This window comes from Papaver somniferum, chromosome 2 (genome assembly GCF_003573695.1).
Source record: "Papaver somniferum cultivar HN1 chromosome 2, ASM357369v1, whole genome shotgun sequence".
NCBI classification, from domain to species: Eukaryota; Viridiplantae; Streptophyta; class Magnoliopsida; order Ranunculales; family Papaveraceae; genus Papaver; species Papaver somniferum.
Genome location: NC_039359.1, coordinates 127473429 through 127617607, shown reverse-complemented (window position 1 = coordinate 127617607; position 144179 = coordinate 127473429). Strand labels below are relative to the sequence as shown.

At 37.9% G+C, this 144179-nt stretch overlaps 3 protein-coding genes and 1 pseudogene across 3 annotated transcripts; 1 reads left to right on the top strand and 3 right to left on the bottom strand.

The window, feature by feature from the left end:
• Positions 1-46623: 46623 nt before the first annotated feature.
• LOC113351926 lies at positions 46624-64811 on the bottom strand. Its single transcript, XM_026595832.1, has 4 exons — positions 64203-64811; positions 58950-59024; positions 53905-53970; positions 46624-46815 (listed from the first exon to the last, which is right to left on the bottom strand). The coding sequence occupies exons 1-4, from the start codon at positions 64809-64811 to the stop codon at positions 46624-46626; spliced, it is 942 nt and encodes a 313-aa protein (XP_026451617.1).
• Positions 64812-75751: 10940 nt separating this feature from the next.
• Positions 75752-77023, bottom strand: LOC113349078 (annotated as a pseudogene).
• A 2803-nt stretch (positions 77024-79826) lies between these two features.
• On the top strand, positions 79827-82048 carry LOC113349079 (cytochrome P450 CYP72A219-like). The gene is made up of 5 exons (XM_026592997.1): positions 79827-80144; positions 80294-80523; positions 80631-80878; positions 81001-81367; positions 81436-82048. The coding sequence occupies exons 1-5, from the start codon at positions 79871-79873 to the stop codon at positions 81859-81861; spliced, it is 1545 nt and encodes a 514-aa protein (XP_026448782.1). The 5' UTR covers positions 79827-79870; the 3' UTR covers positions 81862-82048.
• Positions 82049-104344: 22296 nt separating this feature from the next.
• LOC113351925 (F-box/kelch-repeat protein At3g06240-like) lies at positions 104345-105523 on the bottom strand. The gene has a single exon (XM_026595830.1). It carries the CDS (start codon positions 105521-105523, stop codon positions 104345-104347), a length of 1179 nt encoding a protein of 392 aa, XP_026451615.1.
• Between the last annotated feature and the right edge of the window lie 38656 nt (positions 105524-144179).

Genomic DNA, 144179 nt, shown 5'->3' with positions numbered 1-144179 from the left:
CCCCAAAATGAGATTTTGCAAAAATCTTTTTTTTTTTTGAATTTTGGAGTATCCTATAATCGATAGTAAATGAATTTATCATTAACTTCCGATTAATAGTAGCTCCAAATACGCATTTAGCACAAATTCATATCAATCGGTAGTATCTTTGCGTTACTTAACTACCGATTTAATAATAACAATCGGACACAAAATAATTTCCGATTACGGAAGGGTATTAACGCATTCTACTATTCTTTAGGTAATCCCTTAACCTTGTCTATGGTTGGAATATAAAAATCGCCCATAATTCTTTCTGGGTCGCCTCTAAAAATGCCACGCAGAAGAGCGCTCAAGACATTTATAAGAAGAGGCATATCTCCATCACCCTTCAAGTGATTATTTCAACTTGAGATTATTTACTCAGTTAAATTCAACTTGGAATTATTTCACCACATAAATTCAGGTGAGCAAACAAACATCTGGATTATTTCACCACATAAATTCAGGTGAGCAAACAAACATCTGGTCTCAACAATGGATCCCAAAAATAAAATATTTACCCAACACTTATTCGCAAAACCTTCAGACTGTCTCCCAACTAATCAACCCAACAACAAACTCCTGGAACATCCAACTCATTCAGACAATCACTGACCCATATTCCATGTTAAAAATCATGGTCATAACTCATACCTCTACCTCCAACCCAACTTCGGAAAAATTCATTGGGTACCCTACAAAGAATGGAGTTTACTCAGTTAGGTTTGCATACAGACTCTTTTATCAACTAATCAATCCAAAGCAGAAGATTATTTAACTCCCATCACTTCATCTGGACTCTCTCCTGCACCCTAAAAATCCATATTTTTATATGAAAAACTCTAAATAATGGATTACCTACTAGAAAATTGTTACATCATAGATAAATCATAGGCACCCCCATGTGTCCAAGCTGCAATGAGTTTCCTAAAACCTTATCTCACTTGTTATTCCGTGCCCTCAAGCTAAATTAGTGTGGGACCGAATAAGGACATTACTACACCACAAATATCTTACCAATATGCTAACCATTAGCCCTCTAACCAATGTTCATAATATGTTATACCATGTATACTCACAACCAAAACTACCACCAGAATTCATAACTCATCTTTTTTACACCTTATAGTACATATGGATTCGCAGAAATAAATTATGCTTCCAGTATATCTTTGAACCAACAAACATCATCAAAATTTTAATTTCTAAAAGAGCCAATTAATTCCAATGTGCACAACATCATCACCCACCTTTTGTGCTAGGATTGATCCAACATATCACAATAACAACATTGGTATTACTCATTATACTGCTTTAGTGGGATGGAATCCTCCTCCTACATGTACTACTAAACTAAATTGTGATGGAGCTTCAAAAAACAATCTTGGCATTGCTGGAGCAAGAGTTGTACTTCGAAATGAAGACAGCAAGGTGATTTGTGCGATAGCAGAACCACTTGGGTTTACTTCAGAAATTATGGTTGAGACAAGAGGGATGGTAATTGGACTGGAACAAGCTTGTATTATGAACACCACATCTTTAACCATCGAATCTGGCTCATTGCGTCTCGTATGCTACCTCACCACCAACACCTCTCCACCATGGAACATCCAACCACTCATTCACAAAATCAAGTTTTTACGGCAACAAATACCGAACTGGAAGATATTCCATGTCTATAGGGAAGCAAATCAATTAGCTGATGCTTTGGAAAACTTTGCAGCTCACAAGACGCAATCCCTCGGACATACAACAACAACACACATTTGGATTGATATGCACCCTCAGTTTCCCAATAACTATGTAATTCAAGATCAACTTGGAATGACATTCCGACGTGAACTCAGTTGTTTAATTTGAATAAATTTTAGTTTGGATTCAAAAAAAATTAAAAAAAATCATTATTGTGGAAAAATTGATGAGCACCCATCCGCTAAGTAGTAAGGCCAAGCACTATGGTGCACCATTTCCCTTCCCTATCCCTTAAATATAGGGAAAAGTTGAGATTGGAAACTATTATGGTCTCCCATTTCCCTAGTTATGTAGGGATATCCCTTCCCTACAAGTAAAAGTGAATTAGATCTGATCCAGGTAGTAGGGAAGGGAATCACACGGAAACTGAGTTTCCGTGTGAAAAGATACTTTACGAAAACTGAGTTTCCGTGTGATTTTCAACGGATACTTAGTTTTCATTTGAGATTTTTTTTTTTACTTTTAACTCTTTTATTTTTACTAAAACTCTTTATTTCTTATTATATCTCCATTTTTTCCCTTCAAAAATGTTTTATCCACAGATAATAGTAATTAACTAAACCCATGAAAATAAAATTTAGAAAGAATGACATTGTTCACACGATGAAAGGGATAAAAGCAGACCATAGTGAGGCTACCTTGTGACCCATATCCCTTCCCCACAATTAAGGGATAGGGAAGGGATAACCCCTACCATAGTGCTTGGCCTATTGACTTACTAATACATAAAAAAAAAGTAATAGATTGACAATTGCAGAAGCTATAGAAGAATGCAAGCTGTTTTACATAGTTGGACAAGATATAACTAGGTCCTCACTAACATTTACCATAATCATGTTAGCTATGCACCTGAATTAGCTAGGTAAATCTAGGGAGGAAGGTGAGTGAATTTGTAGGAAAATGTACCTAAGAAATTGTCAGTACTCTGTCCCATTCGTACCTTTTTTGCATTCATATGGTATTAAGCATTAATCATGGTTTTCGATGATATGTTCGTTTTTGCAGGTGGAAATGATACTATATAGGGTTTGTTTGAGCACTGCTTGGTCGAACTCGCAAGCGTTGCTATCTCAAGCTTGTTTGTCAATGTTAGTGATCAAAACTATAAGTCTTGATTTCTAGTCTACTTATATATGTCTCGGACTAGGATAGACCGTGTAGTTGAGCTTTAGACTTCACGGCGTTCATCGAATGAAGATGAAGAACTACTCAAGGGAACTTGTGGAACTTCATCAACAAAAGGTATGTGGAGACTTGAACTTATCTATCACTCAAAAGTCTATCTATTATATCTCTATTTTGAGACAAAAGTCGTATTGCTATATAGACTTCAATTATACACATTTGCTATTTCGAGCTGAGTTTAACTCGCTTATCTATTTCTCGAAATATGTGTTGGTAAGATTTCGCTTTAACCAAGTTCATATTTACTCTTTACGAAATTAAAGTGATGTTGATTATTTCAATAACTTGAAAATCGCTTTGATGTTAATAGTTCGTGGATAACAACTATTAACATCCTCTAAGAAAGTTTCAATGATTAAAATGAGAGTTTAGAACAAGTAACCATGTTTGGATATAAGCATAGTATGTATTCACATTTGTGTATAAATCCAAAACCGGGAACCTAAGTCTGCGTACCCGTAGGCGTACTGGTTGGTTGTTGGAAGTCCTGAATCTAAGTATGCGTACCCGTACGCATACTGGCGGAAGTTTGGGTTCCGTTAATTTATGCTGGAGTTTGAAATGTGAATTGGTATGCGTACCCATACGCGTACTAGCGTAACTTGGTCCGGCTACTTAGGTATGCGTACCCGTTTGCATACTTAAGTAGGTTACTTTCCAAAATCGGTTTGTTCATGAACTAAAACATTTATATAATAAGGAATGCAATCTTTTGCAAACCGTGGCTATGATGTTCATGAATTGATTCGAGTGAATCAAAATCGATTTTCCTTCAATTGTGTCTTGTATACTTCTATGAGATCTAAGCAATTGAACAACTCTCTAACTAGTTTCACTTGGGTCATTTGAACTAGTTATCGTGAAGATGAATAAGGTTGATATGAAAGTGCTCATATGGCTAACCATTGGTTAAATATTGTTGAACCAACTAAGTATACACGTTTAGGTACGGTTGTCCAAACCTAAATGAAGTTACATTTCATTTGTGTATAACAAGATAAGTTCGATCTAACGGTTGAAAGATATTAGCTTGAATCTAATCAGGTTTTCATCTAACGATGAATATTGAATGCTTTGTTACCAAGGTAACTTAGATTGCAAACCCTGATTTGAAGATTATATAAATGAGAACTCTAGCAACTGGGAAACCTAATCCCCACACCTTCTGTGTGATACTAGTTGCATAATCTAGAGCCGATTCTCCTTTAACCTTAGGTTTTTCACGAAACCCTGTAGGTTAACGACTTAAAGACTTCATTGGGATTGTGAAGCCAGACCCAACTATTTTCTATGTAGTTGCGTGATCTGATCTTGTTTTTTTCTATCGTGATTGAGTACAATCGTATGATTGTCTTGAGATTTATATCTCCGATAGGCAAGATTGAAAAGTAGTCACAAACACCTTCGTCTCATCGTTTGTGATTCCACAATATCTTGTTTCTCTAGTCGATTAAGATTATTGGGAGGTGATTGATATTTCTAGGCTGTTCTTCGGGAATATAAGTCCGGTATATCAATTGGTTCGTGTTCACCTTGATTTATCAAAAGACGGAACAAAACTCGTAGATTTATCTGCGGGAGACAGATTTATCTATTCAATAGATTTTTATGTGTGATACAGATTTTTTTATCAAGTCTTTGACTTTGGGTCGTAGCAACTCTTAGTTGTGGGTGAGATCATATACGGGAATCAAGTGCGCATAATCCGACGTGGTTCTTGAGGCGTAAGGAACGCGATTGTAGCTTGATCAGTGTAAGATTGGTTAGGGCTCAACTACATTCTAGACCGAAGTTAACTTGTAGTATGCTAGTGTCTGCAGCGGCTTAATACAGTGTGGTGTTCAAATATGGACTAGGTCCCATGGTTTTTCTGCATTTGCGATTTCCTCGTTAACAAAACTTCTGGTGTCTGTGTTATTTTTTTTCCGCATTATATTTTGTTATATAATTGAAATATCGCAGGTTGTGCGTTGAATCGATCAATTGGTAAATCCAACCTTTGGTTGTTGATTGAAATTGTTTGATCCTTGAAGATTGGTCTTTGGTTCCGTTCAAGTTATTTCTCTTGTATTCAATCAGGCTCGCAAATTCTTATTTGTTTGCTTGCGGATTGAATCGAGAAATTGAGATATAACTCTTTGATATACTTTTTCTTAATATTGAGTCTGACTGTCTAGTTGACTCTCTTGAAAGTATATTGGATTTAGTCCATACAGATTGCTAAGCGAAATATTGGGTGAGGTTGTTGGACCCCCGCTTTTTCAATTTGTATCAGATCAGGCAAACACTATAAACCTAATAAGTTTGTGTTTGACTGATCCCTAAAGTCTGTCCCTATGGGAAATCTAGTTGGGAAACTTGCTCTTGGCATCTGTAACGCACGCCATAATTTCTTAAATATTGTTGAAAGATTATTATCCATAAGACTTACGGTCTCTCAAGATAATCTCTCTCCATCTAAGACTTTGGAAAACTTGGATGATGAGGAATAGTCTAAGAAAAAAAATTAAAAGTTCTTCTAAGATAAATTGTTCGAGAAAACGTGGTCAACGCTCAAAGATATGGCATCTCACTAGATTAACTCTTAATCTTTTTGAGGAATACTATCGTGGTGGATCAATCGACAAAGATCTATTTAAAGCGTTTGAAAGCGTTATTAAATTCTTAAAAAAACTTAGTTCGATTAAGGAATTGAATCGTTATGATAAAAGTTATGTGCCTAACAAATCATGTGTATGAACTATGTTTCCTACCAACTCATATGAAATTGATAAAAAAAAATCTTTGGTAAGTTTTGTGTAGGTTTTAATGATCGGAAAACGTCGTTCCTTGATCATAGGAAAAAAGATTTAAAAAATTCTATGAACCCTGAGTATCATCCTTACTATGATTATACACGTGGCACTTGTCAAAAATATCAACCGGAAAAGTTACAGAAGGATCACTCTGCACTTCTTGCCACTTGGTAACAAGGTTGGCTTTACCCCATTTGTATATAACTTGAAGCGGGGCAAGTAACGGTTGACTATGTTGTCTGGGTTAATTTTTTTTGTAATTTTTTTTGTCTTCTTCCCAAGGTTAGTTAAAATTGATGTAGTCTCTCTACTACTTCTCTTACTGCAGTGTACTGATTCCCTCAGTGTGCGAACCTTGGTTGGTAAACGTTTTAAGAAATGATGCCTTCCTTTTGTGGGTCGCGGTTCATGAACGGGTCCAATCCCATTCTTGGGTCTATAAGAACTAAGGTACACGTACCTTTCTTCTTCCTTCTCTTGTCCGCGTACGTGAATGTTTTTAGGGTTCATGTATTATCTCCATTAGAATTCATCCTTGGAGATTCGTAAGTACTAAGGTGTTAGAGCATTTCTCGGTCGAACTCGCATGCGTTGATATCTCAAGCATGTTTTTCAATATTAGTGATCAAAACTATAAGTCTTGATTTCTAGTCTATTATATCTAAGTCTCGGACTAGGATAGAAAGTGTAGTTGATCTCAAGGACTTCATAGCATCATACAAGTAGAAGAACTACTCAAGGAACCGGTGGAACTTCTCGACAAAAAGGTATGTGAAGACTTGAACTTATCTGTCAATCAAAAGTCTATCTACTCTATCTCCTACTTCTTGAGACAAAAAGTCGTATGCTATATATATAGACTTAGATTATACACATTTGGTATTTCGAGCCGAGTATACCTCGCCTATCTACATCTCGAAATATGTGTTGGTAAGCTTTTCGCTTAGACCAAGTTTACCTAGTGACGAAAGTCATGATATGTTTCAATCATCTTGAAAATTGCTTTGACGAGAAATGGTGTAACAACTGTATATAACGTCCTCTAAGAGTGTTTCAAAGATTGGAATGAGAACTTAGATTACATAACCAATGATGGACATAAGCATTGTTGTGGAAACACATTTATGTATAAGTCTTATTCCTTGAACCAAAGTTTGCGAACTTTGTTGATCAAGAGAAACCGGAAGAATGGCTTGTTGCCAAGTCCGCGAACTGCCGAATTTCTCAAACCTGAGAATTTCTGCTGAAGTTGACAAACTACTTGCGCGAACCCAGTCCGCGAACCGGCGGAAGGTCTCTTGCCGAGATTTTCTGCTGGAGTTTGTAAACTTTTCCGGTTGCTTAAGTACGCAAACCTAGTGTGCGAACTTAAGAAGGTTATATATCTGAAGATGATTTCTGAACTTAAACTTTAAAAAGACTAAGAAATGCAGTTTGCAAACCGTGGCTATAAAAGTTCATGAACCGATTCAAGTGAATCAAATCATCTTTGCTTCAATTGTGTCTTGTGTAGTTACATAAGATTTCCTTGCAATTGAACAACTCTCTAACTAGTTCATTTGATTCATTTGAACTAGTTATGGTGAAGAAGAACATGGTTGATATGAAATGCTCATATGGCTAACCTTTTGGTTAACTATTGTTGAACCAAAAATGTACACGTTTGGGTACGGTTAACAAACCTAGAAGCGTGCAGTTCATTTGTGTATAACAAGCTAAGTTTTCGATCTAACGGTTGAGAAATACTAGCTTGAATCTAAATCAGGTTTTCATCTAACGGTGAATATTGATTGCTTTGTTACCAAGGCAAAACCCTGGTTTGAAAGACTATATAAAGGAGACATCTAGTATTGTGCAAAACTGATCCCCGCACCTTATGTGTGATACTAGTTTGCGTACTAGAGTCGGTTCTCATTTAACCTCTGGTTTTCTTCTTCTAAAACCAAGTTAACAACTTAAAGACTTTATTGGGATTGTGAAGCCAGACTGATACTACTTTTATCGTAGTTGTGTGATCTGATCTTGCATTTTCTATCGTACGAGTACAATCAGATTGATTGGCTAGAGATTTGATATCTCCGATAGGCAAGATATAAAAATTAATCACAAACATCTTCGTCTCATTGTTTGTGATTCCACAACATCTTGTTTCGCTACCATACGATTAAGATTGTTTTGAGGTGATTGATTAATCTAGGATGTTCTTCGGGAATATATGACCGGATTATCAATTGGTTCATGTTCACTTTGATTATTATCAAAAGACGGAACAAAAACTTTAGGGTTTTTCCGTGGGAGACAGATTGATCCTTTGATAGACTTTCCTGTGTGTGACAGATTTGTTTATTGTCAAAGTCTGCAATTTTGGGTCGTAGAAACTCTTAGTTGTGGGTGAGATCAGCTAAGGGAATCAAGTGAGCAGTATCCTGCTGGGATCAGAGTCGTAAGGAGTAAAACTGTGCCTTGGATCAGTGGGAGACTGATTGGGGTTCAACTACAGTCCAGTCTGAAGTTAGCTTGGAGTAGGCTAGTGTCTGTAGCGGCTTAATACAGTATGTGTTCAATCTGTACTAGGTCCCGTGGTTTTTCTGCCTTTGCGGTTTCCTCGTTAACAAAATTTCTGGTGTCTGTGTTATTTCAATTTCCGCATTATATTGTTTTATCTTTATAATTCAAATAATACAGGTTGTGCGTTAGATCAATCAATTGGAGAATCCGACCTAACGGTTGTTGATTGATATTAATTGACACTTGGATATTGGTCTTTGGTACCATCCAAGTTATTCTTTGTATTTGATTAGTACTCGCAGTTTCTGTTTGAAGAAATCAAATCAAGAGAGAGATATAAACTCGTTGATATACTTTTAATTGATTGAGTCTTGTTGATTCTGTTAAAAGTATATTCGAGTTTGTCCATACAGATTGCTAAGCAAAATATTGGGTGGTGTTGTTAGACCCATGCTTTTTCATAAGGGTTTAATCATCATCAAGGAGTAAATCAAGTAAGTTCTTCCTTCTCCTTGTACTCTGAATTTCTAGGTCTCATGGGAAATTTTAAGGTTTCAAAGAAGATTTCAAAAACTTTGGATTCATCATCTTCTAGCATGACTCTTCCTCAAAATCAAGACTCTATTAGAATTAGATTTGTGAATAATTCTAGTAGTATGATCTTTGAAAAGATTTCTTCTAGTAGTTTTATTCTATAAAATAAGTTGGATATGGTTAGTGGTCATAAAGAAGATTTGATTTGTTTTGAGAAATTTAATCTTGGAAACATCTTTAATGGTCTTGGTGAAGGTTTTGATACTCTCACAAGAATCTTCTATGCTAACATCCATGATGTTAATCTTGATGACATGGAATTCAAGACCATGATAAATAGAGAAAGGATTCTTGTTAATAGAGAGTTGATTTCAAGGATTACCAAAATTCCTTTGGGTAATTTTCGCCTTCCTAGACCAAGTGATGAAAGACCATCATATGAAACCATCTCACATGGTCTTTGTGGTAAGAGTGTTAATTGGAACGAAGGAAAATTTTCTACTAGTTATCTTAGTCTTACTTTGATGTTGTTCGGAAATCTTGGTATCTCTAATCTTTGTCCCTCCACAATTGAAAATTCTCGTTGGAGTCGCGAGTTTGCGGAGTTGGTCTACCCAAGTCACGATATTTGTGGATTTATCATTTTTCAAATGGTTTCGATGACTTCACCCAACAAGAAGTTAGGCTTTCCTTGCTTGATTGGACAAATTTTCCTTGAACACTCTATTGCTCCAATCGGCAACTCTCTTGGAACACCCAAACTTGTTCGCCCCTGTACTTTTAAACGTATGAAGGAGAATATGTGCAAAAGACAAAGATGTGATTCTCTTGACGATTCTTGTGATCTTACCACCTTGAGTCTTCTTCAACAAATTCACAAGGGTGTGTGTAAGATCAATTCAAGGGTAAAGTGTGTGCAAGAACAACTGTGTTTGATTGCAACTAAGTTTTTGGAAATCAAGATTGTTCAAGCCTCTTGGATGGTTTCAGAAGATGAAGATGATGAGTAAACTCCTTCTCTCTTAATTTCCTTTTTGTCTAGGAAACTTCTTATGAGAATTTATTCTTGTGTTTTAAGGGATAACTAGGGTTTGGAATAGCCTTCATTGTGAGTACACATAGCTATTTCCAACGATTTTCATCTTGCAATGTTTTTAGATTTATTTATTTAAATTTTAAAGTTTATTTGGAAGATGATTTTTGCAGTATTAATCTTTATGGTTTTATATATTGCAACTTGTTATGGGATATGTGTGTTTGCGTCCGTGAACTATGATTATCCCATACACTGTCAAAAGTTAAGTCTTTCATATGTCTTTATGCAAATATTGATAAAAGATTGAATGAACTTTTGACAAACAAAAGTGAAGCCTATTATGTCATTATGTAAATATTGATGGAAGATAGGATGAACTTTTGTTTACAAAGATTAAGTCTATTATATGTCGTTGTTCAAAAAGTGATGAAAAATAGAATGAATCTTCGATTATTCCGCAGTATCGGTCTTTCCCTGATCTACATCTTTGTGTAAATACTGTGTAAGTTTTCTTATGTGAGCATTTCCGATTAAATTAATCATGGGTTCTCTTGTGGTTAATTTAATTAAGTATTTTGGATACAAAATTCATGTTTCATGAGATTTGTTAATATCCAAAGAAATCCTTCTTTTCTCATAAAAGTAAGGTCGCTCTTGTTGTTCCTTTTGGAATGACATTTTATGTGGGGGAGTTCTTAATCGAACTTGTGCTTAATTGTCAAATATTTGTGGGGAGTGCGGTTGTGGAATATTATAAGGGGTTATCTTGTATCTTTATAAACTCCTTGATGAATGCATTTAGTTTCGGCTATATGATTGCATCTAAACAAGTTGATATGTTGTTCTCTTTTGGTCATGAAGTATTTCTATGAAAATTTCATGAGGATCCCACTAGTTTTCGTACCTTTGCCAATTTATATTGACAAAAGGGGGAGAATTAATGTGTAGTTCACACTACAAATACATATGATTTACTGATCATTATGTAAGGGGGAGTGGTTTTCATGTTGAGATGAAATATTGACTAAGGGGGAGTGATACATATCACCATAGTATTGTTATCAAATTTGTGATACAATTGGACTTTGCTGTTGTATAATGATACTATGACACTGTATAATAATGATTGAGAGCAACTGTTTTCTCATTGTTATTGCTACGGATCTTCAACAACAATGATGCGGAATTGAACACATTTGTAATCATTGGAGTACTTGGAAGTAACGGCGATTTCGAGTAATATTGAAGAACCAAGGAGATCAATCATTTGGATGAAAAGATACAAAGTTTATTTATTTTGTAATCCATATGTATTGATAGTTTTGTCACTAAAATTGACAAAGGGGGAGATTGTTAGAGCATTGCTCGGTCGAACTCGCAAGCGTTGCTATCTCAAGCTTGTTTGTCAATGTTAGTGATCAGAACTATAAGTCTAGATTTCTAGTCTACTTATAGATGTCCCGGACTAGGATAAGTTGTGTAGTTGAGCTTTAGAGTCCAATGCGTTCATCGAATGAAGACGAAGAACTACTCAAGGGAACTTATCTATCACTCAAAAGTCTATCTATTTTATCTCCTATTTTGAGACAAAAGTTGTCTTGTTATATAGACTTCAATTATACACATTTGCTATTTCGAGCTGAGTTTAACTCACTTATCTATTTCTCTAAATATGTGTTATTAAGATTTCCCTTTAACCAAGTTCATCTTTACTCTTGACGAAAGTCATGTTGATTATTTCAATAACTTGAAAATCGCTTTGATGTTAATAATTCATGGATAACAATATTCCCATCCTCTAAGAAAGTTTCAATGATTGAAATGAGAGTTTAGAAAAAGTAAGCATGTTTGGATATAAGCATAGTGTGTAATCACATTTGTGTATAAATCCAAAACCGGGACCTAAGTATGCGTACCCGTACGCGTACTGGTTGGTTGTTGGAAGTCCGAAATCTAAGTATGCGTACTCGTACGCGTACTAGCGGAAGTTTGGGTTCCGTGAACTTCTGCTGGAGTTTGGAATGTGAATTGGTATGCTACCCGTACGCGTACTGGCGTAACCAAACTCGGTTCGGATACTTAGATATGCGTACCGTTTGCATACTTAAGTAGGTTACTTTCCAAAATCGGTTTGTTCATGAACTAAAACATTTATATAATAAGGAATCCAATCTTTTGCAAACCGTGGCTATGATGTTCATGAATTGATTCGAGTGAATCAAAATCGATTCTGTTTCAATTGTGTCTTGTATACTTCTATGAGATTTAAGCAATTGAACAACTCTTTAACTAGTTTCATTTGAGTCATTTGAACTAGTTATGGTGAAGATGAATACGATTGATATGAAAGTGCTCATATGGCTAACCATTGGTTAATTATTGTTGAACCAACTAAGTGTACACGTTTAGGTACGGTTACCCAAACCTAAATGAAGTTACATTTCATTTGTGTATAACAAGCTAAGTTCGATCTAACGGTTGAGAGATATTAACTTGAATCTAATCAGATTTTCATCTAACGGTGATTATTGAATGCTTTGTTACCAAGGTATTCCGCCGATCAATATTAGATTGCAAACCCTGATTTGAAGATTATATAAATGAGAACTCTAGCAACTGGGAAACCTAATCCCCACACCTCCTGTGTGATACTTGTTGCATAATCTAGAGCCGATTCTCCTTTAACCTTAGGTTTTTCACGAAACCTTGTAGGTTAATGACTTAAAGACTTCATTGGGATTGTGAAGCCAGACCAAACTATTTTCTATATAGTTGTATGATCTGATCTTGCTGTTTTCTGTCGTGATTGAGTACAATCATAAGATTGGCTTGAGATTTATATCTCCGATAGGCAAGATTGAAAAGTAGTCACAAACACCTTCGTCTCATCGTTTGAGATTTCACAATATCTCGTTTCGTTAATTGATTAAGATTATTGTGAGGTGATTGATATTTCTAGGCTGTTCTTCGGGAATATAAGTCTGGTATATCAATTGGTTCCTGTTCACCTTGATTTATAAAAAATCGGAACAAAACTCGTAGGTTTATCTGTGGGAGAAAGATTTATCTATTCAATAGACTTTTCTGTGTGATACAAATTTGTTTATCAAGTCTTCGACTTTGGATTATAACAACTCTTAGTTGTGGGTGAGATCAGCTAAGGGAATCAAGTGCGCAGAATCCGGCGTGGTTCTTGAGGCATAAGGAACGCGACTGTACCTTGATCAGTGTGAGATTGATTAGGGCGCAACTACATTACAGATCGAAGTTAACTTATAGTAGGTTAGTGTTTGTAGCGGCTTACTACAGTGTGGTGTTCAAATCTAGACTAGGTCCCGGGGTTTTTATACATTTGAGGTTTCCTCGCTAACAAAACTTTTGGTGTCATTGTTATTTCTTTTCCGCATTATATTTTGTTATATAATTGAAATATCACAGGTTGCGCGTTGAATCGATCAATTGGTAAATCCAACCTTTGGTTGTTGATTGAAATTGTTTGATCCTTGAACATTGGTCTTTGGTACCGTTCAAGTTATTTCTCTTGTATTCAATCAGGCTCGCAAATTCTTATTTGTTTGATGGCTGATTGAATCGAGAAATTGAGACATAACTCTTTGATATACTTTTTCTTAAGATTGAGTCTGACTGTCTAGTTGATTCTTTTGAAAGTATACTGGAGTTAGTACATACAGATTGCTAAGCGAAATATTGGGTGAAGTTGTTAGACCCCCGATTTTTCAAGGTTAATTATTCTTATGACCCTAGACAATATCGCTCTTACTGTCTTGGTCCTAGGGTCATAGAAATAATTATGCAAATTATTCTTGTGACCATTGTTGATGGTGGTTTTTAGTTCAAGGCTAAAATTGTAAAACCAGTATTTAATGCGCTGTCACCCTGCAGGGGTAAAGCCATTTGAAAAGTGACGAGTGCAAAAAAAAACCTCCTCGCTCATTGAGCAATTCAATGTATATGAAATTCACTCAGAATGGTGCGTGTAGTAGTAATCTGATGAGTGCTAAAAAGTGCATATTTCTATATATTTTTCTTGGCATTTAACTCATCTTTTGTGCATCAATTCTACATTTTATCCCATATTCTGTATTTTCATTGTTTTCAAGAATAAATATTTTTATTAATTAATTTTGTATTTTTAGGTACTAAATAAAGCTTGGATGAATTGTTGAGCGAAAAGAGCAAAGAAACGGTCAAGACTCCCGCAGGAAGGCAGCAAAGAATGATGTTTGCAAGAGCCGGATAAACTAGAAGTGGGATTGAAGAGGAAGAATTATTCTTAAAGAAGATATGGGCTTGGCATACCCAAGGCCCAAAACCCTTACCCAAATCCATTTCCAATATCCATACCCATTTCCATGAGAACCGTCAGATAGGATCCGTTACATCATCCTACGGTCGTCTCATCATCGTGCATCAAACTCTGAAGTTCCTGTCAAACATCATAGTACCTAACTCCAATCTAAGCCGTCAGTTTTGATGTATCATACATCCAACGGTCGCTCCAAGCCTGCTTCCATCTTGCCGTTAGATCCATTTCAGAAGTGACAATCCAACGCTTATCCTCGCTGTTCATCAACATTTGCTACACCCGCCTAACACTACAACACCAAACCCACCTTCACCTAATCGAACCAAACACACCCTTCTCCCAAAACCATCGACTCCACCTTCTTCCTCACCTCCGTCTGCAACAGCCTCACCTTCACCACCAACTCCGCCAACTCCACTGCCTCAACCACCACAATCAACCACCAAAAGCCATCATGGCTATCCCTCACCGAAACCCATCATTCCCCTAAACTTCAAGCCATCTATTCTCTCGATTTCTTCCCTGATTTCTCTCTCAAACCATAGGTAAGAAATCAATAGAATAGGTCGAGTTAGAAAAGCAATTGGAAGGCATGGGGAGGAGCAGGAGAGTCAGAAGAAGAATGGGTCGACGTACAGAAGCCATTATCAAAGATTAGGTAAACTGAATTTCAATTTTCAGAAACCCTAATTTACTGTTTTGGGGGTTTTGCTTGTGAAGTGTAATTGAGTATAAATAGATGCTTTGGGGTGTTGTAATAGGTGTTCTTGGGTTAGCCGAGATACCCCCTAATTGGGTTAATTTCATTTCAATTTCCATTTCAAAGCAATTTAGGGTTCTTCGGTTTCTGTTCATATTTGTTCTTTGCTGTTTAATTCCATCTTTCAATTTTTGTTTCTCACATGTCAGTTAGTTTAATTTCCTGTTTAAATCTTAGAGAAGACCATTGAACCATGTTGGTTAGCCATTTGGGTTACACCCTGTTGAGCTCAAAACACTTAGGTTAGTGACATTCCAAGGGTTCACTGGCTTGTGATTAGTAGTGCTTTAAACAGACCATTAATGCTAGGAGTTAGTAATAATCTAAGGGATGAACAAACCATATTAGTTAGAAACCTAGGAACCTAAATGACCTGTGATTGTTTATGCTTTAATCAGATAGGCAATGCTAGGGGTTAATCTAAGGATTTTAGGTAGTTAACTAGCCACATGACAAGGATGTAACCAAGGTGAACTAGCTAGGTGAAGGAGAATTCTCATCCATCTTCATACACTTCCATCTTCAACTGTTTTGCTTGTTTTCTGTTTTCTTTCATTTATTTTACCTTCATTACTCACTGTTTGTTTTCCCCTCATGCTCACAGTGGTGTCTTAACACCACAATCTTTACTTGTTTCACTCACTGTTTACTGCCCTCATTCAGCTCTCATACATCAGTCCATTCAGCTCCATGTTAGCTTAGGAAGCAGCTAGAGAAGCTAGAAAACAACATTTTCTCCCCCTTGTCCCTGTGGACTTTCCCTTTCTTCCCATTATAGCTACAATTGACCCTGTATACTTGCAGGTGTAGTTGTAGGCTTTCTTAAAAACCTACCAAGTTTTTGGCGCCACTGCCGGGGACTCGGTGGCGGCGCATATGTTGTTTTTCTTTCCTTGCATCATTTGCTGTTTACATTGCATTCTTGCTGTTCGCATCTTCATCTTAGCTTAGTTTGCATCATTGTAACCTTGTAAATATTAGTTACATCTTGCATTTGGTATTTGCATTGGCATAAACTGCATACCAGCCATTTTTTTTTTCTTGACATATTGCATCTGTTCATATTTGCATTCTGTAGTTTTAGTCTGCATCTTAGTTTAGCTGCATTCTGCACTCTGCAATTCTGCATTGTTCAATAGTCATCTGCTTTCTTAGCTTCTTGTCATTCTGCATATTAACCTGAAACTGCAACTGCCTTCTCACTTTGATTGCCAACTGCACTGCACATCTGTAGCTGTAACCAGCACTTTTGTTCTACCATTTCCCCTGCCACTTAACCTTCTTACTGAAATAGAACTGAAATCATAATTTGACTGTTCAGGTAGCTGGTGCAAAGAGAAAAGAGCTGAAAATTGTCCTTGTGAAGCCATTGTGGTGTTGCAAAGGAGAGGAGAGGAGCTGCAAAGGCAAAAAGAAACTGGTTTGTGCAAATGCAATCAAGGGGTACTTGAGAAGCTGTTGCTAGCAGCACTGAGAACCAAAGACTGCAGCTGTTGAAGTTGCTACACAGTCAGTTCTGTGGGCTTGAGTTAAACAAAACACTGCCGGTGCCAGAACTGCTGCCTGAAGCCTGCTGGGCCTGTTGTTGAAGCCTGAACCTGCCATGCTGATCTGTTGAGCTGGGCTGAGCTGGTGCTGTTCGAGTAGAAGTTGTGACCCAACTGGGCTTCAACAAGAGCTAAGGATGATCCAAAGCCCAACTGGGCTTTTGCAACCAAACTGAACAGCTGGGCTGTGCTTAAGCAAGTAAGCCTAAACCCATTAAGAGAACCCAACCTGTGGGCTTCCATTTTTAATTTGTGGGCTTGTAATAATTTTTTCCATTTTTTTTTTGGGCTTGTAATTTAAGTTAACTTTTGGGTTTGTATTTGTGCTTAACTGTGGGATTGTCCCTATCACAATTTTGGGTTTCAAAAACCCAACAAACAACCTAAACAAGTTTAACTGAACCTACCAACTCAGCTGGGCTTCGTTAGTTTCTGGGCTTGCTGAAGTCGTTAGTGGGCCGTGTACCCAAACTCTAGGCCGAAAGTTGGGCTCTGTTTCACAACAATTTTTCCAAAACCCAACAGTGGGCTTGGCCTTTTATCCCATAAAACCAAAGTTTTCAAAACCCAATAAACCAAAGTGTTTTCTTTTCCCATTAAGTCCAAATTTTCTAAAACCCATTAAAAACCAAATTTCTTTTTCAAACCCGACAAAACCAAATGTTACCCATAAAAACCAAATTTTTCCCAAAAATCCAAACCCATTAAAAACCAAATTTTGGGCTTTGTAACATAGTTACTTAGCTTTTGAGCCCAATCATGTCTAGATCTTGGTATACAGTTGGGGAATACAACAAATCCCTTAGAGAACTTGCGTATGGACATACTCCACGTTATGAACCTCCCATAGACCATGATGTCAATAGTTATAGGAATTATTATGGACATTTTCAAAGTCCCGAGCCTCAATCCATGTACCCTAATAACTATTCACACATGCATCATTCATCACAACGTGAAAATGAACATTTTGCTAGTGCCTCACTCACACAATCATCACTGATCGATCAATTAGAAGCTCGAATCGCAGCTTTAGAAATGCAATCACATGAGGAATCTGTCACATCTAATTTTCTTAGGCAACCTGAAATCTATGCATGTCCCGCATGTGGTAGTTTAGACCACCCTGTTGAGAATTGTCATATTTTGCATAATTTTAGGCAATCTAGAGAAAATCCAAGGTATGAAATGCCCATAAATTGTGAGAATGGTAGTCATTGGGACCATAATCAATCCTTTGAGGGTTGCGATCAATATTTTGTAAACCCTAATGACCATGCACACATGTACCATTCACCACAATTTGAACATGAAGAATTTTGTACTCCCATGAATTTAGACTCCACCACGGAAGCTTTCAGACTCAGTGAGCAAAACTTTGATAGATCTACATCACGAATTCAGGCATGTTTAGATCAGATTTTGCTTCACCTACAAAAAGAGGAAATTCATGAGGAAATGTATGTTGTCCCTAATGAAGTGTCTAGTCCCATTCTTGTAAATGATGTTGAATATGAACCTAATTTAGAGGAACATGAATCGACTAATGACACCACCACTGTTAATGAGGACCAATATGCATGCTACCATGATGATGATTATGATGATATGTTAGAGAACATGAAAATATTGTGGAACCTGTTGGTTCAAAAACATATGGCTTCTCGCCCTCGACCTTCATGAATGTTGTTTTTCTAATACTCATTGTAATTCATATGATTTTGATATTGACATGGGATTCGTACAATTATTCTGTGAAGATGAGCATGACATAGGAATAGTTGAATCTTCTGTAGACACTAATGTTAATATGCATGAAAATATATTTGATGTGTCTGATTCTCTACCTAGGTCACATTGTGATATTTCTCCTGATTTGCCGATGCATGAGAATAAATCTGTTGATGATGTTGATGACTCTGATTGTGATCTTGCCAATTTGTTTGATGATTGTGAGCATGTTGTGACACGTGTAGAAGACTTAGGAGATGTTGATGTGATTAGTAATGATGTGCCTATCGTCCTACATAAGTCACAATCTGATGGCCTTCCACCCAACCTAGATTTGGTTTGTACCCATATTGTCAAACCGACTTTTCTGAGAGTCCCTAATCTAGGTTTGGAACTGTGTGCTTCCCAAGTCCTTTTGGACTATTTTGCATCTAAGTATAATATCTTTGAGGAGCCACAGTTGGAATTAGCATGTTTGCCCGTCCCTAGCACAGTTCATTTGAGTAGACCTTGTGCATGATGAACCCCCAAAACTGCGAGATTTTGTTTCCAAAATTTCCGTTGAAAAATCCAGGTTTGGGGGTAGCTCATTTTGTTTCACAGTTTCACTTGCGTTTATTTCCTGTTATATTTGTGTGAAGCTGTTGAAACCTCTACACTTTGTCTTTTGGGTTGATCCTCAACTCTTTAGATTGTTAGTGTATGGTGAATTTTTTGTATATAATCCAGTAGATAAAATTTCTTAAAACCCTTTTGTTCCTTTTGTATATATTTTGCTAATCCAATATGATCTCGGCTGACATATGTTGGATTCTTGCCTTGAATAACGGAGTTCTAATATTGCTTTCGCCGAAATCGGGTATTCTCTTTCCTTTTTCTCTACTCAACATGATCCTCTTCATATGTTGTATTATAATTTTGTTCATATTTTGAAACATTGAGGACAATGTTTAGTTTAGGTTTGGGGGTGAAAAGTAGATACTTTGATAATATGCCATAATTGAAAACAAGAACTCCTTCTTTTTGAAAAATTTAAAAATTCTAAAAAAAAAAAAACTAAAAAATTAAAAAAACATAAAAATGGAGCTCATTTACCTTGAAATGTTGACTCTTGTGCATGTATGTAAACATAAGGATTCTTAGTCTAGATATTTAGGCACCCTGATTCTAGCACAATTCACATAGTGATAAGAAACTTGCACGCGCACGATCTACCAATACATGTATAGCCTCATCCTTGAGGTGTTCTATCGGAAGTTTTAGTTGCCAATCACCTTAGAATACTGAACGAAACTTGACTAGCTTGTTCTTTGGTTGGTTGGGATAGAAGGTGGAGGTTACATTAAGAAAGAAAACCATCGAATTTAACTGGGTGCATCAAAAAGGGCTACCTCTCGCAAAGTGTCATGTAATTTTTTTTGCTTGTTTTTGTTATGTATCAAAATTGTTAGCAAGTGTTAAAAAAAAAATCCAGTATTTATCAATTCCATCCTCTCTTGTTCCAAAAATAAAAGAGAGTAGTCAATGTAAATAAGAGTCATTTTGTTGTTTCATTGTAATAAGCAAGGAGGGTGTATGCCATTGATGTACAACGCGAGTAATTGTGAAATACCTCCAACTCATTCACAATTCTCGTAAAGTCCGGACAGATAGCTAGATTTCGACCTTGGTTCTTAGCCTGAGAAACTATCTCTTGGTGATTAGTAGTCATAACATCCGATCTTTCTTTACACATGTGTAGATACACTTTACACTCTTATCACATGTCTTTATTTGTTATCAGTGCTAGGATTGTGCCTTCGATAGCTAGATTGACATCTCCATTTTGCTGTGAGCTTAAACTAACTTGCACATGTCACATTTGATGGAATCTGAGCTTATATTTTGACCTAGAACTTTGTAGGTACGTTCTAAGCAAACCTTCACGAGACTTCACTCGTCCACTAGGGACACTTAGTGGTTTAAAAGGCTTAGTGCATATGCTAAATGCATTCGAGAGACCAGCGACAGTGGTATAGGTAGGATTTCCTTAGTTTTGTTTTACTTGAGGACAAGTAAAATTCAGGTTTGGGGGTATTTGATGAGTGCTAAAAAGTGCATATTTTTATATATTTTTCTTGGCATTTAACTCATCTTTTGTGCATTAATTCTACATTTTATCCCATATTCTGTATTTTCATTGTTTTCAAGAATAAATATTTTTATTAATTAATTTTGTATTTTTAGGTACTAAATAAAGCTTGGATGAATTGTTGAGCGAAAAGAGCAAAGAAACGGTCAAGACTCCCGCAGGAAGGCAGCAAAGAATGATGTTTGCAAGAGCCGGATAAATTAGAAGTGGGCTTGAAGAGGAAGAATTATTCTTAAAGAAGATATGGGCTTGGCATACCCAAGGCCCAAAACCCTTACCCAAATTCATTTCCAATATCCATACCCGTTTCCATGAGAACCGTCAGATAGGATCCATTACATCATCCTACGGTCGCCTCATCATCGTGCATCAAACTCTGAAGTTCCTGTCAAACATCATAGTACCTAACTACAATCTAAGCCGTCAGTTTTGATGTATCATACATCCAACGGTCGTTCCAAGCCTGCTTCCATCTTGCCGTTAGATCCATTTCAGAAGTGACAATCCAACGCTTATCCTCGCTGTTCATCAACATTTGCTACACCCGCCTAACACTACAACACCAAACCCACCTTCACCTAATCGAACCAAACACACCCTTCTCCCAAAACCATCGACTCCACCTTCTTCCTCACCTCCGTCTGCAACAGCCTCACCTTCACCACCAACTCCGCCAACTCCACTGCCTCAACCACCACAATCAACCACCAAAAGACATCATGGCTATCCCTCACCGAAACCCATCATTCCCCTAAACTTCTAGCCATCTATTCTCTCGATTTCTTCCATGATTTCTCTCTGAAACCCTAGGTAAGAAATCAATAGAATAGGTCGAGTTAGAAAAGCAATTAGAAGGCATGGAGAGGAGCAGGAGAGTCAGAAGAAGAATGGGTCGACGTACAGAAGCCATTATCAAAGATTAGGTAAACTGAATTTCAATTTTCAGAAACCCTAATTTACTGTTTTGGGGGTTTTGCTTGTGAAGTGTAATTGAGTATAAATAAATGCTTTGGGGTGTTGTAATAGGTGTTCTTGGGTTAGCCGAGATACCCCCTAATTGGGTTAATTTCATTTCAATTTCCATTTCAAAGCAATTTAGGGTTCTTCAATTTCTGTTCATATTTGTTCTTTGCTGTTTAATTCCATCTTTCAATTTTTGTTTCTCACATGTCAGTTAGTTTAATTTCCTGTTTAAATCTTAGAGAAGACCATTGAACCATGTTGGTTAGCCATTTGGGTTACACCCTGTTGAGCTCAAAACACTTAGGTTAGTGACATTCCAAGGGTTCACTGGCTTGTGATTAGTGGTGCTTTAAACAGACCATTAATGCTAGGAGTTAGTAATAATCTAAGGGATGAACAAACCATATTAGTTAGAAACCTAGGAACCTAAATGACCTGTGATTGTTTATGCTTTAATCAGATAGGAAATGCTAGGGGTTAATCTAAGGATTTTAGGTAGTTAACTAGCCACATGACAAGGATGTAACCAAGGTGAACTAGCTAGGTGAAGGAGAATTCTCATCCATCTTCATACACTTCCATCTTCAACTGTTTTGCTTGTTTTCTGTTTTCTTTCATTTATTTTACCCTGATTACTCACTGTTTGTTTTCCCCTCATGCTCACAGTGGTGTCTTAACACCACAATCTTTACTTGTTTCACTCACTGTTTACTGCCCCCATTCAGCTCTCATACATCAGTCCATTCAACTCCATGTTAGCTTAGGAAGCAGCTAGAGAAGCTAGAAAACAACATTTGCTCCCCCTTGTCCCTGTGGACTTTCCCTTTCTTCCCATTCTAGCTACAATTGACCCTGTATACTTGCAGGTCAATTTGTATGTTGTTTATAAAACCCATCACAATCCCAAATATTCTGTGATTTCTATTCTATACCAGCATTATTAATTAATGCATGATTTGCCTAGTATTTTTCGTGCTATGTTCTCAGCCGAACTATCGTTATTGACATGACATGACGATGAAGTTTTCTCGTGAATGGTTGTTGTTCTGTCTATGCGAATTGCAATCACTCTCAGCAGAGTAGCATGAATCTCCAGAAGTGCCAGTATCGAGACCTGCATGAAAATACCCACACATTTGCATCACTCTCCGACAAAGAGAATCTCGTGTCGGCGCACTTTTAAGTTGGCTCGATCACGCTTGAATTCCTTAAGGAAAATCTAGACTGTTAATATCAGTCTCAGAAACAATCACGGCCACACAATTTGGCCGCATGTTTTAGCAAACCCAGACCACTCCTGGCAGAACTAGGTAATCACCGCATTGACCGCCGGTGGGCCTATTAGTGTCCCAACCAATCAGACTTTATTTAAACGCATTCTGTCGTTGTCAAACGCCAACCCTAAATAGGGTGATCACGCTGTTAAAAGAAGCTCGAACGAGCTAGACTGTCCAAAACAGTCTCAGAAGCATCACGAACATCCAACTTTGCCAGCCTGGTTGGACGGCTTGGATCCTCCTACGAACGATTAAGAAAGTGATAACATGATCATTGGAGGGCTCAATAGTTCCCTAGTCGATCGACTTGCATGCGGCAAACCTATATAGTTCTCAATCACTTACCTAAACATGGGGGTTCACGCTGCGTAAAATAGCTCAAACGAATTGAGACCGGCAAAGACGGTCTCAAAACGCATCACGTCCGTCCAACTTAGACGGCCTAGTTGGACGGCTTAGATCCCATCTTGAGCGATCAAAGAAGCGCGGGCGTGTCCACCGGTAGCCCAGCTTTTCCCCCACTCGATTGGTTTTCCCACGGCAAGACCATAGAGCAATAAAACGTTTGCCTAAACTATGGCAAGCGTGATGCTTCTAAGCCTTAATTTTGGGTCGCGGAAGTACACTAGCGTCTTAAATCGATCACGACCATCCAACTTAGCCAGCCTATTTGGATGGCTTAGGTCACGTTTTGGACCATCAGGAAGGTGCACACGAGTTCACCGCCGGCCCAAATCCATCCATGTTCGACCGACTTACCTGTGGGAGGTCAATGAAGCATCTAATTGCTCGATCGAACTAGAGTAGCCGCGGCCGACCAAAACCCTAATTTACACTTTGCGACAGTAGCAAATTGATCGTGGCCACTCATCTTCGCCAGCCGAATCGAGTGGCCTAGATTCAATTTTGATGGACCAAGAGCTATAGATATGCACGCCGGCGGCTCGACTCCACGCATTCCCAATCGGTCTGTTCAAATTAGCACCTAGTGCTTGGATTCGATCAACAAAAGTAGGGGCTTGCGTAAACCCTAAATCGAACAAACAACGTTATGCAACTGCCTTAAATCAATCACATTCGTCCATATTTGCCATCTTGGTCGAACGACTCAGATTGGATTCCAGATGGCCAATAGGGTGATGTTGTGATCACCGGAGACCCTTCTTCCGTGAGGAGCAACCTTCCAAGCCACGGCTTGCTCATGTGGCCTCCGAGCGATCACCCAAAAGTGGCCATTCACGTTACTTCAACAGCAGTCATTAACTGCCGCAAATCATCTCAGCCACTCAACTTGGCTAGCCAATTTAAGCGGTCCAGGACTGATAGGATTTTAGAATGACCACCAGTCACCACTCTCCTATAGGGACTGACCGGCCACTCCTTGGGATGTGTGTGTAGCTCCTACCAACTCCCTGAAAGAGAGCGGTCACGCTCCTTTTAAGACGCTCAATCCGTGACTATTTCGATCGAGCTCAAAAACATCGATGCTTATAGCACATCGAATATTTCAGCTGCTTATACGAAAGCGATACTTTATACACATCGATTATAAGCAATTGATTTCACGAATAAATTATCATTTTAGCCTAAAAGCATTATGTGCTGATTTTAGCGGCAAGTCACACGACTTGGCCCACTTACTCGAGACATCACACATGTCGCAAACTGGGGGATACTAACTGGGGTATTGGTCTTGCGATTTACAGCGTGCGGCGTGCAACATACTATTACAAGAACGTGTCAGGAAAAAATGAACGGTTAAACACGATGAAAGAAGTGGGTGAAGGAGTGACCACGTGATGATCACCATCTCCTACACAACCCCACTACTCCATCACTTAACCTTCTCCACTTCCTACGAGATCAAGGGTGCGCTCACATGACTTGTATAAATAGGCTTTCAACCTATTTCGACAACAAGAACACAAGTGTTATTAGCAAAGTATCCAGAAAACACCAAGAACTGATAGCTTACATTCTGCAAGCCAGTTCCACATTTTGATATAAGTCATAAAACAGCCACACTTTCATAATTCAACATTTTGATCTCAAACACCTTCTTCTCTTCCCTCCCTAAGATCAACCCCTTCTCCTTCACTTTGTGACTGAATTGAATCTGGAACGACCATTTCTTGGTTTGGGCCAGAGTCTTACAGATTGATCTCTCGAATCTAAAAGTACTCTCGCGCAGTGCATTGTTTAGGGTTTGAATTCGTTTCTCATCAACACACCCAAATTTACCAAAAACAGCAGAACCAGTTTTTACCCTCAAACAATTGGCGACTACAGTGGGAGATTGATCTCTTGGTTGCAAAATTAGTTTCTCAAGATTCATTCCAGTTTTCTCAATTTCAAAAGGGTAGATCTTAGATTCAATTCAATCATTAAATTCAATTTAGGTTCAACAACCAATCTCAATTCCGGTGTTCCATTCACTAAGAAGCTTCACAAAAATGTTTTTTCAAGCAATGCTACTAGAAATACCTTGGATAGTTGAGCACCAGTAAATCTCCCAGATGAAAGGACCAGAAATCCGCATGGAGACACAAGACGCGACTACTATTTAGAACAACAAAACGGTTTCTATCGAGATCCGGATGGAGCAATCACCTTTTCTGCAACACCACAAGTGTTCTATGGAGCAAGCCAGAAATGCCTCAAAGGGTCCGCACCCAGAAAGACGAAGTGAAGATTCGCGTAGTTGTTGTTCCAGCATGGAGATAGTCGACAACAAATCTCAACACTATTGGAGTGCTAAGGAGACACCTGAAGAGATCACAAAATAAAATTTATATCTCTATTCCACCGCTGCTACCAATTTAAAGTTAGGAATATCCTCTACCACTTCATCAACAAAACGTGTAGATCCAGAACATGACATAATTCTGAGAATTCGTACATCTACAACAACAAAGGAGGCTTTACCCATCTTCAAATCATCATAAAGGGTTCGCCTATTATGCAACCCGGACAACAGCGAGACATTCCCTTAGATGTAACACCTCCGATCACCAGAGCCAGAGCCGCTGCCACCGCCAACATTTCTTCGAGTATGACGCCTCCGGTCGTCACCATAGTAGCTACCACTTTCCCATCAGGACGAGAGACCGGAGGAGCCAGAGGAGGCCAACCCCTATCACCATTGTTGATTTAATGGAAAGACGAGAAGTTCTCACTAAGGCTCAGACGGACATGGCTACAACTCAGAAAGAGGGCGTGCTTTCACAGATGACGAGATTCGTGTTGCTCCTGAGCGTTCAAGGGAAAGGAATCAACCGTCCAATTTCATCACGCGTGAGGATCTAAAACGACTTCTCCAGCAGCGAGATAAGGAAAACCCGGTAGACCTACACTAGCATCGGCCTCGTTATCCTCCTGATGTGCAAAGAGTTTCTCTTCCGAGAGGATACTCCTTTCCTCAATTTTCCCTTTATGACGGAACTGCGTATCCAACTTGTGTGAGATGGTAACCGTTTTCTACAGGAAGTATTTCTTCGTATCCGAGCAAATCACCTTTTCATATTTGGGGAGGATGTTCCAACGAAACAATGAGCGTCCAAATAATTATGTCAGGAGGTTAAAAATCCAGGCACTGGATTGTCATGATCCAAATATGATTGAGCAACGATTGGTAGAATTATGCATTAATAGGATGGTACCCATCTATCGTGCTATGCTGGAGAATCTGCAATTTCAGACATCCTCTGGAATTCGTGAAGCTGTTAAACGCTCGGCTACAACAACACCTTCCATGCTAGAAAGAACCAGGCCTGCTAGGAATGTAGAGCCTCATGATATTCGTGGAAGCATACATCTCACAACGGGCAATACAACCTTCAGCCTTCTGTAAGCAACTTCACTGAAACACCAAGAGGAAAACCGCCAAACCAAACCTCAGTACCACATGCACGACTATCACAATGATAAAACAATGTCCAAGATATTCCACATCTGGTTCGACGACAACAACATCAATGAGAGACACTTTCAGAATTTCGTCTTTCGTAGAAGAAGTAGTTGCGTTTCTGGAGGGGATCGCACCTGGGACTTAAAAGGTACATATAGACTCCCCATGTCGAGAGCTTCATCATATTTGCAGAAAGTATTAGTTAAGTCATTCGCATGAGGGAATTTCCCTACTCCTCAAAGACACGATCCAAAGATGATAAAAGCAAAAGAGCGTCACTGAAGAGTGCTCAGCACTACCCATCTGGAAGATGCTGAATTTAGAGAGAAAGCACGCTATCGTTATGATTCCAAGATGTCCAAAGACGTAAACATACTCAAGAGAGCAGACGTATTGTTAAAGACCAGGCCTGGATGTCTATGAAACACAACGAAGACGACCTCATGCTCAGAAACTGGTACGATCCTCATCAACGTTTGGTTCAACTCCAACTCTTATCCAAATCATTTCTTCTGAAACCCAGCGTGACAACATCTATCAAGTTGAAATCTTAGTATATACTCGTGGTCAGGGGACTGTCTCCCTCTTTTCCGTTCCATGAGGAAACATCAAGGAATCTATCGGTTCCATCGTCATCATCTCCCTCTAATAACGAGACGATCTCTACCGTTATATGAAAACCGCCAAGTTCGTGCAAGTAGCTACCACGCCTCTCTCTGCCGGTCTCTTATGATCACAACTACTGCCAAGAATCGTTGTTGCTCGCCATAGCTTCATCATAACAATAACCACTACGGACAGAGAGCCAAGTAACTCACGCTTGGGGAATGAGGCTCGACACAGAATCCCATCATTGTCAAGGACTTCTTCAACACAAGAGAGACTGTCAATCATGAAGCATGTAAATTGCAAAGGAAAATCAAACTGAAGGTTGGTCGAATCCTTAACCATTATTGTTATCTACCCTATTTCGAATTACTGGAAGAGAGGGTTGCATGCGTTGAGATGTTACAATAGAAATGATATTCTTTCCTATCAGGAGAAAACACGCGGGCCAGCACTATTTGTGTGTCGTTTTCCCATCTGCCATATCAGAAGAATGGGAAGAACTCATTTTTCGAAATCAAGAGTTAAGGGCGCACTAACTGGAGTTCTCTCTCATAAATCCGCTTCAACGCTCTCTACAGAAGAAGCCGCTTCAACGTACGCTCTCTCATGAAACCGCTTCAACGCTCTCCCCAGAAGAAGCCGCTTCAACGTACGCTCTCATGAAGTCGCTTCAACGCTCTCTCTAGAAGAAGCCGCTTCAACGCACGCTCTCTCATGAAGCCGCTTCAACGCTCTCGCCAGAAGAAGCCGCTTCAACCCACGCTCTCTTATGAAGCCGCTTCAACGCTCTCCCCAGAAGAAGCCGCTTCAACGCACGCTCTCTCATGAAGTCGTTTCAACGCTCTCTTCAGAAGAAGCCGCTTCAACACACACTCTCTCATGAATCCGCTTCAACTCTCTCTCCAGAAGAAGCCGCTTCAACGCACGCTCTCTCATGAAGCCGCTTCAATGCTCTCCCCAGAAGAAGCCGCTTCAACGCACGCTCTCTCATGAAGCCGCTTCAATGCTCTCTCCATAAGAAGCCGCTTCAACACACGCTCTCTCATGAAACCGCTTCAACGCTCTCCCCAGAAGAAGCCGCTTAAACGCACGCTCTCTCATGAAGCCGTTTCAACGCTCTCTCCAGAAGAAGCCACTTCAACGCACGCTCTCTCATGAAGCCGCTTCAACGCTCTCTCTAGAAGAAGCCGCTTCAACGCACGCTCTCTCATGAATCCTCTTCAACGATCTCTCCAGAAGAAGCCGCTTCAACGCACGCTCTCTCATGAAGCCGCTTCAACGCTCTCCCTAGAAGAAGCCGCTTCAACGAACGCTCTCTCATGAAGCCGCTTCAACGCTCTTTCCAGAAGAAGCCTCTTCAACGCACGCTCTCTCATGAAGCCGCTTCAACGCTCTCTCTCCAGAAAAAGCCGCTTCAACGCTCTCTCTCCCGAAGCTGCTTCAACACCTTACCAGCAAATGCAATGGAAGTACGTCTTTCAAGAGAAAATAAGTTCGGGATAATTACACCTGGTGACTGCCAGCACAGGATACCTTCATGTCCCTTAACCGGTTTATTTCTAATATCAGTAATCATCACTGTTGAAGCTTTACGAGCCGCAAAAAATTCTCAACATGAAGACGTACGTGTGCATCAAAGACTCCAAAGTACAAATCGGAGATGTTTTCACGTGTCCAGCCACGCCATCGATTCTGAAGTGTAACTTGGACTTCTCATTGCAACCCATTCCATACAACCATCCAAGAATTCAGAAGACGGTTCAAAGGATGTTGCTTGAAACGAAGTCCTTGAAGACTTGATAGCGGCACGACGACAACGCCTCTCAGCTTGTCTACTTCACTTAACGGCTCCGGAGGATTGTTCCCATACAAGCATCCCCAGCATATCATCATCGCAATCAAAAGGAGCAAGATGACTGAAGGAAATCATCAAGCAGCCAATACAACCTCTCAATCACCATCTCATTGTGCCTAGATCCCTCCACGAAATCAGGAAGCAACGAGCTAGTGCACGTGGTACTCCCAGATTGCAATTACTTCTTCAGACGTGTCCAATCACATCACACACGCTATTAATTGGAGATAGAGCCTCCGCACCAAACAAATACGACTCTTGGATCTCCTGTTCACGGAAGCACAACACACGTGATATAACAAATGGAAGTTACAGCATGAATGAGGGATTATTATTCGATCAAGCCCTGGCTCCAGCCGCATGAAACAAAGACTACTAAACATTAAAGAAGTGTTGTCAACGCCAGGGCCAATGGTGCCTTCACTAGAGTCCTCTCCAGGAGATGCTTCAACATCCTCTCCGGAAGCCGCTTCGACACCCTTCTCAGAAGCTGCATCAACGTTCTCTTTGGGAGCTGCTTCAACATCTTTTTCAGAAATTGCTTCAGCATCCCTTTAAGGATATTTCTCATGATAGGGATCGTCCATATCAGAGTCGAGGATTACGACATCGTCATGAATAGTTTGATATCCCAACCAACCATATGCCTAATCTACTTGGGGCCAACCGACATCATGCTAGGAGAACGCTGGACGCCTCTTGAACGTGACATGTTCCAAAGACAGGACGACTCATCTCTTCTGGTAACATCTAACTTTGTCTCATAAGTTTTACCTTTATTTTTCACCATCTAGTGCTTACCCCGCAATAGTGTAACTATTACGTGCTAAGCAGGGGACTTAATGTTGATGGTGGTTTTTAGTTCAAGGTTAAAATTGTAAAACCAGTATTTAATGCGCTGTCACCCTGCAAGGGATAAAGCCACTTGAAAAGTGACGAGTGCAAAAAAAACCTCCTCGCTCATTGAGCAATTCAATGTATATGAAATTCACTCAGAATGGTGCATGTAGTAGCAATCCCAAATATTCTGTAATTTCTATTCTATACCAGCATTATTAATTAATGCATGATTTGCCTAGTATTTTCCGTACTATTTTCTCAGCCGAACTCTCGTTATTGACATGGCATGATGATAAAGTGTTCACTCTCAGCAGAGTAGCATGAATCTCCCGAAGTGCAAGTATCGAGATCTGCATGCAAATACCCACACATCTGTATCACTCTCTGACAAAGAGAATCCCGTATCGGCGCACTTTTAAGTTGGATCGATCACGCTTGAATCCCTTAAGGAAAATCTAGACTGTTAATATCAGTCTCAGAAACAATCACGGCCACACAATTTGGCCGCATGTTTTAGCAAACCCAGACCACTCCTGGCAGAACTAGGTAATCACCGCATTGACCGCCGGTGGGCCTATTAGTGTCCCAACCAATCAGACTTTATTTAAACGCATTCTGTCGTTGTCAAACGCCAACCCTAAATAGGGTGATCACGCTGTTAAAAGAAGCTCGAACGAGCTAGACTGTCCAAAACAGTCTCAGAAGCATCACGAACATCCAACTTTGCCAGCCTGGTTGGACGGCTTGGATCCTCCTACGAACGATTAAGGAAGTGATAACATGATCATTGGAGGGCTCAATAGTTCCCTAGTCGATCGACTTGCATGCGGCAAACCTATATAGTTCTCAATCACTTACCTAAACATGGGGGTTCACGCTGCGTAAAATAGCTCAAACGAATTGAGACCGGCAAAGACGGTCTCAAAACGCATCACGTCCGTCCAACTTAGACGGCCTAGTTGGACGGCTTAGATCCCATCTTGAGCGATCAAAGAAGCGCGGGCGTGTCCACCGGTAGCCCAGCTTTTCCCCCACTCGATTGGTTTTCCCACGGCAAGACCATAGAGCAATAAAACGTTTGCCTAAACTATGGAAAGCGTGATGCTTCTAAGCCTTAATTTTGGGTCGCGGAAGTACACTAGCGTCTTAAATCGATCACAACCATCCAACTTAGCCAACCTATTTGGATGGCTTAGATCGCACTTTGGACCATCATAAAGGTGCACATGAGTTCACCGTCGGCCCAACTCCATCCATGTTCAATCGAATTACCTGTGGGAGGTCAATGAAGCATCTAATTTCTCGATCGAGCTAGAGTAGCCGCGGCCGACCAAAACCCTAATTTACACTTTGCGGCAGTCGCAAATTGATCGTGGCTACTCATTTCGCCAGCCGAATCGAGTGGCCTAGATTCAATTTTGATGGACCAAGAGCTGTAGGCATGCACGCCGGCAGCTCGACTCCATGCATGCCCAATTGGTCTGTTCAAATTAGCACATAGTGCTTGGATTTGACCAGCCAAAGTAGGGGCGTGCGTAAACCCTAAATCGGACAAACGACGTTATGAAACTGCCTCAAATCAATCGCGTCCGTCCATGTTTGCCAGCTTGGTCGAACGACTCAGATTGGATTCCAGATGGCCAATAGGGTGACGCTGTGATCACCGACGACCCTTCTTCCATGAGGAGCAATCGGCTAAGACACAGCTTGCTTATGTGGCCTCCGGGCGATCACCCAAAAGTGGCCATTCGCGCTACTTCAACAACAGTTATTAACTGCCGCAAATCATCTCAGCCACTCAACTTGGCTAGCCAATTTAAGCGGTCCAGATATAATCTGGATCGACCGATAGGATTTTAGAATGACCACCAGTCGCCACTCTCTTATAGGGACTGACCAGCCACTCCTTAGGATACGTGCGTAGCTCCTACCAACTCCCTGAAAGACAGCGGTCACGCTCCTTTTAAGACTCTCAATCCGTGACTGTTTCGATCGAGCTCAAAAACAGCGATGCTTCTAGCACATCGAATATTTCAGCTGCTTATTCGAAAGCGATGCTTTATACACATCGATTATAAGTAATTGATTTCACGAATAACTTATCATTTTAGCCTAAAAGCACTATGTGCTGATTTTAGCGGCAAGTCATACGACTTGGCCCATTTACTCGAGCCATCACACATGTCGCAAACTGGGGGATACTTAATGGGGTATTGGTTTGGCGGTTTACATCGTGCGGCGTGCAACGTGCTCATTACAAGAACGTGTCAGGAAAAGATGAACAGTTAAACACGATGAAAGAAGTGGGTGAATGAGTGACCACGTGATGATCACCATCTCCTACACAACCCCACTACTCCATCACTTAACCTTCTCCACTTCCTACGATATCAAGGGTGCGCTCAAATGACTTGTATAAATAGGTTTTCAACCTATTTCGACAACAAGAACACAAGTGTTATTAACACAGTATCAAGAAAACACCAAGAACTGATAGCTTACATTCTGCAAGCCAGTTCCACGTTCTGATACAAGTCATAAAACAACCACACTTTCATAATTCAACATTTTGATCTCAAACACCTTCATCGCTTCCCTCCCTAAGATCAACCCCTTCTTCTTCACTTTGTGACCGAATTTAATCTGGAACGACCATTTCTTGGTTTGGGCCAGATTCTTACAGATTGATCGAATCTAAAAGTACTCCCGTGCAGTGCATTTTTTAGGGTTTGAATTCGTTTCTCATCAACACAACCAAATTTACCAAAAACAGCAGAACCAGTTTTTACCCTCAAACAACCATGAGAAAATTGTTATCGTGGGAAGACCAAAATAACCTTTAATTTTAGTTGTGGATATTTCCTTCACACATTCTAGTTGTGCATATTTCCCGTACAGATTCTAGTTGTGCATATTTTTTACATAACTTCATGTTAATGTATTTATTTATCTTTAAAAAACGGTTTTCTAAACTCATTTTCTTGATTTGGCTGATTCTGCATATTTTTTTTGCACATGTTTACTTGTGTATACATATATTGCACAAATTATGGAATAAAAAGATAGTGTTTTTTAGCTCCTATAATAGTGTACATACTATAGTGTAAGCAATTATATAATCACAGAAGGTTTATTAATATTGTGGATAATAATTGCACACTAGAAAACAATAATACACAAACACTACACCATATAGACCGATTTGAGACATATCGATTTTTGGGTTCGAGACACATATATAAGTCTTTAGTGCTTCCACTCATATAAGAGTCTCAAACAAAAAATATGAGTAGCTTTAATTCTGATTTTTCAACTACTCTTACAAGTGTCTTAAAATGTGTCTCTACAAAATTTAATAACTTTAATATATATATCTAATTTATCATTTATTTTTCATTATAATTCTATTTTATTTCCCTCTAAAACTCTGAACTTCCCCCCAAAATTCCTTCCTTTCCAATTTTCTAAATCTCTCACATTATTTTCCCTCTCAAATTTCCCCCCAACATTTATTTCCCCTCAAATTTCCCCTCCAAATCTTTGTCTCACACCAAATCATTTTAAAAGATGACTTACATTAATTCCCACCATTTATTTTAGTTCCCACCTTTATTTTGGGTTGTTTTGAAATTTAGACAGTATTTAATTTAATAAAAATCTGGTCCTTACTAAATAAAACCACTCGTCGAACTCTCTCTCTCTCACACTTGTTTTCATCGCCTTCTCTCTTCTTCCCGAACCTTACTTTTCTCAGCTCAAAAAAAAAAAAAACCAGAGAAAGATGAGTGAAATCGATTAATAGAAATCGAGTAAGAGAAACCTAAATCAATCGAAACCAGAAATTAAACCAAAAAACTTCAACTGGTGTATGATTTGCTGACGTAAAAACTCGTATAAAAAACCTTAATTTACAAATTTTTCGCTCTTGGCTTGAAACTCTCAGAAGAAGATTCAATTGAAGAATTAGAAACCCTATAAATCTCTATCCTCAGGTAAGAAATATACCTTTTACAGAAATTGAAATTATTTGGATTGATAAACCCTAAAATTTTGATTTCTAATTTATGTATTTGAAATTTGCAGAAGAAGATTGAAGTAAAATATTTGGAGATTCAGGTATTACCTCTAACCCTATTTGTTTGTTTCTTTCTCTTTATTGATCGAAATTATTTTTATCGATGAACCCTACAATTTTGATTTATAATTTTTGTGTTTGAAATTTGCAGAAGAAGATTGAAGTAAAATCTTTGGAGATTCAGGTATTACCTCGAACCCTATTTGTTTGTTTTTTTCTCTTATAATTTGAAATTATCTTGATTGATAAACCCTAAAATTTGATTTCTTCTGTGTTTGAAATTTCCAGAAGAAGATTGAAGTAGAATCTTTGAAGGTTCAGGTATTACCTCTAACCCTATTTGTTTTCTTTTCTCTCTCTATATTTTGCAAGTTGTGTGTTTGATTTATCTTTTTATGAACTGATTCCATTTAAGGGTTAATGTCTTTGGTTTTTCACTATTGGTCTGTGAGTTTTTGAAAGTTAAAGTGTTTGATATTTAGCTTAGAGAGTAACGTTCATGAGTATGATACAGGTGTATGATCTTTAACATGTTCTTGCTGTTGTAGAAGTGTTGAGTGCACTTATTTTTCTGCCAGTATTTAACATGAGAGATGCTGCTTTTGTGCACAACTTCGTCATGTCTTTGCCATGCTTTCTGGTGGTTTTTAATTCATGTTAATGTAGCTGAATAACATATTCTTAATATGATTTTGTTTTTGAATCTCATAGAAATTCAACTCTTTATCAAACTTGGGTTTTTATCAGATTTCAGTTTAAGTTTGTGGAACAATAAATTCAGATTCATCATTGTTTCTCAAGGTTAGTAAACTACAATTATAAATGTTGAATCTTTTTGATTGTAGTGGATGTAGAGACCAGATAAAAAAGTTAAACAAGTAAGGGTTTCAGTTTTTCGTGTTTTTCTTTAAATCTATTAGATCTCAGATGAATTATAAATTTTTTTCTTTTGCTAGCTGATTCATTGTGATTTAAGCATGGTCTGTGAGTTTTGTTAGTTATGATAATAACATATTTGATCTTTAAGAACAGTTATGAGTATGGTAGAAGATTGTTATTACATGTTTTGCTGGTTACTATAACATGTTCCAGTTGAAAGCCTTTGGTTATTCGACGATGTTTTATAGATTGATTGATGTGTTTTTTCTTATGTATACTCTGCATTATTCATTTGAATTTTAGAGTGTTATTACATCTGGGTTTGTCTTGTTTTAGTAATGTATTAAAAAACAACCCTTCTGTTGCAATTTTAGTTTATGTTGGTGTTGATGCTTATGTGAAGATTGTTGTGTTTGGTCCTTGATTAACATACTATGTTGTGTTGGTGTAGAAGTGTGCAAGTAGGTGATAAAGGTTGGATGAATGAAGAAGATAGGTTTAGTGATGTCTATAGAAAAGGGGTGTCTGATTTTATCGATTTTGTATATAGTAACAGGATAAAAAGTTCACCATTATGTCCATGTCCTTGCCGTATTTGTAGAAATAAGTATTCTTTGTCTTTTGCTCTAGTCAAGTATCATTTAGAAATACACTCAATAGACAAGTTATATGTAATTTGGTGTCTACATGGGGAGAAGTCCACCACATCATCATAAGTAGTGCTGGAACATGTAGAAGAAAATGTGGATGTTGAAAATGTAGGTGTAGACAATGTAGATGAAGAAATTTCTGTTGAGGAACATGTAGAAGAGAACATTAGCGATGAACAATGTAGATTAGGGGATTTTGTCGACAAGGCGTATGGAGTATTTGATGGGTTAAATAAGGATGTAAACGAAGGTGGTGAGGAGCCAGACCTTGGTAAGACATACCACAAGTATAAGGAGTTAGCGAAGGAAAAGATTTATCCAGGTTATGAAGGTGATGAAACAACACTTAGTGTAATTGTAGAACTACATCATATGAAAAAGATGTTTGGTTGGTCAGGAAATAGTGTTACATACCTCTTGGGCAGCGCAATGAAGGTAAGTTTTAAGTTCCGACTTGTTGTAATGTAGGCAGTATGTTCAAGTTTAATAGTGTATAGATAATGATTTTATCTATTCTTGTTCTTAGGAGATGTTGAACTTCATGAAACGCAAGGCACATACATCATCAGCTCTTGTAGGTACTCCCAGCCCAGAGAAAGGGTCCAATTCTCACTTAGGTCATCAACATGATCAAGGCTTGGATCATGTTGATAGTATATCTAATGAATCTCCTTCCTTGTAAGTTCAACTTCTAGATAATAGAAGAAGGGTTGTTGTATCAGGATGTACTGTTGCCGGAAATTATGTTCATTGTAGAAAGGTGAAGCCAACATAGAAGAGGGTCTTTGTCGAGGAAGTTCATGATCAGTCTGCATTAATATGGGATGGTCCACAAGGAGATGACTCTTACTTTTTGAAGGATCTGGAACTACCTACTTTTCTGATCTGGTCTAGTCTGAGGATAGGTTGCAGTTGGTGCCGTACAAGGTCTAGGAACTTCCTAGTTTGTAATCTTTTTATGTTCTTTTGCGCAACGATGATAGGTTCAACACAATCATAGCAACCAGTTGGCATTGAGCATTTCTATATTCTTGGTTTTTTGGTGTTCTTTTTTGTTATTTCAGACGTAGTTATGCTATTTTGTGCATCAAGGACAGGTTCGACACTAGCACATGGCAAATTCAACTTGTTGCATACAAGAATTTGCTTGTTAATGTCCTTTTTTGTTTATTCCAGCCTTTGTAGTGTTGTCTAGCACAGTGAAGTTAGGTTTTTTTGGGGTCTGTAACTGCCTATACTTACTTAATATAATGATCTTATTAATTTGGTGTTCACCAAAACCTTCTTAACTATGCCAATGCTTGCATTGCCGGTCCCAAGCCCGGATAAAGGAGGAAGGAGAAGGATTGATTTATACTCTCAGTATCAACTACTAACCCTTGTATCCTTTTTTACTTCAGCTAGTTGGTGGACATGAAGGAGAGCTACTCATACATGGTACCTTTTAGGTCCAATTCTATCCTATACAAATGTACAACTAGGACATAATGATCTCCCACAAGTAAGTCGATTTTTCCACACTTACTACCCCTGTAAATGAATTCATGATCATGTGAGAGGTAGACCACATGTTTAAGGCAAGCGGGAAATAAACATCTAAGAATTTGACTTGTTTGGTAATAGAAGTTTAAATAGTAGGTATAACATTATAAGACTTAATGATTTGGAACCACCATTATGTTGTGCATTTTGTAACTGGGTATTGCTTTTTGTAATTGGGTGTTGCTGTAAATGCAAGAATAAGTGTGGACATAGCAACTAGGTATTGCTTTTTGTACTTTTTCAATAGATTTTGCCATCTTATTTGCTTGTTTGAACTGCAGTTGAGGCCAAAGAAAAAGATCAAGTAGATGCAATCCTGAAAATTTTGGTGGGTGCAAAGCCGAAGAATTCGTTTTCTAGCTTCTCAATTGGTACTTTTACTTCCAAACAATTAAAATTGTGTGTTTTACTCTAAAATATCGTATTTGAAATTTGTGTAACAGGTCTAATTCTACTATCTGTTACTGGTAATCACAGATTGAATTATATATGTCTTTTAAGCCAGATAAAATTCTTGAAATCAGCTATTCATCTGTGATGTTCTTGATAAGCATCCCTTTGATCTGATTTGGAAATTTCTTTGTTTGTAGGTGTAAAAGATAATCCTTTGAAGCAACCCAGGGAACAACAGAAAGAATATGATCAGGTATAACTATGTAATTTCTTATCTTGGAGTTAGTACAATAATTGTTTAAGTACAATAACTGTTTTAGAAGCTTGACTGTTCTGTTACCACTTACCATTAAGCAACACATCCACATATAACTAATCCGTTTGATGTGCTTCAATCAATGAAATTTTAGATATTTGAATCTGAATCTGAATTTTAACATACCTATTTCACATCATTGGGGTATTGATTTCCTGTATGTTTCCACAACTGTTTATCCACTTTCTAAACTGAAAACTATCTTTTGACCTTATTACTTTACATATAGCACCAAGTCCCTAACAATTTTCATTATTTCTATTGTCTCTCTTTGCAGACTGACTTATCTTCAGGAGAAGAAAAGGGAAACTTTATGTTTGGTGGTGCTAGACTAAACAAAAGTGGAAAGATCGGAACAAGAAGCTATAGTAAAGGTATATATGTCTGGAAATTGTTCCCATTTGTTCCGTTTATTTGGTATGTAAACTGACTCCTAGAGATGTTCCGTTTACATCAGGTGGCATTATAAGGAAATCAGAAGACAGGGTTGGATAAGCGTAATACGATTTGAGTGAACAAAATGTAGGTAATTTCTTAAATTCTTGTAGAAAATGTATCCACTGCATATGGATGATAAAGTCTGGTGACATTGATTGAACAAGAAACTCTAAATATGCTCAACCTTGATCCCAAATTATAGAGACAAACCTGTTATCCATAGTTTGTTTTGTTAAAATTAAAATTCAGATCAAAGAAATATAATTGATTGATTATATGGATGGATTCGTACGTGATAAAAGAATTTTGATTGAATAATAGTTTCGTATTTAATTGGGAATGGAGTGGCTAGATATACCTGTATTCTGGTGCCGGAAATCAAATGTGCGGGTAGAGAAAATTTTAAATATAAATTTTTTTTTTAAAATATGAATTTTATTTGAGACGAATATATGCATCTCTTAATTTTTTAATGTGTCGCTTTAAATAACCAGAACAATAACCAGAACAATTGGTTCACTTAATTTACCGGGGGGTAAATAATTATGAGACATATATAAACGTCTCAAAATTTAATTAAGAGACGTTTATAAGCGTCTCTTAATATGTCTCAAAATGTTCCCTACGCCAAAATTGAGACACTTATATGTGTCTCATAAAATCAAGGCAACACATACATATGTCTCGAAACCATTGATTTGGTGTAGTGAAACTTAGACTATCATAGACATTGTCGCCCGTGAGCCCAAACGATAATACACAAACTTTGACTATCTTTTAATTATACCAATTGTGGTTACTCGTCCTCATGAATTTTATCACAGTTTATCACATAAGATTGAACTATCTTCTTAGATAGAATAAACGGGGATTAGAGCGCAAGAGATAGTTAAAAAATGCTTAAGGACCATTGATTGGTGATGGAACACAGTTATGTATTCTAAATTTTGGAGCTAGCTCGACAAGATCATACATACCAACAGTTCTATGAGATTATTATGAGGTGAGTCACACAATAATAATAAATCATATATAAGTCAATTTATACTTGAGCAGCCTTGTCATCACAAAAATTAATGTGATGAGTTTTTGTGCAACCTCATTCTCTCAAGCTAAAATATCGAGGTTGCACTCATTACTACAATTAAGTAGTGAAGGGGTGAGTGGAACACTCACCACTTGCGTCACTAGGTGATTTTTCAAGGCCTTTTGTGTATTCAGGAATTTTTACCTTTTCTGGTTCTTCTACTCTGTTGTTTCCTCGGCTTTGAAGTTCTCGGATTTTTCTTCAATAATTGACTCATTTTATGCATGTCATTCTGAAGTTTAACAATTCTTGTGTTATTCTTCTTGAATTTCCAACATTTTTCCTGAACATGTCCCTTGCTTCCACAATAGGAGCAATGCATAGAAAGCCCAACTTTAGAAGATTAGGCTATATGTTTATCACAACAAACTGTTTCCTTTTTGTACGAGCCAGCAGGAATGAAACAATTTTTGGTGATTGAGGTCTTGCTGGAGAACCCAATACCATTAGTGTTGCCAAAGGACTTTTTCCCAAGAAACATAGATGAGATCTTGTCTGAACTTCCTGAGATCCTTTGTTGATCACACTTGAGGATATCAATCTCATTCACCTTGACAAACTACGTTTTAGTGAACTTCTCATTAAGTTTTTCCAACTCATGATTTTTCGCTTTAAGAGATGATTCGCGTTTTCCCACAGTTTTCTTCAAACATAGGTTTTCTCGATGAATTTCTTCACTTTTATCAAGAATTCTAAAATATCTTTTTCTGACTCGGAATTGAAGGCTGAATCAGAATCAACATATATTTCTGCACAAGGGGCGGAATTTTCTGTCTGATATTCAGAAGTAAGCTCATTAGAGTTATCAAGTGAAACAATGAGAGCATTATTTCTTTGAAGGGAACTTCCGTCTTGAATAACTGAATTATCTTAATTGGATCTCGTTTCGGGAATGCTGCTTTCCAGATTGCCTTGTACCTCCTTAGGACATATTTGACTTGTTGTATGAACATAGATATACATTCTCTTTATCATGATCAACACAACACTCGTCTACCCCAGACAAGCTTTCCTTTGAAGTTCCGCTTGCTTTGGTTGTGGCTTCAAGCGCAAAAGTGCTATCTTTAGCCATATTGTGCATGTGATCAAATATTTTCAGCTTCCCAACGAGACTATTTCTGGAAAGAGTTTCAAGGTTATTTTCTTCCATGATGACGTATTTCATAGACTCATATCTTGCTGGTAAGATCGAAGAATTTTAATCACAATGTTATTTTGGGGAATGATCTTCCCTAATACAAAACAAGCATTAAAAATTCCAGACACTGTATGATTAAACTTATCAAACGATTCTTCATCATCCATACGAAGATTTTTCCAGACAAAATTTAGGTTTTGAAGCCAATCTCGCATTTTGTTCGGACATCTGGTTTGATTCATTGAGTCGAGTCGTACGTACTGATCCCGAACAATACGGGCGTATTAACCAAACACCGAACCAGGTTTGCGTGTTATATGGAAATTCTGATTTATTCGCGAATTAATCAGATTCGCATTTTGTTCGGACATCTAATTTGGACAGCTGGTTTGTGTTATATGGAAATTCTGATTTATTCGCGAATTAATCAGATTCGCATTTTGTTTGAACATCTAATTTGGACAGCTGGTTTGATTCATTGAGTCGAGTCGTACGTACTGAGTCCATTTCTCTCACCCGTTATTTAAAAAAATTGTTGGTAGTGGGGACCGAACCTATGCCGTTTGGGTTATTAAACTATAATCCAACAACTAGGCTGCTTATTGTTTGGTGATTAAACTTAGTTTATTATATATATACTACGAAATACTTTCTTAAAATCATGTTTTTAGTTTAACATAATCTTAAAAATGTATATTCTACTAATTTGATCTATACCGAATTTTGAGTGTCGAAGTTGTATCTTTAAATCGAATTATATATGTATGTATGTTGTTCTGAATTATTGTCGTCTCACGAACCATTGACCGGATATCATACCGAATTTAACTTTTACAAATCCGAATAATACACGTACGTATCACTTTCCGTACGTTTGCCGAATACCGAATTGCTAACTAGGTTCTGAGGTATATCCTTCGAATACAGTTTCTAAGATATCCCAAGCATCTTTAGATTTAGTGCGCGAAGTCACATGGTGCTGAAGATCTGGGCTTTTGGCGTAGATAATAACATTTAACCCATCAGAATTATACTTTGAAGCACTTATCTTAGTTTCACCATATTATCCTAATGGCTTCGAAACAGTGGTTTCCTCTCTAACAATTGTCGTCGCATCATGTCCAATAACTACAAGTTTCCATGTCTCAAAGTCACGGGCTTGTAAAAAGGAAACACATAACAATTTTCCATCATAAGTGAAAATGCGGGGGTCTAACAACCACACCCAATAATTCGTTTGGAAATCTGAGAGGACTTACTCCAATACACATTCTAGAGAATCAACTAGACAGTCAGACTCAATCTAGAATAAAGTATATCAAAGAGTTTAATATCTCTAACTCTTAATTAAATTCGCAATCAGCAAATACAAATCTGCAAGCCCGATTGAATAAGCGGAGTAACTTGAACGGTACCAAAGACCAATGTTCAAGTGTCAATCAATGTAAATCAACAACCCAAGGTTGGTTATTCTAATTGATTGATCTTAAGGCACAACCTGTGATATTTCAATTATATAACAAAATATAATGCGGAAAAGAATCTCACACAGACACCAAAATTTTGTTTACGAGGAAACCGCAAATGCAGAAAAACCCCGGGACCTAGTCCAGATTGAACACCACACTGTATTAAGCCGCTACAGACACTAGCCTACTACCAATTAACTTCGGACTGGACTGGACTGGACTGTAGTTGAACCCTACGGTAATATGTATACCCCCCCCCCCCCCCCCCCAATCAATACTTACATATTTGCATAATAGGTGAAACCTATAGATTATTGATTCACTCCCCTTAAATAATGATCCATAAATCATATGTATGTAGTGTGAAACTACTAATTAATTCTCCCCTTTTTGTCAATAAAAATTGGCAAAGGTACAAAAATCTTGGGATCGTAATGCATTCAACCAAAAGATATTTCAGGATTTAAAGGTGTTACATATCAACTTTATTTAGATGATATCACATAGTAAAAAAAATACTTAGCGCTCATCTAGGAGATTTAAGATACAAGCATTCCCTTTAATTTCCACAACCACACACCCCATAAAGATATAGAAATTAAGCACAAGTTCATTTCAGAACTCTCCCCCATTTGATGTCATTCCTAAGATAACAACATGAGTGACCTTTCTTTAATGAAAAGGAAGGATTTTGTCGGACATTAACAAATGACATGGATTTTTATCCTGAACATCGACTTAAATTAATCTCAACGCCAGTTACGAATAAAGAGATAATTTTAATCGGCACTATAAACTAACCCCAACACGTTGGAATTTCTTGATAAAATTTCGTCTTATTTTTAAAATAAAATAAAAAATAGACATAATATTGTGGATGAACAATAAATTTATACGAATGATATATAAAGTGGGATGTGAAGCGATTTCGAATCTTTTATTGTTAATCCTTCTTCTTCTTTTTCTTTATATACTCGCTGATCACCATATTTGTTTCTAAGAAAGTATATTCCTCCTTCTTATTTTTGGTTCTCTTCTCACTCACTCACTCTTCTTAACTAGTTATGAAGTATGGAATAGTTTTTACACGCCTACTAAAAAAGAGATATAAGAAGAACAATGGTAGCGGTGGTGGTGTTGATGAAAAAGATAAAAGAAGTAGTTGTAGTGAACATAAAGGTAAGTGGATGAAAAACTATTATATTGATGAGAAAGGTCAGGCTCAACGTTGACTCCCTAAGAGGTACGTTCTGTGGATTAACCGAGAATCCCACCACATGGTAATACTTGTTTAGTGATGAAAACGCTAATGCATACTGCTATATTATGTGATGTGATTTAGGTTTAATTTTATTTAATTTTGTGAGCACGTGTTCAATCAAGTCACCATTAACTGTTGTTTTATTAGTTATGTTTGATGTATTTTACACCCTGTATTTTATAAGACTTAATAGGAAAATATGCGTGGTTTTAAATTTTAATCCGTTTTTTTTTACTATAATTTAATCGCGTTACAACATGGATCTTAATGTAATTTTCAAGTCCCCTAATTTATTTATTTTTACGACATGTGTGGGTACGTCTCTCGATAAACTCTCATGAGACACAACCCATCCACTAGCTAGGGTCATACATGGATTTAAAAAAGTTTTGTTATTAGAGCATTTTTCGGTTGAACCCAACCAAATGCTGGTATGTCAAGTTTAGTTACAAAACTCAGTTGATTGAGTTGTTTAATAAAATCAATTATGTTATGTTAAACTTAGAAAATAAAAATATTGAGGAAATCTCTAGTTACTCGTCGAAGAGCTGAAGACATACTAAAGACAAACAAAGACACATCATCCTTGATATTGGGGTTAGTAGCTATTCATTTGGACTTGTTCCATTTCTATCCAAGTTCTTTAAATAATATTAATTGAAAAATTAACATGCGAAGTTTGTTTTACATGGCTAGTTGATTAGATGACTTGATCATTCTTGTAATCTCAGTGTCAAGGAAGGATATACATTAATGTTTCTATAACTTAGTATAGTTTACTACACTTTTTTATTTCTGACATAACACTAATATGACTTTGTCATCGATAAATGTCGAACTTTCGAGAAGCTATATATATATATATATATATCTATATATCTAGTGGTGCATCTGTCAGAGCACTGCTCGGTCAAACTTGCAAGTTTTGCTGTCTCAAGCTTGTTGTTAATGTTAGTATCACAAAACTATATATTGATTTCTAGTCTATTTAAGTCATGTCTCGGACTAGGATTAGAGTATGGTAGTTGAATATCATACACCACTGAATACTCCCCGAAGATTGAAGACTAAAGATCAAAGAAATACATTTGGAGAACTTCATCACAAAGAGGTAAGTGAAGACTGAACCATTCTATTTACTCATGGAGTTACCATTCTATCTATATGAGACTCTGTCATATGAATTTTAATAGATTTAGTATTGCAAAAAAGAAGTTCCGAATCAAGCTTGTCTTCTTAAACATGAAAATCTCTCAAGCAATAATAATTTTAACAGATTTAGTATTGTTCAAGAATTATTTTTCTCTCTAATAGATCATTTGGGAATCTCTCAAGCAATAATATTTATATCACTGGATATTGGAAATGTTTCAAAACATGAAAATAGAGTTTTCAGAACTACAAAAATCAGAACACATGGTAGGTACGGATACCCAGTACGCGTACCCTAGACATCTGAGTTCCGGAGCGAAGGTAGGTACGTACTCAGTACGCGTACCCTGAGGTTATGAATTCGTGAATGGGGGGAGGTACGCGTACCCCAAGGGCCTAAGTTCGCGAATAGATTAAGGATATAGACACCTGGTATGCATACCTTATCTCCCTAGTTTCATGAACTTGTTATTAGGTACGTGTACCCCTACACATACCTACACAGTGCGAATTAAACAGGTGCTTACAAACTATTTTCACAAATATGTTTGCCATTGCTACAACTCTCATAAAAACCTATGAGACATCTTTGATCACTAAATCACTTTGTTATTATTCCTCTTATTCAAGTTATGTTCTTATTTAATTGAATCGACTTTAGGTTTGATTTTTCGAATTGGTAATATTTTCTAGGATTGTTTGAATATGTTCTAGCTCAGGGCTTAGGTTTTGCTTTCTCGTTTTCAATTTGGTAATAGTTTTTAGGGCTTCTTTCTGGTGGTTTTGTATCATTCTAATTAGGATGCAACTAAAGGCTATGATTTGGATCTGAACTTCATCTTCGGATTCAGATCCAACACCATCTACAACAACAACAACTCACCCAACGCCAGCAGCAGCTACAATGGCAACAACAAACTACCCCAAAGACACAGTTTCATACACTAAAGACACTGATTCAGACCGATTCAACACGTTTCCGACCGGTTCAGACCAAGCCAGTTAACCTCCACAACTTTAGTTTAGTTAGTTATTTAAGTTACTTGATTATGAAAAACCCCGAGAAATGGATGAATCATTTGTTGATCCCAACACTTCTTCTTTGTGTAGTTTTTACAAATTTTTTGGATTTTTTTTTAACACTCCATACATGGCCATTTTACCTAGTTCCTTGTACTTGTTCTTGGAAAATGAAAAACCTTGAGAGATGGAAGGATCATTTGCTGATCCTAACACTTCTACCTTGTGTAGTTTTGTTAAATTATCTGGTTTTGTTTCTATTAATCCATCCATGACCATTTAACTTAGTTCTTTGTCTTGGTTCTTGGCATGAATACTCGGGTTGTATTTGTTGTAGTGGTAGGTTTTTGTGGTGTGTATGTATGGAGAATCCATTGTGTGGATGCATGTAACTTATACTTTGATGTAAGATATAATAATTCCGGTTCGAATCCGTTATTATCTAATATATGAGGTTCGCCTCTTTTTCGAAAATAAGAATGATTCAAATACTGATGAAAAAATATAGATGAAGAATCTCAATATCTTGAATGTAATAATAATCATGATCAGTCAATAACATCACCTATTCAGAAAATTAGACGAATTAGTTTTACTCCTCAAAGAAAGAGTCGTAGCATTATCATTGGGCGCTTACTCTTTTTGAGTGGTCGGTTTCTAAATCGTGCCAAGATGTGGGCCAAATTGCGTCGTCCATTTAGCATTTCTGTCTGCATCTACAACACACAAATGACTAGGTCCATGATCGTCTATCTGACTCCATCTGATTATTCGATCATCCAAAATGGATTGTTAGCTACATCAATATTGTATGTATCTATCTAATGTTACGCTATTAGTACTTGATTACTCTTTTACCGATTGGTACTCAGCATTTGTTAATTGTTGAGCATATATTTCTTACTTGAGCAAGTAGTATTCGGAGGAAAAGGTAGTATTATCCAGTATTTTCTATTGAAGTTTCGCAGCAAATGACATATATCAACGTCATATGTTGTTATGTTCACAAACTTTGGATCACGTACCAAGGTTCATTCGAATTGCAAACATATGTTTTAATGCTCCATAAATTGATGAAGACCCAATGAACCTTTTTTTTAGTAAAAATCCAAATCCCCATAGTTATTCAAAATGTTTAGAACCCGATACATCAACAATTACCCAAAAAATAAGATAAAGATTCATAAGAACATAAGAAAGATATAAGAGATTAAGCAAGTAAATACTTCATAGTTTAATACATTTAGGGCTACCTACTAAAATAGTAGCTAATGCTGACTTCGACATTAAACTTGATTAACAAACTAAAGAGAGAGAGAGAGAAAAAACACATAAAAGTGGAATTGAAATCACATTACACAACAATACTACTTAATAGTTTCATCACTAAACACCATAGAGGAGGCATTGCCGGTGGGAGTCCGGTTATTCCACTGGAACCCATCTTTTAAGAGCTCGAAGTTGAATCTCTCCTTTACTATCAACGTAGTAGTTTCTCATCAAATTACCCCTGTTGGAGACGGGATTTGCATCACTAGTGCTTCCTTCATCTCTGTTATCTCCTTCTTGCTTCTCGACTATATTACCACCACCACGACCACTATCCACATCTTTCTTCTTAAGTTTTGAAAATAAACATGAAAAATAACTCATATTTTCTCGGGGAAGAAGTGGAGAGTGAGGAGTAAAGGAAATACATAAGAAAAAAAAGAAGACTTAATTCTTAAGGGGTCAATGTGCTATTTTTATATAACCCACATATGCTCGATATTTCTAAGATTTGAAAATTATCCTAGTCATGGTTTATTTCCGTATGTCGCCTTGTTGGTGTTTTTTACGTCACATCAAATTTTGTCGATTCTTTTTGGGAAAAAAGGGAAAAAAAAATTCATCTGGGTGGTGTCTACCGTGTGCTTTCTCTTAAGCTTAGTTTCGAGTTCTCGACAAGAAAGAACATCACCAGACTTAACAAAAGTTAATTTACGATTTGATCTTTTTTGAATTTCATCATTTTATAAAGTCATCAAATTTTGATGTGATACATAAATATCAAATAGAAAACAGTCAGAAAGGAAAGACCAATATCATACCTCGATGAAATTTCTTCAAATTGATGTCTTCATGGGATGTTCAATTTTTCTTTCTTCTTGAGTAACTTGGAAAATCCTAAGACTCTAATACCTATTCTATTCCAAACCGAAGCCGACTTTAGTAGGCTAAATCAAGAAATACTTTTGACATCTAAACTTGACAACATACAAGACATCCCAAGGTATGTGGGTTCAACTGAGCATTCACGCTAGCACACCTTATGGAATAAGATTGTAAATAAACGTTACGCTTAAGTCGATGAATTTGGATATTGTTCTATTACCTATTATCTAGTATATTATTTCTTATTCGCATACCAAAAAAAATCGAGGTAATAGGTGTTTACCCATGTTACAAATTGTAAATTCTTCTTTACATATTCCATAAAATATAAAGTGATTTTCAATTTATGATTTGCCAAATCGTTTTTCATGTGTGAAAAAACAATGTTTATACATTAACTTTTGTTTTTGTTGATGAATATAGTTTTACATGTACTTTTCTAGTGCAATATGAATTATTTTCTTTTCATATAAATATTCTTTTCGCATGTAATATCATTATGAATTTGGACATTTTGTAACCATTTTTAATAAATGAATTCCTTAATTTCAAATATTTATATAAAAAAATTTATCGGCTTGAAATGCTAATTATATTCTCTAAAACCAATAAACGAAGATCTTAATTAATTTTTTTTATATTAGGTATAGATAAATATTCATAGGAGGGTAACCGTTGAATGTTGCTTGGTGTAAAGTCATACTTTAAAGATTGTGTATGCATACACTATTTTTCCTTTTTAAATTATTTTTCTAGCGTATTGTCGACACATAAAAATCTCAATTTTGGGTCCTCTTAAGTTTCCGGGAACTATGAGATGACCCTGAAATCCATCATTAGATTTAGGTGTTGTAATTCTTGGTTGATCCACCGGTATCCATTTCTTAGAAGGTTTTAGTTGAACATCCCCGTTTTCATCGATCTTTCCATAATCATCTTTTTTCTTATCTTTCAATCCGAGACACATACTAATGAACTTCATGATCCTAAGCTAAAGTAACAGAGAAAGTGAGTAAATAAATTAATATAAGAAGAAGAAGGATTAAACTCGTATAATTGATAATAGATTTCACATTTCATCTTTACAGAAACACAGACTCGTATTTGGTGTTGGAGCTTTTAATTTTTTTTGTTTTTCTAGTTTAACATGAAACTCATAACAGATAGATTCTCAAAGATTGCATTTTCCCATGGTACAAAAACAACCATGATACAAAGGCAGTTGATAGTAAAATAACCTAAGATTCCAATGTTACATCTATGTATTGTATTACTTTCGTATGTATCATGGTTTGTCGTGTGTCAAGATATATCACCGTATTGTTGGTATATTGGTGGTGCATTGGCGGTATTGTGTTTAGTAAGATTAAGAGTGATTTGGTTCATGCAAATTTTATTAGTAACCCCTCTTATAGGACAGAGTATTTCAATAAGAATCAAGCAAAATGGAAAGGTTTAGTACCCGTAAGAAGAAAACATTGTCCATGATTGATATTTTCAGTTGTGAAGAGTATTGTTCTTCAGTTTTAGTATTTGAAGCGTGTGGCTAGAAATAAGATGCAGGACATTGAACGTCGCATGAAGATGTGATATTGGTTGTGGTGGATCTATGGTTTCTTATTCGTATAAAATAAACAGTTTTTCAACACGGTTTGTAGGGTTTATTTGCCTGTCTTGAGTATGATGACATTATGTCTTTGAAAAGCAATGTTTTTGGAGTTTCTATCGTACTGTTTTTGATGTAGAAGCTAGATAGTTTGTGATATTTGGATTCTTGTCGATAGCGTTCATTTGAAGAATTGTTTGGTTGTACACCATTTGAATTCGATCGGATCTGGTTGAAGTGCAAGATCGTTGGGAGAAACAGGTTGGTCTACTTGTATTGCGGATACGTTCTTACTTTAATGAAAAACCATTGTGAGGAATTAAAAGCTTGGACACTTCAAGAGTTTAAAGAATAAAGATACAATACTACAAAATATGTATGGTGGTGTGGCTACATAAGCTAGTGCATACTACTTCGGAGAAAACACGGTGAATTTGACAGGGCTGCAATTTCAGCGTGTTTTTCCGACAACCTTTTATTTTCCATTGGCTATTTGATTTCCTTATGATTAGTGTGAGACTTTATGTTAAAGAGAGATACATTATAACAATGACAATATTTGGGGGTTTTCTTGTCTGCTACAGTTATTGAAATTAATTTCAATAGTGACAGAGCATGTAAAGATGAAGGTAGAGATTTCTATTGAGAAATTTGGTTCAGTAACGATATAGTTTCCGTCAAGTTATTTTCACTACATAGCATGAGAAGATAAACACAACAACGTGTTGAATTGCTTGCAGTTTGAGGAAGTTACCAAAGGTTTCAGATTATGGCTGGGTGTGTTTGGGTCTTTGTGTGAAGGAAGGATTATCAGATTTCGCAACATTGGTGTACGCTTGGAGCAAGATCAGGAAAGTTATATGCACAAGGAAGAATGTGTGACATTATGTATTGTTACGAATGTAACGATGATATCTTCGACATTAGTCACAATTCTACCTGATTCCGATTATGTTGTGGTTTCACTGTCATGAAGTTAAAACTACATCTTGCTAAGAAATCGATAAATGACTAGACTGGCAATTATTTTAAAACCCTTAAAAGGGCATTGTTGTCAAATCTCGTTGAGGTTGCTGGAGTAATGTAGAAAGCTATGGTGTGTCAGTTGTTGAAATCTCTGTGAAGCTGAACACGTTTTTGGTATGTATGTTTTGGTTGAATATATGATGAGCTTTTATGGATGAGTAAAACTCAATTGGTGAAATATGGTCGTAGAATCATGATCCAATCTGAGATAAGCTCAATAAAGTAAGATTCATATAGATGAGCTCGAGATTGGAACGCAGTAGAAATGATCTGTGGATTGGTTGCATTTAGTGCGCAGTTAGAGTCGTGCTCAATATGCTTTGATACATACAAGATGGTTAGTTTCTTTGAAGCTAACATGAAGGTTGGTTTTATATAAACTAACACGAAGTATCTCGTTATCTTGCTTTGGTGGACATGCTCATGGAAAAGAGATAGTGTGTGATCAGTTATTTGAAGATGCAATTGACTTAGCTGGAGTTTGAAGAGAGAGGTTATGTCTATGCTAAGGGTGGTTAGGCAGAAGCTCGGAGGCTACTGTGGTGGTTTAATTTGGTGATGAATTATTTACAGATGTCATCCCTCACTGGTATGGTGTGCAACTTGGAGTTATTGGCTTAAATGTAGCATAATATTAACTCAGGTGGAGCAAGGAATGCCAAGATGGAGCTGGATTCGTTTAGAGCAAGTTCGAAGTGGCTGGAGAAGGCTCAAGTGTGCATAATGACTATAACTAAGTTCGATGGTAACATATGGAAAACAATCGTGTATGATCTAATTGAGTTGGCATGCAATACAACTGGAATGGTGCTAATCAATATATAGTTGTGAACTTAAAGGAGTAAGGTGTATTTTAAGATGTTGCATAACGGGTGATCATATGATGATGGTTTGTTGATCGACTTAAGGATTTTTGATGTGGTGGAGATTTATATAATCGCCGATAGGTTGGATTGTTAAGTCTTGATTTAGTGATGTTCAAGTTTGGTTTGCTCTTTTTTGGTAGAGTTGTACAGAATAAATTAGGTGAACTACATTCAGTTTGATTTCTTTCAGCAAGGATACGTAGGCATCATTTGGTGAAATCTATTTTCAGAAGATGAAGGGTGATAAGTGCATAATTCATATGATTTTAGTGTCCATTTCATACTTGTTTTAGCTATTATTCTTGCATGTATTCGCATTATTACCATTGTTTTCTCTTATTTGTCTCTATTAGGTGAATCATCCAAAAAGGAGATACAAAGTTCTGAAAATATCTAAGAAGAAAAGTATCCCAAGTATCCAAGCGCCCAAGTCCAAGAGAAGTGGAAGAAGTGCGACGAAAAGGAGCAAAACGCTCAAAATCAAGACACAGGACAAATACCGATCTTAACTCATTCAAATTAAGTATTTCTCATCATCATCTTAAAGAGAATTGAAAGATAAAAAGAATGCAAAAAGAATGAGGTCATTCCGATTTCGGATGAAGAAGTTGTGGCCAAAACAGTTTTCATTGAACACCGAAGACAGTGAAGTCCGCGAACTGGGTTTGCAAACCGGGTTCGCAGGCTTATTTCCGAAAATATCTGCTGAAATTTGAAGTTTGCGGACTGGGTATGTGAACTTATCAAATGGGAAACGTGTATTCACACCTTGGAAGGACTAAGGGCACGTTTGGAGTCGTTAGGTCATATTTTCGGGTCGGGTTCCTAAACCTAACTAAATACTTGGAGACCAAGCAATGTAAACCTATCTTCCTCCTTAAAGGCCTTGACAAAATAAGCTCTCACGTTGAACGGTGATGAAACCCTCGCTTCCTATTGGCTAAAATATGCCTTTTCTAATGCAGAAATTATGGTGAGGACACTTGACAAAACTTTATTAGTTGAAATATAAAAAATTAGGTTACACTTCGTTTACATCAAGTATTTAACCGGCTGTTAGTAACACCGTCAGCCCAATGATGAATAGACAATACTTATGTCAAAGTTTACACCTAACTAATTTGATTACACTTTAGTTACACCAAATAATTAACTGGACTTTAGTGACGCCGTCTATTGTAGACAATACTTACGTCAAATTTCTGATTTCCGGAAAGAGAAAAAAAAACTTTATTCTATATACGTAAAAAAAAATAATTAAATAACCTAAACACAGTTTAATAAGGAAATTTTTATACACAGAACCATGGATTCCTAATCCGTGTAGTCTATATACGCAAAGGGTTAACCATCTGTTTCATTGAAGAAGGAGAAGCACCTCATAATGCGCAAGTGATGCCATGGAAACTGTTCATCGACAAGTGATTCTGATCTACGCCTGGAGCTTTGGAGCTTATAACTTGGACGGACAACATAAACCCAGAGTAATTCTTAATCATCCCGTACACTAATCACCATACCTATCTCAAAATACGGTGAGATGATTCTCAGTAGGCTTACAAAAACCATATGCATCTCTTCAATTTTTGTTTGATATGGTTAATTCTTATATGTAATTGTACTCGGATTGAGGAGTGGTAATGAAATTGCTTAGAAGTAGTCTGTTAGCTCGGGGGTTATATGAAAAGTCTTTAATCTCTTTTTTTTTTATTTGTTGCTCTTTACTGCTTTGAATAAGTTAGGTCTTTAACCTTGGATAATAGTGGTTTCACCTTCGTGAGGGCTTTAACGCTAATTACTTTACAGGTATACTTGACCTGGCGATTTATGCATTATGAGTTGGGTCTTTTACTTAATTATGTTATTTTTTTTTGTGTTTACCCTAAATCCACCGGTGAAAACTATTGTTTTTGATAAAACAGGTACTCCTGACGGTAGGAAAATTTTTGTTGTCAGCATGAAGTTTTTCTCCGCATGTTAATCCAAGAGTTCTGCGATATAGCTTAGCAGCAGAGGTATATATATCAAATTCCGAGTACTTTACTTGGTTGTGTTGTTTGTTAACATGATGAAGTGTTTTACAGAAAATTTTTATCCTTGGCAAGAAAATAGTAAGCACCCGCTAGCTATGGCTGTCGTACAACATGCTAAGAAGCTGGGACAGATGTCTGCACCCAGTCTAGAACACATATCAGGAGTGGATGGGGAATTCTCAGGCTTTTTACTGACGAAGAAGATCTTTATTTGAGGTAATTATTCCTCTTTAAATCCTGTTTTTTCTCATTCTATTACGCTGCTTCAATAACACTTTATTCTTAGAGGACTTAAAAATCACAACTTCAAACAGCAATAAAGGGTTTGCATTGGTCGAATGGTTAGACTGAAGACAACAAATTTAATCTAACTGTTAACTTTGTTTAGATGTGGTCTTCGTGAGCCACTTTTTAGTTTACTTTTCTAATACCGAGCAGACCGACAACAACAGTTGTAAGTAGAGTTTGAGGAAACTTTCGAAGCAACGTTCACAAGTCTGTGCTTCAAGCTGTATCACCCATGGAGCTGAATTGAGGGACAACTTTTCAATTACATTGCAACACTTGGTTCATCTGAGACTAACCAATGATGCTGGTTGAGATCAAATCAAGTATGATTCAGTTCAGGTGACTGACCAAATCAAAAATGTATCTCCCATGGAGGGGGAGAAATCCTGCCCAACCAAGTCAAAAATGCATTCACGGGGCTGGGAGAAGCCCCGCACACAACAAGTTTAAAAAAATAAAAATGCCCAGTGTTTTTATCCAAATTATAAATGAAAAGAAAAAACAACCCCAGATTTTATAAGGATCCTGACGCGGCAATGTAAACGCTTATGTATGTGGTTATGTACTTAAAAAGAATATGAGACAATAAGAATCTTACTGAATTCTTCAAAGAATTTGGGGCTGGAAGAGAACCCGTATTAAAAGGCCAGCAGTGAGCAATTAAGTTCAAGGCTTGAATACTAGCAATAAGTAATTTTAGTTGTGCCAACATTTCATGGAATGCCATCACTACCTGCATGTCATGTGCCAACATTCCATGGAATGACAACACCTCCCTGTTCTGTGCCAACTGCACTGCCTGAAATACCAACCCATGCAGTTATGATTATTTTGATGACTATGATTTTATGGAGGGTAATTAAGATTTACTGTCCAATGATGCAGATATTTTGTTACTATGTTGTTTTTGTTGTTCTAACGGGGTTTTCTATTATGTCATTATCTCCAGGTGCAGAGCCTCAATATTTTTCATCTTATGTTTTTTCTTCTATATTTGGTCTTGCTGTCTTAGCTCAAATGGAAGAACACATGGTTTTCAACCATATAGGTGTGTGGTTCAACTCCGACATATGTATTATTTACTTACATGATTCCAATCGATCACAATACGAACTCTTAATTAAAAGGGATGTTTTTGGTCATAATTCATTGGATTAATTAGAGTTGCACCTATAACGAAGGAACACTAAACAATCCTGCCATTAGCAAAGATTGAATTATTGCTTCTCCTTTTTAATATATAAAAGGCGGTCTTGATCTCGGTCTTGGCCCTTTTTCCTTTCTTTTTTTTGAAGCATATATTTTCTTGGTTTGATGATGGGTATACTGAAGTGATGCATTACATCAGGTCTTTTTGCACACTATTAATAGATTATTTCTTTCCTAGATTGTAAAAAGGCTTGAATGAATGACCTTTTAGAGCTGATATTACGGAGCCTATAATCAAGGTTTAGTGCATCGCGATAGGCACACCGAATCAAGGTTTAGTGCATCGCGACGGGACGGCGCGAAGTCCTGCAACACCAAATCAAGGTTTGATGTATTTCTCCCCGCCATACTGAATCAAGGTTTAATGCACCACAACGGAATGGGACAACACCCCGCCACAACAAATTAAGGTTTAATGCATCGTGACGGGGAGGGGCGAACACCTTTTAGAGATGACATCAAGAAGTCCGCAATCAAGGTTTAGTGTATCCCGACGGGACGGTGCATAGCACGGGTTACATGTCAGTTTTGGTAAAACAAAATCTTAGTATAAAAGTATGAACAGAGAAATATGCCCGGTGCGTAGCACATGTACTAATCAAGTAAAAAGGTATTAGGTTATGTAGAAATAGAATCGAATCTCATATCACAAGTTCTACACCAAAACCTAGGGTTTACCCCTTTAGGGGGAAACCACCATGATTCTTCTTTGTAATATGAGTAGCTAAATCCTTTGTTGATTAAGGATGAATTCAATGTTCTAAGCGTGAATCTTTATTAACAATACAAACCTATTGAGAGTTTTTATCATCATCGTTTGTCTTTACTATATCTAGGGTTTATGAGTGATTATTAGATTGGTTTGGGTGCGCAACCAAATTAGTCTATTGTTTGTTCTATTGCTAGTGGAAGTTATGAGATAAGTAATTGTCGATTAACTCTCTACACAAGCATAAATCGCGAGACCTTACAGAGGGATTCTGTGGAGGAATTTTGTGTGAAGACAACACCAGCAAGTAAACCTTTATCTAAGAGTTTAACTACTGGGATCAACCTAAATTCAAAAATCTTAAGGCGTTCGATTGGATTACACCTTGAGTGATCTACTACTTGGTGGTTCGTTGGATAGAATCTGGTAGTCGAGAACTTCCGTATCCAGTGATTAAAGGAGTTTTGGGGATAACACTGATCTAGCTGTTATTCTACGGTTGATGATGAATGGTTCTTACGAACAATAGATAAGTATATTAATCCAGTTATCGCTTGGTAACGGTGAAGGATTCCTTAATAATCTCTTTTCTTTATTATTGTCTTTTTACTTATCTCAAACCAAACCCCCCTTTGTTATTTACTTTATCTTGCTGATCAAATAAAATATCAATTACACAGCTCTCTGTGGGAACGATCTCTTACTACCGATATATTACCAGTTAATTAGTGGGAAATATATTTATTAATTTTTTGAGCCTACGACAACCCATACAAAGGGATAATAAATTGATTGTCTCATGCATAAATGCATGATCTGAGGTGGAGAATTGTTAGTATATAGGTCGGTGATTTTTTAGTTATTTTGGGTAACTCAAAATCTAGTCGATGAAAGAAGTTTTGGTTTTTCGAAACTTAGCAGGTCAAGGAGTTCTAAGATAACTCTAATTGTTTACTTGATCCTAAAGACTAGGAACTTAATATCCAAGTTAAGGAAACCCTAAACTTGTAGGATAAGTAATATGTCTACTATATAAGGAGGTCTAAGGTATGAGTTTTAGCAATGAAGTTCTCAAGGAAATTATCATTAGAGATGTGAGAAATTAATCCCACCTTTTGGGTTGGATGTGAGAGACCTGTAATGGTGGAAAAAGTACATCATTATGGTGTTTATGGAGTACTTATCGATGTTGGAAGATATGTCGTTATTGAGTATTCGTATGAAGATGTTGGTAAGACATCTGGTTGGGGAGAAAATAATCTTGGTGGTTCTGGATTAGATTATTGGTGTTGAACTGAAGGCGTCCATGGTAATCTATGTCAGGGTATGCAGAGAAGATCATCTCGTTGTGGTAGATAATATGGTAAACATTATCTCGTACGGGTGAAGACACTATTTTGGATCTTATTGTGAGAGTTTTTGGTGTTCGGTCACGCTGTGGTGAGTCGATGGGTTGGTTAGTCAATCAGGATTTGTAATTCTCAGTTGATTATAAAATGAATAAATAGGTCGTAGCCGTTTGGTGGATGTAGAAAATATACACACAGTGTATATTGTTGAACCATGTTAAGTCTGTGAGTACTTTACTTCTTGTTGCTTTTATGGCTTGCATCTGTATGACTCTGTTTCTCTTATTCTTATCCTAGATTGTAGTGAGGTTCATGGAGTAATCCGAGAGATCAAGTATTTCTTATTGTCTAGTTTGTTTTCTGCATTATTAGGATATTTAGAGGGCTCTGAACCCCAACACAACCAATAATCACAAATGACTCAATATCAGTATCGACAGCCCGCAATATTCTCTTTGATTTCAGTTCAGGGTTCTATGCAAGCACCATCTCCAAGCTGTAACAACTAGAGTAAGTCCAACAACTATATGTTAGAATAAAAATTAAAAATTAATCAAACAACTAAATAATATAAAAGGCACTTATCTGATTTTTGTGTCGTCTCCTGCAATTGTTGATGTAATGAACATCCCTGTTAAACAACATAGAGAGAAGAAACTTGTAAAGGTAGATTGAGGCGCATGTTCAACATACTGTCCTTAAGACAAGAATGCCCCGCTACACTCTGAAAAGATGATGCTATAGCCCTACGGGTACATCTGCCTCCAAGATACAACAATCTTAACAGGTTTGAATAGCACATTCAAACTTGTCCTTCTAGAACTTGGCAGCGGAAAAACAAATGAAACGTATTTTAAACCCTCTTTTCAAAAAATATAGAAGAAGAAGAAGTTTTTTCTGTTTATCTCGGCAATAAAAAGAGGTTCTTCATAAATAAAACCCTAACCCAAATCCAAAATATATAAGGTAAACTTATCCCGTAAAAAATCTGAAGAGATAAATTTGGTAGGTGTTTTTATTTTTGGAAAAACCGTTTTATTATTAATTTTTATTCACATAAAACTGTATTTTTTTCCAACAATCCCCCACATGAATAAAAATATGATAAAAACACGGAAAATTAGGAAATATCACGAATAGGCATAGGTGTCCATAAGATCTTGAACCTTTGCTTAGTGAGAGGTTACCTGAACTACTTATTAGACAGTGTCCATAAGGTCTTGAACTGTCTAAGATTTGGTGTAATTCGCGATAACAACCACGCATGATATCTCCAAGTTGCTGCCAAGCTCCGCCGTTGTGTCCATTTTGGCCCTGGACGTCTTGTTTCTCAGAATGCTCTAGAGAATCAGCTCATATTCTCATAGGAAGCGACCCACTTCCTCATTCAGATAGGTGAGTTCCATTAAGAGTGTTCACTGCTACACCCCACTTCAATCTTAAATTGAAACTATGGAACTCATTAAGACTTATTAAAAGTCATCCTTCACATGCAGTCACACTATCACATCTACACCATAAGAAAGGGATAGAGAATATAATTCTCTGATAGTGTTTACCTTTACCCGCCATAAATTAGTTGTCTCATTCGAAACCTTGATCTTGGGATCTCCAGTCAGCAAGGTTGAGTATCCTTCATGGCAAGTTTATTTTATATGAGATTAAGTCCCATTCCCCCTCGATGTATAATTACGAACTATCTCTTTAGAAAATCCTTTCGTCAAAGGACCACTAATTTTTCTGTTGACTTCCCTAAGTTTGTGAGGTTCTCTTTTGACTTTACATGTCTACTGAGACCTCTTTTTGACTTCACGAATCAACTAAAATTACTTCATTAAAGAGTATAGTTGCGTTACCGAATTAGCCTTCTCCGAGTATGTCTAGACTTTGTCATTGCTCATTTACTTTAGACTCACATAGTCAATTGAGTTTCTGAAATGATGGCCACAGGCTTCGGTCACAGAGGAATATCTTCTAAGAAGCATCTTAGTAATCATTCGTCTTCCTCTTATGCTTGAATTAAAGCACACGAACTTTGATTTCTTCAATATACAAGTTCATCTTGTCTGTTTTAAGGACTTCCTTAGACAGAAACTCCTTAAGAGGATACACACATAGGCTAAGATTTTTACATAGCCTGAAACAACAACATCTCTTAAGGTCAGTACATTATGTATTACATACACAATTTAAGATGTACCTCAAGTATTGCAAGTCGTATTGCAAGTCTCTGATCAGATCATCCCGGTAATTCTTTTGAGATACTAGTGTATTTGTATACGCCTGCTATACTGCACATTTACAACACACATTAACCGCATCGAGTTTGACAAAGACCATTTCTTTCAGAATATCTCCTGGTTCACTTAGATCCTTTAGATCATATCAATCAACTTGGTCTTTCAGTCAAATCGTAAATATCACATTACTATTCACTAGTACATTCTTTATAGCTACCTCAAAATTAAGGTTAGTGCAATATATATCACATATTTGTAATTAAACATGTACCTCATGCATTCCAATCTCTCGACCTCTAGTCAGAGCATCCTGGTGATTTCCCAGGGTAAACGTGGATATGCACATCTGTTTTACAACACATAAACACGTTAGACAGAAACGATATCCTCAAAATTTCTTTTGGTTACCTACTGATCCTTTAGACCACGTCAACTGCATATTAGTTTCCTGTCAAATCTTAAACAACACCGGTTTATTAGTAGATGTAAAACATGTTTATCATATCACAAGATATACCATAATAAAGGCAATCAATAAGATTAGTATCTAAGCTTATACAAATATATATGTAAAATTAGGTTGCATCAGGTACATTAAATATCCTCCAAACCTTGTAGTTTGTCCCACATCTGATTAACCTTCCAAAGATACTTTCTCAAAATCTGCTTGTGTATCATTACACAGTGACACATAATTAATGCATGATCATGTGATTTTCCTGCCATGTGAAATATATGTAAAAATAATCTCGAAAATTACTTCTTTTCTCTAGACCACATATTTCAGCTTATTTCCATAAATCGTTTACTAGAGATTCTATATGAAGACTCATAATTAGTCTAAATATATATTACAAAAACAGGTTCTCCAAGTCAAGCATCAACACTGACTTCAGCTCTTGTATAACTTCCACATGATTGGTCACTTATAAGCATTCTAATTACTCACTTAGGAAATTATTTATTGATCTTAGGTCAAAATTACCTCAAAATTTCATCATATACCTCCTGAGGTACACGGATTGAAAGATCACAGATCTTATCCCAACACTTACCGAGTTTAAAATCCTGGCATTTATAGAACACTATGGATGCACTGAATGAAACAAGTCAAGGGGATTATCTTGATTTCTCTTACGAATACAAGATCTGACACAAATGCTTTTAAAACAAACTTAACATCCCTTGACTCACACGAGTAGTATTGGAAGATGACACAATAATGTAAATATGCATCAAAGTTCAACAAAACCTACAGATGCACGTGCCTCCAAACTGGTCCAAAAATACCAAAGGTCCCCCCACATTTATACTACTTGACTAGAAATTATTTAAGACTTTTTCTTGCTTTCTGTAAGTTCAAAGTGAAAGTAGTACAGACTGTACTGAACTTCTGTAGTTGAATTCTCATCATATTATAGAATATTTTTATTCTAAAGTATCATTACAAAAGTTACTGCCTAAATAACTTCTAATGACAAACACATACTGGAATTATCTTGGAAATGTTTACCAAAATTTGCAATTCATACCCCAAGATGAGATTTTGACAACTCAAAATAAAACATGCAACTAAAGGCATCTTTCTATATGAGAGCGGGTACCTGACGTGAATTCCCTAATACCTTTGTGGGACTACGGAAGGTTATGAATATCGCAGTACTTACCAGTACCATCGCCCATGCTTTTATTGTGGACAACTCACTTTGATTTGAACAATCTTGTATTCACATCGCCTCATTTTTGCACACAGATGTTTCACCTGACTAATTTATAATCATACCAAGAAGAGTGATAAAAATTAGTTATTCAAGAACATGCTATAATTTCACAAAATACCTCACGCTTTAAGTAGATCTGATAATTCCTTCATCCACTTCTTTAACTAGCTGCAGAGATAGGATATGATAATTGAAAAAACACGCAAGCTCCGCCAACCACTTACTGGATTAGTGCACACATTTTCAAACAAATCCGTATAATCCACGATACATTTGTCCATTAATGCTCTCAGAGTCGCAGCTACTTCAAAAAAAAATATTCTTAATCATATGTGTTAGCCTTGGACCTTACCAGGATCTTATTTGCTTTCCTGTGTGTCACCAAGCACAGGTATACAAGCACAAGTCCAGTGTGTCACCTAGCACAGTCTTTACATGGGCAAGAGCCACTATCTTTCCTCCTAATAAACCCTTCCAAACTGAAAGAAAAATTCCACTGTTTAACCAGGAACCTTTCGTTCAGTTTCTCCTTTATGAATAGATTAGAACCTGCTCTGCATAGCCTTTTCTCAAATTAAAAATGACAATGTATTTTATTAGTCTCATTAGCATCTATGAATTCATATATACTGATGGTGGCTAAGAATTATACCCGAATGCAAATTCTCCCTATTCAAACAAGTTCATAGAAATAATTACCTCCGGTATCAACTGATTCGACAGTTTCACTTACCTAAGTGGAGTACATGTTACTCTACATGTTTCTTCATTTGATTATGGCAGTTGAACGACCATAGTTTGTATCTCATTAGTCATATCAATGAAAGGAACACAAGGATATCTATTCCTTGCGAAAACGCTAATTTTTCCGGTATTCATTTGTCATCTCTTTAGCATGCGTATCAAGTTGGATTTCGGAACATCAACCCCGTAGCTCGTTTAGATACTCTAGCCCAGATGATAGCTTGGTGCTGTCAGCTTTTTCTCCCAAATATCAAGTTCAAATGTTGATACACCTCTGAAGGTACCAGACATGTCGTAGCTTTCTGATAATCAATGAACCGAACACCAACTGGGAACTGAAGCAACATTATTAGATTAACCCATCAACATTAGATCATGAGAGCAATCTTCCTTCAGGTAACCGATTAAGTCGTAGCTTGTTCTTGAGGACATCCACTGACAAACAATGAAGCCGTCACCACACATTGTCAACTCCCACGTATGACGTCCGTATGTTACTACACTTTCCACTACACACTTGTAGAAACGCCGGTATGTACCGTGCCCGATGATAACTTTCTTCTGTCAAAGGAATCAACCACTTGATTAATTAACAGATGCAAAAACATTCTCAATTAATTTAGCATCCCACACGCCACATGGTTAGCTCATGAGACAAATTAAAAGCCTGACTCATGATCTTAACCGAACAACATGATGGTTTCAAGTTTCAAATTCGGTATGAGAACAGTTCCTCGAGGCAAGGCATCAAACATCTACGTGACATAATTAAATTTAGTTTCCACTTTATCATGTAACCCGTTTAACATATTTGGTAAAACAAGGAAACGAGAAACGAGAAACGATCAATTCCAATATACTTTTAAATCAATAATTAGGTCTCAATTACCCATTGTAAGGATTTTTTCTTCTTCGGGTTCATACAAATTTTAGATTCATGATTATCAAGACCGACATTCAGCTTTAATGGTCCTAGTTATTAAATCCAATTCCGCAATTTTAATTGTTATTAAAAAAGTCTCTTGTCTTAAGATTGTTAGAATAACAATTAAAAATTAATCAAACAACTAAATAATATAAAAGGCACTTATCTGATTTTTGTGTCGTCTCCTGTAGTTGTTGATGTAATGAACATCCCTGTTAAACAACATAGAGAGAAGAAACTTGTAAAGGTAGATTGAGGCGCATGTTCAACATACTGTCCTTAAGACAAGAATGCCCGGCTACACTCTGAAAAGATGATGCTATAGCCCTACTGGTACATCTGCCTCCAAGATACAACAATCTTAACAGGTTTGAATAGCACATTCAAACTTGTCCTTTTAGAACTTGGCAGCGGAAAAACACATGAAACGTATTTTAAACCCTCTTTTCAAAAAATATAGAAGAAGAAGAAGTTTTTTCTGTTTATCTCGGCAATAAAAAGAGGTTCTTCATAAATAAAACCCTAACCCAAATCCAAAATATATAAGGTAAACTTATCCCGTAAAAAATCTGAAGAGATAAATTTGGTAGGTGTTTTTATTTTTGGAAAAACCGTTTTATTATTAATTTTTATTCACATAAAACTGTATTTTTTTCCAACACTATATGCATGACACATGATAACTCGTACAACTCTTTGCCACATCGTGATTATACGGCACTGATGGTCGCCTGGAAGCTGTTGAAGGGCATGTTTTTGATCAACAGTTGAAGTGAACCAACGTGGAGCTAGATATCACGTCTATACACTCAATCGTTTTTTCCAACTTTACAGCGGCACTTCTGCTCTCATTTATGAACTCGGCAGGGTGTAAAGACATTGTGTTACTTTAGTTTGCACATTCTTAGAAAAATAAAGGGGGGGTGACCAGTACCTTTTTCATCGTTATCATTCATTTCGAACTTGTTTTACCAATAGGTCCAAACTTTAAACTAACAAGAAAAGTGTTGGGCAGGTCGATCGATCAAAACTAATACAGTCTAGTGAATAGATAGGGGCCAAATGATACACATAACTAATCTGATCCCTAGTTAACAATTCGGGGTACGAGAAACTTTTGAAACGGGATACAAACGAGTATTATATGGATTCGAAAAAGTCAAATTCGGTCAATGGTTCGTGATTCAGTAGTACTACGGAATTGGCATATATACGTGTATAATTTGTTTTAGAGATATGGATTCGACATACAAAATTTGGCATATATTAACTTGTTAAAATTTTATTCTTAATATAATCTCTGCTTAGATGCTATAATTTAACTACACATATGATATGTATACATTACACTCTGCAAATAACATGTACGTTGGTGGTATTGGAATCAAATTGGTGTTTGCAAATTTTTAAAAATAAAAAATATAATAAAAAATGATAATTTAGTAATGATGTGACAAAATAGTATACGGACCGAGTGATTAGGTAAATACGCGTATAATTCGTTTTAAACTGGAAATTCGCGTATCTAAATCAGAATTCCAATTATACGGCCGATACGTACGAATTCGGTCGATACGGTCGGATTCAAGGATTCACAAACTTACTAACTAGGATCAAATCAATAATGAATCAAGGAGTCGTATCATCTTATTATATGTGTCTGTGTATATATATAAAATCAAACTTAGAAATGTGCATCTGGCCAACACCCAAAAACAAGTGCTCCTAAGCCGTTGACAAAACTGGTCTTAGTGGGTAGGTTACAACGGAAACAATTTTTATGTACTTGTTTGATTTTTTTTTAGGCAAAAAGAGAATTTATATTATAAAGTTGTTGGTTGCTGTTGTGCGAGTTACATGATCCGAATTGAAAATAAATTTTGAGTCCTTAGTTAATAATCCAAAAAGAGACATAGAGATATTTGTTGGAGAGTAAGTTTTCGGTCCCGTTTTTCTTCCTTCCTTGGCTAAAGCATTTGCCACTTCATTTCCCAGTCTTCCGGTATGTATTTGTTAATAATAGATCAATGATTTTGCCATAGTCTTGACGTGTTCCAATTTTTTTTGACACTGCCAATCCAAATCATCCTTTGTTCCTGTCAAATAATCGATAACATCTTGGTTGTAGAATTACCTGTGTTAGGTTGGTTGAAGTTTCCCATTTGATTGCTTCCTTTGCTGCCAAACATTCTGTCAGGAGAGCCGATGTTGCGACTTTTTTGATATATGTTGTTGCTCCAGAGGTACCTGAATGATTTCGATCTATGAATCCCGGTCCCACTGTTAAGTCCCCTTCCTTGAATGAAGCATCAAAGTTAATTTTTGTTTTCCCAAACGGCGGTGGTTTCCATTCCTCATTATTTTTTCCTCTAGTTATCTCAGTACTGCTCTTGATTCCTTTGTTGATGAGCGAATTAGGAACCACTATCTCAGTTTCTATGATCCTGATCAGTTCCATCGGTATAGGTTGCAATTCTTTAACAACCATGTCACATCTTTCCTTCCATATATTCCAAACCACTATTCCACAGACAGCTTCCCAGTCAGTCATTGGATCATCCCAATCATGGGGGTTAGATAACCAAGTAATAATCCATTCATAAAGATCTATGTTATTTCTAACTCTATTAGTTGTGCTTAGACCAAACCAAACTGCTCTCGCGAAAGGATAATCCATAAGAATATGGTAATCAGTCTCTCTAGTATAATTACACATAGGGAACTTATCAGACTGTAATGTCATTCTGCAGGCTAGCATCCCCTTACAGGAAGGCAGTTGGAAACACATTTCCGAAGAAAGAGTTTTATCTTAGGGGTAGACCTAATTTTCCAACTTTTGTGTAACAGACTCAAGACTTGGGATCTTTCCACCGTACCTTCTAAGGCCTCATATATGGATTTAGTTGAAAATTTCCTGTTCTTGGTTAGACTCCAATGGAGACAACAATGTGGGGATCGAAAATAGTCTCCAACAAGGTTATGTTTCAGTCTCGCCTTACCGGGTCCCAGAATTCGCTAATCTCCAAAAAAATTTCAAATGTCTCATGTTGGGACTGGGTGATCAGAGGCGTTTTCGCTCCTAGGATCCAATTATGCTCCCATACATTGGGTGTTGAGTGGATATCCAGTTCCCATATTCCAATTTTATTAAGTTTTCCAAGCAACAGATCCAGTTTTCTGTAATTGCCCCTAACCGGGCAAGTCGATGGGAAGTAGCAATATTTATAGATTTTAGCCCAAAGGGCTTGAGGATTAGATACAAGTCGCCAAGCAAATTTTGTTTGCATTGCTTCATTTATCAGTTTGAGATTTTTGAAACCAAGACTGCCATTCTTTTTGGTTTTGCTAACCATTCCCCAACCTTTGATGTAAAATCCTTTTTTGTCATTCTTTTTTCTCCACCATAAATCTCTCTGAAGACCCGTCATTATCATTGAAGTTTTGGCCGGGATTGGAAAACATGTTATTTGTTATATAGGGACGGAGTCAAGTGTAACTTTCACAAGCACGGACCTTCCAGTCTGATTGAGCGTAACACCCTTCCATCCTTTAAGCCTAGATTTGAATTTTGTTATTAAGTTGGTGAAATTTAGGTGTCGGGACCTTTGAAAGAAAAGAGGAGTACCTATATAGGTGTCCTTTTTATTTTTTAATTCTCAAAGTCCTGGTTAGGATTCTGCTAAACCTTGGTGGAGGATTATGAGTGTGAAAAACACCTAACTTATCCAAATTGATTAATTGATCAGAGAAAGCTCCAAAATCATTTAAATATATATGGGATGCCTGGATTTGTGGAGATCAACTTTGGTGAAAATAGCTTTGATATACTTGATCAGTACAATTGAATTTTTCAAAAATTTAATTTAATTTCCTTCATACTTAAATAAAGATCCTCTCTCTTCTTTCTCTCCTCCGCCTCTTCAAGAAAAACCTAGTAAAATCTTCTTCATCCATGGCGGCTCACACCATTAGAGAGAAAATCTCAGGACCACTTGGGGGTGAAAGTTAGGTCATAAGCTAGGGATTATGGATTTGGGGAAATTAATGGAAAGAATAATTATTTTGCAGGGTATAATTCTTTTTTTTTTTTAGTTCTTTCTTTTTCTTTTTTTCTTCATATAGTGTTTAGATTGAAGTATTGTTTGGCTTAGCTAGAGGTTCATGTTGTTATTTAGATTTGTTGATTGTTCTTGTTACTGCTGCTCTTTTTAGATCGGATTCACTCTGATTTCTATTTTCCTTTCTTTCTCTATCTCTTCCTTTAGTGAGCAGTTCAAATGGGTTTTCTTAAAATGAGATTTTCAAGGTGAATCTCTTAAAAAAAAAAGTAAATGATTTTTCTTTTTAATAGTTTGATATCTAGAATCTGGAATACAATATATTTCTCTGAAGTTTTTTTTAGATAGTTTTAGTTTGTATTGTATCTCTTTGATGTAGATCTAATGCTTGTATGCTTGGGTTGTGAAGTTTGATCCCTCTTTAATTCTTGTGGCTGATGCTTGCTCTTTATTTGGTGTATGGAGTCCTCCGATCTTGTTTAATCTTCTCTTTTTCCTCTTTCTATTATTTTCTTTGATTTTTGACATGTGTCTTTTTGATTCTGAATTTTAATCTGGGTTCTAAAAGTGAATCTCTTAAAGTAAGGTTCTTGTTTAAGAAGGAAAATGAAAATATTCTTAATAGTTTGTTCTCTAAAATCTTGAATATGATTTAGTTCTTTCTCTTTTTATTTTTTTTTTGTTTTTTTGATATGGAAGAATTCTTTACTGTATCTTGTTAGACTTATTTTCATGTTGTTTGTTGTCAGTGATGTGGACATCTTTCTTTACCCTTTGCCTCTAGCAATTTCTATTGTTTCTGATCTAGGTGGCTGCTTAGTCCTTCTGATTCTTCTTATGCTTTTGCTTGATGCATTTATAGTTTCAAGTTTTCTCCTTTAGTTGGGTCATTGTTTTTATTCTCTTTTCTTTTTCTTGATTGATGGATGGTTGGTGGTGGTGTATGTTGGGTTAAATCCTCTACCTTTGGCTTTATTTCTTCCCTCTTAGAGCTGTTCTCGCTGTCTCCCTCTCTTTTGCAGCTATTTTCAAATGGGGTTAAACCTTGTTTTGGACCTAGCTCTTCTTTTTTTTCCTTTATATCTTGCTTTATGTGAATGTATGCAAGTTTGTCTCATATTTGTTTCTGCTTTCTTAAGTTTTTACTTGCTGTTTTTGTGATCTGTTATGTCTGAGAAATAATGGTCAAAATGAAGAAATATCCCCAGTTTCCTACCCTAGCTCCATTGATCTGACCAAGCCCCCAGCTGGTAAGTCCGTCCAAAGTATCCTTGGCATCTCTCATCTTATTTAGTTTGTTTTTGTTTTTAAATTCCTCTAACTTTCTTTGCACTTTAAGCTTGTTTTGGAACCTATAGTTGATAACTCTTGTTCCCAAGGTATGAAGTCTCCTAGCAAGAAAAAGCGACAGGACATAATCGCAGTTTGGCTTGGCTATACAGGGGCCCTCTTTTTTCTCTCTTATATTTTGAATTTTTCTTGTTTTCATTTGTTAATCTCTATATCTCTGTTGTATTATTATGATGCATGTCATTAAGGTTCACTAGCTTCTTCAATTACTTAGTATCATTTAATAACATTAGCTTATCTAACTAGAATATTATTAGTTGATTCTAGTTTGTTTGTTTTCCTTTTATTTACGTGAGGTTTTCTACACTTTTCCCCCAGACCAGTTGAGACTGGACAGTAAACTAGGCTTTTCAATATGCACACTTCATGTACGGTTTTTCTTTTAATTTCTTTTAGTTTTAGAAATTTCGATTCAGTTCCTTCAAGTGTCTGTGTAAGGTTGGTGTGTAATTTAACCTACTTATGTGTTTCTTCTTGGAATAGGAAATTGAGTGCTCCTGTGAAACAACATGATGCTGAAATCAATACTGGCTACGTTCTATATGGCTGCATTTTTTCGAAGATGCAACTCTCAACAACAAAATCTCTGATTGTGGAAAAGGCTATACCGTCATCCTCAATCATTAAGAAGAGATCTCTTTCATGTACAGGCCGTCGTGACACTTTTATCAGACTTGTCCGTGATAGAAGGGCTCAGGAAACCTTTTTGATAGTTCTATCGCGAGCGAAGACGCTCAATCTTCACAACTTGCTTGTGAAATCTTACTTATTGCCAGTATTAGAAGACTACTCATTGGATACTGATGGAAAACGAATGCTTCCTAGATTATTGAAGAATTACAAATATTTTGGTTATCTTTGCAATTTTAGTTTTAGAATTTTTTTTAGGACTCAACGCGTCGTGCTGTTTTCCTTCGTCAAGGTTTTATTCCTTTGGTTATGGGTTTTCCTTGTCAAGGTTTTTAACGAGGCAACATATGTGTGTCCAACATCTTTGGATGGTTTTATCATTTACCTTCTATTGTTTACCATTTATTCTTCTTGTAATTCTTTTAGGTGGTCAGCCATAATAGATGGTTATAATATTGTTGTAACCACGGCCGCTAACGCCACAAGTTAGCCTGTTGAATGAAATACCTAATTTATAAAAAAAAAAAGAAAAACAATAAAGAAAAAGCAATTAAGCAAATATGCTACTCGAAACTTGCGAAAACAAATGTACATGCATCTTCATTTGAAAAGCAGCCACCGGCGCACCATCACCACTACCTCCACCCCAAGTCATTAATTAGCTAGGCTTCAAGTGGGCAGTACACCCACTAATTTTAGTTTGGAAAAATTGCCATAGAGGCGCAACGTGTAGCCATTTTGTTCAGTTTTAACTGGACAATTTAATTTGTCAAGTATCAAAGTTTAAAATGAGTCACGGTAATTATGTCGAAGTTCTAACTTTCTATGCTGCTTATTTTGCAGGATCTTTAACTTAGAGTCTACTACTGACAGACGATGCATTAAAGACTGGTCTTGTGGAAGCTTCATAGGCCTCTGCACAAGACCCACCCGCCCACGTCACCATTGTGAACATTCTATAGCAAATTAGGCATAGGGCAGCATTGTGAACCACAAGGTACTCTTTGCAGCTATACATTGCAACTAATGTGAAGTCTGTAGTTGTTAAGAATTTGGTATTTCTTCTTCTCTCATATAACCGATTACAATGATTTATATAGGAATCATTACTTGGTAAACAAGTAACTTCTTTACTAATACGACCCTTTCTCAAAACTAACATAAAGAGTCCCAATTACGGCATATTCCATAACAGTCTCGGATTCTTATCGAGCTGGGAAGTCTTATTCTGTAAGACTTTCCTAATCAATCTCTAAGAGACGTGTATAGCTGAGACTTTCCTAATCAGTCTCAGATACGCGTATCAACACCGTGTCTCAATACCCCCCCTCAAGACGGAGCATGCAGGTCACAAATGCCCATATTGGACAAAATAGCATGAAACTGAGCTTTCCCCAACGACTTTGTGAGTATATCCGCCAACTATATTATGGTAGGAGTATAAGAAGGTATAATAATCTTCTGTATTACCGCATCCCTGACTAGATTACAGTCCACTTCAATATGTTTCGTTCGTTCATGAAAGACAGGGTTCTTCGCAATATATAATGCTGATTGACTATCACAAAGAAGACTCATCGCTTGTGTATGGTGAACTCCCAAATCTCTGAGTAATTGTTTCAACCATTTTAATTCACATGTAGCCGTCGCCATGGAACGATATTCTGCTTCAGCCGAGCTACGAGACACAGTTTGTTGCTTCTTAGTCTTCCAAGATACTGGTGAATCTCCAAAAAAAAAAAACCATCCCGTCAGTGAGCGCCTAGTTAAAGGAAAACTTGCCCAATCCGAATCACACCAACCTCTCAAGTTTAAACTACTATCAGAGCGCAACAGAATTCCTTGTCTAGGATTCTTTTTCAAATATCTAACCACACGAAGTGCTACTTCCCAATGCTCCATTCTAGGTCGTTGCATAAACTGAGATAAGATATGCACTGGCAAGATCTGGTCTGGTGACAGATAAATAGATTAAACGCCCAACCAATCTTCTATACTTATCTACATCATTAAGCAAATCTCATGTTGCTAAAGCAAGACGATGATTTGTTTCCATAGGAAATTCTGCAGGTTTCGCACCCAATAAACCTGTCTCCATTATAATATCCAACGCATATTTTCTCTGGCATATGTAGAAACCCGGTTTACTACGAGCCACTTCCGATCCTAGGAAGTATTTCAATTTTCCTAAATCTTTCATCTTAAAACATTGACCCAAGTATGCTTTAAATTGTGTAAGCGCAACTAGATCATTACCTGCAATAATCAAATCATCAACATACACCAGCACATTAAGTTGCATCTTTCCCTTCATCATAGTAAAGAGAGAATAATCTGAGTACGATTGCCGAAACCCATAATTCTTCAATGCAGTTGACAGCTTCGCAAACCAACACCGCGGTGCTTGTTTTAGGCCATACAACGATTTCTTCATCTTACACACCATATTAGGATTACCCTTAGCAAATCCAGGTGGTATTTTCATATATACTTCCTCTTCTAAATCTCCATGTAGGAACGCATTATGCACATCCATCTGATGCACATCCCACTGTTTAGCTGCAGCAACAGCCAAAAACATACGAACAATTGTCATCTTTGCCACTGGTGCAAACGTCTCATTGTAATCTAATCCTTCAACTTGATGATTTCCAAAAATCACAAGTATCGCCTTTAAACGCACCAAAGTACCGTTTTCATCATACTTTTCCGTATATATCCACTTACTTCCTAGAGCCTTCTTACCAGGTGGCAATTCTGTTAGATCCCATGTGCCTTGTTCTTCTAAGGCCCGTATTTCTTCCGCCATTGCTTTCCTCCAACCTGGATGTTTCATTGCCTCTCTGAAATTTCTCGGCTCAGACTTTGCAGACAATGCAACAATATAATTTTTATGCATGTCAGAAAACCTGTCACAACTAACATAATATGTCAAAGGATAAGGTGTACCTGAGGATGATGACTGTGATGATTGAGAGTGAGATGGACTAATTTCTCGAATGGTGTGCGTCACAAAAACTTTCAGCCTACTTGAGGGGATCTTCTGACGCTTGCCCTTACCTAAATCATTGTTGACAACAACAGCATCTGTGGCTTGTCTGTCATTGTTCACAACTGCCTGATTATCTGACGATGTAGTCTGATGCTGAACTGCGATATCTTCAGCAGGTGCTGCAGTCTGTACTGCGACATCTTCATCAGGCGCTGCAGTCTGTACTGCAACGTTTTCATCTGTCTGTCGTTGTATTTCTGCAGCTTCTTCACCTCCAGTAATTATGTAATCTTCGTCATCACTCCATTATTTACCATCACGATCTGTCTCAGGTGAAGTCCCAGCAACATCAGTCGCTATATGACTTCTAGTGCTCCCCATCATGTCAGTCTCAACTATATTACCATTCAACTCAGTCTTATATGGAAACTGTGTCTCATAGAATTTGACATCTCGAGACACCATAAACTTTCTTGTGTCTAAACCATAAACTTGCCACGCCTTCTTACCATATGGATAACCGAGAAACACACACCTTCTTCCTCGACTAGCAAACTTATCTCCTTTGCTAATTTGATCATGTACATAACATAAACATCCAAACACCTTCAACTGTTTATATAGAGGTGGTTTTCCAAACAATACTTCATATGGTGTTTTATTATTTAGGATAGGTGTAGGCGTACGATTTATCAAGTACGCTGCTGTCAATGCACACTCTCCCCAAAACCGTTTCGGCAAGCTTGCTTGAAATCTTAAAGCCCTTGCTACATTCATTATATGTTGATGTTTTCTCTCTACTCTTCCATTTTTTTGAGGAGTATCTACACATGATGTCTCAAAGACTATTCCATTAGTCTTAAAATAACCACGTAATGCATTAAATTCCGTTCCATTATCACTTCTAACAATTTTAATATCTTTGTTAAATTGACGCTTCACAAGAGCAACAAATTCACGAAATATTGATTCAACCTCTGTTTTATTCTGAATTAAATAAATCCAAACACCTCTTGAAAAATCATCTACTATTGTCAGAAAATATTGAGCTCCACATGATGAATGGATCTTATAAGGACCCCATAAATCTATATGAACTAAATCAAAAATACAATTCGATTTACTCAAACTACTAGCAAAACTGCTTCTACGATGCTTTTCCCGGGGACAAATATCACAAGCATCATTATTCTTCTTAATTAATCTACTCACACCTTGCAACTTCTGCAAAACTTTCTCTGAAGGATGTCCCATACGTTGATGCCACAACTCATATGTATCTTCATGCACAGCCATAACTTCAACATACGGCACACCACAAAAAATATATAGTCCACCTTGTCTCTCAGCCACTCCAATCATCCTCCTCGTAGACCGGTCTTGTATAAGACATAATTTGTTAGTACACTGAATAATACAACTCATCTCATCAATAAGTTGTGTGACTGAAATTAGGTTACAGGTTATCTGTGGTACATAAAGCACGTTTTCAAGTTTCAATCCACCAGGAAGAATCATAGTTCCTATTTTCTCAGAGTATGCATACTTTCCATCAGGCAATCCAACCGAACATGCCCTAATATCTCTTACACTTATCATGTTAAGAAGCTCATACGTAACATGGTTTGTTGCTCCTGTGTCAACAATCCAAGATGTTTCATTCTTTTTACCTTGTAGATGAGAACCAGACTTTCTTGAGTTTAAAAACTCCATCACCTGTTGAACTTGTGCTGCTGTAACTCCTACTAGACCCGTTCCATCAGCTGATGACGTACCAACACTATCCTTTGCCTCCGAAATATGCAGGTTATGAGCACGAACATGATTACCTCCTTGTCCTCTACCTCCTCTTCCAGTACGTCCTCTTCCTCCAGTTCTTCCTCCTCTTCCATTCTTTGGTCTGTCTCCCCACCATTCTGGATATCCAATAATCTTAAAACAGCCATCATCAGAGTGTCCTTGTCTGCTGCAAGTTTTGCAGTACTTGGTGGGATCATAAGCACTATTAAGTAGGCGTTGATCAGCTTGCACCTTGAAAGCCATAACATTCTCCTGCATCTCTGTAGGCACTACTCCATCTCCAATCTTCAGGCGTTCTGAGTTCACAATGGTTTGATACGCAACATCTACGTACGGAAATGGTTCCCTTGCAAGCAATTGTACACTCAAATAACTGTATACAGAATCTAACCCAATCAGAAAATAGTGCAAGAAATCTTCTTCTCTTAACATACTTACCTGAGATGCAATATTACAAGTACACTGTCCACACTTGCATTGGGGTATCTTCATATAAGTCACCATCTCATCCCATATTTTGTTCAATCTTCCAAAATATATAGCAACTTCCTCTGTTTTCTTCTGTTTGCAGTCACTTAAAGATGCTTTTAGTTGACATATTCTTGTTCCACTAACAACACAAAATCTTCTCTTCAAGTGTGCCCATAATAGACTTGCATCCTCATAATCTCCCAGAGTTGATCTTACTGACAACTCAAACGTGTTACCAATCCATGAAACCAACGTTGATTGCACTGCTGTCCATTCTTCTAACTGATCTGGATCTACAGGTCGCTTGATGGTTCCATCGATGAAACCAAATTTTCTCTTGGATATCAACGATCTTCTTATGACTCTAGCCCATTCATCATAATTATTCCCTCTCAGAACTATTGGCGTGATGATAGTTCCTGGTCCATCACTCGATCCTAGATGATATACATGATTCTTCTTCTGTGTATCATATTCCACTATCTTCCCTTTGGATGATTCACTTTCACTGACCATCTTTAGATTATTTTTTTTTAGGTTTCGAAACTGGTTCCTGATGCCATGTTAAGAATTTGGTATTTCTTCTTCTCTCATATAACCGATTACAATGATTTATATAGGAATCGTTACTTGGTAAACAAATAACTTCTTTCCTAATACGACCCTTTCTCAAAACTAACATAAAGAGTCCCAATTACGGCATATTCCATAACAGTCTCGGATTCTTACCGAGCTGGGAAGTCTTATTCTGTAAGACTTTCCTAATCAATCTCTAAGAGACGTGTATAGCTGAGACTTTCCTAATCAGTCTCAGATACGCGTCTCAACACCGTGTCTCAATACGACCGATTACAATTTCTGGGATGAAAAAGACACGTAAAATTTGATACTGTTTAAATGGACAAGAATGTAAAAATAGTCAGGATGTAAACAGTTTCATCTTACCCATTTTGAAATACTTTCTCTTATTTTTAATTTACATCAGGATGTATCCAGTTTCATCATCGCTCTTTTTTAAGTTTAAACCAGGATGAATCCAGTTTCATTCTTGGTTTTTTTTTGTCCATTTCATCCATACTAATTTTTACTCGTCCATTTGAACCATGTTTTAGAAATATTTGGACAAATAACCCATTTTTCGAATTCATTACATTAGTACTGCATAGTGCATACATACTCGATTTTCTTGTCCAAGAGGGAAAAAATGGGTATTGTTAATCAGAGTGAATGTGGGAATTAAGAGAAAATCATCTTCCTTTAACAATGGTGATATAAGAATAGAAGAAATATCTTGAATAACAGAATCAGAGGATTGGAGATCTTTTATGAGTTTAGAAGCCTTGACCCCATCACTGAAAAGTCCGATAGGTAAGATCTTATTTTTGATATGTACGTGAATTGTAATGGTCGTATTTTAGTGGTGCAAGTGGAGTGCAAATCCCATAGCACGCTAATGAAATTAGTACTAGCAAAGTTAACCGCCCGCCCTAAACAACAAAAACACGACTGTTAAAAGGACATGGAAAGAAAGAGTGGGTGAGAGAGTATTTTTGCGTGGTCAGAATCAGCAAGTACAAACTTATAACACCCAATTGTGGAAAACTTAGTCAACGGACAAGTCAATGGATACCATGAGCAATATGAACCATTCATCGATAGGTCCACTTGAGCCATATTTTTCCTTATGCATCGTCATAAATAGTATCAAAATCTCAGCTCATAAACTCATTTTTTGGTTAGAGAGAAAGAAATATCGATCATGGCCAGCTCTTTGGTCTTTACTTGGATCACCATGTTTTTATTACTGCTTTGGTGTTGTTTGAGAGCTTTTTATTCACTTTGGTGGAAACCAAAAAATCTAGAGAAGGACGGTACCAAAGGATTTTCATCCCCATTTTATATTATGATATGAAGGGGTCAAATGAATTAAGAGAGCATTGGTGTTCTTTTTTTTGTTTTCTTTGCCAAATCTAAATCAATGTATTGCCAGAAAAGAGGCAAATAAATTACAAACATACTAAAAAATAGGCAAAAACCTTGCTTTGATTGAAGCTAAAATGGGAATCGACTATGATTCTACACAACTTCTCTTTTCAGCTCTCCACTCCATATGTCGAGTGGTTTTGAATCTAGAAATAAAAAGATTTAACACCAAGTGCTAAACTTTTTTTTTTAACGGTAAAGATTATGGTGCCCACGAGTTTAGAATTTCCGTCACTGGTATCCATTCAAAATCAACTACTAAGTAGATTCTCATTCAAAATCAACTGTAGAACTACAGGATGCACATCCATGAACCTCACTTGACCCTCTTCAGACAAGGAAACTATCTTATTTTTTACCATTAAAATAAAATACAGGAAATATATAAACATGAAGTTTCTAGCACGAAAGGTTATTTCCTGGTGCCACACCTAATTGTTTGCAGTAAGTTGAGTAGTAATTAATCCTAGCTTGAACCTGTCCAGGGTTTCCACCGTTGCATTCCAGGGCGCCGTTGATTATGCGAGTCGTCTCACCAAACCCTTTATCCTGAGATAGGAGTATTAACCATCCAAAACCAAAACGCTGTCTTAAACGAGGTGACAACATTATTAGACACAGTTTCTGGAGCCTTTAAGCCATCGAAGCCAATGCTTTTACCGGCTGGGCCGTAGTTGTAATTCCATGATATTTGTATAGGTCCTCGACCATGATATCCTTTGCCAAGAACGCATGGATACTGACTGTTTCTGGCATCGCAATAGTTTCTCGATGCTCCGTCAATTTCTTCTTTGTAACAAAAATCTTTAATCCAAAAAAGAGAAATGAGATTAGTAAAGGGTACAAATGTACGACGTCAAAACAAGATAGATGCTATGGTTTTGCCGTTTTGGTAGAAAACTTACGTCCCGTTTCATGTGTAACATGAGCAAAGAAAGCAGCAATTTCACGTTTAATGTCATCCAGACTCCCAGTGGTACCAAAACCAGGGTACGATTTGGCAGCTTCGAGAAAAGCCTCACGTGTATAGAAATTCTTCCCTGCAGGACACCATGAACCAGCTTGATCGATTATACTGCTAAAGAAAGCTGGTGTTACTATACTGCCAAGAGCGGTGCCAGGACTACTAGGGGTGGGAATAACAGGACTGGCAGGACTACTGGGGGTGGTAATAACAGGAGTTCCGGTGCAAAGACCAGATTTGCACCCTTTTCCGCAGTAGGCATCACTAGTACCGCAATAGTTGTACTGGCTGCAACACTCATTTGATTTACAGTTACAGGTGGGTGTGACAACAACAACAGGAGGAGGAGGAGGAGGGCGAGGAGGAGGAGTAGAAGCAGTACAAGGACCAGATTTGCACCCTTTTCCGCAGTAGGCATCACTAGTATCGCAATAGTTGTACTGGCTGCAACACTCATTTGATTTACAGTTACAAGCGGGTGTGACAACAACAACAGGAGGAGGAGGAGGAGGAGGAAGAGTACTAGCAGAACAAAGACCAGATTTGCACCCTTTTCCGCAGTAGGCATCACTAGTACCGCAATAGCCATACTGGCTGCAACACTCATTTGCTGCACAACCACAATTTTGTCCCACAATGGGCTGTGCCAAAATACCCACAAGAATTCCCACTACTGAAATAAGTTTTACGAGGTTAAGAGACACCATCTTTATGTTTGTGGACTAATAAAGCTTAAGAGTAGTGTGAGTATGAGAAAACTGAAGGTTACATTCACACGTATTTATAGCTTTAATTTCACCATTTTTTTTTATAGTTAAGTTGGGTGCAGATCCCATGTCCCTTTCTTGTATATACCCTCATGTCCCCCCAATTAGATTATGACATGTGGCCTCTCCTTTCTTCCATCTTTTAATTATCTCATTTACTACAGTTAATTATAATTAAGAAAATAAAAACATATATATCGTTACCATTTTTATCTCGGAACCAAAAACTACATCTCCATTTTTATGATTTTATCTAATAGCTTAGAAGACTTTATACTAAAACAGATGCAAATGCGGCCAAAGCAATTGCATCATAGAATCCATTGTGCTTATTCAAATTTATTTTACGATCAATTACTTTTCCGTCATTGTTTTGCAAATTGAAACCAAAACAACAGCCACATACTCGTCAAACCTATGACTATCATCTGTAGAATCACATCAGAAGTGATGAACACCTATAGCCTGTTCTATGTGATAAATTGGGATGAGAAGACTAGAAATTAAATACGGAATTTTTTTAAATGTGTGTTTTATTTAACTACTGCAAATGCTTATCAATCAACTTAATTTTTCAATCAAAGAAATATATAATTAATCAACGTCTCACAATAATCAGACATGACAGTAGAAAAAAAAAAGTAATTTATGAGATAAAAGAAAAGACCGTAGTTCGGGGATTTCATCTTACCATAAAGAATAAATCTAAATAAGGGGAATAAATCGGTGCCACATGTCATCATATAATTGGAGGGACAGGAGGGTATATACAAGAAGGGGACATGGGATCTTCACCCAGTTAAGTTTGTGTTCCACTAACATGCAAGTAAGCACGCATTCTATGCGTCAATGGCATTAATTAAATCTGGATTCCTTTTACAAATTGCATTTATAATATTAAGGTTTATTTACATATTCACAGCTAACCAACTGATTAACTACTCGATAGAAATCACAACAAGGATACTAATCCAGTAAGTCTACGATCCATTATACGGATCATAAATGCTTTACTGTATCCATATGATCAGAATTGAGTTTGTCTCGAAAGAAAAGTCAATCTTAATCTCCATGCATTACCACCCATAATCCCAAATAACTCAATATATAGTAAAAAAAAAACTGTCACTACTACTCACTAGGTATAGTCAAACTTAGAAATATGCAACATGCCAACACCCAAAGGCCAAACAGAAGTGGTCCCAGGCCCTTGGGAAAACTGGCCTTAATGGGTAGGTTGGGACCGGAATAAATTTTTATGTACCTGTGTTGTTTTGATATTGATTAGCACAAGTGTACAACTATATAGAGTTAAATAACCTGGCATATTTAGGGGCAATCTAAGAGTTAGGGGCGACATAAAAAGACAAAATAGATCACAATCGGGAAGTTAATCCATAATCGGTGGATAACTTTAAATTTCGTTTTTTTTAATGGCCAAACTATCCTTTACAATCGGTAGATAATTTTATAATCGGAAGTTAATCCACAATCGGGAGTCAATTTAGTTTATATAACTTCCGAATATAATAGTATTCCCAAAATAAAATCCTCTATTTTTTGAATTTTGGTGGAGCCTAGCTATAATCGGTAGTAAATAAAGTTATCTTGACTCCCGATTATACAATAGACCTTTGGCAAAAATGGTACCATAATCGGTAGTGAATTTAGGTTATTTAACTCCCGAATATAGAGTTGCCCCAAAATGAGATTTTGCAAAAATCTTCTATTTTTTGAATTTTGGTGGAGCCTATAATCGGTAGTAAATGAAGTTATCTTGACTTCCGATTATACAGTGGCTCTCTTTGCAAAACATAATTGGTAGTCAAGATAGTTCATATAATTACCGAATATAGAGTAGCCACAAAATGAGATATTGCCAAAATCCTACCATAATCGGTTGTTTCGTGATGTTATTTATCTGCCGATTGTGATAGATAAAAAGAATACATGATCACAATCGGTAGATAAAAAAAATACTAATCTACCGATTATAAAGGGATATATAAATATTTTCAATTTATTTTATTTTTTTGTGTCGCCCCTAATTCTTTCGGGGTCGCACTAAATACGGGAGGTTAAATAAAGAGCATGTGAGCAAACATATATCCTATTCGAAACTTGCGAAAACAATGTACATGCAATGTGTACATATGTAATTTAGAAGCATCTTCATTGGAAAAGCAGCCACCGGTGCACCATCACCGCGACCTCCACCCAAGTCATTAATTAGCTAGGCTTCAAGTGGGCGTACCCACTAATCAGTTTGGCAATATTGCCATAATGGCGCAACGTGTACCCATTTTGTTCAGTTTAATTAAACTTTATAATGAGCCACAGACACTCAATAATTACAACAAAGTTCTATATCCTTCTTTCTATGCTTATTTTGCAGGATCTTTATCGAAATCATTCTTGGGAACTTACAGTCTACTGAGTCCTCACACATGCATTAAGAATGCAACGCGGAAAAGCTAGACATGGACATGAAATTAGTACTAGCAAGTTAGCAACCCCACCCTAAACAACAAAAACACGACTGTTAGACATGGAAAGAAAGAGTGGGTGAGAATATTTTGTGTGTGGTCACAGCCAGCAAGTGCAAACTTATAACACGCAATTCTGGAAAACTTAGTCAATGGACAAGTCAATGAACAATATGAACCATTCATCAATAGGTCCATTTGAGCCATATAACCTCTCATTATGCATCATCTTAAGCAGTATCAAAATCTCAGCTCGATAAACTCTTTTTTTTGGTTAGAGAGAAAGAAAGAAAGAAAGATCATGGCTAGTTCTTTGATTCTTACTTGGATCGCCATGTTTTTGCTATTGCTTTGGTGTGGTTTGAGAGCTTTTTATTCACTTTGGTGGAAGCCTAAAAATCTAGAGAAGCAATTGAAGCAACAAGGTATCAAAGGATCTTCTTACAAATTTTATTACGGAAACATCAAAGAATTCTTGAAGGATAGGACGGAGGCATTAGCCAAACCTATGAATCTAAATCACCACATAGCCCCATATGTCCTCCCGTTTACTTGGAAAACAGTACAAACCCATGGTATAATTAATTAATTCTGTTATATTTCATTTTCATAAATAGATTATATATATTGAGTCATTTGTTTATTTAGCTAAGGCATGGGGCAATTGCTCCCATAGGTAAAGAAATTGTGTAGTTATGTATCATATTTATTCATGTACGCACAGGGAAGGTATCATTTCATTGGAATGGAACGACACCTGGGTTAATCATATTGGACCCTGAGATGATGAAGGAGGTGTTGACTGAGAAGAATGGTCACATTCAAAAACCACCTGTGGAAAGCTATAATCCTCTTCTTGCAGACTTACCACAGGGAATCGCAGGCTTGGAAGGAGAGAAATGGTTCAAACATAGAAGAATTATTAATCCTGCTTTTCACTTGGAGAAATTGAAGGTTTTGATTTATGAGCTCTTTGCATGGCACAATTATGTTTATCATACAGTTGCGGCCACATATGCTCAGTATTTTATGGTTCTAAATATTGAGGTGTGCTATTTCAGGGTATGATGCCAGCATTTACAACAAGTTGCAGTGAACTGATCACGCGTTGGAAGAAATCGGCCGATCCTATAAAGGGTTCTTGTGAATTGGATATATGGCCTGAGATGGAGACTTTAACTTCTGATATAATTTCTCGAACAGCTTTTGGAAGCAACTATGAGGAAGGAAAGAAGCTCTTTGAGCTTCTAAACGAGCAAATCACGCTAGCTTTGGAAGCTATTCGAAGCATATACGTCCCAGGCTTAAGGTGTAGTCTCTTTTTTAACCATACAAGACTAATCTAGATTCATGCCGACACAAGACTAATCCAAATTACAAGAAATTCTCTAAAACAGCCTTGGGTTATTTCACTTTGCTTCTCTTGTGTAGATTCATGCCCACAAAGAAGAACCTGAGGAGAAAGCAACTGGTCAGGGAAATTAATGGCATATTAAGAGGATTTATTAGCAAAAGAGAAGAATTGATGAAAACCCATCCGTCAAGTAGTAATGACTTGCTAGGATTACTGCTGCAATCTAATAATATAGAAAACAGTACAAGATTGACAATTGAAGAAGTTATAGAGGAGTGCAAGGTGTTCTACATAGGTGGACAAGAAACAACTAGGTCCTTGCTAACATTTACCATGATCCTGTTAGCTATGCACCCGAATTGGCAAGAGAAAGCACGAGAAGAAGTTGAACGAATCTGTGGCCGAAATGTACCTGATTTCAATGCAATAAATCGTCTCAAAATTGTCATTGTCTGCATTCAGATGGTATTAAGCATTAGTCGTGGTGTTCGCGGCTATGTTCATTTTTGCAGGTGGAAATGATCCTATATGAAGTCCTGAGGTTATACCCTCCAGCACCCACAGTACATCGACATACTTGCAAGAGAACAAAATTGGGAAATCTTTCAATACCAGCAAGAGTCGTTATTTCAATACCACTGCTTCTTGCTCACCATGATCCTGAATATTGGGGTGATGATTCCGAGGAATTCAAGCCAGAAAGATTTGCCGGTGGAGTTTCAAACGCGCCAAAAGATAAACTCGCATACTTTCCTTTCTCACGGGGTCCTAAGGTCTGTATAGGCCAAAACTTTGCTTTGATAGAAGCTAAAATGGTCTTGACTATGATTCTACAGAACTTCTCTTTCCAGCTCTCGCCTTCGTATACTCATGCTCCTAGCATGGCTTTCAATCTTGCACCTCAATATGGAGCACAAATCATATTACACCAACTTTGAGTGAGACATAGATTATGGCAATAGTGTGATGACGCTGAATCACATGAAATAATTTGCAGTACTTCAGTTATATGTTATAAGTTTTTTTAACGAGAGTTTCCTTTGTTGTAATCCCTTTGTGGCACAGCAACACATTCATGAACTTGGTGAACAAGTGACAAGTACGGACTAGACGAATTATGTGTTGCGAGTCAGCGAATTTAAATTTGTAGTGAATTTAAATTTAGATTATCTAATCCGTCCGCGAGTTATCCCCAAAGGTGTCACTATCCATATGCAAAAACTCCGACAAAATAAATTGTTCACAAAAACCCCATTTAACATAAATTGTCTATATTAGCCTTCTAGTTTAAATCACCCCAACAAAAATAAAAAACAACTCCACCTTTAATTTTAAATCACCCAACAAAAATAAAAATCAACCCCACCATTAATTTCTATTATATTATCACCACCACAAAATAACACCACCAGCAGAACCACCAATGTGCCGCCACCACTGACCACCGCCGTCGCCAAAAATAACCACTGTCAACCGCCGCCACCGCCGTTACCGACCACCACCATCACCACCTCCACCGCCGCCAACAACCACCGCGCCACCGCCGCCGCCAACCACCACCGCGCCACCACCTCCACCGCCACCAACCACCATCGCGCCACCGCGCCGCCAACCACCACCGCGCCACCGCCTCCAACCGCGCCGCCAACCACCGCCGCCGCCAACCACCACCCGCACCGCCACCGCCAACCACCACCGCGCCACCGCCTCCACCACCGCCACCGCCAACCACCGCCGCCGCCACCACCGCCTCGCCAACCACCACCGCGCCACCGCCTCCACCACCGCCGCCTCCACCCACCGCCGTTACCGACCACCACCATCACCACCTCCACCCGCCAACCACCACCGCGCCACCACCTCCACCGCCGCCAACCACCACCGCGCCACCACCTCCACCGCCGCAAACCTCCACCCGCCACCACCACCTCCACCGCCGCCAACCACCACCACCGTCAACCACCACCGTGCCACCACCTCCACTGCCGCCAACCACCACAGCCACCGTCGCCAACCACCCACCGCGCCACCGCCTCCACCAACCACCGTCGCCGACAACTACCACCTCGCCACACCACCACCACGCCACCCAACACAGGCCACCACCTCCATCCCCGAAAACCACCACCGCGCCACCGCCGACCACCACCACAGACCACCACTGTCGCCAACCACCACCACCAGCAACACCACCATTATCGCCGACCACCGCCACCAACCAGTCGCCACCGCCACAAAAAATGAATTTCATTGATCAATATTCAACAAAATAAGAAAAAAATGATGAAACCAAACAGAAAAAATGATGAAACCAAAATTGGTTTCACCAAAACTAGATGAAACCTAATTAGGTTTCATCATTTTTTCACTTCAATGATGAAACCAAACCAAAATAAACTAGGCAAAAATGACCAAAACTAGATAAAACCTAATTAGGTTTCATCATTTTTCCACATATTGTCATTTCTCCAACACAGCTTCAATGATGAAACCAAACCAAAATAAACTAGGCAAAAATGATGAAACCAAAGTTGGTTTCACCAAAACTAGATGAAACCGAAATTGGTTTCATCATTTTTCCACATATTTTCATTTCACCAACACAAACTTCAATGATGAACTGAACCTGCCAATAGATGAAGAAAAAACTGGTTAATACAGGACGAATATATTTGATACTATAACGTGCCCAGGATAAGAAGCCCACATAAACCAAAAGATCTGATTAAATATAGATAGTTGGCTTGCATAATACAATTTAATGTCTAAAGCATAATAAACTGAACACAAATTGAGAAACTACTAATTCACAAAACAGACAATAATCTTAGCACGATAATGACATTGAAGTATATATTCAAGGAAGTCAGTCTCTCTCTCTACCGAATTTCTGCTTGTTTAGTGGAGCTCTGGAGCTTATGCTTCAGATATATGGATTCCTCAGTACTTAAATATTGATGGTATAGTTAGTCTATGGTAAATTGCTAATGTCGTAAAACTTCAAATGATACTGTAAGCAGAAGGCAACCCTATACCCGGATAGAATCTCTTACTATAGTACCCAATAAGGCATGAATCCTGCAAAGACGTGACTAAGAACTACGACATTTTCCAAAAGAAATGATGCAGAAAACAACATCAACAATTTTATACATGATGGAGCAGGACGGACCTCATTGCATATACAGGAATTATTTATTAAGTATAAAGCATCTTTGGCAAGGAGAAGTTCAAAATTTATGCCTAACTACTATTATTTTAAATTCATAGATTAGTATCTAGCAATTCAATCCACAATAATATGTACAGACTTAAACAACAAATTTCTTATTAGAAAGTGGTTAAATTATGATCAGGTTACATGTATTACCTGAAGGGATAAAATCCCACTTCCTCTGCAACAAAAACTAAACCACCAGATAACCCTCTCCATACATCTCCACGATCAATCAAGCAAATCCACCATGGTTTTCCTTCTCGGAAACCTCTATGGCAACCTCAATATCATCGCATCCTCAATCTGGATAGGTAAATGAGTTGCCTATACCCGGATAGAAACTCCTGCCTTTGTAATGTCGTGACCGTTCCGTAGGATCTCTCCAGCTGAAGGATTTGAGAAACAACCTAACATTCTTAAGAAAGTGGATTTTCCTGCACCATTTGCTCCTGTTAACACGAGTGCACCTCCGTCATGGACTGATGCATTAATGTTTCGAAGAATTAGTTGGGCATTTCTCATGCATGAGACATTGTTTAGCAGCATTCTAGGAAGTGGTGGTTTTCTTATAAACATTTTAACTCCAAAACGTCATCAACCTAAAAAAGTAAAACACACAAATTGAGAATGAAAACATAAACAAACACAAAACCCCAACTCAGAAATCAAATTCCCTCAAAAATCCAATACAATTGAAAACACAAACCCCAAACTCAGTAAATCAGATTCCCTTAGAACTTCAAAACAAATGATGAAAACACCAGTCACCAATTTCTATTTCAAAATTGAACAACGTCATAGTATAATGAATCCAATTACTTCAAAAGAACAACACAAATTAAAGATGATGGAAACCAAAATTGGTTTCACCAAAACTAGATGAAACCGAAATTGGTTTCATCATTTTCCACATATTTTCATTTCACCAACACAAACTTCCAAGTCTGTGTCCGTAACTTTTGTAAGTTAATTAACCTAAACACATCAAATTCTCAACAACTGAAATGTCTATTTCATTTCTATCAACAACTGAAATGTCTATTTCATCTCCATTAAAAGAATTCATCATCAGTTCACTCCATAACATCTCAAGCCATCACCTTAATCATATTTGTAGCTTCATAATCCCTGCAACTCATCATAACCTAAACTAATTATCACAACTATCAACCGCAGTTTCAAGGATATCTATAACTCTATCAATTGATATACTACATCTCAGTAAATATCTTTCTAGGTCCAAAACCCATTTATCAAACAGCAGCAGCAACTAAATCTTCTAATTTGTTAAGAAACATAACAATCTCTTCCACTATTTCAACTTAAAATCAGTTCCCTCTTCTTAACTCATCAGAGATTCAAATTCATCAACATCCTTTTCTCAATCATCTCCTTCTTAATCAAACCCCTCTCCCTAAATTTTGCAGATAGATCAATATCAAAGAAGAACCCTAGTTTCTTAATTTAGGGAAGATTATAAACCATAATTCTCTACGAAATCAAAATTAAACTTCATACTACCATCTCTACTTCAAATCAGAACAAACCCACTTTAATTCTAACAAACCATTGAGATTTAATAAAAAAGAATCAATCAAAACAGAAACCCTAAATTTGCCCTCCGATTTACCTTTTCTGTGAATTCTGATTTCAGTAATCGATTCAACAACATCACTCTCAATCAAAGCAAAATTAAACTACAGAGATACGAATTACAATGAAGAATTAAAGAGGTTTGATGCACTAACCCATTTTTAAGAACCACGATCTAGATTTAACCCTCTTTCTCAACTATTACGGAGAAGAAAACCAAATTTTGAAGACGAAATTGATGCTGGTGGTGACGTAGGTGTTGCTGCTTGTGGTGACGGAGGTGTTGCTGCTGGTGTTCGTGGAGATTTGTTGCTGCTGGTGATGATGGTGGTGGGAGAAGGAGACGGAAGAAAGAAGAAAAAAGAAATCAGAGAAGAATAAGAAGAAAAGGTCAAGGGCATGTTTGTCATTTTTTAAAGCAACAAAAACTAAATTTACACATTATTATTTGGCTTCGGGTTTTGTCCCAGTTTTATTTGAAACGATTTTTATTTGGTAGAAATAATATGACCGGTTTTTTCTTATCACTAGTTTGTTCACCTAGGGGTTTTGTCACTAGTTTTGTTATCTAAATAATAAAAAGGTCAAGCCAAAGACCGAAACCCTAGTATATTTATAAATGACATAAGCCCGACATTTCATGCAAAACCCTACTTCTCTATAAAAAAAAGTTTTTCACCCTCACAAAAGAAGAAAAATCGGCGAACAACCACTAGATGTATATTCCAGAGGGAATAGTTATAGAAATCTTGTTACGTTTACCCAACTCTAAACTCGCATCCATTTATTTGATTACCTAGTTTTTTTTTAATAAATTCTGGTAGCTACATTAGCATCATAATTACTATCAAAACATGATTTATTTTTATTTTCAAAGATCGCATCAAAAGTACCATTATTGTGTCACAGACCCAGAAATATATTGAATATATTTTCAACGAAGAGGTTTGGCTGACTCAGGCTGTCTTGCGCGGCTTTCCTATCTCACCAAGCTCGCTTTCATAAGGTTCAGTTTAAAACATGAAACTGAGTCAAAGATTTTTCGGGTACTTTATTTAACTGAACAATTTTTCTTTTCCGAGAGAGAAAAGGGACAAATTCAATAAAAATTTAACCATGGTCGAAAAAATGACAGTTAAAAGGAGTACGAAGAAAGGAGAAAAACCAATTAACATAATGCATTAACTAACACGATTCGCTGCACTACAATTTTCTAGTATCCATCATCCCTATATAGTCTGTAGTTAGGCTCCTTCCAAATAGTCTACAGCAAAGGGCAGAAGGCCCTCTTCTTTATCAAAGTCCTACTCTTCTTGCTCAACCATTCCTAAATATTAGCTTTAAGATTCTCAGCAAAAACCCATCTAACACCAAACCTATCAAAGAGATAATGCCAAGGCTTCCTAGTTTCAGGTGCAGAAATATCCTGACCAGCTGAATAAAGAAGGCATAAGATTGAGTTCAATTAACCAACTCTCTGAAGATAATTCAAAGTAGGTGCCACTTTAAAACAAAGAACAGAACAAACAAGATTGGAGATGCTAGCCACCAACCAAGCCACTCTTTTCTAATACAAGTGCCATCTTGTTTGGTGATTCTAGCCACTGCAAGGTACAAACAAGACATTTTCCTTGCACCGCTGCATATCATCCGAGAGACTGACCAGAACAACCCCGTTGGGAGTGTGCGGTCCAGACCAGCAAATGACATGGCATATCGTTTTCAAAGCAGTCGGCAACTCGCCGTTAAATTTTTCAGAAAACCACCAAATGCAAAGATTCCTGTAAAGATTTTAACTTATGACAAAATTAACGACAGGAACAAACGAAGTTTCTCACGCCACTTATCTCAACAATGATGCAGCGGACTTCTGTTCCCGCTCGTCAAATATGGTTAACAATTGCAGTCATCTGGATGGCCATTAATCATAGTAAATTAGTAATCATAAGAGGTTTTTGTTGAATTTTTGGTATTTGATGATCATGGAGATATATGAGCATAGGTTTAGTGCTGCTCATATAGAGCTCCTAGTATGGAGCAACACTATGCTTTGTAAACCCACTGATTTATTGATGTTTTTGCTCAAAGATTTATAATGATACATTCACTGCCTTATATAGGCTGTAATTACCGACTAGGTCTCTCCCTAGACTTTTCTAGATAGCACTATTTGACTAGTCTTTCTCACAGACTCTAGAGAATTCGTTCTCTATCTTTACTTAACCAACTAGTTCTCTTTTCACACTAACTAGCCGACCTTAGTTAACTCTAGATTGTTCTTACATCAAGACCAAACACCATTCACATTAAGACTTAATTTGAACATTATAGGACATTACAAATTAGCATATTCCAACAGTTCTCTATGATATACCACGCCTAGAAAGTTTTGAGAAGTTCGACCATAAACATATTAATATATTTGAAGGGTTATTATGCATGTTTTGTAGTGCTAATGTTGGTTTTGAGGCATGGGTAACGAGTGACTATGGAGTTAGGGACTCTTGGTCCAAACTCTACACCATTTCCCAATCGAAATTAGTTGATACTGTTCCATCATTTCGGCACTTAAGGTGCATACAACCATTAAGAAATGGCGAAGTCATGTTAGAGATCCAAATAGATAACAACTTTGCAGCATTAGTTTTTTATCAACCAAAACATGAAAAAGCTAGAATCATGAAGATGGATCCAGAAGAATATAAAGGAGGTGGGAACGGGACTGCTCGTTACGAATCAAGGTGCTATACAGAGACTTACGCGGAGAGTTTAGTTTCATTTCACTCAGGTAATTATGTTGGAGGTGAGCCAGAAGAATCTTCATCAGAAGAATCAGATGATGACATGGGATATTGGATCATGGACTGATTTAACATATGGAGAAATATGTTCTTTATCTTAATTTAGATGGTAAGGAATACCAGTATCCTAAGAGAAGTAACTACCCTATATCTAGTATAAAAAACTAGAAGATAACAATTTGTCACTTCACCCAACTCGAAGTCTAAATTCGCATCCATTTATGATCACCTAGTTTTTCTTTATGAAAACTGGTAGCTACAATAAGAACATGATTTATTTTTGTTTTCAGCAGTTTGTTCCTTTATCTATTGATTATCATATACGCTTTGTGATTCCAGTTAATCAATGTTTGTTTCGATTCTTTACTGATCAGCTAGTATATATACAAGTATATTATCTAATACAAGTGCCAGCTCAAAATTGCCCACGGGCACATTTGGCTCTATGTTTGTTGTAGATAGCCTTCTTGCTTGTCTAAACATGTTGAGAGGGTTGTGCTCCATTATTACTTAATCAAGGCGTGCATGAAAAAATTTATCGGCGTTTAAATGACAAGTGAATATAGGATTGTGAATTAACATGCAGAGTCACATCTAGTGTCCATTCCAGCAAATAAGATCAGGTTTCAGGGATACCGGACCATCTATATTGTCCAAGGATATATTCTGACAACAGTTAAGTAAAACAAATCCAAATTATATAGCCAACGAATGGCCAACCATAAATCAACGATAAAATTGAATTTGAGATGTCAGGTAAATGCTGGTTAAAAAATGTGCACAAAATTGTAGTCGTGGTTTTAGTGTGGAATCCATCACCACAGTAACACTCCAATATGGACCTGTTGTTGATTTGAGAACCAAACCAATGAACAAGGCAAGAATAAAAGATTTATTTTGAAAAAAATCAAAAACCGATCTTGATATTACTGACAGCATGGTCAACCCTTGGTCAGACATTTGGCTATAACAGGTCAATCTTTTTCCGTCTTTCCACTGTTGAGCCAAATAATGAAAAACTACGGATAATTTTTTATGGTGTTTGGTTTCAGAACTTACCACAGAAAAGAACGGAGTCATTAAGATGTAACTTACAGTAGAAAATAAAATATCACTATTCTACAGTTAAGATCGCATCAAAAGTACCGTTATTGGGTCATGAATGTTGAGCTGACAGACCCAGAAATGCATTGGACATTGTTCCGTGAACAAATCTTACTTTTTGAATATATTTCAAACAAGAGGTTTGGCCGACTCAGGCTAAGGCCTTGCGCATCTTTCTCGCTTTCATAAGGTTCAGTTAAGAACATGAAATTGAGTCAAAGGTACTTTATATCCGCATCAACAGAACAATTTTTCTTTTTGAGAGAGGAATAGGAAAATATGATAGTTAAGAGAGTACAAAGAAAGGAGAAAAACCAACTTAGCTGTTCCATATGACAGCATCACAATTACACACATTAATGCACATGAAAAGCAAAGAGATTAGCACGTAGGGACCAATTAAACATAGTGCGATCAATTGACACGATTAACTAAACTATAGCTCTTCTAATATCCATCCCCACATAGTATGCAGCTAAGCTCCTTCTGTGAACACGTAAATCACGAAGGCATGTATATGTTCACAAACAATATTTAAACTCTAGGTACCAACTCGTGCTAATAATACAATGACATTGATTCCTTGGCTCAAAACCTTCGGGTTTATCATAGCCTCATCTAAGAATACTGCGAGTGGCGTTTACGCAAGGGGAGATAAAGAAAACGAAGCATAAAAGTAAAACTCATGAAGCGTTAGACAAAAATAAAGTGCTGAAGTGTAAATGAGACCGGGATTTACGTGGTTCAGCACTAAGGCCTACATCCACGGGGTTGTTGTTTCACTATGTACTTGATGGTTACAAAGATAGTCGAGTGACTTTGTAGTTTACATAGGTCTATCTATTGTAAAGGACTAACTTACACTTACAATCTTTTTTCTCTCTCCTTCCCCAGTTTTTTCGATCCCTTTACTCTTGGTGGAGAGGGGGTATTTATAGGGTTAGAGTGTGGGACCCATCTATGAAGGCCGTTGGAACCTTATCTTCTTGTGTTTTGTGTCCATCACGCAGGGGTCTTCGTTCGTAACTTCATCACGCAGAGTCATCCTCGTTCGTTCCACGGGTTGATCGACACGTATGCTGCTCAGAGTGTTTAATGCGGGTAGTTGAGGCGCCTGCTCGTGTCAGGCAAGTGTTCTCTGCCTCTGTCGCGTCTATGTCAGTACATCTTCTCTCCATCGTTGATATTGGCTTCTTTTGGGGATGAGATAAAGTAACTCTTTGGGAGTTATTTGGTGCTCCGCAGTACAGCGTGTTACCGGAACATCCTTTAACTTCTGCCCTTAGATTTGTTCGGGCAACGATCCAACGTCGGCGGGATGGGCATCTTGGTTGTGGGCACATGTCATCATGCTTTGATGACTTTGTCCGCATGCTCTCCACGTATGTTCCTATATATACGTGTTTGATGATGAAATATGTGCACACAATTTGCCCCTTTTCTTCGGGCTTGTGTGTTTAGCGGGAGCATTGAAGAAAATAGTCGTTACATATTCTTCCTCTCTCCTAATAACTTCTCCTAAATACTTGGGCATGTTTCTTTATTCGTGCATTAATTTCTCATTTAATGGGCACGTTTCTCATTCCTCTCTTAACTTTCTCCTCTTTCTTTCGAGTATATTAAGGAAGAGAGAAAATTAATTTCATTCTCTCCGTCTTCATTCCTTGCTCTTCATTCCTTGTTCTTCAGCCCTTAAATTCTCTGTCAGTCTTCATTCTTTAGTCCTTAAATTCTCTCCGCCTTAGCATTAATCACACTTGCCTCCTCTTTATTTCTGATTTGTTCTTTCTGCTGCTGTTTTTGCTGGTAAGTTTTTTCTTTTCTTTGTTTCCACTGTTTTACGCTATGTTGATTTGTAAATTTTCTGCTACTGTTGTCCCTTGTTTGTGATGAAGAAATTCTTTTAATGCTTGCATGCTAGTTTGCCCCTGTTCTTCGTCTTAAATCAAGGAGGCCATTGTTTTGCTTGAGCCTTTCAGGGTAGTGATTTAGGGAGTTTCGAGCATGTATGCTAATTTTAGGGTTTCTGCGTTATCGTGTGTGGATTGCTATTTATGTGGATTTTTTGATCTTATGATGTCCTTGTGTTTGTTTTTGACTTGTTTATGATTAATCTTTTTGCAGCCATGCCTGACCGTCCGCGGCTTCCTTATCAGACTCCTAGTTCTGGTCTATCGAGATCTCCTCCGCGTAGAGAGTCTCAAGATGATGTTCGTAGAAATCAAGTTTCTTCTGGGGCGAAGGCCTCATCTTCTAGGGAAGAAGTTCCTTCGACAAATCCTTCTGGTTCTCGAAGAGTTGTCGATCGCGCGGTGTCTCGTCCTCGTGATGATGTTAGGAGTACGCAGCCACCGACTCGTGCTGTCGCTTTTGATGTTCCTCCTCTACGTTCTGTAGAGCCCGAGCGTCATCTGCCGCCCCCTCCTATAAGTTCTTTTAAAGGGAAGAATACCAAAGGTGGTGTTCCGAGGTCTGAGTCTTCAAAAAATCCTTCTTTGAAGAGAAAGGCTTCCGAGGCTTTCATTGGTTCGTCCGGTCCCGCCGAGGAGGATGAGGCTGCCCCATTGATACGCAGCGATTCGGTCAGCAAGAAAAAAGTAACGTTCAAGCATATTGATCTCGAAATATTCAAGGAAAAGCATGAGCTTCAATCCTTCGAGGTTCGTTTTTATGCCCCTGAGGATGATATTACTTATGAGCTTATCTCAAGGTATGAATTCGATGAATTTAATTTGTTGACTACGGTTGGAGCGTTCGAAGATGGTCTTATGTTGCCGTTATACAAGTCAGGTGATTCCTTCTACTATGATGTGCTTGCTAGTCGTGAAGGCTCTTCCACCAATACTCACAGCCGTTCTGTATCGCAACTATCGGGGAATTATCTCTGTGCACTGAGGGAGTGCTATCTGCGGAGTAAGGGAGAGATGACAATGACTTGTTACGTTCCCAATCCCGCGGAGAAGGAATGGTATAATCCTGAGAATTTCAATAACTCCTTCGGTGATTACGTCAATAGTAGGAACCGTAAGCCGTGGAGTGTTAGCCTTCGGAATCTTGCTGCTCCTCGGGGCGAAATTCGTCTGTTAAATGAGGTCAGCGATGCCAAGCTGAAGTATGTTCCCGGAACGGAAGGGTCTAGTCAGCGGAAACTTTTTCCGGCACGCGAGAGGATCAAGCGCGACCATGACTACGAGTGGCACGCTACCGTTATCGAAGTTGTTGGTCCTTGGGCGTACGGTTGGATTCCCGGTCCACGCGGTTGGCGTCCTACTGAGAGTAGCAGGCCACGTGAATCTCCTCCTGCTCTTTATGGAGATTTCTGTCCCTGGAGTTTAAACTTCTCAGGTATGAATTTTCCTTATGCCCTTGACGTCGTTGAGGGAGACGAGGAGGAAGGTTCTGGTGCTATACTTCCACCGAGGAGTGCCTCGACTGCCCAGGTATGCGGTTTCTAGCTGCGCTTTTCCTTCTTTAGAAATTCAACTGTTCGGGGAAAAATAACTCTTTTTGTGGTATTGGTTCAGGTGTCGAAGAAGAAAAAGATTAAGTCGAAGCAGTCTTCTACCATTGTGATGGGTGAGGCTGAGGCTCATGAAGAAGTTACCAGTCCGGTGAACGAAGAGTTTGCTGAGGATGAGGAGATTACAGATGGGGAAGAACGTACTGATACTTCCCCTCTCAATGTCGAAGAAGAGGTTCGTGCGGGTCATGATGGTGATGAAGGGAGAAACAACACCGTGGTAGCTGATGGCGGTGTTAATGGTGATATTTCTGTCCCTGCTGGTGATGCCGCGGATACTCTCCCCACCCTTTCTCAAGAGTTTTCTTTTGACCGGATGTATTCCACAGGGGAGTTCTTCGACGATGCCCTCGATTTTCCTGAGGACTTCTCTCTACTTTCCCCCAATGACGATTGGGATGTGCTCGGGGTTGCTGATAACGAAGACGCTGCTGTTCAGGATGGTGGCGCGGAGGAGCATGGTGCGCATGTTGGTTCCAACATTTGTGCTGAAGGGGCCGTATCAGAAAAGGGGAAGTCGGTGATTGATTCGCCTGCCGCGGATCTTCCTCATTCGCCGATATCTGAGGGTGAGGACGCCATAATGGATTGGCTCAAGAAAAAGGATCTGCTATTTGTCCCTCATCCCGCCCCGGTTATTACTGGTGAAAAGGATTCTAATGCGTATCCCCGTCGTATGATGGAAATGTCTTCCAAGGCGCGGGTATCTGAGGCCTGGGGAAGAAATTTGAGTGTTCCCGAAGCTACCCTTGTGTCTGAGCCTCCTTCTTCCGTTGCGGATATGATGTCCATAGCCGACGAGTATCAATATGGCTTTCCTCAGCAGCGTGTCTTGGAGGTAAATTTTCGTACATATTTCTTCATGACGATCGAATTCTTCGGTAAAATAATGTTTGTCGTCTTGATGTGTAGATGATGAGGAGTGAGCATTGTAACCACGTGCTGTATCATTTCTTCAAAGCGAAATCTCTGAAGCTCGAGGCTAAGCTTCGTCACAGAGAAAAGGAATTATCTGCGGCTGAGGTGGAAATTGAAGAGCTGAAGAAAAACCTCAAAGAGAAAGAAAAGCTGGGTGAAGCGGAGGCTGGTCTTCGTTCAGAGCTTGCAGTCGTTCGCGCCGAGTTAGAACAAACTCGCGGCCAAGTTTCAGCTTTCACAGGTTTGGCTCTTTTTCCCTCGCAATGTGTCATAATTTCTTCATTACTTAGGGTGTTCTGTCTGAGTCTCCCCACGCTATCTTCAGTGGGTGGCATCCCCGATCTGATATGGCTCCGCAATGAAAGGGCACGACAGAAATCCTGTATCAAAGAGCTTGTTGAGAAAATTAAAAGCGAAGCCAAAAAGTGGGACGCTCGGGCTGAGGTATGGCGCGCAAGGCATGTTCAGATAGTTGATATGCAGAATCTGTATAACCATGACCGTGCTTTATTCAACGGTACACTGTTGTGGACACGTGAGAATTTGCGGGAATCCCATGAGCGTACTTCCTTGTTGGAGTCTAGGATACAACTTCTGGAAGAGGAATTACAAAAGGATCGATCCCTCCCTTTTCCAGGAGTTAAGGATAGTGTTCTGTGTCTTTCCAGAGAAAGGGACAATGCACGTGCCGAAGCCGATGCTCTAAGCAAGGCCCTTGCCGCGTCCCGCGCTGAAGTAGCTCGTCAGGCTGAGTCTGAGAGAAATCTTGAAGTGTGTATGTACATATTGAGCAAGGGGGTATCAGAGATAAACAAAGAGGTCGACCACCTTCGCCACATGGATTCGATGAAGCAGGTAGAATTAGATGCCAGTCAATTTACTCTCACCAACCTTCAACTAGATTATAAGAAATTATCCGCGGAATATGACCATCTTGATGAAGCGCGAGATGCGGTTGTTAATGAGTATGAAGAGGCTTCGGCTTGTGTCGAAGGTATAACTCTATTTCATTGAGTGTGATTGTGTCTTTACTGTGCTAACTCCCTTGTGTTGTCTTTTTCAGAGCTCGAGGGACAACTCCGCGTTGCAAATGAAAAGCTTAAAAAGGCTCAATCTTCCTTAACGCAGCAGGAAGAACAGACTAATCATTTTAAGAGTTTGGCGGCGTCCCGCGAAGAGGCCGTTGGTGCAGCTTCTAAATAAGTGAATCGTCTGTCTTCATTGTTATCCCAATCCCAACAGCGGACGATAGTTATTAAGCACAAGGCTCGGTGTCAATTGGCTGAGGAGACAAACAAGATGCTGGAGAAGATTGAGCTTGGCCTTAAGACCGAGCATGGCCTTGTGAAAAGCTATCCACGTCGTCCAGTGCCTGCTTCCCTGCCTGGCTCTTCGGGACCCTCGTCTGGTGGGAGCGTCCCTTCAACTCTTCGGAACAATCCTGCTGATGTGGTGGCCTCTTCTAAGTAGAGACCGCAGCATCGTTATCCTTCCGTTGAGATTCCTTGTAAATTTTTGGTGAAAAGAGAATATTTTTGGTGTGTATTCCTTGTAAATTTTGGATGTGTATATTTACAATCCATGGTCTTGTCGCTTTTTGTAACCAACCTTTATGAAATGGATCATTTTTTTGATATACCTGCAATATCAGTTTGTTGTTTTATTTTAGTCATTGTGATGAAAGACTCTAAAAATATAAGAGGATTTGAAGTGTTTGGGTGCGATACCGAAGGGAGGTACCTTCGTGATCGGCTTGAGACCTGTCACCCCGCTGGCGAACCCTTGGCCATAGGATTCCCAGACGGTGGGGGCCGAGGCAACGTTCTAGGATATGGGGTTAAAAAATTTACATACACCCATTACGTCGACCCGTTGCCTTAAGATTGGTTGGGTATCTCTTTCTGCTGGGTTCCTTCCCCCTGGTCTTACACTTATGGACACTGACGGGGGAGCCCTGAGAGATTGTAGATTAACTACTTTCCCCAATATTGTCGATAGGTTTAGTTGATATATAGAAAGCTTGTTTGATTGATAGGTTGATGCCTGCAATTCCTCGTACAGAGATAGAAACATGTAGAGTGGTCACGCTCCCTTCTTCTTCTGGTACCCTTCACGCAGTTGCAAGGCTGCGTTGCCCCTATGGGAAGTATGGTTTGAGCCACTTAGCATTCCAAGGATGTCGGAGGACTTCGCCTTTCAGATTACGAAGGTAGTAGGAACCGCTTCCCGCAATATCGTGTATTATAAAAGGTCCTCCCCACGTAGGTGCTAACTTTACCCATCTCTTCTCTCGTTGATACTGTGGGATTGTTCTCAACACATACTGCCCCTCTACAAAATTCCGAAGCTTTACTTTTTTGTTGTACTCCCTTGCAAGTCTTCGTTGGTAATTTTCCATCTTCTGCAATGTTGCTTCCCTTCTTTCTTCTAGGTCGTCCAATCTCTCTAACATCATGTCTGTTGTGAGATTTTTCTCCCACGCTTCGGTCTCTGTGGTTGGCATGAGTATCTCTGTAGGGATGACTGCTTCAGCTCCATAAGTGAGAAGAAACGGGGATTCCCCAGTGGCAGATCTTCGCGTTGTCCTGTATGCCCATAACACATTGTGTAACTGTTCACACCACCGCCCCTTATGTTCGTCTAATTGTTTTTTGAGGATAAGGGCGAAGGTTTTGTTGGTGGCTTCCGCTTGTCCGTTGCTTTGAGGGTATATAGGGGTGGATTTGTTCTTCCTTATTTTGAAAGCATCGAAGAGCATGTCTATGTTTTTCCCTTGTAATTGCTTACCATTATCGGATACGATTTCTGATGGTATGCCGAACCTGCAGATGATGTTCTGGAATATGAAAGTAAACACATCCACGTCTCTGATCCTAGCTAAGGATTTAGCTTCCACCCATTTACTGAAGTAATCTGTGGCTACTATCAAAAATCGTCTTTTCCTTGATCCTTCGATGAAAGGCCCGACGATATCTATGCCCCATTTTGCGAATGGCCACGGGCTATCTACAGAATTTAACATTGTTGCTGGCGCGTGTATCTTTTTGGCGAAACGCTGACATTCTTTGCATCGTCGGGACATTCTTGCGGCATCCTGTATCATCGTGGGCCAGTAATATCCTTGCGTTTTGGCTTTGTCGGCTAGTGATCTCATACCGCTATGATTCCCTGCGTCCCCATAATGGATGTCATTTAGAATTTGGTGCCCCTCTTTTCGAGATAAGCAACGTAGTAACGGTCCGAGGAAGGATTTCTTGTACAGGACCCCATCCCGAAGATCATATCTTCCTGCTTTGGAGAGTATTTTCCTAGCCTGTTTATGGTCCGCGGGTAAACTTCCCTCTTCGAGAAACGCATGGATCACCGTTCTCCAATCATCTTCGTTGTTGAAGTCTTCGTCTTGATTTGCTCTTGACAGGGTATCTTCTTCGTCGAAATCGTTATGGATGTCCTCTCCTACCTGGTCTTCGGTATTTTCTTCCACTGTATCTTGATTGGTAGCGAAGGAGAATTGAGGTGTAATAGAAGGCTCGTATACCCTTGTTATTTTAATAGCTTCGATGCTTTCGTCCTTTAGCATGGATGATATATATGCCAGGGCATCTGCGTGCCTGAGATCCCTTCTGCATAAGTGCCGGAACTTGATGTTCGGAATTTGTGATGCCAATGTTTGGACCAAGGACATGTAAGCTGAGAGGGTGTCATCGTACACATTGTACTCGAGCCCTATTTGCCGTATGACAAGCTGAGAATCACTTGTTAGTCTTACGTCGGCTACTCCCATCTCTATTCGACGATGTTGTTGGTATGCTCTTTGAATTCTAACCTGAGTGCTTGTACAATTCTTTCTCCGGTTGGGGTGGTGATGACAATGCCTATTCCTGCTCCTTCCTTATTTTTGGAACCGTCGACGAAGACTTCCCATTGTCTTTGACTCGAGGGTTCGAGGATATCCATTGGATCCTTGCTTTCTTTCTCGGCTTCTGGTATTCCCTTAATCTCATCGTCGTTGTCCAGGGGAAGGTCTGCTAAGAAATCCGCCAAAACTTGGGATTTTCGAGAATGTTGAATTTCATGAATGATGTTGAATTGGTCCAGCTGGGTGTTCCACTTGGCTATTCTGCCCATTTTTCCCGCGCTTTTGAGGACTGCTTCCAGTGGTGCTTTGCATGGGACCCGGACGAAGTGAGTTAGGAAGTAGGTTCTCAGCTTTTGAGTAGCCCATACCAATGCTAGGATAAGCTGTTCGATCTTTGTGTAGTTCCTTTCCGCAGAATTGAGGGTCTTAATGACGTAATAGATAGGTTGTTCTATCTTCGTATTGGTTTTGACCAACACTGCGCTGACTGCGTCTTCGGTTGCTGCTATGTATAATGCCAAAACCTCATCAGGATCCGGCTTCTGCAGGATCGGAATCGAAGATAGGTGTTCTTTGATTTTTTGGAAGGCTTCTTCGCATTCTGCGGTCCATTCAAACTTGCTCCCTTTTTTGAGAATATTGAAGAAATGTATGCATTTGTCCGAAGATCGGGCAATAAATCTTCCCAAGGCTGCTATGGACCCATTGAGCTTCTGAACTTCTTTTAAATACTTTGGGGATGGAATTTCTAATATGGCCTGAATCTTCACTAGGTCTACCTCGATGCCCCTTTTTGTTACCAAATACCCGAGGAATTTCCCTGAGGTGACACCGAAAGTACATTTCTCTGGATTTACTTTCATGCGGTGTTTCCTCATTACTTCGAAGATGTCTCTCAGATCCTTGTGGTGATCTTTGCGCAGCTTTCTTTTGACGAGCATATCGTCAACGTATACTTCTAAGGTGGTTCCAATCCATGGCCTGAAAATAGCATCGACCATTCTTTGGTATGTTTCCCCTGCGTTTCGAAGTCCGAAAGGCATTCTATGTAGCAATAAAGACCATGTGGTGTGTAGAACGCTGTGTGTGGCTGATCCTCTTCTGCCAGGGCCACTTGGTTGTAGCCAGAATGTCCATCCATGAATGACAGTTCTTCATATCCTTCTACTGCTTCTACCAGCTGGTCTATGCTTGGCAATGGATAGCTATACTTTGGACATGCTTTTTTGAGGTTAGTGAAATCGATGCATATCCTAACACCCCCATTTTTCTTAGGAAAGACGACCATATTGGAGATCCACGTAGGGTACTTGACCTCCTTGATGAAACCTGCGTCTACTAGTTTTCGAAGTTCTTTTTCCACTGCCTTATGATATTCCGGCGCGACTTTTCTTATTTTCTGTCTGAAAGGTGGCGTGCCTGGTTTGATGCGCAGCTCATGTTGGATTATTTTTGGGTCAATCCCAGGCATATCTCCTAATTTCCAGGCGAATACATATGCGTATTCTTTAAGTAACTTGGTCAGGGAGTCTTCTCTCTTTTCGTCCATTATGGTCCCTACTTTGATCATCTTCGGGTTTTCCTCCGTTCCTATGTTGATTTCTTTTACGGGCTCTACTGGCGTGAAAACCGGCTTCGGATCCCCGAGGAATGGGGCGTTCTTTAATTGCTACTTGGTATATTTCTGTCCAGCGTTGGCTTCTGAAGTACTTGTCTCTGTGTTCCAGACATTATCATCTTTGGTCAAATCCCTTCCTGTAGTTTCCTTGAGCAACTGGTCTATGGCCTTCTCTTTCGCAGCTTCTTTATTTTTAAGTCTTCGGGTTTTGTGTTGCTTTTATTGTTCGTTGTTGATGCGATCCTGAGTGGCTTGGAACTCTCTTGCAGAGACCCGATCTCCCTTGATTTCCATTACTCCCTCAGGTGTAGGGAATCTGAGATATTGGTAGTACGTTGCCGCCACCCCCTTGAGTTTATGTAACCATTTTCGTCCAATGATGGCATTGTAGGGGGACGGGGCGTCCACTACGCTGAACCGTGTTTCTACTTTCATGGGTCCAGCGTCAACCTGCAACACGATGTCTCCCAAGGGCTTCGTGGGTGCTCCATTAAATCCGTAGATGGTGTAATAAGAGGTCATTAGTTGTTCTTCATGGAGCTTCATTCGTTTGAATGCATCGTAGAATAGAACGTTCACTGAGCTCCCCCCGTCTATGAGGATCTTTTTAAGGTTACATCCAGCCACGGGTAGTGTGAGGACCAAGGGGTCGTTATGGTCTTCCATATCTTCGTCGATATCTTCAGCATCGAAGATAATAGGTGAGTCCATCCACTCTTCATGTTCGTCCACCTCTATTCCATCGATCTTATACAATTCGCATCGGTCCTCGAACTGCTTCCGTAACCTCTTTCCTATCTGTGCTGTAAGTGAGGGCCCTGCGGTTTCAGAACATGAGATGGTGTTGATTGTGCGGTTCCCTTCTGGAAGTTGGACTGGCTTGGTTCGTTTAGATCTATCCTCTGCGACATCCTTTCGTATGTAATGTTTGAGCTCGCCCGCATCAATCATTTCTGGATCATTATTTTGAGGTTTTTACACTTTTCGGCTGGTGCCCGTTGAAACAGTGGTATTCACAGTAATCTTTGGATTTCTCGGTTCTTGGGGGTTGTTTTCCCTTAGACCATGGCCATTCCAGATTTTCCCTTCCTTTGACCTCTCGCAGGATCCGAGCATAGCTAGCATTGAGCTTTGTGTAAACTTGATCTTCGAACTTCCGATCGTCTTTTCGCCTTTCGTCCCTTCGTTCTTTCATATCTTCGTGGGGTCATTCCACCGAGCAATTCCTTTTGGTTCCAGTGGTTTGTTCTGCGGAATTTGTATGGTGAGTTCTCTGTGGGTACGCCCTCGGGTTTTCACGCTGGATTTCTTCAAGACGAGCGTGTTTTTCAATAATTATTCGAAGATCCCCTTCTGTCTTGGGAACGCTTCCATGAATCTCAACAAAGAGTGGACTCATTCGGTCTAATCCCCACTTGTAGCAGTTGATACTTACCACCGGGTCCACACTTCCTATGGCTTGGCAGACCTTGTGCCATCTGTTGGTGTATTCCCTCGTGGTTTCCTTGTATCCGATTTCCAGTGAAAAAAGATTATCCATTCCAGTATTAACAGCCTTGTTGTACATGTAAGTTCTTAAGAACTTTTCTGCGAGTTGGTCGTAGGAGTGGATGGAGTTTGGCGGCAGATTATCAAACCAAGACAATGCCGATCCCTTCAGACTCGATGGGAAGTATCTACAGAGTACTGCGTCGTTCTGGCTCTATCTAGCCAGTACATGGTTATAATACCGAATGTGTGCAGCGGGATCGATGGATCCGTCATAGCATTCGAATGTCGGTACATGGCATTTGAGTGGAATAGGTGTGTTGGCCAGGCGATGAGTTAAGGGTGTGGAGTTAGCCTCTCTCATGACTTCTTCCAACCTTCCTCCACCTTGTCTACTTTTTAATTGCCTGATCTCTGCCATCATTTCATCACGCAGCTCTTCCATCGCGCGGTGGTGCCCTACATTCCTCTGCTCGTGATAGCTTGATTCTCCATCGTTCTAATCTGGGTCGGATGCGCTACTTCCTCTGGCCGCGTTTCCATTGGCCGCTACGATGACTCTTCGGTCTCGGTTTGGTTCGGGTGCCTTTGAATTTGCTTCATCGAGTTGTTGGCTCGTCTTTGTGCTTAAGGCAATCCGGTCTTTTAAATCCTGGTTTTCTCTGGCCAACAAAGCCACAACATCCGCGTAAACCTTTTGGCTTTTCTTCAATTCTTCAAGTTCGGCCATCAATCGGTCTGATTGGTTCGACCCTTGATTGGGAGTCCCAGCTCGTGCTATTACGGCCACCGTGTCGCCTTCTTCTATGGTTTGTACTAAAGGCGGGGGAGGTTCAGCTTCGATTGTTGGCATTCCCAGATCGGGTGGAGTGCCCATCTGCGGTGTTAGAGCCACCTGCACAGTTTGATTCAGCTCATTGGTTGATGGCATTCCGAAGGTTGGCAGGTGCGCGGGTTGGTACGTTATGGATTCATCCACCCTTTCTTTTGGTTGGTGAAATTGATTCGTAGCAAGAGTTTTCACGGCTTCCGTAGTTTTCGGGACTGCCGCTGTCGTATTATATTTTGTTGTCGCGGCGCCGCTGCTCTAAGGGCCGCGGCTGCAACGGAATTAGCATTCATAGGCGAAGTGATTTCCGCACTGTCCTGTCTCTGACTGGTAATTTTGGCTTTGTCTCCTTTCTGCTTGCTCCGGGTGATGACCGGGGTTGTCCTCGGTGCTTCCTTCGACGTGGCTCTGGATTTTCCTACTTCTTGCATCTTTCTGCACAAGGGAATTTCAGACAGCGGGAAACAGAAATGTCCGTGCGGATCGAGTTAGTTTGCGAAAATTCCTAATTCCACGACAAGGAGAAACTGCCCGAGGGCCACAGAGAACTCTTAGGGTAGCCCATTTGATTCAAACATGAGTTAAAGTATATGGATTAAATTCTTATTAAAAGTGCGGATTCATTGAAAGTATGAGGAAACGCAAGAAAACCCTTTTTAAAACTGCACGTAAATCCTTTGAAAACTTACGAAAGCCCAACGGAAAGATAGGTACGTACGAGATCTAGAAAAATGTAGATCTGTGGATCTAAGTAATAAATCTTTTAACCAATAAACGACGATACTGTCGGTAGTACCGAAGACAACGAGTGCGTTTTTGAACATGGCAAAGTTAATAAAAGATAAATACTGTTAAAGATAATGAAGCAGAGCAATCTTACGCTAATTTAATTATGAAATCACAGGATAAGATAAATCTTTTACCGGGACGAAGTCCCTGTTTCTAGCGCCAAATTGTGAACATGTAAATCACGAAGGCATCTATATGTTCACAAACAATATTCAAACTCTAGGTACCAACTCGTGCTGATAATACAATGACATTGATTCCTTGGCTCAAAACCTTCGGGTTTATCATAGCCTCATCTAAGAATACTGTGAGTGGCGTTTACGCAAGGGGAGATAAAGAAAACGAAGCATAAAAGTAAAACTCATGAAGCGTTAGACAAAAATAAAGTGCTGAAGTGTAAATGAGATCGGGATTTACGTGGTTCAGCACTAAGGCCTACATCCACGGGGTTGTTGTTTCACTATGTACTTGATGGTTACAAAGATAGTCGAGTGACTTTATACTTTACATAGGTCTATCTATTGTAAAGGACTAACTTACACTTACAATATTTTCTCTCTCTCCTTCCCTAGTTTTTTCGATCCCTTTACTCTTGGTGGAGAGGGGGTATTTATAGGGTTAGAGTGTGGGACCCATCTCTGAAGGCCGTTGGAACCTTATCTTCTTGTGTTTTGTGTCCATCACGCAGGGGTCTTCGTTCGTAACTTCATCACGCAGAGTCATCCTCGTTCGTTCCACGAGTTGATCGACACGTATGCTGCTCAGAGTGTTTAATGCGGGTAGTTGAGGCGCCTGCTCGTGTCAGGCAAGTGTTCTCTGCCTCTGTCGCGTCTATGTCAGTACATCTTCTCTCCATCGTTGATCTTGGTTTCTTTTGGGGATGAGATAAAGTAACTCTTTGGGAGTTATTTGGTGCTCCGCAGTACAGCGTGTTGCCGGAACATCCTTTAACTTCTGCCCTTAGATTTGTTCGGGCAACGATCCAACGTCGGCGGGATGGGCATCTTGGTTGTGGGCACATGTCATCATGCTTTGATGACTTTGTCCGCATGCTCTCCACGTATGTTCCTATATACACGTGTTTGATGATGAAATATGTGCACACACCTTCCACCTGACCAGACAGCAAATGGCAGAAGGCCCCAAATCTTCTCTATCAAAGTCCTAGTCTTCTGGCTCAACCGTTCCCATATATTAGCTTTAAAATTCTCAGCAAAACCCTAAATAACACCAAAGGTATCAACAGTGGCGGCCTATCAAGGAAATACTGCCAAGGCTTCCTAGTTTCAGGTGCAGAAATAACTGACTATGAGTTCTCTGACCAGCTGAATAAAGAAGGCATCAAAAGTTCAGCTATTCTATCACACTTCCAAAAGTTCTTTACTTCTTAGTTTACTTTTTTTTAATAAACAAATTTTGAACAAGATCACATGACTGCAAGCATGGAAAGAGGATTATTTAATTATAATTATGATTTCTGATATTTTTAAAGAACCTGAAGAGATCAGATGATCCTACAAGTAACAAATCTATTGAAAAAAACAATGACAGAAAAGTTAACTGAATTTGTTACGTAGAAACATGCAGACCACCATTTTTACTCTTAACACACGGTATTTAAAAAGTTCCAAGGAAGGAACAATTGATAATGTGAAAAAGAAACTAATAAGCTTATATAAAAAGGACTAACAACATAATCCCGCTTCTCTACATAAGCTTCCTCTATATGGCTCCACATAAGTACCAGAGTCTACAGAAACTAAGCTTTCAAAATAAATGTCTTCTGTAATCAACAACAATGAACCGCGAATATTTGGTTCTACAGCTGTTCCATGCTTTTGTTCATAAAAAACTAGATCACAAGGAATCTTAAATAGAATCTCACCATTCCTGAACCAAACCAACTTTAAATAAGAGTCATTCACAATTATTTTATTGGTAACAACATGACATATATTCCAAGATTCTTGCACTCCATATTCCCGCATCTTCCATACTTCAACACGAGTGTTATCAACATTAACAATGACGCGGAGGAACCCTTCCAACGCTCCCACAGTCATAAACTTATTATTTTTTTCGTAAGGTTGTTTTGGTAGTTCCATTTCTTCAAATCTCTCTTCACTGACATTCAAAGATACTACAACCAGAGAACGGTGTAGTGCTTGAGTATGTCCTAACCAATGAAGAGCTCCATTAACAAGCACCCCTGAAACACCAGAAATAGTAAAACTATAAGGAACGGATTCAATGCTTTTCCATGAATTTGAACCCATAGTGTAAACATCGACTGCAGACATTCCTTTACTTGGGTCGGCCCTGTCGATTGGATAAATATGCTCCACATCTCTTATGTACTGCAAAAGTTTCACTACTTTGTAATCATTAATCTTGTGATCATAACCAAAACCACAAATTCCAATCTCTTTACCCACTGAAGATTCATTTGGTGATACAGGTAATAGCTTGTATTCTTGTGTTGTTGGATTCCAACGAAAAAGAACACCCCTATAACTACATTCATAAACTAGACAGCAAACCAAACCATCACAAGTACCCAATGATACGCAAGATACCAATGGGCAACGAATATTAACGGCATTATCTTCAAAATCATTCATGGAAGATGATAACAAATCATAACTTATGGAGTATGTAGCACCACACTTCTTATCATAGTCATGATATTGAAGCAAGAGTGTAGGGTTGTTTTTCTTGATTGTATGATTAAGATGAATTTTAACAAAATCAGGGCTTGAAATTAAAGATAACCAATATTTGCATACACACTTACGTACACCTATTGTTTCCACTGGTACCCTGTATAGGATTTCCAGGTAGATTTCTTCTGGAATGGTTGACATTGCTACTGGATATTGATTGCTACTCCGGTTCTTGAAAGTCAAAAAAAAATAAAATAAGTGAAAACTACAGGGAGACCTATTTTTTAGATTTTTTTCACTGTGAAATCCACCTCCAGAAATCTGAAGGTGCGCACCCATTTTTTAGGGAAAAATTATTCTCGGACCCAAAATTATTGAAATTGAATTTTATCGTGAGATCTTATATGTTCATCGTACTCTTCTTCTTTCTTCTTCTTCTCTCTTTCTCTTCCATCTCCAGATCCGATCTGATTTCAATCTGATTTCATAAAAATCCGAAATTTCTTCATTGAAAACAAGTTTTAGTTGTAGATCTATGATTATCAAACCTTGTTTTACAAATCCATTTAAGGATTTTCTCTAAAAAAACAGAAACATGGTGGTTTTAGCCTAATTTGGGTTACCCTCTATGGATGAAATTGAAAGAACATCTACGTATCCTTCATATTTCATAAGATATGAATTAGCTCGGCTTCATATTGATTAATTACTTCAACGATTTGTTGTTGCAGATCTACTGCCAGCGATGGTAGAAAAAAATTACATAGTAGAAATCACATCTGAATGATTCACAGTCACAGATTGCCATCAACATCTTAGTCATGTTTTTTTGAAAGATGAGGAGAAGATGAAATTTAGAGAGATGGATGCTACTACCTTCTTATAATGAAGTTTGAAAGCGTTTTTGTGAATGCTGAGGAGAAGATGAAGTTTAAAGAGATGGATGCTACTGCATTTTTATAACGAAGTTGGAGTCTAGAGAGATGGGTACTTATAATGCATTTTGTTTGTTGGAGTGGGAGGACTGAAATTGATTGATTGTGTGTACATACAGCGAATGAATTCAAATTTCTCATCAATTTTAGTATGGGAATTATTATTGATTGTTGAACATCACAAGTTCATTTGAAACCCACTACTGATGCTACTATCAGTGAATGAATCCATGTTTCTGTTTAAGACTCTCATCTATTTTAGTATGGGAGTGGGTATCATTGATTGTTAAACATCAAAATCATAAGAGTTCTTAAACCCACTATTCTATAGGTGGTGGCGTCTTTTAAAAAGTAAGCTGCTGGAACGGGCAATGAAATGAATGTGGATGAAAGAAATCAGACACACCGTTTGGCTTCACTGTCAAACGTTACTTACTGCTGACAGTCCACCACTAGTGGATGCGGTTGTTTTATAATAGTGACTACTAAGCCACCACATGTTGCTCTGTAAATTGATGGATGTTTAAATTGTATTAGCCCCCCACAACCTTCTTTTCTGTTCTGAAAATGGATGCATAACCTGTTATGCAGGTATGAAAATAGATGCATAACCTGTTATGCATCTTGAAAAGTTGTTGCATAACTTGTTATGCACTCCAGAAAACGGTTGCATAACACGTTATGCAGCTACTTTTTTCTTAGTATTGAAACCAACAAAAAATAAGGCTGCATAACTTGTCATACACCTACAATAATATCTACATAACATGTTATACAGTCGTGAAAATGGATGCACAACCTGTTATGCATCCGAAAATATGACTGCATAATGCATTATGCATCGAGAAAATTGTTGCACAATATTTTATGCATCGAGAAAATAGATGCATAACATGATATGCATCCGTAAATATGGATGCATATAGCATTATGCATCAATTTTTTAATGTACGCACTAAAATCAACTAAAACAATGGTTACATAACTTGTTATAGATGCATAACTTTGTTATCCAAATGCATAATTTGTTATGCAGTGGAGAAAATTGTTACATAATTCGTTATGCGTCTGCAGAATGTGTTATGCATCTTTTTTGGTGGCTGCATAATGGTTATGTATCAAGTTTTCGAAAATTTTGCCTAAAATGATGATCACCTCCGATTTTTTCGTGAAAAAAATAAATTTGATATTCTTGTTTGTCTCGTTGCATAGCTCTCGTAAAAAGATTTCCAACGATATAAAATTTGTAAAATTCCAAGACGCGGATTTTTAGATATGTTATATCCAAGTTGTGTTTCCAATTATACCCCTGATGCATAACCTGTCATGCGGATGCATAATCCGTCATGCAGACATTTTTAATAATTTCATACAATTATGGGTGTCACGGAAATAATTATGGGTGTTACGGTACCTAAAATTAATTGTGGGCCTGACAATGAGAATATTATTTTGTGGGCACCATGATTTTTTGGGCACCATGGTTTCTTTGGGGGACTATGGTTTTATTTTGGATAAAGACATTAGAAGTAAACCTATGTCACCCCATATCTAGATAATTATATTAATACCTAAACTACCCTCATAATTAATTTTAGGTTATGATTAGTGAAATGATTTAGTTAAAATTAATTAGTGAGATTAAATTAAAATATGAGTTTTTTATTAGATGAGTAGAATTATTGATAGAGTAAAGTTAGAGAAGATGAAGGAGAAAAACATGGAAAATAATTTTTTTTTCCAATTCACTAACTTTGGGTATTCGAGTGATGAAGACTCATCTGATTCTTCATCTCCATCCTCTCCTAGAATATTTGTTAATCTTCACAATGATCCGGATATGATTTATTTCTTAGATGGTGATTCTATTCTTCCCCAAACTCAATCTCAAGATGAATATGATGGATTTTATCAACCACAACCGGAGGAAAAGTATTTGGGTGTCCAGGTATGCTCCAAACTTGGATAATGTATGTTGAATTGGTCAAAACTTTCCTAAAAATCTAAATTTTTCAACTGGATTTGGGACGGTTCGGTTACCTTCTGTGAAGAAGATGTAACCGAACTCTCCTAAATATGTAGTTCGGTTCCATCGCATGATGAACAAGCAACCTAACTCGGCTGAAAGTGCAGTTCGGTTACTTGGTCCAAACACGGAGGTTACCGAACTCACCGTTAATGGAAGTTTCTAGGATTACCAGCGTTATGTTCGGTTGGTTCGTAATAAATTAACAAACCGAACTCTACGTAAAAATTAGATCTAACTTAGTGTACAAAGTTCGGTTGGTTCGCAACCAATTAACCATAACTAACCGAACTTACGTACAAATAAGAGTTAAATTAGTGTACAAAGTTCGGTTGTTTCGCAAACTGCATGTTTACGAACTAGCTAACCGAACTTGACATAATATAAGAGTATACTATATGTATTAAGTTCGGTTGTTTCGCAAACTTGAAACAAAAGCGTAAACAACCGAACTCAGAAAAAAAAAATCAAAAGTTACAGTGTTTAGTTCGGTTACATTTCAACTTTTCCTTATGAACCGAACTTAGAGTTCGGTTTTTGTGATAAGATTTTTATGTAACCGAACTCTAATGTAATTCTAATTGATTATGTTATATTTCTTGTAGATGGAATGCCAACCTATACCAATGCATGATCAACCTTCTCCGGTTGGTATGTTGTACGAAGATACATCTCATCACTATGCTAATGAGTTGGTATTTGACTTACCTATTATGCGAAGAATTGGGATAAAGAACATGCTAAGAGAGTCAAGTGTGTCTTAGTTTTGAATGGAAAAGAAAGCCAAACTCGTTTTGAAATGGTTTGAGAGAGAAGTGGAGATCCCGATGCTAGTCACAAGAGGAAGGGTTATGTGTATAAAGGAAAGACGACGAGGAAGAACAAAACATGCTCAAACAAAATTAAATGCACGTTCAAGTTAGTATTTAGCAAGAGCAAATTAACGAGTAAATGGTTTCTAGCTATGGATAAGGTGGTAGGTTGTCATAACCACCCTCGCCCAGAAGATCTTGAAGGGCATGCAATGGCCGCAAGGCTCACTCCTCAAGAAATGGAAAAAATTGCTAAGTATAGGTGTTGTAATATTGAAAGTGGTAGTAAAAGTTCGTTGCTCGGACTTGTAAAGATTAAAAAATAAAAATATATACACAATATTTGTCACAATGGGCTAGAGGTATTTGGACTAGGATTCCGCCAATTTCATTTCTTAAGGTTCAAATAATAATTCTTTTATCAATAATAGCTCGAAAAATATATTAAATATATCGACTCTAATTTATTGCCAAGATTGATTCTCAAAATATTAGGTGTAAATGTTAAGCATGGGACATCAAATCATCTAAGCTAAGCATGACCCATCAAATCAAATCACAACTAATTAATTTAAATCATAATTTCAATTAAAATTAATGCAAAAGTCATGAAAAGAATTAAATATAATTAGTCAAATGTGAAATAAGGCTTCCTCCTTCATCCCAGTATTGGGGTTTAGCTATTCATATCAAACACACACTCAAAATAATAATTCAAGCTCACAAGGTGTTCAAAAGATTGAAAAAGGATAAAAACAGTGGATCTACAACCCACGCTGAGCGTCCAGAAAACAACGACAATACTTTGATGCTGTAAACAACGACACAAGCCTACTTCTGTTGGTGCTGCTGAAAATAAGACTGTCCTGGATAGTCTGTTCTTCGAGTGCCAACAATATATAGTATTGAGATCAAATTAGACACAAAAATGTGTCTATCAAATACCCCCAAACTTATTATTTGCTAGTCCTCGAGCAAAATTTATTATTGAAAAGTGACCGAGTTAATCTCGGGTGGGTTTATCTGAGGTGTACCCACAAAAACCAATACTCCATACCCTAGATATCTACGCAGAACCTTGGAAAGCACTAAAGAACCTCCTTGGTTGGCATACAATTGTTGACTCTAAGAGGAAGGACCCTGATGCGAAATTCCAATTGCTGTACACGAGTTTGCACTCAAGCATACTAAAATTCATATAAGTGACAGAGCTCTACTAAGATAGTTTCACGATGGACATCATACTCGGAGTCAGACTAATCACATGAAAAGATTATGAAGATGAAAAAAGAAAAATGTAGATGGTTGAAAAGTGAACGGTGTTTCCCATATCTGTCTGAAGGCCTCTGCCAAGGTGAACCTAACCTAAATGACTGAGATACCGGTCTGACTAATATTAACACACTGGCATATACAAGGGAACCAACGGCCAATAACTTAAATCTAGATCAACAAACTGGCAAATACAAGGGAACCAACAGTTGACTACACAGAACAATAACCATTTTTTTTTTAACTTAACGGCATGAATAGATCTTTTTGATCCAAGCGCATGCTTCTTGTCAGCAGATTACACGATAGTTCCCACGGGTCCTGCATTCCACGCTTGCTTAGGCGACGGAAACAGGGAGAACACACACATATTGCTATCCAAGTGTTAATATTTATTCCGATTGGTCTACTGGTCTGGTCTAAATTTTTTTTTTTTTTTTTTTGAAAAGGTAACTCAGTCCCTCTATTTCACCCTAGAAAAGGTAACAACTTGAATCGTGTGCCCCACCAAATCAATTGAAATAAAAGAAAACTAAAAATAGAAAGTGAAAAGGACTCGACGAGATATGGCGAAACTATCATGTTATTTCTAACACCTGAGCTCTGTGCTTTTATGAATAGACTCTATAGATGTTTCCATCTAGTCAGATTGGTTCCTCAACTCCTAAAACAAAAATGTTTCCATCCACTTAGATTGGTTAGTGCTATCCTTAATAGGCGTAAATATCTAGGCTCTGGAGTTTATTTATTGCAACTAAAAAGTTTCTCCAATACCCCCAAACTTAAATCTAACATTGTCCTCAATGTTCTAAAGATGAAACTAAAAGAATGAACAAGGAGAAACTGTTACCATTTGAAGTGGAAGAGTTAAGGGAAGATATTACCTTGTTGCATGAGCATGGGATACCTCCCAAGAAGTACTAAGTTTATAGTCTTCAGCCAGACTTAGGAAAGGATCAGTCAACTCGGATCGTATAACAGTAGCCGGAATAACTGTGGGTCTTTAAAACCAAATAGATCTGACCAAAGGAAATTGCAGTAAACCAAGAAAGTGAACAAGACTAGCGTGCCCTTACCTAGTTTCCTGATTAAGATATTTATATCTAATTGTGGTTCAGGTTCAGATTCTATGAAATGGTCTAAATAAAAAAATTTCCTTGGATGCATTTCCTCATAGATTGGATCCAAATTACTAGGTCCTAGAGTCTGGAAAAACTCAAATAAGAACTTAGAATCACAAAATAATAATAACCTAAATAATTGAGGATCCTCTAAGTCAATCAGGTTTGACTTACATAATTGACCACAGTGAGAGTAGTGGTCATTCTTAAGCAAATGTGTCGATTCTATTTTCCTAAGGCATTTAGGTTTAATCTCACAACTTAATATTCGACACATTTGAAATCTATATGTTCCCACATTTGGAAGAAAACTATTTGGTGGGAAAACAAAATCAATCTTGGTATTATTTCCTGGGTTAACCACATCAACCAGAGGATGGGTTTCTAACAGTTAAGACTCTTGTTGGATATCATTAGGTTCTGGAAAACGAGTACGAAGATAGTCTCGTAAGATGGGTGAGGCATTGATGTCAAGTCCCAAGTGAGGGATATTTTTAAGAGTTAAAGAACATGGAGAATGATAATCACCCCCAAACTTAGAGTTTTCGGCGTCTCTAGGTAGACTGGTCATAATCTCCCTAATTTCTAGGTCATCAGATTCCTGAAAGTGGGCGATTGATTTTTCTAAGTCAGGTTCATCCCTGCTAATCTCTACGAGTTCTTATAATACTATTTTTTCTAAATCGTTTGACTCGAAAACAGTACTCTCAAGATAAACTGGTTCCTCTAAACCATCATCGGTTTCGTAATCATCGTCTAGAACGGGGATATTTCTAGTCAAATCCTCGTCCTTTTGAATAGGTAAATAATTATTAAAATTATTTGGATTTGAACTAGAAATATCATTATAATCATAATCACCATCCTCCTCCTCATCATCATCACAATATAATTTTTGATATTCACGAATTCTCAAGCTTTGTTCCCAACTACATGGTCTATGTTTATAATATTTCTCATAGATCGTTAGAGGTGTTTCCTCAATAAAAGTTGGAGTATCCATATATCGTTGCCCACGCATATATTCACCAAGAGTCATTTTCGAAGACGTCTCTTGATAACGAGAATTTCTAGACATATATTCTCGCAACGTCATCGCAGGTGGCGTCTCCTCAAAAGGATTCATCATTGAAGAAATATAAACTACAGAGGGATTCTATACAATCACAAACAAGGCCGACTCGAGTCCACCGAAGCAAACCTAAATATTTCTAGCAAACAAAAAGCATGATGGCTCCACTTAGATTGTTTTCTAGACCAGCTTCTATTCCTTCGAAAAGGAATTCGTTACAATTTGAGCAAACCCCTCTGGAATCAATCCGAGTCAAAGTAAGTTGAATTGAGGCGAGGGAAGCTCAGTGGAGCTTTGATACCCAAGGCATCACCGCTATCACAAGGCGGCGCAGTCACGCATTCAACTCACAGAAACCATCATGAACTTTGGAGTGTGCTTAAAGAGCAACCAATATTTTTCGAACAAGTTTCCTATTAAGCTCGTTACCCTATCGGTCTCGTTCTATTCCAAATTTTAAGCTTGGGTTCGCTTTAGGTTTCGTTTTCCTAAGGCGGGCAAGAAGGGAGCGGTGATGAAATCCAAAACCTTATCTTGTATTGGCCAGGCCTTTCCCTTTACTAGGAAAATAAAGACAGTCCGGTTCTTCCTCAAACAATTATCACCTTAAGGCAGACAGTAACCCGCTTGCAGGAGATTCGCGGGTGTTTCGATTGGACTTACCTCCCGTACCAGACGGGCGATGAACCGTTGTCGTCGACTCGGGCCACGACTCCTATGTCGTGTGCGAACCCGAGGGGCCGAGACGATATAGTAATCGTCGTCCTTCCCTGCACACAGTTTATATAATTTTTTTTTTTTTTTGTGTTTAATAATACCCTTCCGTAGGGTTAAAAAAAATAAAGTCCAATTGTTTAAAGTCCAAAATCCAAAATAAATAAAAAAAAAAATTACAGTTTTCCTCACACACTCTAAAAAAATTAAAAATTAAATCCTTAAATTGTCCTTTTTTCTTCTCTTTTCGCTTTTCGCTTTAAGCTTTTTCCTCTCCAAGTCCTTAGTGCTCCACTTCGAACCTGTAAATCAAAGAAAAAAGACAAAGTAAAAAGGAACAAATAATAAAAAAATAATAAAAATAAACCTATATACAAGTCCGCGTCGGCGGCGCCATTTTGTTGTAATATTGAAAGTGGTAGTAAAAGTTCGTTGCTCGTACTTGTAAAGATTTAAAAATAAAAATATATACACAATATTTGTCACAATGGGCTAGAGGTACTGGGACTAGGATTCCGCCAATTTCATTTCTTAAGGTTCAAATAATAATTCTTTTATCAATAATAGCTCGAAAAATATATTAAATATAGCGACTCTAATTTATTGCCAAGATTGATTCTCAAAATATTAGGTGTAAATGTTAAGCATGGGACATCAAATGATCTAAGCTAAGCATGACCCATCAAATCAAATCACAACTAATTAATTTAAATCATAATTTCAATTAAAATTAATGCAAAAGTCATGAAAAGAATTAAACATAATTAGCCAAATGTAAAATAAGGCTTCCTCCTTCATCCCAGTATTGGGGTTTATCTATTCATATCAAACACACACTCAAAATAATAACTCAAGCTCACAAGGTGTTCAAAAGATTGAAAAAGGATAAAAACAGTGGATCTACGACCCACGCTGAGCGTCCAGAAAACAACGACAATACTTTGATGCTGTAAACAACGACACAAGCCTACTTCTGTTGGTGCTGCTGAAAATAAGACTGTCCTGGATAGTCTGTTCTTCGTGTTCTTCAAGCTCTTTAATGGCAGCAGCAGCAGCAGAACCCGTTCCTGGATATCAATTGTTTCTGCTCCTCAGAGGCTCTGCTCGACCCCCAACTCTCGACAACCTCTCTAGTACTCCAAGGGAACATATTTATACAACTACAGCTCGTTGAATCTCCCTCAATTACTCCATATAATCTTCATTACTCGGTGTTTAAAGAAAATATCTTCCGAATATTTTCTTCTCTGAAATGATTCTCCACGCGTTATAAGCTGTATTTCATTCCTTGTTTAACAACTACACACTCCTTCCTACTGCTCGGGACATCAATCATGCACTTAACACGCTAAAAATCTTCTCCAAATCACGTAATCCCGTGAACTGTTCTTATTATGCTCGTGCTGCCCTGATTTCTTCTTGTGAGTTATTTAGCCAAATTTGATCGATCTAAAGACCTATAACCTTCCTTTCTATCCCATAAGAAGATACCCAATGAGTTTCAGCCAATGAATCGGCCTGCCACTACTTCATTTCTTCGATCGAAAATTCTCCTGTGCTGTGAACATTTTTCCCGCCAAAATCGATATTCAAATGAAGAAGAGGGGTGTCCCCCTATCCTGAACTGGGGTGCGAATAGCATCTGCCCTGGGGTGACCTGGGGGTGCCCCTTAGTAATTAGGTTACCCCTTATCCAAAAGCGAGAGTCCGAATAACACTTGTCCTCCGGGTGCCAAAATCAACTTTTCGAGCCGAATTCTCCAAAAATATTTATTTCCAAAAAATACCTACAAATACATAAAATAACAAAATTAGTACAAAATCGAATGCCAACAATATATAGTATTGAGATCAAATTAGACACAAAAATGTGTCTATCAATAGGAAAATGAGTATTCCACCTACCGTTATGCTTAGGTTATTAAAGGAAGATAACCCGGATAACGTATCATCTTTGTCCACCATTTACAATGCAATTGAGACAATTAAAAGGAATGAATGGAAGGATAGACAAGTAATGCAACAATTGTTTTTTTTGGGCTCAAGAGAAAGGCTACGCGGTTCAAAAGAAGGTAGGTCCGGAAGAAGAAATTACTCATCTCTTCATTGCTCATCCGAATAGTGTTTAATTGGCTCAATCATTCCATGAAGTTCTCATAATGGATTGCACTTACAAGACAAACAAATACGAGATGCCATTGTTGAACATTGTTGGTCGTACGTCGACGAAGTCACCGTTTACCGTTGCTTTTTGTTTTCTAAAGGACGAGTAAGAACCAAGTTACACTTGGGCGCTACAACAAGTGAAGGCGATCTACCGAGATGATGATATCCCCGGGGTTATCGTGACGGACAATGAAGTAGCATTGATGAACGCAATAGAGAAAGTCTTTCTATTGGCGCATAATATACTTTGTACATTTCATATATGGTGCAATGTGATGAATAGGTGCAAGTGATGAGTGCTAAAAAGTGCATATTTCTATATATTTTTCTTGGCATTTAACTCATCTTTTGTGCATTAATTCTACATTTTATCCCATATTCTGTATTTTCATTGTTTTCAAGAATAAATATTTTTATTAATTAATTTTGTATTTTTAGGTACTAAATAAAGCCTGGTTAACTCACGGAGCAAAAAGAGCAAAGAAACGGCAAAGACTCCCGCAGAAAGGCAGCGAAGAATGATGTTTGCAAGAGCCGGATCAATTAGAAGTGGGCTTGAAGAGGAAGAATTGTTCTTAAAGAAGATATGGGCTTGGCAGACCCAAGGCCCAAAACCCTTTCCCAAATCCATACCCATTTCCATGAGAGCCGTCAGATTGGATCCATCTCAACATCCAACGGCCACTTCATCATTGTGCATCAAAATCCAAAGATCCTGTCAAACACCATAGTACCTAGCTCCATCTGTATCCATCGGTTTCGTTGTATCAAATCATCCAACGGTCGCTACATACCTCTTCATCTTAGCCGTTCGAGTCAATCTATATGGGATCATCCAACGGATTCTCGTCGACGTACATCAACTCTTGATGTCTCCGCCTCACACCCTAGCATCAGAAACCTATACCCTCAACCAAACGAACCCTAATCCCATTTTCATCGACTTCTCCCCCATCTCCTCATTTCTCTGCAACTGCTCCACCCCCATACCCTGCCATCGCCACCACCTCCACTGTCTCCTCTGGCGCAACCACTTCCCCTGCAACAACCATCCTATCTCACCATACCCCAAACCATCATTACCACCTAGCCCCCTATCCTCCTAGCCGAGTTGTTCCATCAATCTCACACTCTTCCTCTCTGAACCCTAGAGTGTGCAGTTGATGACACAAATCAAGCTAGAAACGTAGCAGGAGCAGGAGGAAGAGAAGATAAAGCATGGGTCGAGCTGAATTCGCAAATGGGTGAGAGAAATTGAAAATCCCCAAATTTTAGGGTTTAGAAATTAGGGATTTGATGTAAGCTATAAATAGAAACTGATGTAGAATGTTTAAAGTGTTCTTGGGTCATCCGAGATACCCCCTAAATGGGTTAATTTCATGTTTAATTTCAATTTCAATTCCATAATACTATCAGTACATGTTCTTCACTGTTAAATTTTGTTCTTATGTTCTAAACTTTTTTCTGATGTTATGTTCATGTTCTTGTGTACGTTAATGTTCATGTAATTCCCCTATATGACTCACATGTTCTTGTTTTGAGTCTTAATGCTTGAAAAACATGAAAACTCCTAACTTCAGCATGTTCTAATTCACCACTAGGGTGAGAAGACCATTGAACCATGTTGGTTAGCCATTTGGGTTAGACCCTGTTGAGCTCAAAACACTTAGGTTAGTGACATTCCAAGGGTTCACTGGCTTGTGACTAGTGGTGCTTTAAACAGACCATTAATGCTAGGAGTTAGTAATAATCTAAGGGATGGACAAACCATATTAGTTAGAAACCTAGGAACCTAAATGACCTGTGATTGTTTATGCTTTAATCAGATAGGCAATGCTAGGGGTTAATCTAAGGATTTTAGGTAGTTAACTAGCCACATGACAAGGATTTATCCCAGGCTAACTAGCTAGGTGAAAGAGAATTCTCATCCATCTCCATACACTTCCATTCCCACTGTTTTCATTTTCTTCACTACTTTTTCCACTTTGTTTCTTTGTCACTGCCTTTGGCTCACTGCCATTGAATTTTCTTGTTCACTGTCACTTGTTTCATCACTTCAATTCACACCCAAGTCTCTGTGGTTCGACCCTGCCTTGCACACTCACTACAACAGACCTTGTGCACTTGCAGGTATCATTTCTGTGACTCTTTTAGAGAGCCACCAAGTTTTTGGCGCCGCTGCCGGGGACTTGGCGTTGTGTGTTAAGTTTATCTTGTGTCTTGCATCATTTTTGCATTGCATTCTAGTATAAGCATCTTAGTATAAGCATTTTTGCATTTCTTGCATCATCCTGCATTCTGTGCTTTCTTCCCTGTTCACTGCCTCTGCTGCTGCTGGTGCTCTTGTGCTGCTGTGGTGCTCCTGCTTGTGCCAGGCCAAGACTCCTGTGAGATGTTGGGCTTGTTGTTGTGATGCTAAGGCTGAAACTTGCTGAACCAAAGCTGCAGATAGAACCCAAGCCATGAACTGGTGAAGCTGCTGAGCCTTGATTGCTGCTGCTGGTGCCAGAACTGCTGCCTGAAGCCTACCTGTGATGCCTGGTGCTGGTGCTGTTTCCTGCCAGGCCAAGCCTGTTGTTGTTGCTGAGTTGATCTGGTGTTGTTGTCTGCTGCTGCTGTAGCTAGACCAAAACACAACTGGGCTACACAAGTCAAAGAAGAAAGACCAAAGCCCAACTGGGCCTTGAGTGTTGAAGCCAAAGCTTAGGATGATCCAAAGCCCAACTGGGCTTTTTCAACCAAACTGAACAGCTGGGATGTGCTTCAATGGTAAGCCTAAACCCATTAAGAGAACCCAACCCGTGGGCTTCCATTTTTAATTTGTGGGCTTGTAATAATTTTTTCCATTTTTTTGTTGGGCTTGTAATTTAAGTTAACTTTTGGGTTTGTATTTGAGCTTAACTGTGGGATTGTCCCTATCAAAATTTTGGGTTTCAAAAACCCAACAAACAACCTAATCAAGTTTAACTGAACCTGCCAAGAAAAAAATGGGCCAAAACTAACTTTCAAAAACAAGGCTGTGCTTAGTTTTAAAAACAAATTTTGGGATTCACCAACAGTGGGCCTACAAAATTCAAAGTTTTAAAACAACTCCCAAACCCAACAGCTAGGGCCTCGATCTTTCGCTAACTGAGAGCCCAACAATCAAAAAACTCGCAGCTGGGCCTCGTCTCACTGATTTCAACTCGTTAGTTGGGCTTCGTCTAAACTTCTCAGCTGAGCCGTGCATCCTCCATCAATGTGGGCTTTGCTCCCTTTAAAAAACCAAAATTTTTCTAAAACCCATTAAAAACCAAATTTCTTTTTCAAACCCGACAAAACCAAATGTTACTCATAAAAACCAAATTTTTCCCAAAAATCCAAACCCATTAAAAACCAAATTTTGGGCTTTGTAACATAGTTACTTAGCTTTTGAGCCCAATCATGTCTAGATCTTGGTCTACAGTTGGGGAATACAACAAATACCTTAGAGAACTTGACGTTATGAACCTCCCATAGACCATGATGTCAATAGTCATAGGAATTATTATGGACATTTTCAAAGTCCCGAGCCTCAATACATGAACCCTAATGACTATTCACACATGCATCATTCGCCACAACGTGAAAATGAACATTTTGCTAATACCTCACTCACACAATCATCTCTTGTGGATCAATTAGAAGCTCGAATCGCAGCTTTAGAAATGCAATCACATGAGGAATCTGTCACATCTAATTTTCTTAGGAAACCTGAAATCTATGCATGTCCCGCATGTGGTAGTTTAGACCACCCTGTTGAGAATTGTCATATTTTGCATAATTTTAGGCAATCTAGAGAAAATCCAAGGTATGAAATGCCCATAAATTTTGAGGCTGGTAGTCATTGGGACCATAATCAAACCTTTGAGGATTGCGATCAATATTTTGTAGACCCTAATGACCATGCACACATGTACCATTCACCACATTTTGAACATGAAGAATTTTGTACTCCCATGAATTTAGACTCCACCATAGAAGCACTCAGTGAGCAAAACTTCGATAGATCTACATCACGAATTCAGGCATGTTTAGATCAGATTTTGCTTCACCTACAAAAGGAGGAAATTCATGAGGAAATGTATGTTGTCTCTAATGAAGTGTCTAGTCCCATTCATGTAAATGATGTTGAATATGAACCTAATTTAGAGGAACATGAATCGACTAATGACACCACCACTGTTAATGAGGACCAATATGCATGCTACCATGATGATGATTATGATGATATGTTAGAAGAACATGAAAATATTGTGGAACCTGTTGGTTCAATAACATATGGCTTCTCGCCCTCGACCTTCATGAATGTTGTTTTTTCTAATACTCATTGTAATTCATATGATTTTGATATTGACATGGGATTCGTACAATTATTCTGTGAAGATGCACATGACATAGGAGAAGTTGAATCTTCTGTAGACACTAATGTTATTATGCATGAAAATATAACTGATGTGTCTGATTCTCTACCTAGGTCACATTGTGATATTTCTCCTGATTTGCCGATGCATGAGAATAAATCTGTTGATGATGTTGATGACTCTGATTGTGATCTTGCCAATTTGTTTGATGATTGTGAGCATGTTGTGACACGTGTAGAAGACTTAGGAGATGTTGATGTGATTAATAATGATGTGCCTATCGTCCTGCCTGAGTCACAATCTAATGGCCTTCCTCCCAACCTATATTTGGTTTGTACCCATATTATCAAACCAATTTTTCTGAAAATTCCTAATCTAGGGTTGGAACTGTGTGCTTCCCAAGTCCTTTTGGACTATTTTGCATCTAAATACAATACTTTTAAGGAGCCACAGTTGGAATTAGCATGTTTGCCCGTCCCTACCAAAGTTCATTTCGAGCTAGACCTTGTGCATGATGAACCCCCAAAACTGCGAGATTTTGTATCCAAAATTTTATCTGTTGAAAAATCCAGGTTTGGGGGTAGCTCATTTTGTTTCACAGTTTCACTTGCGTTTCTTTCCTGTTATATTTGTGTGAAGCTGTTGAAACCTCTACACTTCGTCTTTTGGGTTGATCCTCAACTCTTTAGATTGTTAGTGTATGGTGAATTTTTTGTATATAATCCAGTAGATAAAAATTTTAAAAACCCTTTTGTTCCTTTTGTATATATTTTGCTAATCCAATATGATCTCGGCTGAAAATGTTGGATTTTTGCCTTGAATAACGGAGTTCTAATCTTGCTTTCACCGACATCCGGGTATTCTCTTTCCTTTTTCTCTACTCAGCATAATCCTCTCCATATGTTGTATTATAATTCTTTACATCTTTTGAAACATTGAGGACAATGTTTAGTTTAGGTTTGGGGGTATAGAGTAGATACCATGATAATATGCCATAATTGAAAACAAGAACTCCTTCTTTTTTGAAAAAATTGAAAAATTGAAAATAAAAAATTAAAAAATCGAAAAATCATAAAAATCGAGCTCATTTACCTTGAAATGTTGACTCTTGTGCAAATATGTAATTTTTAGGAGTCTTAGTCTAGATATTTAGGCACCCTGATTCTAGCACAATTCACATAGTGATAAGAAACTTGCACGCGCACGATCTACCAATACATGTATAGCCTCATCCTTGAGGTGTTCTATCGGAAGTTTTAGTTGCCAATCACTTTAGAATACTGAACGAAACTTGACTAGCTTGTTCTTTGGTTGGTTGGGATAGAAGGTGGAGGTTACATTAAGAAAGACAACCATCGAATTTAACTGGGTGCATCAAAAAGGGCTACCTCTTGCAAAGTGTCATGTAATTTTTTTGTTTCCTTTTGTATATGTATCAAAAGTGTTTCCTTATCAAAAAAAAAGAAAAAAAAACACGATGTATATATTCAAAAAAAAAAAGAAAAAAAAAAATCAATCAAGTATTTATCAATCCCATCCTCTCTTGTTCCAAAAATAAAAGAGAGTAGTCAATGTAAATAAGAGTCATGTAAAGAGAAGTGGAGATCCCGATGTTAGTCATAAGAGGAAGGGTTATGTGTATAAAGGAAAGACGACGAGGAAGAACACAACATGCTCAAACAAAATTAAATGCCCTTTCAAGTTAGTATTTAGCAAGAGCAAATTAACGAGTAAATGTTTTCTAGCTATGGATAAGGTGGTAGGTTGTCATAACCACCCTCGCCCAGAAGATCTTGAAGGGCATGCAATCGCCGCAAGGCTCACTCCTCAAGAAATGGAAAAAATTGCTAAGTATAGGAAAATGATTATTCCACCTACCGTTATGCTTAGGTTATTAAAGGAAGATAACCCGGATAACGTATCATCTTTGTCCACCATTTACAATGCAATTGAGACAATTAAAAGGAATGAATGGAAGGATAGACAAGTAATGCAACAATTTTTTTTTTTTTGGGCTCAAGAGAAAGGCTACGCGGTTCAAAAGAAGGTAGGTCCGGAAGAAAAAATTACTCATCTCTTCATTGCTCATCCGAAGAGTGTTTAATTGGCTCAATCATTCCATGAAGTTCTCATAATGGATTGCACTTACAAGACAAACAAATACGAGATGCCATTGTTGAACATTGTTGGTCGTACGTCGACGAAGTCACCGTTTACCGTTGTTTTTTTTTTTTCTAAAGGACGAGCGAGAACCAAGTTACACTTGGGCGCTACAACAAGTGAAGGCGATCTACCGAGATGATGATATCCCCGGGGTTATCGTGACGGACAATGAAGTAGCATTGATGAATGCAATAGAGAAAGTCTTTCTATTGGCACATAATATACTTTGTACATTTCATATATGGTGCAATGTGATGAATAGGTGCAAGTGATGAGTGCTAAAAAGTGCATATTTTTATATATTTTTCTTGGCATTTAACTCATCTTTTGTGCATTAATTCTACATTTTATCCCATATTCTGTATTTTCATTGTTTTCAAGAATAAATATTTTTATTAATTAATTTTGCATTTTTAGGTACTAAATAAAGCCTGGTTAACTCACGGAGCAAAAAGAGCAAAGAAACGGCAAAGACTCCCGCAGAAAGGCAGCGAAGAATGATGTTTGCAAGAGCCGGATCAATTAGAAGTGGGCTTGAAGAGGAAGAATTGTTCTTAAAGAAGATATGGGCTTGGCATACCCAAGTCCCAAAACCCTTACCCAAATCCATTTCCATTATCCATACCCATTTCCATGAGAGCCGTCAGATTGGATCCATCTCAACATCCAACGGCCACTTCATCATTGTGCATCAAAATCCAAAGATCCTGTCAAACACCATAGTACCTAGCTCCATCTGTAGCCGTCGGTTTCGTTGTATCAAATCATCCAACGTTCGCTACATACCTCTTCATCTTAGCCGTTCGAGTCAATCTATATGGGATCATCCAACGGATTCTCGTCGCCGTACATCAACTCTTGATGTCTCCGCCTCACACCCTAGCATCAGAAACCTATACCATCAACCAAACGAACCCTAACCCCATTTCCATCGACTTCTCCCACATATCCTCATTTCTCTGCAACTGCTCCACCCCCATACCCTGCCATCGCCACCACCTCCACTGTCTCCTCTGGCGCAACCACTTCCCCTGCCACAACCATCCTATCTCACCATACCCCAAACCATCATTACCACCTAGCCCCCTATCCTCCTAGCCGAGTTGTTCCATCAATCTCACACTCTTCCTCTCTGAACCCTAGAGTGTGCAGTTGATGACACAAATCAAGCTAGAAACGTAGCAGGAGCAGGAGGAAGAGAAGATAAAGCATGGGTCGAGCTGAATTCGCAAATGGGTGAGAGAAATTGAAAATCCCCAAATTTTAGGGTTTAGAAATTAGGGATTTGATGTAAGCTATAAATAGAAACTGATGTAGAATGTTTAAAGTGTTCTTGGGTCATCCGAGATACCCCCTAAATGGTTTAATTTCATGTTTAATTTCAATTTCAATTCCATAATACTATCAGTACATGTTCGTCACTGTTAAATTTTGTTCTTATGTTCTAAACTTTGTTCTGATGTTATGTTCATGTTCTTGTGTACGTTAATGTTCATGTAATTCCCCTGTTTGACTCACATGTTCTTGTTTTGAGTCTTAATGCTTGACAAACATGAAAACTCCTAACTTCAGCATGTTCTAATTCACCACTAGGGTGAGAAGACCATTGAACCATGTTGGTTAGCCATTTGGGTTAGACCCTGTTGAGCTCAAAACACTTAGGTTAGTGACATTACAAGGGTTCACTGGCTTGTGATTAGTGGTGCTTTAAACAGACCATTAATGCTAGGAGTTAGTAATAATCTAAGGGATGAACAAACCATATTAGTTAGAAACCTAGGAACCTAAATGACCTGTGATTGTTTATGCTTTAATCAGATAGGCAATGCTAGGGGTTAATATAAGGATTTTAGGTAGTTAACTAGCCACATGACAAGGATTTATCCCAGGCTAACTAGCTAGGTGAAAGAGAATTCTCATCCATCTCCATACACTTCCATTCCCACTGTTTTCATTTTCTTCACTACTTTTTCCACTTTGTTTCTTTGTCACTGCCTTTGGCTCACTGCCACTGAATTTTCTTGTTCACTGTCACTTGTTTCATCACTTCAATTCACACCCAAGTCTCTGTGGTTCGACCCTGCCTTGCACACTCACTACAACAGACCCTGTGCACTTGCAAGTATCATTTCTGTGACTCTTTTAGAGAGCCACTAGCAAGCCTCAACTTTGTCCACCTAATAGGAAAGGATTGGAAGAGATTAGTAAGCTACCGGAAGACGAACAAGCGGATGCAAAATAGGAATTCGATACCCATGAGTTTTTGTAGCCCATTAGTACCTCCCCGCCATCTCTTGGAGTACCATATGTTGGATTATTTGGCGGCAAACACAAATCCTTATGAGGAATGTATGAATATCTAGCACAAGGCTTTTTAGGCGTCTTTCTAGGTCTCTTTACCACTATGTCTGCTTGTTCCTCTTCTTCTTCCTCTTCATCCGAGTCCTCCTCTGATCCATCATCATCCTTATCTCCATCCTTGTCTCCATCTTCCTCATCTTTTTCACCCTCATCATCGCCACCCTCATTTCCTCCTCCTTGAACTGGTTCATCTTCTCCACCTTGATTATGTTCTTGACTTCCCATCTATTCCACAATCTCTTCATTAACTTGTTGGCTTACGTTGTCAACATTATCTCTATTGACATCATCTTGGATGACAACACCCGATAATGACCCACCTCCATACTTAGCATTTTTGGTTCCACGCATACCGGCACAATAATGTACTTTGCCTCGAGGCGTGGGAGTTCTCAGATCTTCCAGTAAAGGTTGTTTTCCTCTAATCAAGAAAACAAAATATATTAGCTTAACCGATAAATGATTACCTAAATCAGATGCAACATAAGGGTTCTCAGCGTAAGGTTCGGTTTGAATAGGTTTTTTACGAACACACCGAACTCCACATGTGTGTAAATACTGAAGAGTTCGGTTTGTCAAGGTTTTTTGCGAATAAACCGAACTCAACATTGGTCACTAATAGTAAAGAGTTCGGTTTGTCAAGGTTTTTTGCGATCAAACCGAACTCCACATGTGTGCAAATACTGAAGAGTTCGGTTTGTCAAGGTTTTTGGCGAATAAACCAAACTCAACGTTGGTAACTAATAGTGAAGAGTTCGGTTTGTCAAGGTTTTTTGCGAATAAACCGAACTCCACATGTATGCAACACAACATAGTTGGACAAGTTCGGTTAAATTGAAACTCAACATATAGAGCAATATAGCATAGTTCAGTTATATTGAAATTTGTTTTTTTTTTTGGTAAAGTTCGGTTACTAAATAGTTTTAGAATATTATGCGAACCAACCGAACAAGATAGCTCAGTTCGGTTGCACAAAAACTCAAAATAGCGGGCAAAATTGCACAGTTCGGTTACAAGTGGAAAAACAAATTGTTGCAAAACTGGTGAAGTTCGGTTAGAAAAAAGTTTTAGGATTTTTTGCGAACTAACCGAACTGGCAGTTCGGTGACCCGGTTTTGAATCCTATAAAACCGAACTGTTCTTCGTGTTCTTCGTTTTCTAGAAATTCGTCCTAACTGAACAACGCACTGTAACTTCCATTCGAACCATATTTTGATGATTCCCATTCAATTAAACGAATCAAAATCAAATTAAGAGTATGGGTTTGTTGGAAAATACCTACGAATCAGTCCCATGGCAGAATCAGGCTTCTTACTGCGTCTATTATACTGGATTATGGATTCACTTGGCTCTTCCGCTTCTTTATGAATCTCAAAATCACTTGGCTGATTTGCTAGATGTCCTAATGGGGGACCTATTCCTGGGAGTCTATTGGTTTTCTTTCGAAGAACCATTCTTATAGTCGATTGATTAATCGACGATGAAAATTTTATGAATCGACGATTAATCGATGAAGACGATGTTGAAATGGAGAAGGGGGAAAGAAGAAGAGGAGGACAGTTCCTCAAAACTGTTTTTTTTTTTTTTGTGCGGCTAGGTTAGATTAGGATTATGTTTAGGTTTTTATTTTAGATTAAGTTAGATGTAGTTATTAGGTTAGGGTTAATTTAATTAGGGTAAGGGCCAAATTAGTAATCTCATCTGATTTTAGGACATCCCTTAACATTGTAGGGTAGGTGACCTAATAAAATCATGGTCCCAAAAAAAAACCATGGTCCTCAAAAAAAATCGTTCAAAAAAAAGAACAAAAGTAGCGTTTATTTGCTTGAGCCAGATAATTCAAAGCCCATTATGGAATTACTTGAGCCCAAAGGCCGAAACCCAGTTACGTCTTTATAAAATTTATAGAATAATTTTTCACCTTACGAAGAAGAAAATTGGCAGAGAGATTGTGTATATATATCCCAGAAGAAATCGTTATTGAAATTTTGTTACGTTTTCCCGTAAAATCACTCTTCAGATTCAGGCTTGTAGGAAAATCATGGTGTACGTATCTCAAGCATAATACTGATTTCGTAAAGAAAAAACTGGATCACTCTATTGAAAGCAATAGGCATCAACTACTTTATACGAGTAACACGGGAGGTGTCTTCTCTATAGATCAATCGTCGTCGCCTTTAGCATCTAATGGCGAGCTTGTTCAGATTCAGAAGGTTGATGCCCCATATGATGCCTATAACAAGAGAAAAATGAAATACGTGGTTCTTGTCATGGTTTGGTATTCATCAATATTCTGACTTTGACGTTTGGTTCATGGTTTCCATGTGTTGAAGTATCATTTCCTTGTATCTGAGAAGAATTTCCAGATTCAAAGGAAAGAAGCTTGATGGAATGAATCAGAATTTTTCTTCATCGACCGGTATAAACATCAACACCTTCCAGTTGGATCATTTTCTCCTGAACAAATAAACGCTTGGGCCAAAAAAATACTATCGAACGGAGAGGCTGTTGGAGAGGTGACAAAACCTTATACTTTTCATTACAAAACCAATAAGCCGGAAAAAGATGAATTTTATTGTGAAAGAATTTTTGGGCCTATAAAAAGTGGAATTTGTGCCTGTGGTGCGGGCATCCAACTCAAAACCAATTGGCAATGAGTGGGGCGTCCTTTTATATTATATTTTAAGTTAATTAAGCGGATTATAGCGATGTGAGACTATTTGTCCTTTCACACGCCCACTGGCAGTCACTGGGCCTCACACGTGGACCTACGTACGAGTTACCAGTCCATTGGTAACAGGTGTATACAGGTGAATGACTAAATCAGGGGGTAACACCTCGGCCAATATCGACACTGGCCTACACCCCGGGTGTACAATTGACAAAGTAGGTTAAACACTTCGGCCAGTAACTCGGCCTACAATCGGCGTATGCAGGTCTGGGTCTGGGGCTTAGCTCTGATACCATGTTAAAGTCTGCGGGCATCCAACTCAAAACCAATTGGCAATGAATGGAGCGGCCTTTCCATATTATATTTTAAGTTAATTAAGCGGATTATAGCGATGTGGGACTATTTGTCTTTTCACACCGTGTTTATAGAATCCAGCTACAAGAGAATACAAAATATTACCAGCGTCAAAAACACCGATCAGATTTCATAGAGGAGGTTTCTTAACCAGGTGTGGATTTGGATACGACCGCAAGATTAATGATTACAAGGCTGTAAAAATTGTAAGTCCTTTTAATATTGCTGAAGCTGACACTATGGTCTCTGAAGTCAAGGTTTATACACTGGGTTCAGATTCATGGAAAATCATCAAAGACACACCTTACGAAATCACAGGCAGCTCAGCCTCTGTATTTGTGAATGGAGCTTTACATTGGTTAGCCAACCCGTGTCCAAGTAGAGCAAGCAGTAAGTTTTCCCAAGTTTTACTTTGTTTTAACATGTCGGAAGAAGTTTTTGATGAAATACCGTACCTAGTGATTTTTGAAAATTTCAAACATAAACGTATCGATAAATTGGAAGGGTTATTATGCATGATTTGTAATCATAAAAGGACTAGTATTGAGGTGTGGGTGATGAGTGATTATAGAGTTGGGGACTCGTGGACCAAACTCTACAACATTTCCCGACTGAAACTAGTTGATATTGTTCCGTCCTTTCGGCTCTTAAGGCGCATACAACCGTTATGGAATGGGAAAATCTTATTAGAGATCAAATAGATGACTACTATGCAGCATTTATTTTTTATGACCCAAAACATGGAAAAGCTAGAGTCATGAAGATGGATCCAGAAGAATATAGAGGACGTTGCAACAGGAATGCTCGTCACAGATCAAAGTGTTATACAGAGACTTATGTGGAGAGTTTCACTTAACTCAGGTAAGTATATTGGAGATGAGCCAGAAGAATTCTTAGATTCTTCGGATGATGAATGGGGGATCATGGGATGCTTGAAGACTTGAAGTAGAAATAGAGAAAAAAAAGAAGAAAAAAAAGTGCAAGTGTTAAAGTTTGCAGGCATCCAACTCTAAATCAATTGGCGATGAGTGGAGTGGCCCTTCTATATTATATTTTAAGTTAACTAAGCGGATTATAGAGATGTGGGACTATTCTCCTTTCACACACCCCCTCACGTGTACGGTCAGTCACTGGGCCTCACACGTGGACCTACGTACGAGTTACCAGTCAATCGGTAACAAGTGTACACAGGTGAGTTACTAAATCGGGGGGTAACACCTCGGCCAGTATGACCTACATCCCGGGTGTACAAGTGACAAAGTAGGTTAAACACTTCGGCCAGTAACTCGACCTATACCCGGCACACGCAGGTCTGGGTCTGGGGCTTAGCTATGATACCATGTTAAAGTCTGCGGGCATCCAACTCAAAACCAATTGGAAATGAGTGGAACGACCCTTCTATATTATATTTTAAGTTAATTAAGCGGATTATATCGATGTGGGACTATTGTCCTTTCACAGCAAGCCATACAATCATATTTATCTCATGATGTGGACACTTTTTTAGCTCCAAATGCTATTTGGCTCGAGCAAACCTAGCACGTTTGGTGTACACATCCAGAAGTAGCTTTTTGACTTTTAGAAGTAAAAAAGCAAGAAGTCAGTTTGGGTGTGGAATTTCAGAACGACTTCTAGAAGCAGAAAATCGACGTTTTGTGAAGCAAAATATCTGAACTTCTCACTTCTGATTCTGGAGAAGCAGAATTGTATCCAAACACGAATCTCCATGAACAAGAACTAATTGTAATCAAATGAATTTTATTTTCCATTGTAAAACAATCTTCGGATGAATTAGACTTCTGGCAAAATAAAATACATCCTTCAAGTAAAATGCTTAAATTCTTGGATGCTAATTGATGATTATCATAGCGACAATCATAAGCATCCGCGACTTTATGAATTCATACAAGAATAACAAGCAGTTAATAAATTTTTGTATTAAATGTTAGAGCATATATCCAGTTTTCATCCGCACAAGAATGAGCGAGTCTGAAATATAACAGATCATTTTTTTTTAGCACAAGATTATATTTCAGTTTTTTTAAAGCAGGGATTTTATAAAGAAAACGCACTGAATACAAGAGCTAGAGGGGATTAATGCCCTGACAAATCTGCCACATCATGATAGATATGCAGGTATCAAAAACCAGTTATATACAATTATCCCACTGGCCATGAACTAGTTTTATGTTTCTGATGACCTGAATGACAAGTAAAGAATCACACTCTTAAGCAAGTTCTGCAACGCTGCTATCCCTAGCCAGCACTCCACCATCCAAACCAGGGTTTCCAAGCGAGCCAAATCCAGACTCCTCAAGACTCGTAATTTTTTCTTAATGGAACCTTGTTCACACAAAATATTGGAAAACGATTAATAAAAAAATAATTTTTTAAAGTTTTAATAAAAAATTATAATTTATTGTTTTATTTTGTGAATGAAACTTTTTAGTCCCACATCGTGGAGTTTCCAATTTTTAGTATTTTTAAGAAACTATATAAAGCTTTTAGTCCCACATCGGGGAGTTTTTCTTCTTAAGTTGTATTTGTCAATTATATAAAGAAATTCACTACTTTTGTAAAATCTATGGAAAAGGGGTTGCTCTATATTTTAGAGGGACCCCTAAGGGAAAATATTTTATAGCGGTTTTTAAGCATTCGCGATTTTCCTTAACGGTTTTTTCGGAGTTGCCAAGCTCAAGTTGAGCATCTACTACATATGCTAGTAGTAGGTGTATTAGGGTGTTTTATCCTGGAGATATCCGTCCTGTGAGGGCTATTGCATCACTATTGAGTGTAGCCGGGCGCTAATGTCTTAAGGACAGCGTGTTGAACACGTGACTCACTCTATTTTCCAAAGTTTTGCCTTGTTGCTGTTGCGGAGATACGGGGAGCTTGTTCGTTTCGTCAAAGCAATCACTTCCATTATAAAGGAGCTAAGTATCAATAACTTTTGCTTATTTGATTTTTCTTTGTTTTTGATTATTGCACCCAACAATCTTAAGACATTAGAATTTGAAATAATCGAAAACGATTGATTGGTTTGTGAATCATGGATGTTAATTGTGGAGTGAAAAAACAAAAACGAATTTCTGGTCAGATGTAGAGTTTCAATTTTATCTTCTAAACTAGAAGGAATTTCGATGAACCTTTTTGACACAACGTAGTAGACATCCTGATAGTTACCCGCGTAAAATTTCAGAATTTTTGGAATTGTAAAAGTATTTTTTTGATATTTTACAAAACAGAAAAACGTTTCTGAAAAATTCTGACGAGCAGAAAATTGTTGTTAACTAAATTAATTTTTGTGGGGTAACCATGAGTTTTTTGAAACGCTGATTCAAACGAAGTTTGTATATATACATGTTATCTTCAAAACTCATATTTTACTTTCTGATTTGGAATTGTGATTTGTGAAAAAAGGTGTCATCTCCGAGGGACATGGCTAATAGCCGCGTGTGGTTGGAAACAAATCTTCCAAAGATGGCAAAGGTGAGAACATCGAACGCAACTCTAAGCATGGTCTTCATGATAAAGGTATATTTCGTAAACCTGAATCCGGAATTACTTTAGTTAAGGGTGAGTGTTATGTTTGTAAAATTTCTGGCCACGCGGCAGTAAATTGTAGACAACATAAAAACCTTAATAAGTAGAAAGTTAATGCTAATTTAATTGAAACAAACTAGAACGAGTTTGGTGGCATGATGTCGGAAGTTATTTTAATAACCAATGTGAGAGACCAGTAGGTGGACTCTGGAGCCACCAAGAATGTTTGTTGAAACAGAGACCTGTTCACCTCCTATCATAGGATAGGGGATGTCGAGAAACTCTTATTGAGTAACTCATATGCAATAGAGGTTGCATAAAAGGAAAAGGTCGAGCAGAAGATCATATCTGTAATGTTCTCACATTGAATGAAGTTTTCATGTTCCGAGCATATGCGAAAATCTTGTATCTTGTTCTGTTGTAGATGGAAAAATATTTAAGATCTTAATTGAATCTGGAAAACTTGTTGTAACTAGGCAGTGATTTTTTAAGCAAGAGTTATAGGACTTTGGGTCTAAGCTTAACGGAAAAACTGATGATGTGAACGTAGTTGATTCTTGTGATATCTTTGTGTGATTGATTGTTTTACGTGGTATACTTGGAACCGTAAACTTATAAGTCAATGCTTAACTGGCTAGCATAGGCTTCGTACCCAAATTTAGTTTGGATTTTGAACACAAAAGTGAAATCTGTGAAGAATCAAAATATGCTATAAAATCTTTTAGCACAAATGTTCAGAGTAATTCTAAGCCTTTAGAATTAATTCAGTTAGGCCTAGTTGACATGAGTTCAACCCAAAACCACTGTGGTAAAAGATGGTTATAACTTCCGTAGATGATTGTACGAGGTACTATCTTGTATACTTGCTTAGGATAAGGATGACGCCTTAGAAGCCTTAAGATGTATAAACTTGAAGTTGGAAACCAATTAGAATCCTTGAACATAACAACCGTATCCTTAAGGAGATGATAATTTCCATGTTGATTAGTTCAGATTACCTGCGGCCTTGTGGGGGGAGGCAGTCCTCTTAACTAGTATATCCTGAATAAAGTACCCTTTTAAGAATCAGATGAAACTCCATATGGTTTATGGAACCGTAGATGACCTTCTTATGAATGTGTCAAAGTGTGGGGGCGTTTGACTAAGATTGTAATTCCTCTTCCTAAAAGAACTAGATTGAAACCAAAAATGTTGATTGTGTTTTCGTTTAGGGTATATTGAGTATACTTCTACAAATAGATTTTTGGTTTTGTGTTCTGATTTTTTCTGACATTGATGTGAATATTATTACGGAATCTAGGGATGCTGAGTTCTTTGAACATGTTTATTCTAAACCTGTACCTCATTAGAGATGTGTTGTTGATCCCCTAGATTTATCTTCAAATAGTCAGAACTTATTTTAAAGGAAGATGAAGTTGATGTTGAGCCTAAGAGAAGTAAAATAATTAGACTTGAGACTTCTTATGAAACCGACTTCATAACATGCCTAGCTTAGTCTGAGCCACAGACTTGTAAAGAAGCCTTAATATCTACTGAAACCCCATTCTGGTAAGAAGCTTCATTTAGTGAAATGGACTCAGTCCGTTGGAACCAGACTTGGGAGCTTTCTAGTTTACCTCCAGGTTGTAAGACCATGGGATGTAAATAAGTCTTTAAGAGGAAACGATAGGTAGATGAAACTGTGGAAAAATATTAAGCTAAGTTGGTAGCTAAAGGCTATAAACTAAAAGAAGGTGTAGATTTCCTTGATTCTAATTCAATTGTGACGGAAATTACTTCCGTTGAGATACTAATTGTTATTGCTGCCATAAAGAACGTAGAGATACATCAGATGGATGTTAAGACAGCTTTTTCTAAAACCGTGAATTAGGTAAAGAAATTTACATAGATCAACCTGAAGACTTTGTAGCGAAAGGTTGTGAATACAAAGTTTGTAATTTGAAAAATCTTTGTATGGTTTTCAAATAAGCACGTAAACAGTGACATGGAAAATTTAATCATGTGATAATGGATAGTGGATTTAAATTAATGAATCTGACAAGTATGTCTACAAGTAACTTGTTAAGGATGTCTGTGTAATTGTATGCTTGTATGTTGATGATATGCTTGATACAAACATAGATGTGATCAATTCCACTAAAAACATGCACTGAATGAGAACATTGACTTGAAAGACTTGGGCCCTTTTGATGTAATATTAGGGATGAGGATTAGAAGATAATCAAACATTTATAAGTCTTAGTCGTTCTCATTATGTTGAGTTGTGCTTAAGAGATACAATCAGTCTGATTGTAAACCTTCTTGTACTTCGTACGATTATTCTTGTAGTCTCAAAAAAAATAAGGGTAGTGGAGTATCTTAACTTGAATACTCAAAAGTTATAGTATGTCTGATGAATTTAATGAACTGTAAGAGTCCAGACATTGCCTATATTGTGAGTAAGTTAAGTGGATATAATTGTAATCCAGAGCAAGAGAATTCAGATGCACTGAGTAGAGTATTATGGTACCTAAAATACTCTTTTGATTTATGAAAGGTATCTTGTTGTCCTTGGGACTTTATGATGCAAACTGGATAGTTGACTCAGAGGAGTCTAAGTCTACGAGTGGATATGGTTTCACTCTAACATGTGGGTTTGTTGTTGGAAGATTTCCAAACAAACATATCGCTCAATTCATTATGGAATCTGAGAGTATTGCGTTAGATAAAGCATGAGAGGGGGCCGAGTGCCTAAGATGATTTTTAGAAGACATTCCTCTTTGGCATAGGCCTGTTCCAGCTATATCTATACATTGTGTTAGCCAAGCTATAATAGTTAAAGCTAAGAAATAACTAATCTCAATCGGCGTTATTTCCATTGATTGGATAAAGTCCAAGGAGAATATCGTGCAATCTTTGACGAAAGGTTTGTACAAAGAGATAGTTAAAAATGCATCGAGGGGGTTGGGGCTTAAGCTCATATATTAAACTTGCCATGAAGGATACTCAACCTTGCTGACTGGAGATCCCATGATCAAGGTTTCGAATGAGACAACTAATTTGTGGTGGGTAAAGGTAAACACTATCAGAGATTTTCATTCTCTGTCCCTTCCCTATGGTGTAGACGTGATAGTGTGACTGCATGTGGAGGATGACTTTTTAATAAGTCTTAATGAGTTCTATAGTTTCAATTTAAGATTGAAGTGGGGTGTAGCAGTAACACTCTTTATGGAAACTCACCTATCTGAATGAGGAAGTGGGTCGCTTCCTGTGAGAATATGAGCTGATTCTCTAGAGCATTCTGAGAAACAGGATACGTCCAGGGCCAAAACGTACAAAACGGCACGAGCTTAGCAGCAATCTTGGAGATATCACCCGTGGTTGTTATCACGAATTACATCAAATGCTAGCAGTTCAAGACATAGTTCACTGTCTCTAGCAAGTAATTCTGGTAATATCTCACTAAGCAAAGGTTCAAGACCTCATGGACACCTCTGCCTAAAATGGTATTTCCTGCGTTTTTTATGTGATTTTCATTTTGATGGTTTTGGTATTATTGGAACTTAGGACCTAAAGGTCACTAAGGGTTCACTAGTTCATGCTTTTTCACTTTGGTGAAAGATACCTATAGTCTCACCATGTGAGAATTAAAGATGAAAGCTCTCAATACTATTATGATTTATGCAATCCATAGTATGACCCTGGGGTCAACACACTTTTGTGTGAGGGAGAGGACGTAGAAATGACTAGTATGATTTCAACACTTGCACGATCAGTCTGTTTGGATCGTGAGGTTGGGATGTTTATTTACCAAGATCTATCTGTGTTTTCATGTTTTATTGAGTTTTCATTCATGTGGGGGATTGTTGGAAAACGATTAATAAAAAAATAATTTTTTAAAGTTTTAATAAAAAATTATAATTTATTGTTTTATTTTGTGAATGAAACTTTTTAGTCCCACATCGTGGAGTTTCCAATTTTTAGTATTTTTAAGAAACTATATAAAGCTTTTAGTCCCACATCGGGGAGTTTTTCTTCTTAAGTTGTATTTGTCAATTATATAAAGAAATTCACTACTTTTGTAAAATCTATGGGAAAGGGGTTGCTCTATATTTTAGAGGGACCCCTAAGGGAAAATATTTTATAGCGGTTTTTAAGCATTCGCGATTTTCCTTAACGGTTTTTTCGGAGTTGCCAAGATCAAGTTGAGTATCTACTACATATGCTAGTAGTAGGTGTATTAGGGTGTTTTATCCTGGAGATATCCGTCCTGTGAGGGCTATAACATCACTCTTGAGTGTAGCCGGGCGCTAATGTCTTAAGGACAGCGTGTTGAACACGTGACTCACTCTATTTTCCAAAGTTTTGCCTTGTTGCTGTTGCGGAGATACGGGGAGCTTGTTCGTTTCGTCAAAGCAATCACTTCCACTATAAAGGAGCTAAGTATCAATAACTTTTGCTTATTTGATTTTTCTTTGTTTTTGATTATTTCACCCAACACAAAAAATCTTCCGCGTATCCACTACATTTAAAGAAAAATCTAGCATTAGTTTAAACAGTGGCATAAGAATTTCATGGGTGGAGTATCTAAGAAAAAATATGGCATTAGTTAAAACAGCAGCATAAGGATTTCATGGGTGGAGAAGGTGCATCGTACCATCCCAAGTGTCGGATCAAGGTTTTACCTAAATGGCCGATAAAAAAAATAGTTTTACCTAAATGTATATTCGAAATTTAAAACGTTACAGTTTTGAACTTTTATCATTTTGACCGGGAGTTCTTAAGGAACCGCAAAAAAAAATAATATAAAAACCTTCCCTCACAGATTTTGGTTTCCGGTGAGCCCTGTTTATGGGGAGTTTAGTAGGGGGCACATTAGTGTGTCTAGTGGGTTTTTTTTCATGGTTTTTTAGGCGATTTGTTGGGACTTTTTGTATTTTGACAACACGCAGTCATTCGTAAAAGTACGAAAGTCAATAAATAAATCACAGTAATAGAAGTAAATTGGGGAAAATAAAACTAAATACATAGTTGCGTAGTATTATGGCATATATTTTGAACTGCATTCCGACTGTCTGCGAACCCAACATAGGATCAAACATATTATAGTTCATCTTCGGAGTCCTTGCAATTGACTTCACACTTCTCGAGACAAATCAATGTAATTTTTCTCAGAGTACGAAAATTCTTGGATCTTGCTACGCCTATCCGCTTTAGTCGTTGTTGTGTAGTGCTTTTATTGACATGTGAGATCTCTTCCTCTTTAGATTTTCCTACCGTAAGTGTAAGCGTGGTGCGCAATAACATGTTACAGTGAGTTCAAAGTCTTGCAAACCGGATACTCAAGCGCGGAGAGGAGGAGACTTTTTTTCTCTCTCATGCTCTGCGAATCGGCGATTGTAACTCAGTGAAATTTTCAAATTCTCTCTTGTTAATCTGCGGTCTCACATTCACTCATTCCATGATTTCTTGCTAAAGTTCTTATCATGAATCCATGTTAGTGCTCTTAAGAATTTTTTGTCCCTTCCTTTAGATTTTCATTTCACTTTTTTTGAAAACTCATTTAATTTTAAAATGGTTTTCCTGTTAATGTGTTCTAATTAAACTTTGATCTCTCTAATGTGTTTACAGATTGTCTTCACTCTCACGGCGTTTGCCCTATATGTAGTTGTGATTACAACGTTTGTTCTGCTAGCTAAAATGCTTTTTGAAGTGACAGTGTTTCCATTGATTCATCATCTCGAGAGTTATCAACTCAGACATTACCGATTCGTTGACTACCACAGGAATTTCCAAAAAAAGAAGAAGCGGAAAAACAAAATTTTCAAATTGCAAAAAAGTCATAGAGTAATGGGTAACGGTTTCCTTATATTCCTCTGCGGATTAATAGTTCTATATCATGTTGCTATTTATAGATTATCTGGTCATAACCTCCATAGATATTCTAGCCAAAAAATTAGCACCAAAAATCTTTTATCTGGAGTCGATAACCCTAATCGTCTTAAACCATCATCATATAATAGGAAATCTCAACAAGACCTAAACCACAGAAGAAACTTTCAATTTCTCAATACCAACATGGCTGCAAAATCTGAAAGACAAGTGGTGGACCTTGCTGAAAAATTTAAGCAAGCTGCTCTCCAATTGGATGATGACTCGGATTCTGAGAACCAACAAGTTAATGAAAAAGAAGTTGAACAAGAAGGAGAATGGAAATTTTGCTTAGTGGGTATGATTATTATGGAAGAAGGCAAGATGGGTTTCAAGGCAGTAAAAAGGCACATCAATTTTACTTAGTGTTTCATCCCTGAAGAAGATGTCAAGGTGGCAGAGATTGATGATAACATCATGGTTTTCAAGTTCAAAAGTGAAGATATGAAAAACAAAGTCTATATAACTAGACCATGGAGTATAAATGGTTATTTGGTCATCCTTCATAGCTATGATTCTTAGGTGATATATAAAGAACTTTTTGATTGGAATCATCAATGCTTCTGGATCCAACTCAAAAAACTTTTACCGGAACATATGAATCCTATCTCAGTTACAAAAATAGGAAAGCTACTGGGAGAAGTTATAGCAATAGAACCAGAAGATGCTATCCATGTGGACAAAGAATGGGTTAAGGTTTGTGTGGTAATTGATATCAATAACCCTCTAAGAAGAGGTTTCCTTGCTAAAACAAATGCTGGAATCACCAGATGGATAAAATTCTTCTATGAGAGACAGCCTCATAACTTGTGTCCTACTTGCTATATAATCAAACATACAAGTGGTGCATGCTCTGCGGCAGCTGATTATCTAGTGAAAGCTCATAACAAGCCATACTGGCTGGGTGCAAAAAAGGCTGCTGGAATAAAGAAGGTTGGAGAAAAGAAGGTTGTTGACACTGTACCTATTATTCAAAAAACAAAAAGGCAAAACATAATCCCTTCATCCCCCCAAAGATGGTATTCTTATTAGCTCTGGTGCTGATCTATCTGCAATGAATGGGAATGAAAATATGGATATTAGAAGTGGAAAACGTCCTAGAACTGAAGAGGCTGCTGACAAGGGAGAAATACTGCAAACAACTATCAATACCAAGCTCAAAATAACTCTCAAGATGATACTCAACTGGAAACACAAGATGCAGACAGAATCACACATACTGAGAAGCAATCTGGCAACACTAATGGGGAGACTAAGGTAACTACACAAACTTATCTTTTATCAATTCATAAATTGCATTGGTTTGTTTACTTTATAGGAAAAAATAGCTTGAACTGTGTTCAATATTGCACCATTTTTAAAAATTTGCATAACAAAATGAAAATCATTTCATGGAATGTGTGTGGTTTTGGGAACAAGGATACAAGAAATCATTTGCATATGCTTATCAAATCTCAAAACCCAGATATCATCTTCTTGATTGAAACCAAAAACAAACAAAAAAGGATGCAATATCTTCTAGCCAAATATAAATATCCCAATATTTCCTATTTAGACCCAATAGGTTTGTCTGGAGGTTTATGCATTTTGTGGAAGGATAATATTGATCTTCAAATTATTGATATGCAACTGAATATGATAATTGCCTGGTTAAACTTGACAGCCAAAATAACTACTCTTTGTTAACTTGTCTGTATGGTGCCCTTAATAACCAGGATATAACTGATCAATGGAATCTCCTTAGTAATATTAGGGTTGTTCACAACAACCCTTGGATAGTTATAGAAGATTTTAATTTTATTCTTGACAGAAATGAAAAGGAAGGTGGTAATGTCCCAGACCAAAATGCTAAAGATGCAAATAAACAACTTATCCTTAACAATATTTGTTTAGCATGGCTTATATTGGAAATCCTTTCACTTGGACAAATAGAAGAAGTGGAACTGAGTTGATTCTGGAGAGATTAGATAGAACCCTTGTATCCTTTGATTGGGCTCATACTTACCCTAATGCTACCCTTTACCATTTGACTGTTGTTGGCAGTGATCACTTCCCAATCATGTTGTTAACTTGTAAGCAGGAAAGCAACACTAAAAAGCCTTTTAGAGTGAATAAGGCTTGGTTTAGAGACTCTACCTGCTCTGAGCTTATAAAAACTGAATGGAAAAGTCATACTAATGGATCTTTTGCTTTTCAATTTGCTAGTTGTCTCAAAAATACTAAGATTAGTCTCAGGCATTGGAATTATCATCATTTTGGTAATATTCAAACTCAGATTTCTAACATTGAGTCTCAGTTATCTCTTATGACTAGCAATGGAATTTCTCATAATGATAACAGAGTTAAGGAGATGATAAATAAACTCAAGTACTGGTATGACATTGAGGCTGATTTTTGGAAGCAAAAAGGTAAGGATGATGCTCTCCTGTTAGATGATAGGAACACAACTTATTTTCACCAGAAAGCAAATTTCAGGAGACAAAAAACACAAATTGATTCTCTTCAATCTATTACTGGGCTTTGGTTGGAGGATAGAGAAGACATAGAACCTGAATTACTAAGACACTTTAGTAATATGAGTAAGACCTCCAACCCTCCTAACTCTAGAGATTATCTCAATCGTATGCAAGCTAAAATTGATGATTCTGACAATGTTATGTTAGTTGTTGTACCTAATGTTGAGGAGATTAAAAAAGTTGTTTTTGATATGAAGCCATGGACTGCTCCTGGTCCAGATGGCTTCCCTCCTGGTTTCTACCAGCTGATGTGGGAAACTGTAGGAAATGATGTAGTAAAAATGGTTCAATCCTTTTTTCACTCACATCATCTCCTCAAACAGTTAAACCATAATTTCACTTCTCGCATTCCTAAGAATTCTTGTCCTAAGAGTGTTGTAGACTTTAGACCTATTAGCCTATCTAATGTGTCATACAAAATAATCTCAAAATTACTAGCATCTAGGCTAAAATGTGTCATTCACAAGATTATTTATCCTGCTCAAACTGCTTTCATGTCTGGTACATCTATACATGATAATATCATCATTGCTCATGAATTAATTCATTCTATGGAAAGAACTAAAGCTTTAGATGGTTGTGTTGCAACAAAAATGGATATGTCAAAAGCATTTGATAGAGTGGAATGGTGTTTTATTATTGACTGTCTCAAAAAATTGGGTTTCTCTAATGATTGGTGCAGCATGATAGAACAATGTATCACAACTGTCTCAACATCCATACTGCTAAATGGATCTCCAGGTAGTGTTTATATTCCTCAGAGAGGCTTAAGACAAGGTGACCCTTTGTCACCCTATCTGTTTATCTTATGCATGGAGTGTCTTTCTAGAAGCTTAATAATTGCTGAACAAAAAAATCTTATTCATGGTTATAAAGCTAATAAGAATTGCCCTTCCATATCTCACTTTTTTTTTTTGCAGATGACTGCCTCATCTTCATAAAAGCTAGGAAGAAAGATGCTAGAAACATGTCCACTTTGATTGACCAATTTAGAAAATTATCTGGTCAGGTTGTGAATTTTGATAAATCTGCTATAGCTTTTAGTTCTAAGGTTCCAACTGCTATGAAAAATGATATAGCAAACATCCTTAGAATAAAAAGAATGTCTCTGAATAAGAAGTATTTAGGAGTTCCTCTTTTACTTCAAAAAAGAAAATATGATTCTTTTGTCCATCTTCTAGACAGTTACAATGGAAGGATTGATATTTGGCAATCTATTTTCTTAGCAGCACCAGGTAAGACCATTATGGCTCAATCTGTCCTAGGAAGTCTGTCTAGTCATCATCTTGTTGTTTTCCCTATGTCTAAAGAATTGACAGACAAGATGGATAACATACAGATGAAATTTTGGTGGGGAAAAAAAAGAAAATGTTAAGGGATACTACCCTAAAGGCTGGAATGATATTTCTTTACCTAAAGAATTAGGTGGCCTCAATATAAGAAAAACTAATTTGTTGAATTTGGCCTTGTTAACTAAGCTTGCTTGGAGATTGATTACCAACCCTGATGAACCATGGGCTTTTATTATGAATGAAAAATATTTTCATGTTGTTAATCCTTTAACTGATATTGTGAACAAACACGGGTCTTGGATTTGGAAAGGCATATCCACAGGTTTGAATATAATTAAAAGACACTACATATGGGAAATAGGTGATGGTACTTCTGTGCAAATTTGGAAAGATACTTGGATTCCAAATATGCGCAGACCTCCAGATAGTCATTTTAGTTCCTCTAATACTTGGATTCCAAATATGCACAGACCTACACCCGGCGTATGCAGGTCTGGGTCTTAGCTCTGATACCATGTTAAAGTCGACGGGCATCCAACTCAAAACCAATTGGCAATGAATGAAGAGTCCCTTCTATATTATATTTTAAGTTAATTAAGCGGATTATAGCGATGTGAGATTATTTGTCCTTTCACACTATGTTTATGGAATCCAACTACAAGAGAATACAAAATATTACCAGCGTCAAAAACACCGACCAGATTTCATAGATGAGGTTTCTTAACCAGGTGTGGCTTTGGATACGATCGCAAGATTAATGATTACAAGGTTGTAAAAATTGTAAGTCCTTTTAATATTGCTGAAGCTGACACTATTGTCTCTGAAGTCGAGGTTTATACACTGGGTTCAGATTCATGGAAAATCATTAAAGACACTTTACGGGCTTGCCTATGATACCATGTTAAAGTCTGCGGGCATCCAACTCAAAACCAATTGACAATGAGTTGAGCGACCCTTCTATATTATATTTTAAGTTAATTAAACGGATTATAGCAATGTGGGACTATTGTCCTTTCACAGCAAGCCATACAATCATATTTATCTCATGATGTAGGCACTTTTTTTAGCTCCAAATGCTATTTGGCTCGAGCAGCTTTTTGACTTCTAGAAGTCAGTTTGGGTGTGAAATTTCAGAACGACTTCTAGAAGCAGAAAAATCGACGTTTTGTGAAGCAAAATATCTAGACTTCTCACTTCTGATTCTGGAGAAGCTGAAGTCAGAAGCAGAATTGTATCCAAACACGAATCTCCATGAACAAGAACCAATTGTAATCAAATGAATTTTATTTTCCATTGTAAAACAACCTTTGGATGAATTAGACTTCTGGCAAAAAAAAATACATCCTTCAAGTAAAATGCTTAAATTCTTGGATGCTAATTGATCCATTTAATAGGGATGATTATCATAGCGACAATCATAAGCATCCGCGACTTTATGAATTCATACAAGAATAACAAGCAGTTAATAAATTTTTTGTATTAAATGTTAGAGCATATATCCAGTTTTCATCCGTACAAGAATGAGCGAGTCTGAAATATAACAGATCATTTTTTTTTAGCACAAGATTATATTTCAGTTTTTTTAAAGAAAGGATTTTATAAAGAAAAAGCACTGAATACAAGAGCTAGAGGGGATTAATGCCCTGACAAATCTGCCACATCATGATAGATATGCAGGTATCAAAAACCAGTTATATACAATTATCCCACTGGCCATGAACTAGTTTTATGTTTCTGATGACCTGAATGACAAGTAAAGAATCACACTCTTAAGCAAGTTCTGCAACGCTGCTAGCCCTAGCCAGCACTCCACCATCCAAACCAGGGTTTCCAAGCGAGCCAAATCCAGACTCCTCAAGACTCGTAATTTTTTCTTAATGGAACCTTGTTCACACAAAAAATCTTCGGCGTATCCACTACATTTAAAGAAAAATCTAGCATTAGTTTAAACAGTGGCATAAGAATTTCATGGGTGGAGTATCAAAGAAAAAATATGGCATTAGTTAAAACAGCAGCATAAGGATTTCATGGGTGGAGAAGGTGCATCGTACCATCCCAAGTGTCGGATCAAGGTTTTACCTAAATGGCCGATAAAAAAAATTGTTTTACCTAAATGTATATTCGAAATTCAAAACGTTACAGTTTTGAACTTTTATCATTTTGACCGGGAGTTCTTAACGAACCGCAAAAAAAATAATATAAAAAACCGCCCCTCACAGATTTTGGTTTCCGGTGAGCCCTGTTTCTGGGGAGTTTAGTAGGGGCACATTAGTGTGTCTAGTGGGTTTTTTTTCATGGTTTTTTAGGCGATCTGTTGGGACTTTTCGTATTTTGACAACACGCAGTCATTTGTAAAAGTAGAGGTGTAAATTGGGTTGTGCCAGCACGAGCATAGCGCATCACGCTAAAATTTGAGCCCATCCCAGCCCAGCACGTGACTTAGCCCAACACGGCACAACACGTTAGTTAAATGGGACGTGTTGGGTTTGACTAATTGGCACAGTAGCACAGCACATCACGCGGCACAGATAAGCACGTGGCCCATCCCATCCCAACACGTTAAGAAAGCACGTCATAACATGTATAAATAAACCATATAACAAGGCATAACAAATCACATTTTTTGTATATTTCACAAATGAATCACTATTCTAGCTAGTTTTTAACATTTTATATTAGCTTATTTATAACAACACATATAATACCTTAATATTTTGAAAATACTTTCAATATCATTGTTGGTCATCCTATACTAGAACATTAATTTACATGACAATAATCCAATTTTATATTTGATGGGCAATTTCTTTTTATTGAATAAACTTGTTAATTTTACTTGAAATAATTTTAAATGATATGTTGTCTAATTAAATTCTTGTGATAATATCCGACTTAATGTATACATTAAGTGATTTCAAATTGTTTATAGCACGTGTGCCAGCACGACACGTTTATTCGTGTGTTGTGCCCGTGGACTGTGTTGTGTCTAGTTTTTGACTAGTAAAGCACAGCACGACACAACACGTTTAAATCGTTGGCACAGCACAACACGGTATATGACACGTGATTTCGTGTACAGGACTGTGCCGGACCGGCACGTTTTACACCTCTACGTAAAAGGACGAAAGTCAATAAATCACAGCAATGAGAAGTAAATTGGGGAAAACAAAACTAAATACATAGTTGCGTAGTATTATGGCGCATATTTTGAACTGCATTCCGACTGTCTGCGAACCCAACATAGTATCAAACATATTATAGTTCATCTCGGAGTCATTGCAATTGACTTCACACAAATCAATGTAATTTTTCTCAGAGTACGAAAATTCTTGGATCTTGCTACGCCTAGCCGCTTTAGTCGTTGTTGTGTAGTGCTTTTATTATGTTAGATCTCTTCCTCTTCCTAGTTATATTCCAACGACTTTATCGAATTCATATGGAGTAGTATCAGTTCGCATCCATCATAGGGTGGGACCCCACCAGAAAAAGAATCCGGTGGGATGGGGCGGGCCTGCATGCTTAAGGAAAAAATTTTCAAAGCCCATTT

Bases quoted from the DNA above. Each gene is read 5' to 3' on its own strand.
- LOC113351926 (XM_026595832.1), bottom strand. From the start codon at position 64,811: ATGACATTACAGTCTGATAAGTTCCCTATGTGTAATTATACTAGAGAG. The intron at 59,025-64,202 runs GTAATTCTACAA...GTTGTAAAACAG, and splicing joins CTTCAACCAACCTAACACAG to ATGTGCATATCCACGTTTAC. The intron at 46,816-53,904 runs GTAGTGATGGCA...TCAAAACTTAAG, and splicing joins TGTTGGCACATGACATGCAG to AAGAAAGATGTGGATAGTGG.
- LOC113349079 (XM_026592997.1), top strand. From the start codon at position 79,871: ATGGCTAGTTCTTTGATTCTTACTTGGATCGCCATGTTTTTGCTATTG. The intron at 80,879-81,000 runs GTGTAGTCTCTT...TCTCTTGTGTAG, and splicing joins ATATACGTCCCAGGCTTAAG to ATTCATGCCCACAAAGAAGA. The intron at 81,368-81,435 runs GTCATTGTCTGC...TCATTTTTGCAG, and splicing joins CAATAAATCGTCTCAAAATT to GTGGAAATGATCCTATATGA.
- LOC113351925 (XM_026595830.1), bottom strand. From the start codon at position 105,523: ATGTCAACCATTCCAGAAGAAATCTACCTGGAAATCCTATACAGGGTA.